Here is a 118,991-nt window from a genome sequence, read left to right on the forward strand (position 1 = left end):
TGGCCAGCTCCTAAGCACCCACGGGTGCATCCCCTCAAGTGCCATGGCACTGTCTAAGTCCCGTTTGTTTAAGTGTTCCCCTGACCCAGCTCTGCTGAGGGAAGTCTTCCTTTCCCCAGCCTTTCCCACTCATCTTAGGGACCGCGAATTCCTGAAGGCGAGTAAAGGCCGAGACAAAGGCAGCACCACGTGCCTCAGCTATTTCCGTGTCCTCTGCCACCAGGTCCCCTGCTCCACTGAGCACAGAGGGCCCACATTTTCCTCTGCGCTCCTTTTGCTGCCCATATACCTGCAGATGCCTTTCTTGTTGCCTTTCTTGTCCCTCACCAGATTAAAATTAAGTAGTTCTAATTAAAAAATTAAACATAAGGTGATCGAATTAAACATAAGGTTATCTGGAATACGAAAAAACACACGTGGAAAAAAACTCTGAGCAACGTAACCAATATTGAAAACCAGTAAAGAGAACAGTGAAACACCAGTCCGATCTGCCATCTCAATTCAAGGGAAATATTTATTGTTATTAATGCAGAAATGCTCATCCAGCTTTAGTTCCTTTCCAGGACTTTTCCTTAGGACTGAGAAAATACGCAAAGGTGGGGTTTTTTTAAACTCAGACAGCCTCTACTGGACATTATACCCTACTGCTGCAAGGGGGTAAACATGATTGATTACCAAGGGAATGCTTGTTTCAAACGACTATAATCCTCCTCTTGCTTTCAAAATCGCTTCAGCTCAAGTCTCCCCTCAGGTCTTTGCCAATCAAATACACAGTACCATTTAAATCGAGAGATATAGTCAAAGGTGCAAAACAGCACAGAAAAGACTCGGGTTTTCCTCCTGCTCCTTGCTGTAAATACCCGAGGGTCCCTCCCCTTTCAATTTGCAGGCCGAGGAGGTCCGCAGACAGGGCTCAGCCGCAGCATCCCGGTTAAGTCGCACTGAAGTCAGTGCGGCTACTTGGGTTTGTGCTAGCGTAGGGGAAAGGAGGCCCACGTGACTCTCAAATTTCGATACTGCATGGGAAGGGAATCGTATAAAAGGAATTGATTTTTTTTCCAGCATGAAGTTTAAAAAAAGACATTTTCTTTTCTGCTTTGTTGGCCCAGGAATCAACGTTTTGCAGCCTACAGAAAACGCACAGAAGAAACCATTAGGAAAATGCACAAGATGATAAGCTTGCTAGAAAAAAGCCAGTTCATCATGCCTGGTCTTGCTGCTCTGGTAACTGTGGAGACTCAGCGGCCGATTCTCGTGAGGAAGGCTTCTGAACACCCGCAGGTGCACGAACTCATCGTTGCCAACATGGACCTGCAAAGCACGAAAACCAGTGAGTTCCGCGGAGTCACAGCAGCCTTCTGCAGGAGGGATGGTGTAGGTTTGCGTGTTCGGAGGACGCAGAAGCAGAGAGGCAGTAAGAAAAACCACCACCGCGAAGGTGTGGTCCTCTTTTAAACCAGACTGGGAGTCATGACTTTGTGGAAATACCACCCAGTCCTTCCAGGCTTATTCGTCCTCCCTATGCCTGAGACAGGGAACAGACGGGTAGGGAATCCGAGTTGCGTAGAAGTGATTAATATATTAAATACGTGCAAAATGCTCTAATCTCATCTGGCCCAAGCAGCGCTTCAACGCTTTGATCACAGTCGCTTGGGTTTGTGTGTGGCATCACTACAGGCAGTGTCAGAGCGGGTCTGACACTTCACCGGATCTTTACACATCTGGACTTCACTTAACGCAACGTTAGTGGCTCAACATCACGGATGTGTAATTACTTGCAAAACCAAGTTTCACAAAATAACTGAAAATTATGAAAATAGAGAAGTACTCTTATCTCCACTTAACACAGGCAGGGAGATGGGCCGGGGGGGGGGGGCGGTGGTGGATTATGTTTTTTTTTTAATGCACAGATGTTTTTCTTATTAAATCCAGATCATAAGCATCCCGCTGTAGGCAAGTAAAGAAAAAAAACCACCATTCCAAATATTACACACTAACTGAAAACAAACAAACAATTTAAAAAATCCCATTGCCCAGTGTCCTCTACCTTGATGAAGTAGTTTGTTCCAGCAACCACCTGAGTTTTAAACTCCACCGCAGTGAAGACGTCAAAGGTTTTCCCTTCTTTTTCTTCTAGCTGAGGTTTCACCTTAAGGAAACAATACGTTATTTAAGACGGATGCAAGATTCAAGTACTCGGGACTTAAGTGGTGTGACTCACTGCCCTCCAGGTCACTGCTGCTGAATTCCCAGACACAAGAGTTCCTGCTTTTCCAAGTTATTAGAAGATTAAAATGAATAATGTTAAGTTTTGGGTTACAGCAAGACCAGAAATCTAGCCAGGCAGCAAAGCCAAGCCAGCGGTGCGATTCAGCCGTCACAGACTGACGCCGAGGCCTCCAACAGAGAACTGTGCGGGTATTCTAGAAGATTTATTTTGACAGATCATTTCCTCTATCGATGTCTCCGCTCCCCTTTCTGTCCTGTATATCTAACAACAAACGTGAAGTGGTTCTGCATCTAGACGCACAAAACTACAGGTCTTTTTAAAGAGAAACTTGTAATATCCATCATTCTTACAACAAGAAAAAGGGCTGTCTTCAGCATTAGCTCCCGTTTCAAATTCCAAACAAGTTATTACAGACCCAGCATCACAGAACAGAGAGTCATCCAAAAATCACGCTCTGAACTCATGAACTCATACGAGCTGCAGCTCTTCTTTCCCCCACGTGGCTCTCTAGAACATCATGGCTATACGGTAAAATTCTTGGTCAGAAAAGTGGAAGATTTCAGGCTTTGTTTACAAGGGCAACACAAATTAGCCTGGGAGCCCTTGCTGCAAGCGCAGTTCCACCCAGGCCTTACCCTATCCCGGCCCGTGCTCCTTTAGCAACCCTAGGCACTGCGCAAGGTCGGTTCTTAGCTCTCAAAATCGCCCTGCCTCCGCTCGTTATGTAGCCCTCCCGCCACTCCCAGTGCAACAGGACCAGCAGCGGGTAGATTTCCTCTTTCCAGCTACGTGGTGTACTTCCCCTTCTTCCTAAATTCAAGGGGAATAAATACATTTGCTCCCCTGCCTGAATCCCACCTGCTTCCTTGGGGGAAAACAAGCGCCAGTTTGCCACCGCTCAGGTGCTCCAGGCGAAGTAGCAACAGAAACAATTCCTGCAACGGGGCACGTTCTCCCACCTCTCCAGCACTGAGAAGGTGCAGGACCAAACTCCGGTGCCTTTCCAAGACAGCTCGTCAGTGACCATCCTGTCCCTGGGAGCCGTAGCCATACTGCACATCTTCTCTCAGCGGTAACACCTCTACACTTCTTCTGGGCTACGAACAGTACATCAAAAAGTAAGATAATGATGTTTGGATGCTTTTCTACGTATGTTTTTTGTCACAAGGAAATCAAAGTGCACCCAACAACTTTGCATCCTAGGATGGAAGGAAGGGCACAGCCCCAGAAAGCGCAGGACTCAGTCCTCCCTCCTCCCCTTCCCCTGAGCCAAGAGGACGGAGCAAGTGGTTTCAGTTTCCATCACAATTTTTAAGAAGCAGGGGAGAGGGTGGACGTATGTATCCCACTGACCCTATCCTGCCCCATGCTTCTTCAGCAAACCTGTGCCAGGTTGGTTTCTTAGGTCTCAAAATCGCTCCGGCTCAGCACATTTGGTATTTCTACCAGAAAGCTGAACACTGGGCTCCATGACTGCAGACAGCTCAGAGCCACATGCGGCCGCAAGCCTGTCCGCGTGTCACCGCGGCAGTGACTCACCACAGCATGTGACAAACGGGCATCCGGATTCAGCACGGAGAGAGAGAGCCCAGAGAGAGACACTCTCTGCAAGAGCTGGTATCGGCCCACTCTGCCGGTTCACGATCAGGGGCTAGGCCTGGGGGTCCCGGTGGACAGTGCACTGAACCAGAGCCAGCACTGGGCCCTGCTGGTAATGAAGGTAACAGCACACTGGGCTGCGTCAGCAGGAGCTTAGCCAGAAGAGAGAGGCAAGCGATTATTGCCCTTTACTCGGCACTTGTTAGAGCACAGTTGGAAGCTGTGTCCAGTTTTGGCCCCCAGTACAAGAAAGATGTCAATAAAACTGTCGTGAGCTCAGCGGAGGGCCACCATGAGGTCCGATGGCTGGAGCACTCGGTCTGTGAGGAGAGGAAGAAAATGAGCTTGCTCAGCCTGGAGCAGAGAAGGCTTTGAGGAAAGCCTTCCAGTACTTACAAGAAGCCAGGCTCCTTACTGAGGGGCTGAAGAATGAGACCCAATGGTCATAAATTGAAATTGGACGTTCAGACTGGATATAAGGAAAAACTCTTCCGCTGAGGACACTCCGGCAGCACAGCCGGCTGCCCAGAGAAACGGGGCGGTTTCCATCCTCAGAGGTTCTCCAGAGCGGAGTGGGCAAAGCCCCGAGCAGCCTGGGGCTGCTGACCCCGTGCTCGGCAGGAGGTGCAGTCCCTTCCCACCCAAACCATCTGTGATTCAGTCACAGGGCTGAAGTTTATCGTGCCCTGAAGGCTCTTCGCTGTTCTGCATGGCCTGTTCGCTTACTGCCAGAGCAGTCAGTAAACAGCAGATGGTTCAAAAGCACCCTGACTAACCTCTGCCACAGCTGCCCCTGAGAAGCCAAGGGCTGAACAGGCCTGGGTGGAAATCCTTGCCGTGGAGAGGCAGCTCCTACGGGACACTGAGCCAGAGACGCTGTCAGAGGGAAGCCGCCCTACTCTGCCTCGCACCGTACCTGCTCCGGGCGAGCAGCAGGATGTGCCAGGGCCGCGGATCTGACCAATGTTCGGCCACCACCACGATGCTTACGAAACAATACAGTGGAGGCAAGAACTGGAAAAGCAGGAACAGGAAATGTATTTATGGCAAGCTCTAACAAATCTCCACAAAGATCTGATTTTAAGCAAACAAAGTAATTTTAGAAGTCTACCTTGATTTAAGAAAACTAATGTTTCCTTCACAGTCTGTATCCAGACATGGATATGACTGCATGGGCAAATTTCAGTTTTGGGTTTTCCTGTCTATAGTTTATTAACTAAAGTAATTTAAGCTGGCAGTCAAAACAAGCTGGACAACCTCTGAAATAGGTGATTTAAATGAAAATGCCAGATTTTTGGTTAATTCCATTCACGTCTGAATCCAGATGGGTTTTGTTTTTACTCTTCATCTTATATTTGCACTACCTAACCACTGCAGCCTGCCACAGAATGAAAATTCAGGCTTTTAAACAAATCTAGTGAGCCAATCAGTCCATGTGCAACACTAACTGCTTACTCACGTTATCTTTACCACGACTCGTAGGCCTTTTCAGGTCAAAACAATAACTGTGACTCTCTCAGCAGTTCTGTTATGTACTCATTACTGCAAACTCAGGTTAGTGCTTAGGAGATGCGCATCTCTTTTTTTTTTTTTTTTTAAAAAGGTAAAATCATCAGGCTCTACCAGCTAAACCTTCATTTCAATGACTGTTGTGCCTCTGGGTGCTCTGTGTGCGTTTAGAAACTGCTGGAGCCTGGGGAACAAATCCGGGCAGCGACAAAGAGCACAAGATGCGGGAGCTCGCCCGTCTCGGTCCTGCGCTGGCTTGACGCACCCCGGCTGGTGAACACAAAGAGCAGCAGGAACCCGAGTTCCCACGATGAACCAAGACCACAGGCTTTGAAAGAAGCATCAGCATCTTCAGAGCAGGAGCATGTGCTCCATTAACACGGGCAGGGATTTAAGTCCCTGTAAGGAGTATCGGGATTTGGCGCTGGCAGTGGCTGGAGCTGAATCCTGCTTTGGGGAACAGCCCCAAACTTATTCCTACAACAACAACAACAACAACAAAAAAGCGGGTACAAGATTTAGACTTTAAAAAAGCGGGTAGAAGATTTAGACCTCGCAAGAACCACCTGAAGCTCAGGAAAAGGGAGCTTTTCGAGAGGCTGCCGGCGGCCGTGCGCCGATGCGGGCAGGCGGCACGGCCCTGGCCTGCGCCGCCGGGAACGGAGCGGGAGGCGCCGCGGCTGCCCCTCGGCCCCGGGCGCTGCCCGCCGCTCCTCTCCAAACCCCTCCGAAATGTCCGCTTGCAACCCCCAGCCCGCTCTGCCCGGAGCCAACGAACCCAGGCCGGCCTCCGGAGAGCCGGCTGCACCGCCACAGCGGCCAGGGCCCGAGCGCCAGCAGGCCCGGCGGGAGAAGCAGCCGCCGGAGCCCCGCCGGCGCCCGCCGCCAGGCCCTTCCCGGGCCCCGGGGGGGTTCCCCCCGGCGCCCGCCCCGGCGCAGCGCGACCCCCTCACCTCCTCCGCGATCTTCTGCGTCTCGTCGGTGGCGGGGCGGGCCGCCGAGGTGCCTCCGCACAACATGGTGGTGCCTGCCGCGCCGCTCCCCGCCGCGCCGCTCCCGCCCTTCCCCTCAGGCGGGGCCGGGCCTGCCGGCGGGGCGGCACCGGCGCTGGGCGGGGGCCGGGCCCCCGCGGCGGGACCTGGGGGAGAGGCCTGCGAGGGGAGCCGGCCGTCCTCAGCGGCGGGTGCCGTCCTTTCCAGCCTGCCAGGCCGCCCAGCAGCCCTCGCCGAGGCGAGATGTTCGCTGTAGCGAGGGAGGGTTTCCATCCCCGGGGCTCCCTCCTTCACCGTTCCCTCGCCCGGGCTGGTTTTGCCTTTCCTCAGCCAGCGAACCCAGAGCCGTGGTGAATCACCCAGCCTCTGAGAAACCCCCGTGGCGAGACTCCAGCCCGAATGTTCAGGTCTTTAGCTAAATTTCCCCTCAATTTAAACATCCGGATTCCTTGGAAAAACAACAGCAACAAAACCCTGCCTTCCTCCCCCCGCTTCCCAGCACCCCTCGGTAAATTTGGTAAAGACAACCCTAAATGTAGCAGCAGCGGGTGTTGCGTACTGAACGGACCTGCTGCGCCGGCAGGGAGGACATGGCGAGAGGCATGAAACAGAAGGGGGAGGAAGGGTTTCTCTCCCCTGGTATCACCTCCCTCCTCTGCTGGGGCTGTGGGCAGAGCGGGGGCGAAGGATCGGGCTCCGCGCTGGGACAGGTCCCTGCCCATCCGCCAAGTCTGCCAGTGGAAATCCCACCGCAGAGCTGATAGACCCTTTGCTCCTGTCCCCGCTGCTCTTGCGGGGAAGGGGTTGAGTCCCCATCCCCGGAGGTATTTAAAAGCCGGGGAGATGTGGTGCTTAGGGACGTGGTTTAGTGGTGGGCTTGGCAGTGCTGGGTTAATGGTTGGGCTTGATGATCTTAAAGGTCTTTTCCAACCTAAACGATTCTAGGATCCTCTACCAGATGGTTCACATCGGCACGCGCTTTCCAGCAGGTTTTGGAGCCATGGGGGTGGGATGGGGCAGCCATTCACACGGGCAACTTCTGGTGGGACGTGGCAGTGGAGGTTCTCAGGCTCGAGCTTTCAACAGGACGGTACCCAACTTGTCTTCATCAGTACCATCTTGTGTGACACACGGACGGGCTTCTGGACAGGGGTCTGAGCAAACCTCCTCTTCTCCTGGACTGGGCGGGACGAGAACATAGACCCCGCTCCGTGCACGGGAGAAAAGCTGTGGTCGCAAACCACCTTCACGAAGGGGGTCCTTTTTTACTGAACGTCCCTTGCATCTGGCGTGCGTGTGTCACTAGAACAGGCTGCAGCGGCGGCTCCCGCACAGCGTGTGGAGCTTGAGGCTCAGAGCGCAGGGCACGCGTGCCGTGAGGGTGGGTGGGGGCTGCCCCGCAAGCTGAGCACGGTTGGTCTGTGGCTGTAAAATCATGGCAGCTCTTGGAGCCTCATCATGTGCCAGGGTACAAATTCCTTTTAAGTAGATGTAAAGAACGAAAAAAACCTAAAGAATGAAGCCCCCCCAAAGAATGAAAACCACCCAAATGTCAGCATTATCTGCTGCGTGCATAGCCAGTGACTGTTGCTCTCCAAACAAGGCAGCCAGCGGTGACTTTCTGTTTCTCGCGTTGCCCGCGTTTGCGCACAGCCTTCGGTTTGTATCCTGTGTCGTTCTCATTTCACTCATTATGCACTTCTGTGCTTTCAATGCTGTCGGCTTCGGTTCAGGGGCTACTGTACTGGTTTTGGCCCATGGGATGATTCACTAGCACTAAAACTATTTTGGCTACTGAAATTTTTGGAAGTGTGGGCCGTGACCGAAATACTTTTTTTAGCCCTTTCTGCCATCTAGTGCCCATCTCTGTTCGTGCATTTGGACTCAGGAGACCACAGGTCTCAATTCCGTACCCTAAATTAAGCCGAGACGCCACACTCAGCAGCCTGGGGAAGGGACCTGGTTTTTCAGAAGCAGTGAGCAACTCCCGCTGGGTCCAGGGGTAGAATGTGGTTTCCAAAATTGTGGCCACAGGGATTTGTGTTTTCAAACTCTTTTTTTTTTTTTTTTTTCCTTTTAAACAGCTGTGCCATAGCTTTAATCAAATGTTGTAATTTGGAGGCCTTACAGTTGAAGTTGGATTGGTTCTTACATGGTGTAATTAAAATCTGAGCCCGCTCTGAGGTGAATGTAACAGATCAATAAAAAGGGTTAAAATAACTTGTCTTAATAGCATGCTCCTTGGGTTCTCGACTTCCACTGCGCTCTTCCAAGCCAAAACTCCCGTTCCTCGTCAGCAACAAGTGGAGGTGGCAAAACAAAGTTTTTATGCAGTAATGTCACCTGTAAGTTTTATTTGCCTGCCCTGGCAAAAGAACAACCAAGCAAAAACAGTAACAAGAGAATTTGCGGTATTTTCCCCAACGCATTCACCCAGTCCTTTCGCCTCTGCTCGCGCTAAGCTGCCGGCCCGTCTGCCTTCCCGTAGTGGCCCAGACTACCTTCTCGCTGGATGAGGGAGGGCACTGACGTCTTCACGTCAGATGCTTGTTCGTGCACACGGGATCTGGGAAGAGGGAAATAAATTCTGCAATGTAACCCTACCCCCTCCTGCAAGGCTGTCGAGGGGTGCTTTTTCTCTTCTCAGGCTGCAAGAAATCTCTCTTCTAACAACTCTCTTACTGCCGACCTTTCCAGCATGGATGGAGAACCAGGTGTACCTTGCAAAACCAGGAGCGCCTATGTCTGCTTTTGGGGGAGTGGGACAAGTTGTCAAGAGTAATGAAGTTGTGCTATGCTCTTTGCTGAAGTCCTTACTGTTTTTCTTTAGGTACAGTGCGCCCTTCTCGTGCCAGGTGTCCTCTCTTCAAGACGGGCCAGGAGGGAAATCACCTAGCGGATGGCCTATAGGAGCCAAAACAGAGCCAGTTTACTCATTTGTCTGTGTGCGTGTTTCAGAGCCCAGGCCCGTACGTCCTCCTCATCCAGTCATCTACCAGCACGCACACTTCAGATATTCACCCGCTCCTGCCGTCGTATTGCCACGTTTGGGGGCTATTTCGCCATCCCGAACTCCTCCGTTTCACCTTGTTTCATTTGCTTTGTACCAGGCCCACCAGTATCGTCACGACTAGCGCAATGCTCCGTGTAGGTGTCAGGCAGATAAATATGGCGAAGCACAACACTGACTATGGTGTGAAAGGGTTAGCCATGTATGCCATGTGGAATATTACAGCAGCAGCACTTTGTTAAGCATACAACTACTAGCGACATAATCAATCATGGATACATCTCATTGTGCTCTCGCAACGTTCTCCGGGGGGATTTACGAGCTGTTCTCCCCCTCCACCAAAGCAGCAGGCTGGAGGTAAAGCTACCTCAGCTGGAGGAAACCAGTAGGAACCTAGTAGCTTGGTCTAGTGCAATGGAGTCTATGAAATTGTCCAGTATTTCCTGCTGGGCAGAAAGAAGAGATTGGGACATTACTAAATATAAATAGCGGGGCGCTCTGTCTCATTAAATACTTTACATGTTCACACCCTTGGCTGTACACGGCATGCAGGATGTTGGGGGCTTTTTTATTTTCCCCACGACCGTGCTTTCCCCAAGTGAAACTGTGTACCTTGCTTTTGTAGAGCTGAGAGTCCTGATGCACATGGTTACAGATCACATATACTGGATAAAGAGGGAATATTATACATAGTGGGAAAGAGGAATATTATACATAAATGTAAAAGCAGAGGATAGTGGAATTGCCTCGTGCCTCCCATAGTCAGCTGAGTTGCAGTCTGGCAAGAAAAGCTTACGGAGGCAAGGCGGCATGCGGACTTCTGCTTAAGCCCCACCAGAAGCAATCTTCGCTTGTCCTTCTGAGATGTCCTGGTTTCGATAAAGTGAACACAACTTCAGTCCAAGGCTCCCCAGACACAGTCCTTCCTCTGGAGGCACGTGCGTCACCCTGCCGGCGCTAACAGTAAGGTGTGGTGGGGCTGTGTCACAGGAGCGTGTCTTTGTCGTCTTTCCCGTTCAGAAGCAAGAGGTGAGCCAGTTCCTCTTGGGGGCTGGTGTGCCTTTCACGATCTTCTGTCGTTAGGAATGTACCGTGTTCTCTGTGACAGAGCCACCTCCAGCGCCTATAAAATTTCGGGAGTTAGCCGATGGCAGGGAAGGCTCCGCCTCAGGGCTTGGCACCTCTTCTTTGGCGTCTCCCACCACCGACTCCTGCGAGCTGGTCTCTGGGCTGGAAGCTGCCTGGAAGCCGGGCTCAGTGCTGAGGGGCTCGCTGTTCTGCAGGGGGAGCAGGGCCCGGTGCCGCATCAGGCTGTCGTCGCTGTTCTGGGCCTCCAGGGAGTTCCTGCGCTTGGCGTTCCTGTTGGCCATGGCGTTCTTCTGTGGCTCCTCGAAGCTCAGCGACAGGGTGACCGTGCCGCTCCCAAAGCTGACTTTTTGCTTGCACCCACGCTGCTGCTGGCGCTGCCGCTCAGCGGAGGCCGGTAGAGGAAAAGGGTCTTCATGGTTGCTCTTGCTGCTGATGGAGGAGGAAGGGGTGGAGCCGGTGGAGCCCCCCAGGCTGTTGGAGCGCTTGCGCGACACGTTGCTGCGTCTCAGCGTGGCCCTGGCGGCCACCTTGAAAGCGTGGGCAGCTGTGCTGCAGCGCACCTCCTCGATTGTGTTGCGGGAGGGCTTGAAGAGGATGATGTAGACTTTGTTGAAGAAGATGCAGGCCAGGAGCCCAAAGCTGGCAGCCAGTATCGCAATCACCTCCACAGCAGAGACGAACTTGCCGTATGTGCTGGCGTAAGCAGGGATGAAGGAGATCCAGACGATGAAGAAGATCAGCATGCTGAAGGTGATGAACTTGGCCTCATTGAAGTTCTCAGGTAGCTTTCGAGACTTGAAGGCAAAGAAGAAGCAGATGGCCGCCAAAAGGCAGGTGTAGCCAATGAGGAAGCCGAGGGCCATCAGGGAGCCTTCGTGGCAGGTGATGAAGATAATCTCATCCTCCAGTTCATGGTTTCGGTAACTGGATGGTGGGGCTGTGTAGAGCCAAATTACACAGATGACAATCTGCACAAACGTGCACAAGAAGACCAGGAGGAACTGGAGGTTGAGGCCCCACCACTTTCGGTGGAGGCTCGTGGGGATCTTTGCCTCGAAGACGAGCAGGACACGGTTGGTTTTCACCAGGATGCAGGAGATGCAGAGGACAAAGCTGATGCCGAAAGCTGGCTGCCGCAGACGGCAGGTCCAGTTCTGGGGCTCGCCAATGAAGAACAAGGAGCTGGAGAAGCAGCAGAGCAAGGAAAAGAGGAGGAGGTAGGACAGCTCCCGGTTTGTAGCCTTGACGATGGGCGTGTTGCGAAATTTGGTGAAAACTCCCAGGACAAAAGAAGTCAGGAAAATTCCTAGCACAGCAAAGAGAGTCAGAGCAATCCCAAAGGGCTCTGTCCAGGACAGAAACTCTATCTGCTTGGGGATGCAGGATGTGTGGTTCTCATTGGACCAGTAATCCTCAGGGCACTTGTCACAGGCACTTGCATCTGAAAAAGAAGTGCCAGGGAGAGGGAAGGTTTGTCAGAACGAGAGGCTGAAATGTGGGATGACATATATGGCAGCTACGCACGGGCCTTCACCTTAAATACATGGGGTGTTCCCTTCAGGTGCCGGTAGATGCCCAGAATCATGTGTTGGTGTCTAAGAGTGTTTTACACTGAAACAACCAGCCTCCCACGGGCTGTACAGCAAAACACAAAGCATGCTTAGTTCCAGCTTAAAAAATGGCCTGCCTCTGCACTCGTGTTTTTGGAATCCACTTCTTGGCAAAACTTTGCAAACTTTGATTGCTATTGGCTGTTACACAGGCTCTGTCCCTCTCTCTTTCTTGCTCCTTCATTTTTATCATCTACTTCTGTCGGTCTTCATACCTCTCACACTTTTATCATCATTTGAAACATCCTGCCTGTCTCTATTACAGAGAAAATTAAAAACGTGCTAGCCTCCTTAAGTGCTTTGAGAGCCTATTTCATATTCCACAGAGGCGAGTCTTAGAAGGGTTTAAATTGCTCTTCCCTGGAGGCAGGCAATGCCCTTGACTCCCAGCCCGCTCTCATTTCATGTTGGAACATCAGGGGAAGATGTGTCTGAACGATCTCACTCCCCCAACACCCAGCAAAGCATCCCGCTGACACTTGCAAAGGGAAAATTGATGCCTCCATCTCTTTCCTCTACATGAAACTAGTTGGTACCTACAGGGATGGCAACGTATGTCTCCAGTGGCTGCCGTGATCAAAAGGCAAGGACCTGCTGCTTCTGCTCTTTGTCTTTGACCCAAATGGGTCTTGCGCTCCAGTGGGGAGGGTCACGACTCCCTTGATGGCAGCGGAAAGGGGTTGAGAGCAGTGGGTTGGAAGTCATAACCCACCTCAGCCTTCGGGATCCCAGTGGGATAGCAATGGGCTGCAGCGAGTGCTGGGAACAAACATTCAGAAAACCCCTTTAGCAGCAGCCTCCCTCTGAGGTTTGCACCTGAGCACGGACGGAGCCTCAGAGCATAGCTCCCAGAGCAGAGCGTGATGCCAGTGAGAAAGCCAGGAATGCCCAGCTAACGAGGGCAGAGGATTTCAAGCTCTCTCGTTCTGGAGGGGTGGTTGGTGGGAGCGTCCGTGACCTGATATGATGCTGCTTTCCTAATGACTGGTTGCCTCACCTAAGCCGTTCATGTGACAAACTTGCACTAGATGCAAAAGCTCACTCAGAAGCTCCCATCGCCCCATGTCGTTTCATCGACATCCATTCAGCTTCTGCCTTCTACCTGGAAGCCTATTGCAAACTGCAGGCAAGGCTTCACGTAGCAGGGAATTCAACCGCCTCCACCAGAGACAGGGGCAGCTTTTTAGCACTGCACCCTAAAGAAGTGCTTTCGCTGTTGTCTTGAGCTGCCTTAGAGCCCATGCTGTCACTGCAGGGAGCAAACCAGATCTCCCTCCTTCCCCAGGGCTGCTCGTTCCTGCCCCCTCCTTGGGGTCAGCGCTATAGGTCGTGCGGCTTCTCGTTCCAGCTGGAAACTCAACCTGCCAAGAGTTTGTTTCAGAAAGACCAGAGACCTGATCCAACTCGCTCGGTGGTCGCACGAGTACCAGTCCTGCGCCCAGACAAAGGGTGGGAGCAAGCAGCTGGGAGAGGACACGACATTGTCTCCTTCAGCAGCGTTACTGTCTCGGCTGGATGAGACTGGTTGTAAAACTGCTCTCTACGCCTATAAAACTGGCAAGCCCAGGAAATAAAGAGCGCTGCTGTCAGCTGAAATTGCAGCAGGGAACTGTGGAGTCAGAAGGCAGTTGCCCCCTCAGCCCCAGAAAATTTCACCAGCACACCAGTGCCAGCTCCCCAAATCCTGTGAAAAACACCAAAAGACCCACATGACCAGAACTGCTTCTATTTCGTTCACAACTGCTGCTCCCAAGTGTCCTGTATATGCTCATGCTAAAAAAATCGTCATTCCTGCCTGATAGGATGCAAATTAGAGTCTCCCGAGGGAGTACACTTGTTCAGTCTTGCAAGCAGCTTACTGAAGTTTTCATCTCGGGCAAGGTCTGCAGCGTGCGCCGGGACCAGCGCTGCCGGAGGGGATGTGAGGAGACCCCGAGCGCTCTGCAGTGGGGAGGGGACTGCTGCTCTGAAAGGATTTACGTGCCTTCGTTACCCTGGGGACGCCCAACACTGAGGGAGCACTAATGGTGTTGGAAATTCAGAATTTTTCAACCAGCTCTAAAACTGAGGTTACCTTTTCCCTCTACTACAGAACCTGAGCAGCTTGATCCAAGCTCCCGCTGAAACCAACAAAAAAGGTGTTTGATAGGACTCAGAGATTCTGGTCTTTTGCAGTGCCAGTGCTCAACAGAAGCTGTGGCTGGTGACCCCGTAAAGGGAAATATTCCTCTCTGCTTGCGAAGTCAGGGATGGACTGGACTTTATTTCTTTGTAAGGCATGAAATAAACCCCTGACAACATGAGGAAAAGCAGACAGGTAACTACAGAATTCAGGACTAGGGTAGGGAGCGTCTCCTTCCTCCAGGCTTTTGGAGGATCAAAAGCTATTGCTACAGGGCAAGGGAGTTTGCTTGTGGCTGCCCGAGACGCTTCCTACATGCAAGTCCTTTTTCAAGTTCTCTGCCTTAATTTTCCTAACTCAGAGAAGAGACAAGAAGGCTTAGCAGAAGACAGGACTTGAGGACCACAGGACTCAACTCCTGTAAGCTTTTCAGAAGGCCCTCCAGACTTTCTGTGAAGCCTTGTGGCAGAGCAGCCTCCAGCTCAGCACTGCAGGGAAGCGACTTCAGCACCACCGCAGGTGATGCCCAGGGGGCTCGCCCGGTCCTCTGCAACCCCCGAAGCAGCTCTGTGGGTATTACCTGTTTCATCGCTGTACTCCCCGTCAGGGCAGTCCACGCACTCGAAGCAGCAGGTGGGCTCCCCCTCAATAATGCCCTTCCTGGTGCCTGGGAGGCAGTCCCTGCTGCAGTTGGAGAAAGGCACCTGCAAGAAAAAAGCCCGAGGAGGGTTAATGGTGGCAGTGCCCCCCGTACAGCCTTCCTACAGCAGGACCTTGGCCTTACCCCAAGGGCGGTATTGCTTGATTAGCATGCTGGATGGAAAGCCTCAGAGGCTCACTTATTCTTTCCACAGAACAGGCACATCTTGTACAACAGATACGTCTTCTACAATAGTCCTTCCCCAACCCGCTGCAGTGGTATTAACTTGCAGGATCACATCAAGGGATGGTAGGGAGGCTCAACAGATCTCTGTCATCTCTACTGTGCTGCGGGCACTGCGAACCTGTATATGTGACCCAGGATACGCGTACCAGAAAACAGTCGTTAGGTGGTTAAAAGAAAAGACAATCAATCTCTACTGGCAGGAATTTGAGTCAGCCTTGGAGATGACGGGCTCTGACTGCTGATCCCCGGTCCCATATATTGCACATTGACTGCTAATGATTTGTGGGAATTATAACAGTTCCTTGAAGCCCGCTTCCTCCTGTTCTCCCGAAGACCCTCTCCAACGCTGAAACATGAAAGGCAAATTACCTAAACAAGAGGAGTGTTCATATGAAAGAGAGGAAGGCCTGGTTTTTAGAACACTCAGCATCTAAAGATGCAAATCCGCAGCTATATGCAGATCCAAAACCAGCCACCTCCACACGAAGTACACCTGAGGTCTTCCAGGTGTAAATCCACACGTAAAGCCCACAGCTCACTGCTGACGTTCCTGAACTTCATCAGGAAGGTTACTCAGGCTTCCAGACTTCTGCTGCTGCAAACGATGAGCTGTGTCACCTGCTGGCTTTGCCTTTATGCTGAGTGTGAGCCCACCTGGGCACGGCCGTGCCCTGGCAGCGAGTGGTCGCGGGGGCACGCTCACCATGTGCTTAATGCACACTGACAACAGGGAGTTCAGCACAAGAAGTGGAAGCCTGGGCCCTTTTTTACACAGAAGCACAACCCGAGGTTGAGCTCACCTTTTCCCACCTAAATTAAGGAAAGAGAGCTGACACAGAACATGGCTTTCTCAGCTCAGGGGAGTTAAACCCCCACTTTCCACTGCCAGCAAAGTGCCATGATCTGTACATACCTAAGGGCTGCTCTGGTTGGAAGCCTCCATTTACCTTTTTGGAGGTTTGCTGCTATGTGGAAAGGAATGAACCTCCATCCCCTTTTTCCCCATCCCTCACTGCAGGATCTAAACCCTGTCTGAACCCTTTGACTCCCTCACTTCTCCTGTTGCCAAGCCCAAGGGCTGCTAACCCGCTGATCCCCAGAAGCTCCCATGTGGATGCACGCAGGCAGCGAGTCCGGGCTGCCGTTTGGAAATGGCCTATGTGCAGGCATCGACCTCAGCCCCGGGGTAAGCAAGCCCTCGGTAGCGGCAGCTCCTGTGTTGATGCCCATTTTGTAATGCCGGTATTCGGCTGCAGCTGAGAGCAGTCGCTGGTGCCCACCACGCTGAAGTTTAGCTGCAGCACAGTTTGGGAACCCTGTTTCTAAGCTGTTAATCAGGACTGCGTAATTAATTGGACAGAGGCACTGTTAATACCTCTTCCTTGGGACAGTCGTTCAGCAGGTTGTGCATCCACCAAGAGGACTTCATCAGTCCAGGCTGCCTCTCCCTAGGCTGTCACTGATGATTTTGAACAGGGCTGAATCAAAGGCCCAACTGAAGTCATGCACTGCTTCCCCGTTATCTACTAAACTGATTGAGCTTCCAAGGAGGAAAATTAAATTGGTTCAGCATGATTTCATCTTGACAAATCCACGTTGGCTTTTTCTTATCAGTTTATTATCCTCTAAGTGTTTATAAACTGTTTAATAGGGGTTTTTTTTGTCAAGTCTTTTAGGTTACTGAAGCTCGATTGTGTGTAATTCCCTTGGCTCTTCTATATCTGCTTTTAAAGACAGGTATTACGATTACCGTCCTCTAATCCTTTGAGACACCACCCGTCCTCCACATTTCTCAAAGATGAATTGCTAGTACTTTCGAGATTGCTTTGGCTGCCTTCTTAAGTATTCTGTGGGGAATTTCCTTGGGTTCTGCCAAAACGAATCTGTCTGTCTTACCTACTCTTTAACTTGTTCTTTTGCAAGTCTGGCCAACGCTGAAGTTCCTGTGTTAAAATTAACTACATTTAATCTTTTTTAAAGGGTGATGGAGGCATAGAAGGCTTTAATGAGTGAAGTACTGGCTACTCTTTTTGAGCAGAGCCTTGTATCTGGAAGAAATACAAATGCTATAAACTGGGAAAAAAGCTGCAACAGACATAGAGGTTACACACCCCTCCACTGGCACACAATTTACATGCCCTGGCGTGACGCTCTGCAACATCCAGTCACATTTTTAATAGTTTAGGACAGAGAATGAAGATAAATATTGCACCGTTGGAGGAATTTAGACCAAGAGAACATAATTACTCAGTTTAAGTTAAAAATAAAAATCCCGCCTGTTGGAAGAGGTGTCAGTGACACTTGCAATGATCAGAAGAAGGGGTTAGAATATCAGGGGGTTTTAACTCCACTTGTAGTTTGGGCTCAGAGTCTCCTGCTGGGCTTAGAAAAGCCTGCACTCAGTATTTCTGCTGCAGCGTGCTCTGCCTGACCCGTGCATCCTTCGGAGAGCTCTGGATTTAAACCATAAGTGAAGCTGGGGTATCTGGAGTAAAGGCAAGGCTTAACTGACTGTGTAAGTGTGTTAGGCAAGTGTAGCTACTGCAGAAGCAGTTACCTGATCTGTCAGCCAAACTGAATAATGACCTGGAAGTGAATTGCCTTGTTCATTAATCAGGTGCTGATTTAACACGCCTAAACGTTGCAGCGGGGCCTGGCAGCGACATTTCTAAGTTAGCGCTCCCTGTGTCACCTCCCAGGCCACAAGCCAGTGCTCGTTCAGTATCCCCTCTGGGAGCCAGGGTTTCTGGCTAGGCTGGAGCGGGCTGGCCCTTGTCTGGAGATCCCTGCACCGCGTTCCCATCACGCGGGGGACACATAGCCCTGGCTGCTAGTGACGACACAGTTATACTGAAAAGACCTAACATATGTGAGAAAGTGGAGCAGGACTGAGGCCTGACTAAAATCAATGGTTACATCGCATGCTTTTGAGACTGCACAAGCACCTTCTGGCAGATTAAAAAAAAAGGCAGCAGGTACTGGCATCTCCCACTATTTGAGCACCATGTCCAAGATAACCTGGGAAGACTGACAGGGCTTGTTCTGTTTGGTTTGCAAGGCAAGGGTGTGTGGAAGGCTCTGGGACTCGGAGGGCAAAGCCAGCCGAAACAGCTGTGACTTTAACTAGGAGTAAGTAGGAAGAGACACTTCTTGGTGCAGAGATACTGGGAGTGGAAGAGATGGCTGTTTTCAGCAATGAAACTACTGAGCTCAGGAAAACTTGACTTAGTCAACAACCAGACTTGGGTAATGAATTTCTCATCCTTGTGGAAACAGCAGTGCAAAATTCCAAGCTATCTACGTGGGCCAGAAAAAGGGCATTATTTAAACGATTAATACCCAGGCTCATCAAATATATAGGAGGGGAGAAGCAGCTGCCCGTTATTTCCAGAAGTGTGTAATGAGGGTGTAAAAGACTATGGCAGAGACCATGTATACAGTAAGATGACTGGGTCTTTTAATGAGACATGGAGCCATAACACAGGAGTGCACAGGGTTAATTCAAATTTCAGCCTGTAGGAACTTGGGAGATGTTGCTGTGAGGATTTACGCACTTACCTCCTTAGAGAATCCACTCCACAGGATCTTGTTTTCATTTATAAAGAGCCTCTCCCCTTTCTTGGCATAAACGTTATAGTGCCCAACCTCCTCAAAGACGACTGAGCCATCCTCCGGAGAGAGATGCCAATTGATTATTGAGTAATTCCCTACCAGGTCCCCAAACTCATCAAAATCCACTTGCTCCCCCATGTTATTGGTGAAATTTAAGTGGCGCAGATGCTTGAGAACCTAGAGAGAGAGAGAGAGAGAGACCGTGAATGCCTGCGAGTCACCCTAACGGAGCACACATCTGCTATAGGGACAAAACAGCAAATAATCACTTTACTACAGTCCTTAATCTCTTAAAAATCACAGTAGTAGCAGGCTTTCTCTCATAGACATCACACGCACACACACAAAGCCTGTACAAACCTCGTAGACAGCACAAGGTATCGTGGCCCTCGGGGTGGATGGCACCCATCTGTAACACTTTGCTTACCAGCCGCTACCCCATCAGCCTTTTAGCATTCCTCTTCAGTCCCTTCAGCCACCTCTGCAAGCCCACAGCTCTCCTTCAGGGGCAGAGAAGCGTTAGCAGCCACCGAAGCGTTTCAGTCGCCCACGCATCCCTCTCACCCTGCTCTTGCAACCGCTCCGCATAAATGCTCTCAGTCGGCATTGCTCGTCTCTGAATGATCAATCACTCAGAAACAGGAATGCTTGAGAAACAATTCAAACTTGACTTTTGATTGAAAAACCCCAAGCCCAATGCACTTCGGTGAAAACGGACAAATCAAGCTCGTTCGCCACATGGCAGGCCTGGGGCATTCATACCACTTCTTTTTGGCTCCTGTCTCCTGGTTGTGTGGTTTCAAGTCATCATGTTCTGCTTGTCCCCACGTGTTGAGTCCTGTAATTTTCACCTCATGCCTTAAACTGTCATATGCTGCGGACGAGAGCAGTTAATCCCAGGGACACCTGCAGCTGCAAAATTCACGATCTAAATAGCCAGACAGGTAGACCAAGGAAACTGCAGCATGAAAGACAGATGATACTGGCAACTGTGGTACAATCCATCCACATTATATTTTTCTTCAAAAGTTAGTTGCTGGTTTATGCACTTATCAGGTTTTTTCCCCCCCTCATTATTAAATGATGTTCTTAGTTTCTCTGTAGAGCTCATCTGCAGAAAGCAGAGGTGACTCCGAGGGCACCAGGCTGTCAGCCGTCCCTAGACCACTGCGGCCTCATTGCTGCTGTGGTTCTCTCTCTCTCACCTGCGAGCGCCCAAACATACAATCCTGGATGGCAAAATGTAAGAAAAAATGAAATTAAATCAATTCGTCTGGGCAGGCAGAGCCCTCCTCACCCCATAGACGTAGAACAGACAATATTGTTTTGATGAAGCCATTTCACCTGGAAACACAGGGACAGGGGAAGAGAATCACTTCATGAATTCCTGTCAGTTTTGCTAAGTTGTCTCAGGACTCTCCCATCTCGAGCTAAAAATCCCCAGAGCTACAGAGATACCTTCCTCTCACTGCCTGTATCCATGCCAGCCTGAGAGAGCCTGGAACAACCATAGCAGTACTATGCAGGAGGTGGCCAGCAATACCTTTCCAGCTTTGTGTGATGTTGATGGAAGTACGTAAAAATATTGCCACAGTATTCAGCCTTTGAATAATGGGTGGGATGGCGGAGGCAGGATTTTTCTCTGTCTTTCTCATCTCCGATGGCCCTCCCCTGTAGACCAGCTCCCCCGTATGGTGTGCAGCTGAAATGATCTCACTGAAAGGCCAGGACCTGTCCCTGGAAGACCTCACCCTCAGATGGACGTGGCAACAGAAGGTGCTCTGCTCCGGCGCTTCGCTGTGGAGAGCCAGGGCATCGCCTGCTGTAGGGAAGAAAAGAGGAGACCGCTCCCCTCTCCTCCCCCTCGTCCTGAGGGGCAGCAGGACAATGCTACTCCATCAGGGAACAGGGAGAACAGAGCAGAAGCAGCTCTGAGGTCAGAACGGGTGACGCAGGGTCTGCAGATCCACAGTGACGTCTGTACTGCATCAACTCACTTTGGCCTTGTCTGCAGTGGGGCTGCAATCTTGGATGCGTTAGCAGGAACCTTGTCCGTCAGCAGGGAACCCACATTCCTCTGCTGGCTCTAGCACCCACCACAGGGTGACACCTGCAACTTTGACGTCCAGATCAGATTTGAGTCGTTACGTTGAGCTGAACGCCATGTTTCTCCTCACTCCAACTCCGTACCGCGCTCTCGTGCAGCGCTGCGGCACTCTGCTGAACGGCACTAGGATATCCTGACTGGGTATCACTGCTGGGCTGACTTTCATCTGTATCGGCAGGAGGTGCAGACCTGGCGCTTCTTTTGGTCACAGTTACTACACACATCAGGAGACAATCTTGCAAGAGCCATATTGAAGATTCGTCAGTTCAAGTCCTGCCTCTCCTGGCCAGCCGCAGCAGCAGGAGGCTGGCTGGCCTTACGGCCAGCGAGATGAACGGTGGAGAAACTTCTGGATTCCCTGGATGCAATTTTTTTTATGTTTAATTTCATAACATTCATCTCAAGTAGTCTATTCCTTTGCCTTACCTCCTGACATTAGGCTTCTTAGAAAGTAATACATACCCCTGGCTACCGGTGGGTTTTTGTAGGATTAGTTTAGCAGCACGTTCCCCTTGGTCACACACGCACCACACCTGAGGATTCAGGTTATAAACCATTTCATGCATGAGCTGATATCTCTATCTGGAGGGTAAATATTCATATAAAAACACTGATCTGCACTTAATGTTGTCTTTCCCCAGGCGTGGAACAGCAGCTTCAGCTACGCAGCCATAGCTGGGGAGCAGGAGAGCCCAGGTGTAGCAGTTCATGCAGGGAGGACCTATTTAAAATCCCAAATGGAGAGGCAACAGGAGTAACAAAACCTGTTTTCTCTTTCCAGCAAGTACCAAAGTTTGCCTTCATGTCTAAATTTCTGAGGCGCAGCTTGTGAAATGGTAACTGAATGACTGCGAGGACATGTTCCCATTTTAGATGTAAGAAAATCCCAGGATGATACCTGTATATCACACAAGTTCTGCTCCCTACAGGGTGCAAATACAGTTTAAACAGCCAAGAAATATATAAGCACTAAACTTTAAAAGAGGAAGCTGTAGACTCTGAATAACTACAGCACTCTTATAGGCACCAGTCTATCAATGATTAGCTAAAGGCTTTACACTTAAAAATGTGTCACTGTGTTTTGTAACTAAAGATAGAAACATAAATACCCAGGACTCAATCCACAAAGACTTAAAAGACCCTGCTGCAGCGAGGGCAAGAGCACATGTCAGGGGTGCGTGTCTCATGTCCTGGAACCAAGCGTTTATGGAAGAAGTGTTGGCCTCGTGGCTTGAATACACCTCCAGCAGCTGGTGGAAGCCTGCGGGGAGAGCATTGTGCAAGCTGCTGTCGTCAGATAGTTCTGTCTGTAATTTTTCCTTCTTTTTTTTTTTTCCCCCCTCTGTCACAGGCTCCACCTGCTATCAGAAAGGACTCGCAAGCTGCCCTCTAGTTCACCCTCCTATTATTCCTGGTAAGGCCATTCCCAGCCACGTAGCATCCCATGCTTTATCCAGGCTAGATACTCTGGATCATGTGGTTTCCACTCTTATGGAAGGACCAGAAAACCATGACATAAATACAGTTGTCTTAGGTCAGAGCAGCAGCCCATCTCCCCAGGACCTCTTTCTGCCTGTGGCCAACAGAAAATGCCTACAGAGGAGCAGAAGGGGACGTGATGCTTCCCCAGAATACTCTCACACGTTTTGCAGCTCGGTGACTTCCTGGGCCAAAGGTCTTTGTACTTGACAACGATCCACTTGATAAGTGGATTTTTCTTCCATGATGTTGCACGTTTGTGTTCTGCACCCGTGCAGACTTTTCACATCCACAGCCTCCTACAGCAAGGAGATCTACGTTTTATGAGAAAAGCACCTCTTCTAGCCTGTCAGAACAGAGCAGCTGCTAATCTCTTTTGCTGCCCTTTGTGCTTGTGTTGGAAGAGGCAGAGAACTGTCATTTGCTAGTCACCTTTTCCACGCCCGTCAGGATTTTACAAACCTTTGTCAGATCTCTCTTCAGCCACCTCTTTCCCAGGCTGATGAGCCCTATCCGACTTTGCTGCTTCTTGTACAGAAGCTGTTTCATTGACCCTTCTCCAGACTTTCCCAGACTGCTTCATCCATTCTGAGACCGGCACGTGATACTGAAGCAAGATGCACCAAGGGTTGATACAGTGGCCCGAGGGCACTCTGTTTTCCTCTCTGTCCCTTTTCCAGTGTGACTATTCCTAACAGTGCATTTGCTTCTTTGACTGCTACTCAGACAGAGCCACCCAAGGACCTGCTCAAGCTTGAAGAGCACCTCATTTGTGATTAGTCAGAACTGACGATTTATTTATATCCTCTGCTGACTGTCTTTCAACCAACTCTTTATCCATGCAAGGACTGAATTTGGTGACAGACTACCAAAAGCCTTTTAGAAGTCTGAGCATACCCTATGAAGAGGATCTCCCTTATCTACATACGTCCTGATGCCTTCAAAGAACTTCAGGAGGTTTGTGAGGTAGGGCTTCTCTTTACAAAAGTCATGGTGACTCCTCCTTAGTATATTCTATTTTTCCTTTTTTTTTTTTTTTTTACTACAGTTTCTAATAATGCGCTCAGTCAGGCTTTGCTAGTTCCTTGGATCTCCTCCAGAACCTTTTTAAAAAATTGATGTCACATCTGTCAACTTTCTAGGTCTCAGGGCCCAAGACTGCTTTAAGCGAGGGGTTGGTCACCATAGCCAGCACTTCAGCTACTTCACCTCTGAGCTCTGGCAGAGCTCTTGGGCGAACATCACTCGCTCTCACCAAAGTATTAAAGTTTGTTTTGCTCTCGTGTCCCATAGCTTCTTCTACAGTCGCTTCAATCCCAGACAGATCCTCTACAAGTCCCCTATAAATAAACAAACAAACTCAGGAACCTGCTCAAGTTTGTCCTTAAAGAGCACACTTTTCTTCTGTCATGGCCTTACCTTGTCTTTTGCAGGGATAATCTATGGCTCAACAGACACTCCTACTGCCGAAGTGTTAAAAAAGGATTTATGAGCTTTTACCCCATTTACAGCCTGTTCCTCATTCTGGTTTTTGGCCTGCCTTGTTTTATTTTTACATTTAACCTGCCAGAGTTTATGGTCCTTTTAATTTTACTCACTGGAAATAACTCAGCTATTTGAAGGATGCTGCCTCACTTTTAATAAACACCACTTAATACCTTTGCTTTGCCTTGCCAACTTCCTTAGCCTTTCTTCACCTTTTCTTGATCTGGAGCAGACACTTACTTAGTGTCACTAGTATTAGGGCCGGTGGTAGGCAAAAAAACCCACTTACATTGTAAGAGCCGTCAGGCCGCAGATAATTGTGTGTATGCAGGAATGTCCCAAACTGACCTTTCGTACTCTGCTAGCTGCAAGCAGTATGTACTGGCTGCGCATTTTGATAGCAGCTGGGCTAAACAAAAGTGGGGCAAGTGAGCAAGGTACTAAGCAGGTTAAAAGCTCTAGTCTTGTTAGTTCTTAAATAAATGTCTGTATCCGGATTTACTATGGGTTGTCGTTTACTCTGTCTCAACTGTGACAGGCCCTTAACTAGTCTCCATATACCAGCAAGGGTTTAACACCCTTGGCTTCCTTCTGCAGTGTCTTTCTAACGTGTTTCCTCACTAGGTCAAATGGTCCTGCAAGTGAAGTGAACCGGGCACGTTACAGGTGTCTGTCCCCATACAAGACAAACGATTCCCCCTCCTCACACGCAGTTGCAAGGAATCCTGTCTTCACAGTTAACATCATACATTCTCCCACACTGAGTTTTAATTTCTGTCTACCTAGCTGGATCCAGGCCTGTAAAACAGTTTTGGACCAATGGGGACCAAATGTTTTTCTCTTTGCTTCGGTAGGGTGCCCATCCTGAGAGCAGCGAACAATTCCACTTCATGGCTCAATGTGAAGATGAAAAGCTGGCAACCGTACTGAAGATGGCAAGTCCTCCCTTTCGTTCTGAATTGCTGAGGGCCCATTCTCCCCTCTTGTTTTGGATTCCTAATCGAGCACGCGGAGAAGACACTTTCATAGTGCTGTAATAGGCGTAAGGACTTGAGAGCTCAGCTATCACATTAGCCCAGGGGTCATGGCATACAGGATTTGGTTTCTGCCAGTGCTCGAGTATCAGGAGGAAATACGCCCATGCCATTTCTGAAAGAGCCACTTGTAAAATACTTTAAAAGAAAGGTTCCCTGAAGCAATGGGGTTTTTTTTCTTTATTCCTTTCATTTCCATCTATCTATGTCTGATATTCTTTTTAAAACCAAGATGCCAGGATAAGCCAACGCTGTTAATCCCACCTTTTTTCGAAGGCCATTCAGAAGAGAACGGATTTCTTCAGCCAGTGGAGGATGTGATTCGTAACCGTGCACCACCTGTGATATTCCACCTACGGCACCTGGTTCCTATTGGTTTTCTGCTCTGAAGAAGTGACTGTTAATACTGTTTATCACTAAGGGTGACCCAGGTGGAGAAGTTGAAAGGGACCCAGGAACAGAGCTGGGATTGTCACTGTAAACATCTCACCAAAAAATGGGATGCCTTTCTGTCACACGTGTCCAGCCCCATGAACAAGGAGTGCCTGGTCTGTGGTTGGGATACTGGGCACGTCATGCTAAAATAATCAAGACTAGTCATCACCTACGGCACAAGGCTGGCTGTACTCCAGGATTGAAACTGTCAGGTTGGTAACAGTGCAGATGAAGAAAAGGAGATAAACTCTGGAAGAAGGGCTGGTCTCAAAGAGCTGAAGAGAGAGAACGTTGATAGTCGGCTAGAGATTCACTGACAATACTGCAAAGGAATGCTGGCAAGATGGGGTGGACATCCCAGCTCTGGTGAAAGGCTCGATCTGCCAGTGACTTGAAGAACAGGGTGGAAGAAAGAGTTCAGTTCAAGACTCAAGAATAGCTGTACAAAAGGCTGAGAATAACTCAAAAACATTCAAAGTTGTTACACTTTGATAAGAACTGAATGACATGCTCGTAAAGCTAGGAAGGTCAATGGACAGCACGACTGAAGGCTAAATGTGTATGATAAATACAATGTGCCATATGTTAGAAGTAATAATTTAATCTATCCATAATCTTTATTGGAAACTAAATTAACTAACCACTAAGACAAAGACCCGTTCATTCTTGTAGGCAGCTCAGTAAAAACACTGTGCATTATGCAGTTGAAAGAGCAAACAAAATATTAGGATATGAAAGTAAGAAAGAAAATGACACTGAAAATATGGTGCCAATATGTACATCAGTAGTACAGTTTCCCCTGAAAAATGCAGTTAGTTCTAGTCACTTGATCAGAAAAGAAGAATAAAATTAAAGGAAGATTAGAGAGGTCCAGAGGTGGTGATGATAGCTCTTAGACAGCCAGTCTGGCATCCATTTGAAGAGAAATGGAAGTGCAGGGCTATTTAACTGTTTATGACACATGTAGTGATTTGTGGGAAAGAGGTGCCCTATTCTCACAGAAGCAGAGACCCCTGCAAAGCCGACTGACTTTATTCAGGTCTCCGGAGACGTACAGGACATCAAGCTGCCATGATGTGGGGGTCAGCCTCTTCTCCCCAGGAACAAGCGATGGGATGAGAGGAAACGGCCTCAAGCTGCGCCAGGGGAGGTTTAGGTTGGATATTAGGAAAAACTTCTTCACCGAAAGGGCTGTCAGGCCCTGGCACAGGCTGCCCAGGGCAGGGGTTGAGTCTCCATCCCTGGAGGCATTTAAAGAATGGATAGATGTGGTGCTCAAGGACATGGTTTAGTGGTGGACTTGGCAGTGATAGGTTAATGGTTGGACTCGATGATCTTAAGGGTCTTTTCCAACCTTAACGATTCTATGATTCTATGACAAGAAGTGCCGATTGGCACATTTTAACTGATAATTGGTTTGGTTCTGCTTCCATCATGGATATGAGCTCCCCAGGCAGCTGAGAGATGGATCTCTCCTCCGCTTCCACTGACCAGTGCCCTCTGCTCGAGGAGGGGCAGCAGCGGTGCTGACATGGGCAGCCACGCATACCTTTGGGTTTTTCTTTGTGAGAGAGAAGCAGGCCCTGCAATAGAAACCTGCAGAAATTGGGAGAGGGAGGCACTCAGACGGACTGCGTTGGCAACACCTCACGCACTGCGCAGTGGAAGGTGCTCGGTGCTTCCTTTGTCTCACGCCGTGCCGTGAGCGCTCGGTCTGCTTGGGAACCGATGAAGCCTAAAGTTTCCTACAGCAAGGACCAGCTGGACTGCCTGTAACTGGGCTTGATGGGTTAGCTCACGTGGTTTTCTAGCCGGCAACCAAGGGACACTGCTTTGCTGATTCAAAACTGCAGCAGCTTTGACACTTTCTTGACAGTGAAAGGTGCCAGAAGTAACGAACTCATAGCTGCTATGACAGTAGGAGCAAGTCACTTAAACCAAAAATGTCGAAGGCACACATTTCAAAATGGGACTTGATATAAAACGGGACTAATCTGATTTAGGGTCAGATGTACTGCAGTACTATGTTTACAAGGATGTCCAGAAAGAACTCCAAACCGCAAGCCTAGTGGATGTCACAACAGAGGCTGCACAGGTCAGGTCTAACCGAGGTACTTCAGAAAACCCTATTAGGTATTTACTGGTGTTTGCAGATGTCTGAATGCCATTACAAAACCGGGTCTAAAATGCTTCAGAAAGACCTGTCTGCTGAGCCACTGAGGTTTCCAAAGTAATCGAGAAATGATCTTACAGTATTTTGGCATCGCACGGCTGGTTTTCCAGACTGATTTAACCATCAGTTCGGAGGTCGCAGGACACAGTAAAGATGGGACCAGGATATTTTGTTTCCTGAAGGCCCTCCAAAACTCACGTTGGCCATGTGCACGCCTGCTGTTCTAAGTGCCCTTGTCTATAGAATGCAAGTCCTGAGCTCGTACCGCTTCATGCAACGCCGATGGGTAACAGCGCATTGCTTAAGCATGCTATGATAAAGGATAATGATTTTGCTAAGTGTGACATGACTGGAAGATCTAGCAAGAAAGTTTTCATGTGCTTGGCCCTGACTGGATCCACATGATACACGAGGAAATAAACAGAGTGGGCACACCCTCTGCACACATCTCAACTATAGGATTTTCTGAAACCAAAGATTTACACAGGAAAACGTCATGTGAAATCCAGTCAACTGGAAGTCAGTGCAAACGTGTTTCTTAAAGTCAAACTTAAAAATGTGACCTTCAAGTCACAGTTCCATTTTTAATTGTAATTACTTTTTTAATGGGAAGAAGGGGATACACTTAATTTTGAGTCTGTCAAAAATGCTTGTTTGGACAGTGGTGTTTCAATTAACTGCAATTAGTGAGTTTGACTAACTCCAGGGGAAGAGAGAGATGACAAAAGAGTTTTTTTCCTCTAACATTTTCTCCTTTTTCTGTTTTAAATTAAGGTCCAGCTGTATGATGGTACCCCAATATATTTGTATGGCCCAAAGCATGATATTATATTATTAGTTCCCTAGAGTCCGAAAGAATCCTTCCTACAAGTAACTTCAGGAGTTAAGGCATCTGGAGTAGCCTCGGTCCCAGCTCAGTGCCATCCCAAAGAGGCTTAGTCTGATCTACTGACTACTTCTGGAGAAAAATGGTTGGAGTGACAGCGTCTCTCCCCTCCTCACAAATCCTGCGAGCATCAATGCAGTTCCTAGTAATCAGGACAAAAAATCACGGTAGCAAAATGAAAAATAATGTCTGTGGAGAATCCCTAGACATGGAATACAAGGACATACAAAATCAAGCAGGCTTCTGACTAGACTCTGCCCCAGTGATGTCCAAGCGTAGGCCAGCGATGTCGGAGGTCTCTCTACCCAACAGAATGGAGAAAATCCGTGATAAGCTAGAGTAAAGGGCTGAATGACGGTACCTGATCTGTATGCGTGACAAACCCCTTATCAGTTCAGAATTTTTGGCTGTGTTCATTAAAATAAGAGCTCATTCAATAAGGGGTAATGATATGTTTCTATCCTCATCACACAAATAAAGCTCAAACAGCAGTACTTATTATGGTGTGCTCTAAAAGCACTCATTCGACACAGACCATTCAAACAAGGCTGTGAAACACAAGTATTATATTAAGGAAAAGTAGAATATAAAAAAATCTGGAGAACAAAGAGGAAAAAAATCACCAGGCAACATATTAAGAAATTTCTTGAACATATTAAAATTGAAAGGTGTCAGGTATGCCAGACCCTCATGACATAAGGCTGTAAGAGACAGCTAAAGAGGACGGGAAGCTAAAGAGACAGCTAAGGAGGAGCAGGAAAGCTAAATGAATGATCTGTTATTGCCCTTGCTATCGGAAAAAACCCCTGGACGTTCTTATCCCAAGGGCACTTGTTTTGGAGCCATAATGTGACAGTAATGGAGGTAGAAGGTCCTTAAAAAGAGATTAGAGAACAGCCCGAGCAATTTAAATTGGATCTAAAAGGCTGACAGAACCAGACAGTTCATCACAGCACTCCACAAGCAATAAAAAGAGCGCTAATACAGTAGGTTTATGATGTATGCATAAAAACGCCACTGGCTTTGAATGACAAAGTCAATATGCCACCTAATATTATTCCACAGCAATCCCAATCCACCTTTTTGGTACACATGCACGTGTAACGCACTCCCAACAGTGTGCCTGAGGTTTCCCTACGTGCCAGCCCGTGCAGGGCATGCGTCAGGGCGAACCCCTCTTACGGAGGCTTGCATTTCTGCTCCGTGGGCCGCCCCAGGGTCAGCCTCCGAAGGGCTGCAACAGCGGCCAAGCAAAGACGGTATCGTAAAAGGCAGAGGGACGTCCTCTGGAACGGAAGGCTGGTTAGCCTGCCATCAATCCCAGGAAAAACAATGCGAAAACAAGAGTTTTGGGTCAAGGATCAATTAATATAAAATTATAGGACAGAAACATAATCGCTGCCAGGCAGTAAGGCTTTGAGGAATACAGATCTTGTTAAATCCAAGTTTGGTTGGCAAACATACCCCTTTAGAAGTGAAATATCTGAGGTTTACATTTAATGTAAAGCATCTATTCATGGATCAAGAATTGCCCGAAAGATTTGTACAAACAGGTATCAATAGTGACAGGTGATTAGTTCATGGGGAATTCCTCCAGCCCCAGTGAACAACTCAGGGTTACCCAGTATGTTCATCAATACGCTGGCAGCAAATACAACAGCGTCGCTGGGAAAATTTTCAGAAAATGCATGGATTAACGTAACGGTAAATAATAATCAAGACAAAGCATTCCCCCCGATAGTGCTCCCACATCCGTGTTTAACGCAGTGAAATTCAGACTTAGGCATGAAGGCGTAACGAATTCCAGCCGCAGGCACAGAAAGGGTACCGCATCCTGCAAAGCGTTACTGGCAACTTAATGCGACCTTTCCGTGGCATGCTGCGGCACGGGCAGCTGATGCAACTTGTGCACAAATAAATGGGGAGGTAATAGGCATATGTAAATGTGGGATTTTTTTCACTGTCTGGCTGTGCTGAGGCTGTTAGAGCAATACTGAATACATACCAAAAGAAGGATGAGTAAATGGACAAGATACAGAAATAAAGCAGAAAACAAATCTTATGGCTAAAACCCACTCTGTTTAAATTATCAAGATAAGACCAAGGAATAATTTGATCAATGTGCATAAATACCATATTGAGATAAATGATGAGTACTTCATCTGGACTTTTAAATCTAATAGAGCAAGGCCAAGTAAGGACCAATGAAATTAAAGGTCAGTTAAATCCCAACTAGAAATAAGACACGATCTGTGACAAGAGATGTGACCTGCCATGGATCATACTAATAAAAAAAGGTCTGCTAGTCAGCATGTCTTTGGGGAAAATAAATCTTGCTAAACACTAGTTTGACTGGCAAGCACAGCCCTTCGGGACTGAAATACCTAGGCTTTACCTCCAACGTGAAGCATCCCTTAGACGGATCATGATTACTTTCCTGAACGTGGCGTACATGTACATAGTTTATTATACAAAGGATTTCAAACTGCAGGGAAAGTGACTCCATTTGAACAGTTTTTAGGTTAGTATTGAGGTTTTGTGGAGAGATATGGTCTCTGGACAGACAGAGGCAATGGTACAGGTACAGTGAGAGCTGTCAGTGCTGTTAAATGGTATTTCGTACTGTACTCTGTACGCTGCTGGCTTTACCTAGAGCCGTGATATGAAAGAACCACCATGGTCACCTAGTCTAGCCTTAATGCCATAGCTGCTTTGTTTTTCACTTGTAACAAGTATAATACGAAGAAATCCAGTGGGTACAATGGCCCAGGGCATTGTGCGTACTAACGGTGCAGAATCTATTGGCAGAAGTCCTGACTGAGTAAACGATGTTTTAATGCTCTTGGGGTGCATTCATACTGCACAATAACTGTTACGGTGAAGTATCTAAAAGCCTAAGATAGGGCTCTTTTTATTAATTTAAGTCTAAATTTAATACTAAATAATATATAATGAATTGTCCAATTATTAACGTGAATAATAGAGCCAATGGTTATCCTGTAACTTCAGTGTTTTCAAGTAGCATAATTCACATATAATGCCTAGCATAATCAAAATCTGATTGAAATGTCTTTTCCGGGAGGTGTTTAATGCTGTCTCTACCCAGCTGTGCAGAGAACGAGTCTGTACATGTGTCCCTCCGCACCCATTTGCTGTCGCTTTCTCCTAACAGCCCCTTATGGATCAGTCTCTTCGAAGTCCCAACAAGGCCTGAAGCTGTGTCCTGCACAGAACGCTGCTGATACCGATTTGAAGAATCGTGCCCGTCTCTAGGCCAGGAGGAAGTCACAGCTTTTCACTGTAAATTCTTTCTTGTTTGGAACCATAGTATTAATTACTTCAGTGCTTGAGTAAGTTGCCTCTCTCTGTTAGAATGACAACCAACTGATAGTGCATACTTGGCATCATTTCTTTTAACAAAACGATGGTCATTCGTCAAACCTGATTTCTATGGTTATTTATAATCTATTCAAGAACTACTATCCATTTAAAAAAAAAGAACAAAAAAATAGTCCTAAAGTTTCCAGTATTCACACTGAGTTGACTGAACTCACAAAACCATTTTGGACATTTAGACGGGACATCTGTTCAGTCACAGGTCCCATCAGTGGTCAACTGAAGTCCCAGTGGATTCACTGCGTTTGGGCACATTCCACTTGGCTACTAGCTCAAAACTGTTTTTTCCATTTTCTTTATCAATATAAGTCTCAGCCCACAAAGAAATCTCTTGTCAAGGCTTTGATTTTTACAGTTCCTAAATAACCTTCATGTAATTCCTCCTAGAGACACAGGTAGAAGTCCTTTCTGAGCAAAGTATTACTTCTGCTTCAGTGGGGAGATTGCTCTTTTGATTCTACAAGGCAAAAGGGCCCTTTATATGCCATAAAGGTCATTTGTTCTCCTTCCTCCAAACTTCACCCACTGCGTGAAGCAACACCAGTCCTTCATAGAGCGGAAAAGTTCACTTTGGGGATAAAACTATGTGGCTGGTTAGTAAAGCATCTGTGAAGACGGCTGACCACCCAGAAAGAGAAGAAATAACGAACTATGCTATGTTTATCATGCCTTTGAAGTTAGCTTCAACCCTACCTTGGGATAAATGGAAATCAGCCAGAGGAATGATTATACCATGAAACTGAATTGTTGATAAATCCACTTGTTTCCTCGCCTCACTTTCTGAGGGCCTTTAGGGGATGCTCAAGGTGCCCTTTGTCACCAGCTCCATTTGTGAGTAGCATCAGGCAAGGTCAGTCCTAGAAGAAACTTTACATCCTTTTGTGTAACAGACATGCTGTGTCTTAGCAAAAGATACTGATGTCTTGGTAATTCAAGGGATAATTATTATCTGAAGTCGCTACAGACAGAGACAGTATATGAGCATCTCGTGGAGCCTTCCCTAAAATTCCCAGGCCCAATACAGGCTGAAAAACTGACTTCTTTTCCCCAAGTGACAAAGGTACAAATGAGCTTCATAAACATTAGAAAACGCTTCTTTTCAAATACAGCTTTTGTTGTAATGCAGCATACAAGTGACTATATTAAAAATCACTTTTATGAAAAATTCAGCATGTTTGGGGGTGGGCAGGAATACCGCTTTTTTTGTCATCAGGCAGTGTGTACTACCCCAATTCAGAAGAACCTCAGCCGTTCTCCACCAAGTAATTAATAACCGCAGCTCCTTACTGCACGACATAGAGGTTGCGTATTTGCTGCGTGCTGTTCGTTCAGCCTTCTTCTAGCAACCCCGATGGGGCGATGGTGTCCCTGTGCATTTTCCACTGGTGACGCTACAAGGCTGACCCCCCTCGAGTAAGGTCCAGTTAAGTCTCCTTTTAGTTGCAGAGACATCTAAATAACACTCCATTTATTGTCTGCTTAGTTGAAGAGCTCACAAGTGATGTTCTCAGCTGACAGCAAGCTGTTATCTCCAAACTGATGAATAAGCAATCATCTGTTATTGCCCTTGTGGGGAAATAGCTGTGTTTGCTCTATCGACCCACACATTTCTGCGTGTGGCTCAAACTGTCTGCCTCTCTATTTGGTCTCCCACAACAAAGGCACACTGGTGAAATGTTTGCTTTCCGTTCATAACAAATAGATCTCCAGTGCATCTGTAATGCAGACTAGGGGAGGTTTTGCAGCTGCCTGATATTGAGCACCTTCCTCTGCCTTCATTGCAATTCTTCCCAAACGACTCATTTTCGCGCTGGCCTCAGTTAATACCTGTTCTGATACTGTTTCACTCTCTGTATCACAAAGCAGCTGTTTTCCATACACCATTTTAATTGTTCAGACAGGCCTATACAGTTCAACAGACACAAAATTGATTAGATAAGCCCTTAGGCTCAAAGGTCTGGAGAGATGTGTGTCATCTAAGGCATCATTCACTTCTTTAAAGCCTTGCAGAATCAATTTCCAGCCAGCCAGACATACCTAAATGCAAAGCTGGAGAAGGCACCAATCCATTTTTACCTCTTCATAATGTGTTATCACCGGCACAGAGGAAGGAACTGTTTGCTGGGAGGTACACGGGTGTAATAAAAGACTTGAGGTGTTGCTAGGTGATGCCAATTTGTATTTGCTTGTATTTTGTGGAACAGCATATGGCAGCTTTTCACTAAGTCTGAGGTCAAACAGATTTCTAGGCATAGGATAATTTACATTAGCATGTCTTTAACCTGCCCATCTTTAGGACGGCGCATTTTTCAGCCTGTGCACTGTGCTTTGCCTTGATGCCTATCTCATTTTTCACTCACGAACCCGCCAAAGTTCACAGCCTCCAGCGTAACCACAACTTGACGACTGTCCGGGAGTCCACCTAAGGATGCTCTGCTCCACGACCCTGCGACTGCACGCTTTTGCCTTCTCAAATCCCCAGGAGCCCACCTTCCCCATTTATTCACAATGCTTTTACTGTGAGACAGAAAGAGAGGCCCGTCAGCTGCCAAACGAATGGGCAGAAACACGGGGTGAACTATGTTGGAGGAAAAGACAGGGCTTTCCTCTTCTCACACAGAAAGAATACAAAGTAATAAATATTTGCTCTGAAGGACAGATTAGGATCCCTTACTGGTTTTCCTCTTATTTTTTGCAGGACCACCCACTGTTTGAAATGAGAGAGACACCAGAGAGGCTCCTAGAAATGCCCCAAAGGGTTCTAAATCTTTGCTCAGAGGCGGACTGAAAAAAGAAGAGAGGGACTTGCTGTTAGAAGTGACCGTGGGAACAGCCACGTGAGCAGAGACCAAGAAAATGAAGGAACCTGGGGGACCTGGGAAATCTTATCAAGGAAGACATTAAGGAAAAAGGACTTCAAAAGCAAACTGTTTGAGCTGTTATGGAGAAACAGGCCAAAGATGCAGGGAATCTGGACAAAGGCAGCATCCGCACAGGAGTCCTGAGCCCATGTCCCACCTCTCGCCACACCTTCCCACCACTATTTTATAGCTTATAGGAGAGCCTGCATTTGGGGGAGGCCAGTCCATGAAGCAGAGCAACACACGGAATTAGCCCTGCTCAACACAGTCTCCTAAAAAAGTCACAGCCTACCAGCAAAAGAGAACGGGCATCTGATCATCAGCGGCGATGGAGTCCTTTAAGAGGATTCTTTCTGTTGTACTATTTGCAGTCATGCACTTTAATCCTTAGTGCTTGGTGTCAAATTCTGCCTTTTGCAAATGTGACAGAAATTGCTTATACCTTTTGTTCTGAATTGCCCTGCATGTTTTTGTTACCTGAACAACACACTGCAAAAAGAAGTAATTAACCTGATCTTGATCCATATTGTGCAGGACACAGCGATGGCACGTGCAGAGAATACTGCCTGCTCTTTGCAGGCGTCTTGCAAAGGTGTGCACCCGGGTTATCTTCTGCCTTGCAGCAGGGTAGGTTCTTAAAATATGACAGTTGCAGGCGTATACACTGCTCAGAATAAGGGCAGCACAGACATCCTATTAAAGTCTGTAACTTTCTGTAGAGTACAGAAGTGCAAGTTTTCCCATTTTCAGACAGAGGACCCTGAACCCCGCGGGCAGGCCCGTGCGTGGGGCTAGTGGCGCAGCTCCTGCCTGGCAGCTGCCCTGCCTGCTCACCAGCTCTGCCTGCGCCCGCATCTCCCCACGTGCTGCGGCAGCCGGCGAGCGCGGGCTGACCCGTCCCGTCCCTAGCGGAGGTGCCCGCTGCCAGCTTCAGAGGCGTCGGTAAAACGAAAGGAAGCGACTGGGTTTATGGATGGGGTCTGTCACAGACCACCGACTCAGGCGGAGCAAATGAGTAAGCAGCTTCTTAAACAAGTAGCTATAAATAAGTAGAGAAGAAAGCTGTTAATATTTGATATTTCAGCTTGGGAGACACAGAAAAGGTGTGGGCTCCCCATGCTGAAACACACTTAGAGCTTTCTCAAACAGTAGATGGTAAATTCTTCAGAGGAGAACTGCACCCAATTTAACCACCTCAGAGTAATTCTGTGCTAGGCTTCCTGCTGTCCAGTTCAAACGAACTGGTCGCTGAGGTAAAAATGTTCTTTTTCTATACAGACCCACACAAGCACCCTCCACAAATTATATAAACCAGTTCCTCCAAAAAGGTTTCTATTCTGAGTACATAAAATGAACAATTAGCAGACCACGAATAAATGATACGTGTTAATGGGATAACGCCATTGAAAAGCAACAAAATTAAATGGTCCATAATCGAACTGTGGAACACACCATTTATCCTCCCCAGCCACCACCCCAAGGGCTGCTCTGGACAGGAGCTCAGGTTAATTGAGCTACGAGTTCACCGGGTTTGCCTTATCTGTCCCACGCACCACCTGGCCAGCGACTGCAGACACCGTCAGCGGCTGCTGCCTCCAGTCCCAGGCTTCCTCACACCATCCTCGCTCCCTCAGGTTGCTTCGTCTCAAGAAACCCTGGAGCCAGTTGTGAGAGGAGGGGACAGGCACTGACCACCGGCAGAAGTACTGCTGCAAATGAGATTGATTTTAGTGCAGGTTGTCAGAAAACCGCTCTCTGGAGACGCTGGGGGATGCACGTTTGTGAGGTGAACTCATTACCCCCAGGGCTGAGGAAAGCTTCCCCGGGGTAATGAGCCGCAATGTCTGGTTTGAAGTAGGTGTGCACACAAATTTGGCATTTACCTGCTATTCATGTGTTTGATTTTGAAATGAAGTGAAAAAATGCACAAATATCAAATACGCTTGACAGCCAACACCACATCATGGCGGCCATTTCAAATACAGCCTGCTCCTTTGTAGCACCCGATATTCCTACCCAGTCCTGTTATCCCCCACGTACTCTTTCTTGACGCCGATTCCCTCCCTTAAGGCAAGTATGCATACCCAAAAGCCTCGATCAGCAGGATGCTTTCCATTTGGATGCAGCCAGCATCTTTCAGCACCAGACAAGCAACACAGAAATGAGAGGACATTCTTCCCAATTGTGGAATCCTCAACAAACACCACATTATTTTACTTAGCTGTGGTATGAATATCCTGCTTTACTTTCCAAGTTGACAAGGCATAAGGGAACGAATTAAAAATATATTTATTCTGGATCATTTTTACCGACACAGTGAAAGCTAAATCTGTCTGCGACTTGCCCACTTCTGCCAGTATGCTCCTGAAAAGCAGAATAGCTTTGAAAGACAGAAACCTCAGAGAGAGCCAGCAATCGCAGGATTCCCCTAAACCAGGGTCAAACCCTGCACTCATCAACTCCAAGTAAAGCGGTTTCAGTAAACCCAAATCAGGTAACTAGAGCAATGCAGGTTTCCCATAAATGCCAAGCCAAAGCCTTTTACTTTGATCTGACTGATGTTTTTGAGTTGCCTGAGACTAGACAGGAACCAAACTGCAGTTCCCACATGCCAACGCTGACCCAACATCTGCAAAGTCTGTGGCACGGATAGCCTTTATTTTGGTTAGACTATCCTGAATAGAGTAAACTACACATGCAAACGGGGATGTGATCCTCCTTAGAGTCATCCCTGTTGTTCTGATTTCAGCTGCGTTTGGGCCCAAGTTTTCTGTGATGACCAGAAACGGGGCAAAAAGAATTTGCTACATATTTGACATATCTTCATTTGATACAGCCTCACAAGCTAATTCTGTTATTTAAGAATGCAGCAGATGTTAAAAACACATACTGAATATCACATCGGATAGCACAATCAAACATATGGTAAGGCACAGAGTATTCATAAAGGACCAGAAGACAAAATGCCAGAAAACCATCCATACACTGGTGGGCAGAACGCATCCAATGAATGGGTAAACGTGACTAAGTCGATAGTATCATTTTATCAGTTCACAAATATCACTGCCAAATCAAAGCAGCTATCTACTATTTGCCCAACATCCACACACTATTTTCCTTCATTACTCAACCTGCTTTAGTTTGATCCTATATAAGCTTAAAACTGTGGAAAAAAAATACGGCCTGTATGGAAAATTGCTGTGGGATTGCAAAAGACATAGAGCTTGCCAAAGAAAATGAACTCTAAAAACTGTTTTCCTTGTTCATGTGCTCTCTCCAGGCCCTCTTGTTTATGTAAGGGCTCAATATATGATCAAGTTACCTTGCGTCAGCCAGGCTGTGGTAATTGTCTGTGTGTGCACTTTTGGCCTGTAGCAAATGCGAGAAAATTTAACTTAGTTTAAGCCCCTTTCACTGTAGGTAAACCTAACACAACTTACCTTACCTTCCCTGTGGGGTGGGAGCACGCACCCAACTTGCACGCAATGATAGGCTACATCCCAGGAGCCTTATGCTGTGTCTGAGACCCACGATTATGAGAGGCACCCTAAAAGCTCCGGGACAGCTTGTCTTTTTTTCTGCAGGTATATTGCACAGGCACATGAATGAAGGACTTACCTGCCATGCCTCAACCTTCTTAATGTCCGCACAGGATCCATTAGTGAAGAGTCCTTTCCCAGGGGTACAGGTATATATATCCTGCAAGGCATGGGCAATAGAATATACTGCCAAATACACGTTATAGGATATCCGCAAGTGCGTGTAGTCCATGTATGGTGTCTCCACACTGGTGATGTTCTCATCCCCTGTGCACGGAGGTCGGAAGGCAGCCGTTCCATTTCCAGCTCCCAGTCCCTCTTCATGGCCCTTGTGGAAGGCAGTTGAAGCTGGAGAATTTTTGGACCCATCGGGGAGATAGCAGTTAAACGTCTCCTCCCAAAACTCCTTGGCAAAGCCGTTGTTGGTGGACTTCTTGGGATGCACCTTCTGCAGGAATTCACGAAAGCCTGGGATCTGTCCTGCCTTCAGTGCAAACCCAATGGTGCTGCCAATGACGCGGAAGAACTCCGGCATGGCTATGAGGGAAGAGCTGGCCCAGGCCTCGCTCGCCAGCCAGATCTTGCCGGTGATGTTTCGCCTGACGATCTCTTTGATGAGGGGTTCCAGGTCCGGGCCGCTGGAGAAAACAACAATCACCCTTGCTGTGGAGTTCTGGATGACCTCCACCACCTGCTGGATCTCCTCTTCATCTGAGTACTGGGAGATGAGCTCGCTAAAATCAATGCAGATATCTCTCTCCTCCGCCTCCTCCCGAAACTTTTCAATCCCTGGCCGGCCATAGTCATCGTCGGCTGCAATTGTTCCGACCCAGTTCCAGCGAAAGTACTCGATGATGTCTGCCATCGCCGTGGCCTGATGCTCGTCATTGGGGATTGTGCGGAGGAAGGACTTGAACTGGTTCTTGTTGCTCAAGAGACGACTGGATGAGGCATAGCTGACCTGTGAGAGCACAGTGAACAAGCAAAACACACCATGAAGTGAACTGCCTGGGAATAAATTGCCTACATTTATCTAGCATCACCGTCAACCTGTGTAACCTCGGCTGGGATGAAGAGAGAGCTGAGCACCACACTGTCAGCCACGTACTCTTAGCCTGTGGTTGCACACAATCCACTCTGAGAGTCTGTACGTTCTTGTAGCTGTGACTGTCTTACAGAGGCACACATACAGGAGCAGCTGCTCGGACCCGAGAGACTGGAGCGAGTTCACGTCCACCTGTAAGTTCACGGATCTGAGGGAGAGAGACACTGACACTAGCTTGGAGGAATGGCAAAGAGGTGAGCCACGGGTGGCCTACACGCACCTCACTGCCCTTCCTGCCAAATCCAGAAACAAGAAGAATGTATCTTTTAGATAAACGAGGGCAATGCACATAATTCAGACAAAATGCAGGCTTCCTCTGTTCTGAACCAGACATGAGACAGCAGGCTGGTACTGCCATCCTGGACCTTCTCTGAAGAGCACTGCCTCTCTCTCCTTGCCTCTCACCTCTGTCCCCATCCTTAAACAGGCTCCATCAGGCACCGTATGCATGTTATATACAATCCCTGCCAGTTGAAGTAAGAAGCATGTGATGTATATCGGTCGCCTTGACCCTGCGGAGTATTAAGGTAATGCCGGTCAATATTACCTTAGCCGTATTTCCTGATTGCTAGCCAGAATCAGCAAAGAAGCCAGTAGCCATTCCACGCTCCATGAGCCACCGTGTTTTACTGTAAAAATGGGATTTTATTTCCTTTCCTAAAGCTATCGAGAAATATTTTTTTTTCCTAATCAGAACAAGTGCCATATGCTCTTAAGGTATAATTTGGATTTTCTACAAGTAGGAAGAAAGCCATAAAACCCAGAAGAGAATAGTTTAAAGATCTGGAGAACTTTTAAAACTCACTTATCTTTGCATTTTGAGATTGGTACCTGAACTCTTTAGGACTGACTCTCACTTTGAAAAAGTCTTCTATAAACAGCTCATTTTGTACAAAGTGGAAATTTAGGGAAAACCTTAACTCCTCCTTAAACTCTGTCATTTAATGTTTCTGCAAGAAAGAAGAAGAGGTGTCCTAGTGCAGTTTTAAGGGCCACAGGAGCAAATCCTCCTTGCACAGAGCTGTACTCTCCCCTGGACAGGCTCCTGCCCAGAGCTACTCTCATCTCCTAAAACCTAGTGCCAGGGGGTACAGGCATGGTACCCCACTCCCACATGTGCTGTAAGGGTACAGTGAGGTGAGATACTGAGAAACAGAACTGGAGTCATAACATTTTCAGTTTCTATGTCAACGGAATGAGTAATGAGCCTTACATTAATTGTAAAATATACCTCCAACTTGTACTGAAATGCAGGGTCTATTAAGCATGGATTTGCTAATGGCCTTGCTATAAATGGCAGCGATAATGCGTATTCTAATGCTGCCCAACAGCTCCCAGTTTAAAAGCCTGCTTTCAGTTGTCACACTTAACCACCTGGCTGAGATTTCATTCCAGAACCGAACCTCCTGACATCTACCTGCTTCAGCAGCCTCTAGATAAGACTACTGCCTTGTACCACAAACGCCGTTCAAAGGGAAAGAAAGTCTGAGAACTGCCAACATCTCTTCTGTTCAGTCCAACCCACCAACCCTTCTCGGATGCCCTTGTTCACCTGGTAACGCGATGTGTAAACTAAGAGTATGCCTTAAAATGCCATCAGAGTGTTTATTACACGCCACCTTCCAGTCCTACTCTGGGCAATACCTAGGTAGCCTATATTGATCTCAGCTTAAACCATTCTTGCCCTGCTCAGAGACTGAATGTCTATTTTTTTCAGACTCCTGTGAGAGAGTCAGGCTGATATAACATTAACTAGACAAGATATATTACTGTGCACCAGGCAGACAAGAATCCTTCCTTCTTCATTTGTGGTGCAGATGGGAATTGCAGCCCTGGCTGAAATAAAGATATATCCTCTCAGGACAGACTGAGAGTGCAGTGTGAGACAATCTTGTTACGAGGACTCCTGTGAGCTCTGGCACCTGTATTCGTTTTAGAAGAGGAACTGGAAATGTTGGGCTATACAAGGCAACACATAAATGGATAAGGCCAAGCACTTTTTCCACAGTTGTCTTCAGTGTGGAAATCTAAAATCAAGAGCAACAACATTAAGCTATAATACGCCAGCCTCATACTTTGCTTAGGGTCTTGGCAGAGCAGCAAGGCTGTTAAACAAAAGGATGGGACCATGGATGCCAGCACTGGCCCCCGTGGAGTTAGCAGACAGCAAGAAGGATACTGCGACACAGGAATGGCACAACTATACCACCACACAGATGACCCCAGGACAAGGCAGGGCACATCCACATGCTCTCACAAACCCTGTTTTGGAGGCCATAGGGCAAAAGAAAGGCAGGTCTGCCCAGAAGAAACCTTTGCAGCACCTGATCATCAGAAGCAACAACTCTACAGATCACCTACTTGAATGATGAGAGATGCTGAGAGACCTAAGAGTAGCTAGCAATGAGTGAGCTCTGCCTTAAGTGGGCTCTGTGGGAGTTGGGCATGACTACGGTGAAGTAACATCACAAATAACCTGTCAAGGCTGGCAACTGCCAGTGACTGACCTAAATTACCCATGTTCACAGACTAAACCACTCTAGAGGACTCTAGTCTTCCTAGACTAAGTTGCTCTTGGCCGAATGTTGTTACTGCCTGCTTGGTAGCCTTTGTGTTTGGGGATTGCAAATGGCTAGCAAGACATATTTCTACTGTAAGAAACCCCCCACATTTTGTATTGTTTCTTTCCTTGAGGTTCTATTGGAAATGGCAAAGATACAACAAGCCGTGTAGGCTGAACTCCCCTTGAGACCTTCTGGTGTGCAGTTAGGACACATTGGCAGAGAGTGGGACGAAGAAGCTGGCATAGCCACTGCACATGCCTGTACTGGCCCAAATACATTTCTGGCAAATGTGAGCCTGAAGACATGTATCTCTGACTAAAAAAAAAATATTTGGTTTGATTTGACATACTACATTTGGAGGGAATTAGACTGCTTTCTTTCACGTAAATTGATGTCCCACTTCAAAAGGCAGTGCTTCTCATCGTTGCATTGCCCCTCAGCCCTCCAAGGATGTATTCGTACAGCCAGGGCCATTGCATTTCTAAACCTTCCTTTGTCTGAAACAGAGATGGAGCCCGTAAGGCAGCGGTGCAGTTCCCTCTCCTGGTTCTATAATGTACTTAAAGATCCCCTCCAAACAGCAATTCCCCCAGCCGTACCTAAACAAGAGAAGTGAAAGCGTACCTGAGGTATGTAAAAGAGTCCCAGCAGATTGGCCACGGCGGTAGAGATGCCAGAGCCGGTTGCTCCCACGACTGCAATGGTGGAAGGGATATGTTCTGAGCAGTTGCAGAATTCGTCCAGGTTCAAGGAGTCTATCTTGTTCTGGGCCACAAAACTCAGTGTGGCCTCGAGGGCTTTAGAGACTGTATTGCAAGTGTCAAATATCCTGTATCCTAGGGTCATGTTGGGAAGGAGAGTTGGGCTACTGTTTATTTCTTCTATGGCAAAGATCATAGCCTGGAGCCAGCGGAAGCCTCGGAAATTATACCTGGGGAAGCAAAAATAAAAATAAGATAGAGTGAGGAGGAGGGAAACAGAGGAGAGGAGAGCAGGACTGAGACAAAGAGAGAGTGAAGAATTCTAGATACAAAAGGCAAAAGCCACCTATGCGACTTCTTGCATCCTACTAAATTTGGGAAGTTTTGCTTTTGCATTCAGTGGTTACAGAAGAGGCGTGCATGTGCTCCAAGGTTTTGTTCTGGTTTTCAGCTCTTCAGTTTGGGAGCTCATTTCAGAGGTTGTGAGGATGAAGTGAACTTTTCTAAATCCTCTGAAGTCTGGGAAAGTTGAAAGAGAGCATGCCTGGGGTGTTGGCTCTGACCGGTCCCTCCTGCGCAGTACCCTCAGCCTGGATCTCGTGATTCCTGAGCAAATGCTCTGACACAAAGCTACACCTACCAGCTTTCCTCCCAGGCTCCTCTGACATGTTTCTGAATGCAGATGGCAGTGTCTGCAAAGCCTGCGCTGAGCGCGATGCTGTCAGGGACTCGGGCTCAGGGATACGCAGTGTGTCGGCTCCCCGTGGCTTTAGGCGGGCAGAGCGAGCTGAGGGACAGCACCGGCGTGCCCCTGGATGCCAAGGTGCCTGCTAGCTCTGCTCAGGGAAATCTGGCCTCACACCGCACACTTCACACTGTGAGAGAGGGCACAGTCAGCCTGTTTATACCAGAGAAGAGAGACGTGCTATCAATGTAAATCCTAGCTTCCTAACTTGTTAATTAGATACTTCAGAGTTTTCACTAAAGGAATACATTTTTATTATAGTGCTGTCACACATTTGCTTTAGACTTGAGCTCAGAAGATACCATCAGAGCTGGGCTGTGAAATTGAAACTCTGTTTTTCGAAGCCTCCTCTGTTCTCTAAAATGGAGCAGCTGAGTTTTCTGGCTCTCTCTTAACTGTGCCAGGAGCTAACCCAGAGCCGGGGAGCGGTGGCGAGACTGTGCTGCAGGACCTGGGACTCCCTGTTTAGAGCACCGCATCGGCTGGCAGTGAAAGAAGCTGATGCGGGGCGAGTGACGACTTAGCCAAAAAAAAGAGAGAAGCTTCTTCGTGGAAAGCAGCAGGAAGAAAGTCACGTTGATATGTGTTATTCTCAAGTTTTACCTACTGTGTTTCTTCCCGTAAAGCTGCAAAAGCAAGTGGTTGTGTGCCTGTGAAGCTGCCACCTTTTAGGGTAATTCAGCTGGAACGGCAGAATCTTTCGTGAAGTGAAACCTGCCCTTCCTTGTAAAGCACTATAGGGCAGGACAGCACTTAGTTTGCTGTTTTGTGTTGAGCTGTGACTGGAAACGAGAAAGCGTCAAAGCTGTTATGCTCGAGATCCACTGGGAAAACTGACGGGCCCCAGCACTGGAAGAGCCTGGGGAAAGAGCCTGCCCAAGAACAGCTTCTATATGAAATGGTAAATTTTAGGTTTCACGAGTGCCATTTTGAAATGCTTTGAGAGATGTTTCCATTACCAAGGTGAAGATTTCTAAAGATAAGCTTCATGACATCACAAGCTTCCAATCTCTGAGATATACGACCTGAACGTTTTTTAATTGTTGGATTAAATGAGTTGCTTGCAAAGTTGATGTTAGCTATGTCTGACTTCTTTAAAGCTGAATGAACGTAGCGACATTACTCCCATTCTAGGAGTTTTATCTGATTTATCTGGGATCAGAACTTCTAAAGATATCACATCTAAGGTGTATCTTTAAGTCTTAAAAACGTCATTTATTCAACTTCATTTCACCTGCTCCAGACATCTTTGGCCAACTTCCAGATAAGGTTCTGCTCTGAGGTTGCACCTCAAAGACCAGACAGCATGGTTTCCTTACAAATCTCTTCAAGTCAAAAAGTTGGAGGCCAATAAAAATCCTAGTTATAATTTATGACCAAAGGGACAGCTAGCTGTTTTAAGATCACCCTTTAGAACACGTGAGTGTGTGTTACAGTTAGAAGGAATTTGGTCATTTGGAATGTTTTTTGCTCTAGTTCCAAACCATGAAGAAGCGAGATGCAATGGGAGAGCTCTGAAATAAAAGGACAAGTCTCCGAGTGCAATAGGCAGCGAGTGTTGTGTACAGAAAAAAAGCTGTGCCAGGCACACCACGCTGCCTGACGTGGTCAGTAATGCTCGCTGGGAGGGATGACAGCAAGGAGGGGTTCTGTGACGCTTCTTTTTAAAAAGCTAAATATGTTTACAAATATTTTTAATTAAAATGAAAATAGGATTTGAAGCAAGGAACTATATTCAGGCTCCTCATGTAAAAGAGAAAAATCTGAAAGCATTTTCTATATTTAAAGGGAAGACTACTGAGAAGCTGGCAAGTTCAAAGGTACCACTATACCACTGTGAAAAGCTTCACACATTTGAGTACGTGTAAAAGTAAATTTAAGCCTGCTCACATTAAATTGCGCTGGTGGAGTATGACACGGAATTATTTTGCCTGCTTGGCAGCAATTTGGCTTAATTTTTTTTAAATGCAGCAAGGCGGTATCTTCAAAAGCAGTGAGAACTGGACTGTCTTCCCTTTGGCTTCAGAGCATGTGTTTGCCATTTCATTCAGTAGATGCAGACTAAAGCCCACGATGCACAATTGCTTTTATTTTCCTTTCTGACATATGCTCCTGATGAATGTTTATTTACAGCATAAGGCCTGTACTTCAGGTACCTGAGTTTGGATTGGTTTTGTTTTGGAAGGGAAAGGAGGGCATGGGGTGTTTTCTGGGAGACTCCAAAATGTCTTTGAAATGCTTTTGATAATTTACCTCACACTAGCCTGGGCAGGAGACCTGTGGTTCTTTTCAGTTGCATCTCTGCTGATAGCAGCATCGGCAGATCAGGGGAAGAGGATCAGATGGCATGGAGACAAGCACACCTTGCTCCGTCTTCTCTAATACCTGATAGAGCTTCAGACAAGGTCTCATTTTGTTAACTGATACTGTCTTGTATCAGTACTGTAACACAGATATGGTCAGATGAAGGCAGTGCCACTAAACTGGTCTAAATGAAGCAAGATTTCATGATTCCTTCAATCCTGGTGAATGGAAATTGTGCGGGTAAATTCTCTCCCACTGTACTGTAAGACCCCAGCAAGGAGCTGCAGGCAGGTTCCTTTTGGCTTGGTGTGTACATGACTGATGGGTAAGAACAGCCTTTGAACCTGGCAGCAGGTTACACCGGCCCAGCTGACCTCCTGTGCTATGCTGCTGCTGTGCCGAATATGACTACTCGCTGCAATGTTCTATCAACCACGCAGAAATCTGACCGGTAACTTCCCTGAAGAAACTGCAAAGGTTTTGCTAACAGAAGCAAACTTTTCATTAGATTTCCAGAAGCTTTAGATAGCCACTGATATTTTCTTGGTGGAAAATAAGCAGCCTCCAAAACTTATTTTCTGCCGTATTACTTTACAGATACGTTGGCCTGGTCTTGTATTTTAACATTTCTGAGATGTGGTGCTATGAAAAGCGGTCATTAAGCTCTAAATGAGAGTTTAATGTAAATAATTCAGTGCCCAAAGGTGTAGACAGGAATTTTTATTTATAGTCAGTTCTTTAAATGTTTCTCCTCTGACGCCTGTTCTCCCACCTGCCAGAGGACGCAACCCACTGATCTTTCTGTTCCCAGGCAGGAGCACAAACAGGGAGAGATCAATCAGAAGCAATTCCTCCACAAATCCTCATTTTAATTGTCACTTCTGCAGGGGACAGATTATCTTTGCAGCTGCCCAGTTTGCTAGACAGTCAACTCGCAAGACCTCACTGATTCCTGCAGGTTTCTTTCTAGTTGGTGTGTCTGTCAAGGGGTGCTGAGGACGGCTTAAATGTCCATGTTATAAAGCAAGGGTATGTAAATTAAGGGACATAAGCTCACTGCATAGTTTTAGCTCCCCATAGCTCCATCCCCTCTTTGTTTGCTTGTTTGTTTGTCTGGTTTGGTTTGAACAACTCAGACTGTCTGGATCCAGCAGGGAAATGAGTCTTGATCCCTGTTGGTCTTCATAAAGTAATAATTCACAGCCTCATGTGAATTCCTGACCTTCATTTATCAGAACTTGCAAGGCACTGAACTAAAAGCAATAGAACATGAAGGAAAAGAAGGAGAATAACGTGAAAGCTGTAAACGCAGCTTTCATTTACCCTCCCACATCCAACAGGTACTTTTATTCAAGAATGGTGGCAAAGCCTGCATACGCCTCTTGGCTCACGCCAGTACTCCTCTTTCTCTAGTGGTTGTATGCACATACTAATTTCTCTGTCCTCTGTGGATTTCCAGTACATTAATTACATGTTATTGCTGCTACTACCACTGCTATTACTAAGCTATGCAAAGGGGAGACCTTCAGTCGTTTGTCGGATTCCTGTAGTCAGTAGGTATAACGAGTTGCTTACTACCCTCAGAAGTTAGGGCTATGGGTAAGGGGAATTATGCAGACGAGAGAAAATTTTAAAAAATAAAAAATTAGAATTCAGAAGACGGGTGGAAGAGAAAGAGGAAAAGAAAATAATTTGGTCTCAAGGAGGAAGTTTTAAATATCGTGTTATCCATTCAGTTCTGCAGTGGGATTAGCAAAGACATCCACAAGGGGCAGAATTAAAATTCTCTGTTCTCTCTGGCAGCCACGCAGACTCAGCGAGCTAAAGCATCCCCGAGCCGCGCTCTGTGAAGTCCTGCGCTATGACACGGGGACGAGGTCTCACCACAGCTTCACAGCCTGAAAGCTATGTGTCACACTGTGGGACCTTGGGTAGACTGCTGATCAAAATACAGGGAATATGCGTTAAAAATGATGACCTAGTGACACCATGCTGGCAACACTGTATGTGTTCTGTGTACTGTGCTCAGTAAAGATACGTCCTCACTGCAAACAGCTCATTACAGTAAGAGGGATCCATGGGTACCACCCATCTGTGCAACAATGCTAGCAATAACGATACCGCCACCTTCACTACTGCTGATCTACCTGAAATCAAGAAAGGATGGAGAAATCGGGCCCCTGTGGGTGCTGACAGGGAATGGGGGTCAGGGACTGCTTGTGCCGTGCTCAGCCTCTGCCTCCACTGCACACGTCAGATATGCATCAGCAGATGTTATAAGGAAAGCTGCTGCAACACCACCTGAGGCATACAAAGACAGAAGGTGTATTTATACCAAATGCAGGATACTTGATTGCTTAAACAGTAAGCCATGTAAGTATTTCTAAAATACAGGAAAGAAAATTGCTCTCACTTTCCATCTGACATTTGCTGTGGCAAAATCAGGAGTAAGTTTTCACTTTAGACTCTACAACTCAGTGCTTAAAGCATGAAGATGAATTTTCAGTAGAATCAGCACAAAAAGAACAGAGAACAGATCGTTACTGCGCCCTTGTCCTTCCGCTGCTGAGTTATGTATATAGTTTTCCAAATAATCGTGTGCAAGGTATGCACAGTAGGTTCAGGCCGGTACGTACGATGAGCTGGGGAGAAAGGTGCCGTGCCGCAAGAGTATGAAGAGTGTGAAAACTGAAAAAGTGGAGAGAAAACTGTCCTACCCATTTTGAGAAGCCCTGTTTGGGAGCATAGGTATGGCACTGAACACAGCTAAATGTGTGGGAAGATGTCCAAACAGCACAGATCAGGTTGAACGGTCCTCAAAAGAAAGGAAAGCCACATTATCTTAAATTGTTTGATACTGAACTCCAGAAGAAAGAGGGGCAAACCACCCACAGGGTTTCAGTGGGACCCTTAGGCCTTTTCTTGTCTCAAAGCAAGGAGCTTTTCATATGGTCTGATGACTTGTTGCTGTTGCTGCCGAATTGAGGAGTATGAGGAAAGAGAGAGGATGCCCGCATACTCCTACACTGACCTGGCTCTAATTTTCTTATGCGATATGAGACACATTTTCCTATCTAGTAAGGAGATTAAAAGCTGTACACAGCCATCTAAAAAGAGTATAAAAACTGATTTGCCTCAGCTTTGAAAAGATACAGCAGCACTGGAGAAGGCTCAGAGAAAGGCAACAAGGGCAGTCAAAGGTATGGAACAGATGCAGCACCTTTGGTTTGATGAGGTACAGCCATGCTTACGGTCTTCTAGTGGATTTCCCACCCTGTAAAAGTTTTTGACGCTACAAGATTGGGGAGATTTTACTTTGGAAAGAAACTAGAGCCTATCTTTTTTTTTTCTCCTTCTCCCCAGAAAATATGAGTTCACTCATTCCAGACTAGCCACCTGCCCAGAACTGAGGAAACTCAAATGTGATATGAAGGACTCATGACTTGAAGAATGTATTGGGCTCTTCGAGTCAGCATGTACAACCCTGCCCCAAGCTACTACCTAATCATGGAGTCCAAAAAGGACCACTATGGTTGTGTTGTGAGATCTCTGTACAAGTCCAGTCAGAGGAATTTTCTGACTTTAATTCTGCTTAAAATAGAAAAGTGGTTTCAGGAAAAATATCTGCTTTCAATTTAACGTGTACCAATAACAAGGAAAACACCATAGCACATAAACTGTCCCATGGATTAATTATCTTCATCAAGAAAATCTAATGACCAGTCTCAAAACGTCTTCCCAACCCAATCTCTTTTGAATTAAACCTTTCCTGGAAATGGACATTTTCTGATAAAGACATGTGCAACGAAGGAGCTTCCAGTCATCTCGGGTCCAATCACCCCCTTGTTCCTGTTGTAGTTGCTATTACCTTTGCAGCTAGATCTCTGCCTCTCATTAAGTATTCTCTCTCCATTTGCATTATACTACCAAGGAACAATTTATCCAGCTCCCTGAAGGAGTGTGGCAAGGTGGCACAAATGTCTCTTCAGTCAACTCCTCTCTTTTGTACCTGCAACTTCTTGGTGCAGGACTAAGAGGAACACAGATTTTACCCAGGCAAATTGCAGGTGGAGGATGCCTTTTAGCAGATCAAATGCCACCCAGACGGATCTCCCACTGTGTCCTTAAAACAGCTGGTCTGGCTTTTCCGGATTTGCCCGTTGTTTGCAGTGCTACCTCATAAACAAATCTTTTGGCAAGCACACACTTGTAGTACTTGTGGGGGAACAGTCTCCTGTGATTCGTTCTAATAACGTGACGATGTGAAGGGAGTCTCTGAGGCTGACCCAGCGCTGACAGAAATGAAAGCTATGCTCAGTTTGCAAATATCTGCGCTGTCCTGCCTGCCACCTGGAGCAGCTGAAGAAGACCACAGAGCTGAAAACATCCATTGCTTTTCAGCGTTCCACTTGTGAAATGCCGCATTTGAGAGAGAAAAAAAATGCTGAAAATCTGGCAGAGCTTCTTGCTCCATGAAGCGGACATTTCACATACATTTAGTTCATGACTTTCTTGTGCATGCACAGAAGAAGCCAAAAGAAACTCTGCTTAATTACACTTCTTTCTGCGTGCTCGCTATGAGACCATCTGGGGATGATCTCATAACCTAGATGGATGTGTCCTGCTCAGTGTCCCAGCGGGAAACCACACCTGGAATCTGTAAGCATAGCAGGAAGGCTGTCAGCCATTCTTCATTACCATCCGCAACAAAACCGTACTAGATCCCCAGTCTAGGATGAGAGGTCCAAATAATGCCAGATATACAATTTTTCATGTATGATTACAGAAGAGGACCTGTAACACTGAAGTGTTTTCCCATGCATGGTCACGACAAAATTCCACATCAATTTCTTCTATTTTGTCTATATGACATTTCAGTTGCAATCAGTTTCTGTCACACTTCACGTGTGTTATGTGCAGGGTTGTAAGGTTAAAAATTCCTCATGTTTCATCATGAAAATGGCTACACTTTAATAATAAGATACTTTGTTTTCATGTGCATTTCTCCCTCCAGGCTTAATTGCCAAAGACTTAAGACAAAACCTATATGCACTGTTTACGCAGAAGAAAAGGACTTTGGGTGAGGAAAGCCTGGGCAAGGAGTTCAAGTCTGGGACTTTGTAAAGGTCCTAAAGAGATATCTATGTGTTCAGTGGCATTTTTCAAAAGCAGTGACCTCTCTCACTTTCACCTATTCACTTGTTCAGGCAATTAAACAGTTTGTAAAAGTCTTAGAAGATGAGAGGCAGAACTGGGGAGAAAAAAAAAAAACCAAAATTTGATTTCTAAGCTATTCTGCTATGCATGACTGTAATCAAATGAACTTAAGGACACACTATGGGTTATTTTCCATCCTTCTGCTAGGAATGCTGATTTTCAGGTACTATTCAAATGTCCACTGTGAATGGCCAGACAGATTCATAGTTTTGGCAGCTTTTGGTAATACAAGGATTGCCCTCTTTCACTGCCCAGGTATTACTTATGTTACTGTTTAACATACGCACTTCCTGCCTGTACACACCTGTTTTATTCCGGTATTTACACCATACTTTCCCGTTGCCTTTACCAGCATCAGATTACAGCCTGTATTTACACAGCGTACAGCATGTCACCTGCAGCCAAGAAGGGCAAGACTCCCTCACCAAAACTTTTTTTTTCTTTTCGTGGCTTACCTTATACACTCCACTGATTCTGGTCTTGATTTTAGATCCTGGTCTTTAGCAGCCACTCCAAAATGAATGGGGAACAATCCTCCGAGAATAATGTCTCCCTTCTTCTGTGCCCGTTGGTTTGGCCCATAGGCAGCTGTGTTCCAGGTAAATAGCAAAAGAATCAAGCAGCAGCTATATAAAGTCATTGTTCCTCTTTTCACCAGGGGGTTATAGGATGCAAAATTGGAAAAGGTGATGTAAGAAAGCAGATGTCGTAATGTCTAAGCTTTTCCTTTCCTTAATACAGCACAGAGAGGATTTGGGACACATGTCTGCAGGGAGATAAGCAACAGGGTGGGAGCCACAGTGCTGGTGTTTCTCCTTCTGTCTTCTCCATTGCAAAACAACAATTCAGCCGTCCTTCTTTCTTCATAACCAAAGCATTATGGAGAGCCCATCTCCGAGAACTGCAAAAGAAAGACAAGACAAGTCATCCCAGCTACACACCAGGACCCCACGCTGCCACGGCGGTTCTGCATCGTCCCATCAACTTCTTAGTATGCCCCCGTGGCCACCCGCACCCAACAACCTGCGCAGGACACATGCCAACTTTGACAGAGTAAGTCAGACACCCCAGTGGTGCCAGCCACACCTCCTCAAACAAGTCTCGTGGATTCTCTTGGATGCCTAATTCTCTATCACATGTTTGAGGTGGGTGTCTTCCCACCATCTTCCTATGGTTCTGCATGACTCTGGTCACAGGAGACCCTCTAAAACTTGCGATCAGACCTCCATGAACAGAGCACACTGTGAGAGACTTGGATGGGCAGGTGGGGAATAAGGAAGCACTGAATGCAGTAAGCATCAAACCTTTCTCTTAAGAAAAGAACTATGATAATCTTTTTGGTGTCGGTCCATCCCCTCCTTTCCCTTGATCGTCCTTAACTCTCTGGTTTGAACTTATCCTTGCTAAAAACGAAACAAGGTCCCAAGAAAGACTTCTTTCACATTTAAAGTGAGGATGACTTCCAGAGAAGCATTTGAAACCAAGATACTTCTCCACAATGAATCATGAAGGCTTGAAGGTTCAGCGATCATGTCATTGCAAGCTTAGCTGTCAAGTTTTGAAGGCTGCATCCTGGGGATGAGAAATATTGCAGCTTCTCTGTGCTCAATACATTTTCACTGCAGCACATCTACAGGCCTGCCAAATGAAGAACTAACTTAATTATGGCATATGAAAATGGCTACGGCTACAGGGGAGGAGGTATCACAAGAAGATCGGAATAAACAGCTCTTCAGTCTATTTGCAATAGGTCTAAAAGCTAGTAGTAAAAATCTGAAGTTAGTCCAATTCAGAATAGAAGCTAGGCATACGTTGCTAAACCTGAGGACAGTTAATTTCTGAAGTAACTCATCAAGAGTTTTCAAGTGTTGAGAACCTTTTTATGAGGATGACTTATTATGTGCTAAATGTACCTAGACAGAGTTGACCTCCATCTAGGTCAAAAAAGGAGATCCTGCAGGGAAACACTGTGATCATGGGGTTCTTCTAGCAGCCAGCCCTAATGATTATGCATGCTGCAGGATCACCAAGCATTTGGACATATTTCACACATTTTTGTTAAAATGAAGGTCCAGACACAGCAGTCAATGGGAGAAGAGGGACAAAGCTCACATCATTCTCATGCCTCTGCAGCCAACACACTTAGACAGCTGGGCATACGCTGCACTTCTCTGTGGTGGGTCCACTCTAAACTATTCTTTGGTACTGGCTTGAACAAGCACATTTTGATTGGCAAGGGCAATCAAATCTTTGCCTAGATACGTCTAGGCAAACAATTTTGTACCAGGAAATGTGGAGTCACACTGGAAGATTTTGTAGGAATATACTGGCTTTCACATGAAAAAAACAGGTATTTCATGTTCGCAGTGGCCAAGTGACTCAATCCAAAGTCAGAAACTCCCATTTTGACAAACTTGACTGCTAGATCCCTACTGCTGAGTGGGCATTTCAACCCTATCCTCAAAATCTGAAACACGGACACAAAATGTCCAGCTGCTGCTGACACTGGCAGTCAGAAAACACTCTGGGACATTCCTCTGGCAAGCAACTGGAGTTATGTCACGCTGCTCTAGCCAGGATGCAATATCGTCTATCGCTTGTGAGCGCGTTGTCTTGACATCTGACCGGTACCTTTTACTGGCAAGCCTCTGGTGTTGGCATGTGGCCCTTTGACAGCGGGATGACAGAACTTTACCCAGAGCCACGACTAGCAGGTGGCAGAGCAGTGCAACAAGTGAGTGTGTGGAAAACTGTCCCTGAGTTTTTGGGTTTGCATTTCCCCTGGCAGATGGACGGTGGCTGTTGCTTCTTTGGTGCCCAACACAAAAAGGAAGGAAACACTTTGCCACGTTTCAGGTAGGGAAAGGTCATCTTCCTCCCGCCACTTATGGATTCAAAAAATATATGAAAAAGCATATCAGATGCTTTCTAGGCTGATGTTGTCTCTCTTCCTGGCAGAGGTTAAGTCTGCCAGGTCCTATGGGATGAACTACTGAAAGGCAAACAATCATTGCAGTCAACTGCAGACTCTTTCCATTCCCTCCTGGTTCACAAAGCCCTCCTGCTATCTGATGCCCCATGGAAATATCTACAGTCATCTACAGAATGGGCGTCTGGTCTTGTGGCAGGAAGAAAGACATGTGGTCTGCCTGCTGCAGAAGACGGCTTTACACCATGACCCGCTGCCTTGACACATAGCTAGCCTCCCTGTGCACGCAGCCAGACAGCTGGTGAATGAGCAGCCAGTTCAGTGCTTCAGAAGCGCATCAAGTTTATTGCAGATGGGGAGGTCAAGTATAGCATGCATGCTCTCTACATCTGCTCACAGCCCGCTCCCTGCCCAAGTGAGAGGACCACTTGGGAAAGTTTCCACCTACATGGAGAACCGTGGCCAGAGCATCCTTGCTGCTACTCTGCCTGCCCTTTTTCCCCAGCACTGCTCAGATCAGGCAGCAAAGAGACACAGTCAAACTATTCTACTATTGTCAGTCTGTTCCTTGCTGCTGTCTTTCCAAGGGCACCTTCCCAACACTGGGTAAGCTGATAGCAGAGGATCCCTGAGAAAAAGAGTGGTCTGCTCCCCAGCTGAATCACTTTGCTTGTTTTGCAGTCTGCTCTTCAACCATGTCCAAGAGTGTGTAGGGCCCTCATGAACTGCTCTGGAGCCTGCAAATGGTCTGTGAGAGACTGAGGCTGACAAGTGAGGTCTACCACCTGAGCTCTGGTCCAGCTGGTCCCCGTGTGACACATCCCAGTGGAGCACGGCGCCTCTGGTGCAGCTGATTGCACTTCCCTCCTTGCCTGCTTCATTTATCTATCTGGGTAGGTACATCTCCCACTTAACCACCATTTCTGTCCGGCACAGGCATGAAAAGCTATGCTGGGAGCTTCTGTTCTTAGAAGCAACTATCAGTTGAACAAAATATTTTTATACTCATTTTGATTCACTTCTGTGGATGTTCCAGAATGAGCAGTCACAAGAAAATCAGTAACAACAGGTCAAAATTGGGTCCTCTTCTGGACAATTCAGTAGGGACCCTTGTTCTGTAAGAAATAGCAGCCAAAAAGTAAGTAAATGCTCTCTTGGGTTGCAAACTGAGATTAAAAACAGGGAAGTAATGCAGCAGTATTATTAAAGTCAATTTAAATATGCCTGAAGATGATGTTGGCTCAGATACCCCTGTCCCAGTGTAGCATATAGCACATACGAAAGCAGCTCAGAAAGCCAGCAAAAAAGTTGTGTGTCCAGGAGAGATTTCATGGTTAGAAAGGTTGGCACTGTTTAATTTAAGAAAGGATACGATGGAAAGGGAAGAGAAGAAAAGATCTGAAATGATAAACAGTATCTGGAGCCTCAGGCAAGAGGTATCAGTTAAGAGGTCATGGCGGACACATGTGGGCAAAGGGAAAGAAGAGCAACCTGGAGCTTTGGCCAGTGGCCACTTTCTGTGGGGAGCCCCCTGCCCGTGTCTGCTAGAGTGCAAGGGGGTCCAGGGGAGCTGGCATCTCTGGCACAGCAGCCGTGCTAGGGCAGAGCATTCTTGTTCAGATAGCACCAGGTCTGAGGATAGTATGAATAAAATGCTGCTAATCACATCTGGTAAGGCATGGACAAAACATGCTGTGCCCAGACCAAGAGCAGGCTGGGGGTCCCTCCTGGGCTGAGGAGTCACCCCAACCAGCAATGGAGCCTTCCGGGAGAACAGGGAAGAGACCTAGGAGAGGGAAACGAGAGGAAGAGGGGTCTGATTTTTCATTTCTTCAGTAGTAAAAAAAAAAAAAGGAAGGAAAAAAGCTGATAGAGCGTACTGAGGTGAGGGCCAGCAGAGGTGGGGCCTTGCAGACCCAGTACTTAGAGCAAGACGTTTGAAGCAGGGAGCAGTAAATTTTGAAGAGTGGCTGCAAAGAGATGGGATGGTCTGACTACTGCTATTTAGCCTAGGGCACCCCTTCCCCTGCCTCCCTCCCCGCTGGCAAAGAGGCCTGGGGAACCGCATCCTCCGCCGGGGCAGAGGCGGAGGTGGCCAGCAATGGGGTCCCTGAGCCTGGGCAGGGAGCTGTGCGTGGGACCTGGCCAAGGTGGGATGGCATCAGCGACCTCCCCATCTGCTCGGGGAAGAGGGCGAGCTCGAGACCACAGTCTGCTGATTTTTTCCTCTGTTTTTCTGCTTTTCCTTTAGTAAGGCCTTCTTTTACCTTCAGGGTTCTTTGCTTATGAAAAAGGAAACAGTTTTCATTATGAACAGGTAGACAATGTAATTTAGTTTGCTGGGATGCTATGGAGGGGTTTGAGCTGATGCTACTGAATATTTAGGAACCACTCTTTGGCACCAGACAGTACGTGGCTCAAGTATTAAATGTAGAAAAAGTAAATTCACATTCTTATTTCTCTTTTCTCACAGTAGGCAAAGTTGAAAGACCTAAACTGGTAAAACAGGGATCATTTTAAAACAGCATTTACAGCACTCAGTATTCCAAGATGTCATTCAAGAGCATGACAAGGGATTAGACAATGAAAACAAAGTTATTCGTTCATGGTATAGGGTAATACTTGGTATCCCCCTGAATAATTTGGAACTAGCTATTCTCAGGGACAGGATACAGAATTGAAATAATATTAGAGGCGCTGTCTGTGAACAAGATGGGCTTGTTATAAATATATATAATATATATATTTATATATATAATATATAAAACACATCCTTGAGGTAGCAAACAAGAGGGATAAAATGTCCAAAGATGCACTGGCACAAAATGATATCCAGAAAAAGCAAAACTGAGTGTATGCAGCTCCTTGTAAATCTCAGTGTCGAAATTTACAACTCTCCATACTTAAATACCAGCTATACCTGGGACACCAAGTACCTCAAACTCATTTAATAGGAGACACAGGTCTCCCAGCTGCTTTCAAGTGCCCTCCATGCCCGAGTTTGAAAATATTTGAAGATACTGATTTCCTGATGAACAGTTATTAGCTTTCTGCCCATACTCCAAGTTAATATCCTCTAGTATCATCTTTTGTTGCGGCAAATCTTCCTTCAGTTCTCTTTTCTTTAATTGGATTACGATTATGAGCCTCTTCCTTATTAAAGGAAAGCGTTACGCAGCCAAAGATTGAATTACCTGCTAACGCATGCCTGAAGACATAAAACTTAGCAAAATATAGGTGGAAATTGTACTACTAACAGAACAAATTACTGTGGTCCTGCAGTTTTCAGCTAATAAATTAAAAAGATTAAATTAACAAGCAACTGAATTAAGAAGGAAGCCTGGAATCCATTCCTTTGCAAATATTTTTACATTTAAAACATTATTTAGTATTAGCACATAAATTCTTTGATTATAAGCTCTTCAGTGCAGAACACCTATTCCCTGTACATATATTCAACAAATACAATTCCATAAGATTTCTTTTGCAAGAAAAATATAAAAAATAAGTATTGTCATTTCCATTTTTTGTTTACACAGCCCTATTTTTAATCCCCCTCCCTTCTTTTTAAATATTCTTTAATTTTGTTTTCCACTCTGTTTTGTAACTATCACACGTTTTGATTTTGAACTCTCTTGGAAGTGGAAGCAAAGTAGCAGCTATCTCACCTAAACTTCAGTGGAGGAACCTGAAGTGGTTTCAGGAACAGGGGGAGACATTGGGACACCATTGTCATGGCAGAAACCGTTCCTGACGGGGGGACAGAAGGTACCCGCAGTACAGTCATGGGTATCTGAAAGGCTTGCGGCAACCGGTACCATTCTGCTAGTTGAATGAATGTTTTAGATGTCTGACTAAATCATGCAGAAAAGCCAGAAATGTTCAATAAATCTTTGTTCTTTGGGTGAAAAGAAGCTGAATGGCACATTCATGGCATATCTTACTTATGAAGAACTTCTTCACCAAATAGTAACTCACCACAACTTTAAACAGCAGCTGCTCAAGTTCATATAATAGCTGGGTTGGAAAGGATCTCAAGGGGTCATGCAGCCCAAGAAGGGCTCAGCCATAGTAGCGCTCTTCCTGGCATATTTGCTCAAAAACCTTTTGAGGAAGAAGACCTGTCAGACACCCAGGGCAGCCTACTCCAATGCTCCTCTGCTCTTACCGAGGCAAATGCTTTCTGACATCTAACTTGAATGTTTTTTGTTGCAACTTCAGCGTGTCTTCTTCTCCCATCTATCACAGGCCGTCCAGTGCCTCCCTCCTCATAACTGCCTTATTTAGGATTTGAATTCACCTCCCCTTTTCCTCTTTTTTTTGGACCAAGCAAACTAGATTAATTTAATCTTTTTTCATAAAGATGCTTTCCGGAGCTCAGATTATTCTTGTTTCATTCCTCTGGCCTCTCTCCACCGTGTCTCTACACTGAGTGCAGACCGGTGCCCAGACATGGACACAGGGTCCTTGTTGGGCTCTTACCAGCACTGAGCAGAGTGGTAGGATTACTTCGGGTGTCTTGCAGGCTACAGCCCTGTTTATACATCTCAGCGTGGCACTTGTCTTTTTTGGAACAGCATGACATTGTTAACTTATGGTAGATCATCAGCTGAACACAAGGCAAAGTTGAGCATGTTTATATCCACAAGGCCATGGAACCTCACAAGAAATTCTCATCTTCCAAAAGCTTTTCCCTCCCACTCAGCCCAAAGGTAGAATCTGCTGAACTTCATGTAATCAACCCGGACACCAACAAGGAACTGGCATGCTCAAGCTCAGCTGAGTCTCCCGGGCTTTCAGGACCTTTTTAGAGCAGAGAGCTGGGGAAGATTCCTGGTCCTGGCCATGCCAACAGGGCTGTCCCAGACCCCAAAAGACCCTGGACTCCCACACAGCCTATTCAGGAGGGTCGTCCCGCCTCTGGGAGGCCTGGATGTCCCATGGCCAGCACAGCCTGCAGGTGAGGTTGTTCCGGAGCCGCGATGTTGGGTGGTTTGGAGGAGCCAAGCTGCTCATCCACCCCTTGGGGCCCGTTGGGCATGCAGCAAAAGCTTGTGGGAACTCCAGCTGCATTCCAGCAAAGCACTGCCCCACCAGGAGACTTCCACAGAGCTTCTTGCTTTTGACAAATCACTGTTTTCTGATGAAACGCTGCTTTGTCAGAAAATGCTTGAGCACTCCCCCTTCAGCTTTTGCTTGTTGAGCAAGCAAAACCTTTTTAGAAAGTCCAGCATAGCTCAGTCAGGAGCTGTGCCTCTGATAAAATAATGACTGGCTGGAGAGCTATACCCTGTGTAATGCAGGTGCCAGAATAATTCATTAGTTTTTTTGTGGCTTTTGAATCTGGGATTCATTAAGGCTCACTCTAACAGATAGCTGTAATTCGCTAAAGTGACAGAAACTCCTCAGCAGATATCCTGCTGTACCTTGACATTCTCTTATTCATGCAAGGCATACGGTTAGGTCGTGGTAAGGCTGAAGCCATGAGCAACACACCTGCCCTCAACAGACAAGAAAAAGGTTCAGGTAGAACAGAAATCAGAGAGGATATATGCGATCAACTGTGCCCAATCTCATCGTTCAAGATAGCTAAAGGAGGGCACGTCTGTGAAATGGACAACAGACACAGGGCACAAGCCATCATAGTACTGAGACCAGACAAGACGTCTAGTGCTGAGGTACCATGACAATACGCAAAAAAGTAAATTTTTCACGTATGTCACCAGAGCAGGGATTAGCTCAGCCTTCCTGCACCTCTTTGGTCAAAACAAGGGATGAGCGCATCAAAGATGCAATCAAAACCAGACTGCTAGTGCGCTCAAATGGAGGAGCTGTGTTTGAACTTTGTCTGTGGAATTAAACTTTCCTGTCTTTAAAGAAGGCAAGTATTAACTGAAAATTACTATAAACCACTTATTGGCAATGCCGAAAGAGACAATTCTTACACCCCACACTCCCCAAAATAGTGAGATTTTTGTCTGGACAAATAGCATGATTGGGAAAGGGAATCTCAGCCTTGGAAAAGCTTGGAGAGTTCAGAGACAAGAGAAGCGTAGAGCAAAATTCAGATCTTGAATAAAGACTCTGTTTTAAAAACACTACCCATACACTTGGTTTTGAACTAAATACAAAATGTGAACGCTAGAGCTTTTACTGAGAATGAGACTTTAGAAAATCATCAAGACCATCAGCACAGGATCTCCAGGACAGTATTTCCATACCCAGCTATTAGTTCAAGGGGGTGTTATCCGTTATAGATGGAACTTTGCTGGCAGGAATCAGGATGTTAATACCCTATTACACTGCAGAAAATGTATGTCAAAAAAAGATACGTTACAGTCACACTTGGCATTGGAAAAGCTAAGAGGAGGCCAAAAATACTGCATACAAATCAAGCATGGTACTGAAGAAGCTGCTGAAGCTCATAAATAACAAGACCTGGCCAGTTCAAATGAAGAAAGCCATATTCTTAGTACTGGGAGGAATAGCCCGCAGAAGGAAAAGTAGGCCTAAGAACGTGTTTAAGTTGGCCATGAAAAACGTAAACACTTGTCCTAGAGTAACATTCTCAATTCTCTAAGGTAAACTAAACATAAAAAAAATAGTAAACCAGGCAATTGTATCACATTTAATTCTGCTATATCTGATGTACTCAACAGCGTTAAGTTCGTCAGTGAGTTACCATTTAAGTTTCTAGAATTTTCATGTATTATTTTCATGTAGCAGTCATATCATTAGTTTTTCTTTACGCCTAAGATCATGCACTGGTGTCCAAATAATAAAGAGCCTACTACAAAAGACTGTGGAATCACACCCTGATCCGAGTTTAGCACTATGAAATGCCTGAGCGGTGGAAATATGCCTAGGGTATCACTGCTGATACCGTGCTCAACACAGCAACTTGAGAACAAGGAAGCCTAAACTATTAGAGGCTGATGGCCGAGCCTCTGGGGAACTGCAGATGTGGAAAAAGGAGCCAGGACTAACCAGAACACTTTGTTTCAAGGAATCTCAAACAAATTCGGTGGCGGTCAAAAGAGCACCAGCTCCTGGCTCTTGCACAACCAGGTAAAAATCCAAACCTGCCCACAGGCAGCATTTACCATGCGTGGATTTAATGTGGGATTACGAGGCCTCTGATCTCCCTCCCACTTCAGCACTGGCTCATAAAGTGCACACGATCCCATGCCAAGCAATGTAGCTGGGATTGCACGGCTTTATAGCAACCACCTTTCAGTCAGGACTGTACCTGACTTTGGGATTCACATAACACTTTTCAAGTAACTTGCATCAGTATCATGTTCAAAATCCCCGGTCGGTGTGATCTGGGTCCTGGGAACTGATATCCCTTTGTGGAAATAATTCTGTTTGCTGATGGTGGGAAGCAAAAAACAGAAACAGAAGTGGTAACAGAAAATAGCTTAGAGACTCATTGAATGCACTCAGCGAACACCATTAGCAGACGCAGGGACATGTCAGCAGGCACAGAGCTGTAAGTGAGTAATGAGTAGTGAGTGCCTGGTGGAAACCTATGTGGAGGGTGACCTATGTCTTTGGGGCCATTTCTACACAGGCGTGGCTGTAAGCTAGCCTGAGAATCATAGAATCATAAAGGCTGGAAAAGACCCTTAAGATCATCGAGTCCAACCGTTAACTCAGCACTGCCAAGCCCACCACTAAACCACATACTCAAGCACCACGTCTACCCGTGTTTTAAATCCCTCCAGGGATGGGGACTCAGCCCCTGCCCTGGGCAGCCTGTGCCAGGGCCTGACCACTCTCTCTGTGAAGAAATTTTTCCTAATACCCAACCTAAACCTCCCCTGGCGCAGCTTGAGGCCGTTCCCTCTCGTCCCATCACTTGTTCCTGGGGAGAAGAGACCGACCCCCCCGGCTCCAGCCTCCTGTCAGGCAGTTGCAGAGAGTGATGAGGGCTCCCCTCAGCCTCCTCTTCTCCAGGCTGAGCCCCCCCAGCTCCCCCAGCCGCTCCTTCCCAGCCTTGTGCTCCAGCCCCTGCCCCAGCCTCGCTGCCCTGCTCTGGCCACGCTCCAGCCCCTCCATGGCCTTCTTGGGGTGAGGGGCCCAGCGCTGAGCACAGCACTCAAGGTGCGGCCTCCCCAGTGCCCAGTACAGGGGCACCATCACCTCCCTGGTCCTGCTGGCCACACTATTCCTGATACAAGCCAGGAAGCCATTGGCCCTCTTGGCCACCTGGGCACACTGCTGGCTCATGTTCAGCTGGCTGTCGACCAACACCCCCAGGTCCTTTCCCGCTGGGCAGCTCCCAGCCGCTCCTCCCCACGCCTGCAGCGGTGCCTGAGGTTGTTGTGCCCCAAGGGCAGGACCTGGCACTGAGCCTTGTTGAATCTCATGCAGTTGGCCCTGGCCCAACGATCCAGCCTGGCCAGGGCCCTCTGCAGGGCCTTCCTACCCTGCAGCAGATCGACACTTCCACCCAACTTGGTGTCATCTGCAAACTGACTGAGGGTGCACTCAAACCCCTCATCCAGATCATCAGTGAAGATGTTGAACAGGACCGGCCCCAGCACTGAGCCCTGGGGAACACCACTTGTGACCAGCCGCCAGCTGGATTTGCCTCCATTCACCACCACTCTCTGGGCTCGGCCGTCCAGCCAGTTTTTAACCCAGCGCAGAGTGCACTTATCCAAGCCACGAGCAGCCAGCTTCTCCAGGAGAATGCTGTGGGAGGCAGCATCAAAGGCCTTATTAAAGTCCAAGTAGACAACATCCACAGCCTTCCCCTCATCCACTAAGCGGGTCACCTTGTCATAGAAGGAGACCAGGTTAGTGAAGCAGGAGCTCCCTTTCATAAACCCGTGCTGGCTGAGCCTGATCCCCCGGTTGTCCCACACGTGCCGCGTAATGGTGCTCAAGATGATCTGCTCCATGACCTTCCCCGGCACCGAGGTCAGGCTGACAGGCCTGTAGTTCCTTCTTCCGACCCTTCTTGTAGAGGGGCATCACATTTGCTAACTTCCAGTCATCTGGGACCTCCCCGGTTGACCAGGACTGCTGATAAATGATGGAGTGGCTTGGCAAGCTCCTCTGCCAGCTCCCTCAGTATCCTTGGGTGGATCCCGTCTGGCCCCATGGACTTGTGAGCATTCAGGTGGAGGAGCAGGTCGGTGACTGCCACCTCGTCGACAACTGGGGCTTCATTCTGCATCCTATCTCCAGGGGCCTTATAGGCATGACTCTTTTTATTCCTCTGAAGGGTAAAAGTTTTCTGCAACAAGAGCTAAAGCTCATTTCTACAAGACATATCACAAAGCTCTGAAACAAATACCAGAAAGGAATAAGACAGTTCTGCAACTTCTCATCTTTCCACTCCTCTGCCTTCTTCAGTATAAGTGCAACAGAAGTGCATGTGTGTATACACAAAAGGGAGTACTGAAATGCATGAGGTTATCAAGGCATCCTACCAAGCAAAGCATTCTGCTGCACCCCCAGTGCTCACTTGGAAATGACTAGACAAGAAACAACATGTGACAAATTCATTAGATGATTGCTTAATGAACTGCTAAGAAATTCTAAGGAGCTACAGCACCGCACAGGAGCTGTGGCAGAACAGCAGGGCTTGGAGGGATTTCCAAGTCCTACGGAGTTCCAGAGGCACAGCAGACCATCTGCAGCGTTTTGGGAAGTCACCATAAACCAACCAGTTATTGACTACCCTAATTTATGTTGGGAGCTGCATCAGACCCTCGAGCAATCTCAGATTTAGAGAATATAGGTACCAGAGAACCTGTCTGGTCTGTATCTTAACGCTGCCCTGTTTTGCCTCTCTATGTTCCAGACTCTGACCTTCTCTTGCTGTGTCATGGTTTACTAACTTGGTTGTTTCCTACCCCTCCTGTTAAAAGCCTGCCATCTTACAAGTTGTTTAAAGTGGGTGAAAAGATGCCTTAGATATAATACCAGCCTAAGGCTCCTTGGTAGTTTCAATGATTTTTGTCTTCATATATGGAGGAGATTAGGACCCTTAAGGGTGGCAATAAAATACCAGGTGACTTTTATGAAATTGTTTTCCCTAACTTTCCTTGTTTCTAAAGAAAGTCCCACCAACCATGCTAATGAGCGTGCATTCCAGCGACAGCTATTTTACCCCACCCCATATTTTTGGGAAGCGACTAGACCCTCTTGGAGAGATGGAGAAAGAAAGCCCTTGGGGTGCCCTGCAGAATGAAGACACTACATCCAAGTGGGATGGTGCATATGGCACTGGGATGTTGTTTGCAAAATTTGATTAGTTCAGACTTTTGCCTGCATGTGAACCAGCCAGGCATTCAACCTGTGTGCCTTTCAAGGTACCTCACATTCCTGCATATTATATATACATTCTTGCATCTCAAGCAAGCCTTTCCTCCTATGTCTGATGCAGAAGCTTCGCCAGCAAGTGTCACCCAACTGAATTGCTCTTAATTCCTAATTTGCAGGATGCATAGCTTTTCTGGGGCTGGCCTCAGAAGATACAAAGTGTTAATGGGTGTTGTGTTCACAGCCCACAGAAGTCAAGTCCACGACTGCTCTACAGAACAACCCTGCATAGGTAACTGGGAAGTTTTTCCATCGTTCCCCACTCCTAGTCTATCTTCTTCGTCTCTCACAAGAAACATCTCTGGGGTTGACAAGAGGGCTCATCCCCCTAGCACAGTCCTTCCTCCTTGCTAGGCATGCCCATAAAATTATATGGTCGTGTTAGGGTCTTTGCATCAGGGCATTTTTTTAAAAATGCACTTTTCTACAAGCAAATGAAGAGGCTTCAGCTCAATTCATAGAATCATAGAATCATAGAATCATAGAATCATAGAATCATAGAATCACAGAATCATAGAATCACAGAATCACAGAATCATAGAATGGTTTGGGTTGGAAGCGACCTTAAAGATCATCATGTGGTTCCAACCCCCCTGCCATGGGCAGACATCTTTCACTAGACCAGGTTGCTCAAAGCCCCATCCAACCTGGCCTTGAACACTTCCAGGGATGGGGCATCCACAACTTCTCTGGGTAACCTGTTCCAGCGCCTCACCACCCTCATAGTAAAGAACTTCTTCCTTGTATCTAATCTAAATCTACCCTCTTTCAGTTTAAAGCCATTACTCCTTGTCCTATCATCATGTGCCCTTGTAAAAAGTCCCTCTCCAGCTTTCTTGTAGGCCTCCTTCAGGCACTGGAAGGCTGCTATAAGGTCTCCCCGGAGCCTTCTCTTCTCCAGGCTGAACAACCCCAACTCTCTCAGCCTGTCCTCATAGGAGAGGTGCTCCAGCCCTCTGATCATCTTCGTGGCCCTCCTCTGGACTCGCTCCAACAGGTCCATGTCCTTCTTATGTTGGGGGCCCCAGAGCTTAACGCAGTGCTCCAGGTGAGGTCAATTCTTGAATACCAGTAAATGCCCACCCAAGAACATAATTTATGAAATTGTGCTGCTTTAGTCTGTCTTGGCCAGAATAAGGAGGAATCATCCTTGTTATCAACTCCTGGATGCTCTATACCTTACGTTTGTCTTTAATTTCTGTCTCTCTTTCTTCTGTTTAGAAAATAATAGGTTAGAAGGACTGGTCACCAGAATCAGGCCATTTTAAACTGTCTTCTTTCTGTGCTACATTGTGAGGCAGGAAAGAATGGGGGAGTGGTGGGGGAGATGCCAAAGTAGTCAGTCATTTGTAAGCAGTTAAAATTACACAATTTAGTGCAGTGTTATTCAAAAGAGATGTCACACTTTCTGATTGGCCAGCGTAAGATCTGCTGGTTAGCAAGCCAAAAGGTCAGGGAATGCAAAGTAAGAGAATAACACTAGAATAAGGAAAAGCATAATTATCTTTCTGTATTTCTCTGAGGTAATGAACCAGCTTTTGATCATTCTTTTACAAAATAGAAAGAGCAAATTAGCTCAGATCATGTAAATAAACATGAGAAGAAGAATCTGGGTTGTATCAGCAAAATTCTTCTTTCCAAAACCTTCTGTGATGCATCGGTATTAGGTGCAAGCCACTAGAAAAGTCAATCTGTCTGTGAAGTGCAGCTTTTAAATAAACTAGGATAACAGATTTCTGATAACAACTTGGTATGGTTTTGTTGAAAGTGATGCTCTCCCAGAGCTGGCGTGGGGAAGGATCCTTGACATGATACCTGCTTCTTTCTCCTGCCTGGCAGGACAGCCTTACGCCAATCACTTTCTTTATCTGGGACTTGGCTTCCCAACTTCTCATAGTGGCCAGAAATAATTTCATAAATGTATTGCAACTAGGCTTCATCCGTGTCAACAGATGTCAAACTGAATATCAGCTGAATCAAGGCTGATTCAGCCTTTTCTCTAGCAAAAAAATAAAATAAAATATAGATTTGAGAGTTGAACATTTTTTCCGGTGCAACTTTGTCAAATTGCTTACAAGGGAAAAACATATTTTGCTTAGTAATTTCCTTTAATTTTACCTCATTTTCTTTTTTTAAACCTCTGCGTCAGAAGCAAAACACTTTATTTGATCCCATTTTTCCCTGTAGAACCCTTAGTGAACCAAACAATAAGGACAACTGTAATTCTGAGCCAATTTCAACATAAATCCAATTCAGAAAAAACACTTAAGTATGTGCGCAACTTTAGCGAGACTTGACTTTAATGAAATTTAGTAGATTCTAAAGGCTTAGCATGTACTTCAGTGGTTTGCTAAATCAGAGACTAAAGTAGCCCCTGGCTGGCTGTTCCATTCTCATTTATACTATTATTAAAAACAAATAAACACTTTCTTTGTGTTGGATGGTTTATTTTTATGTTAAGTCCAGCATGGTTTATTAATAAATCCTTATGGATTTTTGTGGTCTTTTTTTCTAGCCTTTCTCTTACATTTTTAGTTCTCTACTAAAAACGATGTCTTTTTTTCCTATTTTTCCATTGCTTATTTTCTCTTTTATGATTTTCTGAAGGGAATAATTATTGTTCCTTCTCCAGCTGTCTTCTCTCTCCTCCTTTCACTCTAATACCAAAACACTTTCCTATTTTTGTATTTCTTTTGCCTGTGTACTATGTGTAACCTCCTCCTGTTAAAGAAGGCAGGGGTGAACAGGGTCCCCAGAAGAGGAAAATAGGTTCAATGTAAAGGGAGTCTTGGCAAGCTCATCAGAAATATCGGACTCTAGCAAGGACAGAAACTCTGCTGAACCCATAAAATCACTAAGCATAGACCACTGGAAGGCAGAGAAGAAAATCGAGAGCAGAACTGCAGGCATGAGGGGAGGTGAGCGACTGGCACGGACAGGCCCATGGCCCACTCTAGCCCTACAGGGAGAGAAAGCAGGTTTTGCTGACTCTTCCTTGCAGAGCTGGCTTGTGCTAGCATGTCTCATGGGGGATGGAGCATGGGGTGGAATACAATACTGTACGCTACACACTGACCCCTGAATCGGAACAGTGACCCTTATCTGCCTATGCAATGTACTGGAAGATCAATGTGATATGCAAGGACTTGTTTATCCGATACGATTATTTACATTTTTCACCTAAGAAGTGCTGGCTGGGCCTGTGGGGCTGCACTTCCCTGCTAAAGATGTCAGTGAGATGATACCACAGACCGATGGCATCCAGCCAATACCGGCAAGTAGCGATAGCAAAGCAGCAACGTGCAAGCACCCGGCGCAGCCCTCCCCATTGCTCCACGTGCCCTCTTCAGGGATGCACCATATAATTTACAACTTTGTATGAAGCAAACTTTCCATGATTATTTGTAAAAGATGGGGAGGACAAACGTAAACATTTTTTCAATAATCCCACTTAGATTCTTTACAGGATTCATTCTGAACCCTACAGGTGCACGTTTTCTGTCCTGTAATGTAGGAGGATGATGGAAATTGCCATTCAGATTCAAATCAGCCATCCATTTGGTATAAGAACATGCCTCTAGCAGCACCCAGCGATACCCGCGTCAAAAACGTTGTGCTACACAATTACAGCATCAGTGTCTTACAAGGAACATTTCTAGCTCCACTAGTTAGCAGTCGGTTAACGTCCTAAGCAAACAGTTCTGTGAAAAACAGCCCTAATTTTGTAAAAGTCAGCCCTAGAATAAAATAATCAACAATCAAACTTTTTTCAAGCTCATTTCTCCCCACAACTGAGACACGCGCATTCCTGTGAACAAACTATATATCCCTGAGTGACAGTCCCCTATCGGAAATCCCCTGTCACTCTCCCCAGTCGATACACCCACCTAAGATATCCCAATCTCACCGGTGATTTTTTTATTGCACCACTATTGGAGGTCATCAGGAGCTCCAAAGAGTCATCAAAATAGATCTTGAGCCTTCACCTTAGCTCTTTCCTGCAAGTTCTGACCGTTTAGCTCAAACTGCTGTGAAGATGAGATTAACCAAATCAGCTAGATTTGGCACTGCTGCAGATCAGGAGCAGGGTTCTTGCTGGGGAGACTGGTGAAGAGCACGCTGCTGTAAGAGCAACACCTCAAACTGCTGCAGCCAGATCCAGAAGATGTCCAATAATGCTCAAGTGTGGGCTTCTTTTGACCACACTTATCTTAACAGATCTATTTTTTAAACCAGAAAAAGGCTAGGAATTTTATCTTTCACACTTCCAGATTTATTTAGCTGGTGAATTCGGTATTGCATCTGATTCTACTACCATATTCTGCAAGAAGTTTCATATGATTTAGCTGGTAACTACGGTATTGCTCAGTGTGAGTAAAGGCAGCAGAACTGAGGTGAAGGTAGGGACAAGGAAAGCTGTTCAGCTTCTAAAATAATCTGTATTCAGAGCAAAGGACTTCGTCCATTCTTTTCACTGTACAAAAATAAAAGTCATAAAAGTGCATGTGGTTTTTTTTCACACAAAAACTTATGTGCTTAAAACAGTATATGAGAGAAAATTATCATCCTTTCTGGCAGAGCTCCTCTCTGAAATAAAGCAGGAGATCCCAGGCTTGTCTTTGATGAGCCTAGTTGCTAGGCTTTGTATTCTTTGTCTTTCTAAATGGAGCTTTTTTCCCCCCTTTTAGACACCCACGACATAATTTTTTCCAGCTCCTAATTTAAGAACCATTAGTGAGAGCTACCAGAGCTTCAGGGCAGGACAGGCAACCCCTTCCTCTGCATCATTTCTATACCCAGCACAAAGAGTTCCCAGCAGCTTGGGAACAGAAGCAAATAGGGGGTTTGTGTCATGGAAAGAGCTGGAGAGCGCCCTGCTTTATTGCACAAGCTGGCACGGTACGAATGACTTGAAGGCCCTCAGCTGGAAAGGGAGCCTGGCCGCTGGAGCACCAGTTGTCCCCCAACGGAGCAGGATCGCCCAGCAGCACTACAGACCTGGGGACAGGCTGCGGCAGGCAGGGAGCTCTTGACCAGAGCAGAAAAACCTAATATCAGAACCACTGGAAGATACATGAAGGCTTTCAACGGTTTTCATGGCCCTTTTTGCCATGCTGTCCAGAAATCAGAAGACACTGTGGCCACCCACTTCCTCTGTGCATCCCTAAGAAACACAGCCGCGTTATTTGACCACAACGTGTCAACCCCTCGTTAACACAGCGCTTTTTTAAAGAATATTTTTTCATTGACTCTCCCCCTCTCCTTTCTGAAGGTGATCTTTCTGGAACAGAAAAACACCCGGGGTCACACTCCGGTGAGCCCCAGCCACCTCACCTGCCTGCCAACTCTGCAGCTATACGCGCTTCATCTCCGGGACGACGGTGTGACTTTTGGAAGCTCCATGCCTCATTTAGCCTTGGTAATGGCCTAATTGGGTTGGAAAAATGCAGGAGCAGGAGCGTGATAAAAAACAGCTCCGCTGTGCTTATTTAAGCAAGTGGAAAAAGAAAAGAAAAGAATAGAAAAGAAAAAAAAAAAAACACTGCATATATTCTACCTTGACTAGATATTTACGTGTGTATCTTTGTTTATAACAGGGAGTTATGCTGACTGGTTGTGCTGCTGTCAGGATTAACGTGGCAAATGAATGTCAGGAGAGGGCCAGACCTGGATGCGCGTTTCACCTCCAGTAGCGTTTTCCATGGGAATCAGACCCCCGCCCACAGGCCTCCACTCCGTCCCCACACGGTTCTCGGTACGGGCAGAGTTATTGGGCACTTTCGTTAGCTACGTGGGAGGGGAAACAAGGAAAGGCAAGTGAGGAAAGTCATTATTCCAGGCACAGTAATGGAAGGAGCCCTTCGCCAGCTCATGCCATCAACCAAATGTTCATTCACCATTTCTTAGCCATGCCTTCCCCTCTCCTGGGAGGAATTCTGCTCCCTACCAAAGGAAAACCATCCTGCCCTCTCTTGAGCTACTCCTGTAATTTTTCCTGGCAGCCTGTAAAGCCGCCAAAGAAGGAGATGCTGCCTCTGCCCTCGGGAAATCTCAGAAAAAGAACTGGAGGGAGGCAAGACAGACCATTTTCAAATTTCGAAAGGTGAGGAGCCTCTTTATTTAGGGATCTGTTCTCCAGCAACAACATGACTACAAGACCAGAGTATGAATCAGATGGCCCTTCACCAAAAGATAAACCCAAAGTTTACTTTACAGTGGACAGGACAGCCTTCCCTTCTGATGGTCCTTTTTTCATGGGCTTTCATCATTCCCGACAAGACCCCAGGTATTTAACTGCCTTACTTTTCTCCCGGGGAGCCCTACAGTATCTCAGAGTGGAGCCTTCTTAAGCTGGAGCCAAGACTGCTCATACAGCATGGAAGTAACAAAAGTGAGCATGAAAGCTATACTTGCCACTGTGTAAAGGACAACCTACATCCATTTTACCTCTCCGGTTCCAAAATGTAGGCCTGGAGCTTTAAACAGGACAAACTTTGAAAGTCCAGAACAATTAGTCCAATTGACTGGTGGTGTAAAATCAAACAGGAAATGTAAAAGAAAGTGTTAAGCCTATCCAACTGCAGGCCAAAAATGCACTTCTAAGCATAAAAATATTTATACTAAACCAGAAACTGTCTGGGATGAAAGACAGCAATAAAACATACCAAAAATCACCTATTCGCAGCATAGAAGAAAGGGGAAAGTAAAATTAATAACAATTTCTAAGATACAATATGCAGGGCACTTATGAGGGAAGTTAATAAAATCAAGGAAGTACTAATAGTTCACAGAGGTAAAGAGGCAAAAAAGATATTTTTATAAATATTAGAAAAAACTTGAGACTGGCCACGAGCCCGTTGCTAGATGTGGGTGATAAAACTGTAAATGACAATCAAAAAAAGGCGGAAATACCCAATAAACATTTTGTCCTTCGCACATTGTTTTGTCCTTGGAATGAAGCTGGAGAATGTATCATCCCATATTACATCAGCACAACAAAATTCACTGTAGGTAATAAAAGGAGATGTGAGACGAGATCTGCTAAAATTAAATGTTTTCAAATCAACAGGCCTGGAGTCTTACATAAACTCAATGAGGAGTTCTCCGAACCACTAGTGTTGATACTGAACAACTCATGGAAAACTGGGAAAATTCCAAAGGGTCAGAGAACTGCAAGTGTATCTAGGTATTAAATAACTACTAAAGAAGGAAGGCCCAGGAAATTATAGGCACTGTACCCCAAGATCAATTTGGATACAATAATGAAATTAGGTAAGTCAGCATTCTTTCTAAAAATCAACGGGGATAAAATACAATTAATGTGAACCATCTTGTAAAAAAACCCCACTGTTCTTTTTATGAGACGCTGACTTGATAAAGGCAACTGTATAGAGTACAACATGGACTTCCCCACAGCATAGGACCGTTCAAATTTTAAAACTGCAGTTAACAGAGAGATTCAAAACTAGTTTGTGGAGAGGTCTCAAAGGTTTTGTTAAAGGGATGATATCAACGAGTGGAGTCATTTCAAAAGACATCACTCGGAGATCACTCATTCTGAACCTATGCGATATTTTTGAATCAGTCCTCCAGATAGTGAAATCAAACTGTTAAAAACGGAGAAGAACACAAAAGCTAGCAGCGAAGAAGACAGTTTTAATGTAGAAATGATCACTAATGTTGGAATATACAACACTACAGCTCTCCCCTGGGGACCAGTGGTTTTACGTATTGTGCTCCACATACTCATCTTTCTGGTAGCTCTGCATTGAGATGAACTCTACAACCAAATCTCATGTTTCAAGGCTTCTGTTGATAGCCTGCAGGAGGGAGAGGACAGTTCTTTTTGTGATGCCCGATTTACCCGCACGATCTAGGATGCTTGAAGGAAGACAAAGCTTCACTGATTGGCAGCAGCTAGACTGGGACCCTGGAAAAGTTGCACCAGTGTCCTGCTAGGACACAAAGGATCTTTTTTTTTTTCTGAAGTGCGTGTGTTGGTCTATCTTGCTCACACGCTGAGGGTCAAATTTGAAGTCAGATATGGAATTAGGAAGGAATTTTCCATCCCATGAAGACTGGCGAGAATCCCAAGTGCAGCTAACTCACTGTTTTCTCTTCTTATTTCCCTAGACTTGCACAGGGAGATGCAAATAACAAACTTAAACCCACAGATTTGATAGATTTACAAGATCTTAAGAAAATAAGACATATTTCTTCAGGGGATGTGATCACTGCATGACTCAGAGAGGCTTGTTTCTTCCGAGTGAATGTGGGGCAAAACACACGCATAGTATTCAGTTTTACTTCAAGCTCCTTGGGGGATAACACAAGCTTCACGCTTCGTTTTTGAAAGCCAACATGTGTATGGAGTGTGCTACAGATGTGTCACTGTCACAAAATGAGAACAACGTGCCACTGAATTCTGCCGCAGATTTTTGCAGAACAAAAAATTCCTCAACTTTGGTTGTTGAGGAATTAACTCACTTCTCAGCAGGGCTGTCATGTTTCAGCTGCTTAGGCAGTCCGCTTAGAGTATCTAAAAAAATTACCAGAAAAACAGCTAAGAACGATGCCACTGGTTATAACTGCTGTAACTACTTCTGGTGTTGACATATCAACTTACTGACAAGGGAAGTGTTTCCTATAGTGTCAGCACAGTAAAAGTTGAAGTCTAGGTCGCAGGTATACATGCCTTGAGCATAAACAAAAAACCCTGATAAGTTCCAGATCCAGAGTCCTTTTCCTGTGGGTGCTACTGTAGTGAAGCAGAACAAGCCTGGCTTGATGTTCAGATAGCAAGCTAAACCTGCAGCGTTAGCAATGGTGTGATGCTTTGTTTTGACTTACAAACTGAATAGAGCAAAGACGAAGCCTCGAAAGGAGAATATAGACGAGCAAGAGGTCATTTCATTGATAGCTCACTTTTATAAGAGCTACATGCGCTTACAACAGGAAGCGCAAACACTGCACCTGAAAATTCGTTCTCAAAGCCTCCCGAGGCTTTGCACTAAAGCGATGTCCTGTTTTCTCCTCTTTTTGACTGTACGGATTCAATACTCAAAGTGCACCCTTGCTAAGCCCAAGTCTACTGGATCTGTGGCCAGCTAAAAGAGCTCATATGATACAAAGTGAAAGGGAATACTCTTAAAATTAATCTATCAATGGGGAAAAAGGTCCTATTACCTCCCTTCCCTCTATTGAAAAGACTGCACCACAGAAATGCACTTAGGCAAACCTGGATTTCTGTAAACTAGAAAACTCTGTGAAAATACCAGACAAGCAGTGAAGAAGTACCACCACAACAGTCAAAGCAAGAAACATTTAGAAAGTGACTGGGAGCCGCGAATGTCAATCAAATTGTTCAACCCGCTTTTTTTTTTTTTACTCGATTATGTCTGCTAACATTGTGAAAGAGCCTCGCTAAAGACTCAGCACAATCACCTTTTCAAATTATAAAATGTCAAGGCAGACTGCTCCTAAACCTTCAGAAGACAGCATGTTCGTCTCTCTTGCTATTTGCAAAGCTGAAGGAAACAACTGCAAACAAAACAAAGCACCCCCCTATTGGTCCTTCTGCAGGGAATCAAGGAGAGCACAACACTAACATTAGCATTTGTACCCTCTTTCTGAGCTCAACCCATTAGCAACAAAAACATCGCTAAGAAAACAGTAGTAGGAGGCACTCCAGTAAACAACTCCATCAGGAAGATTTGGAATGCTCACCTTATTTCTTGCCAGCTTCATTTCTTGCTCTGTCATTTACTTCTTGTGCAATGTTGAAGGCAGTGAAAGAAACCTCTGCTTCCCTAGCCAGTAAATAGGGAGATGACAATTAGCTTTGACCTCTTCTGTGGAGGATGGAGGATGCCGAGACTGAATCATTGTTCCTCAGTGAAATAAAAGAACTGAATATTATTCTATATAAAATTATGATACTGCATACTCCTCTCATAGCTTCTCTCCAAGGATCCAAGGCTTCCTAACAAACATTAAATTAAGCCTTGCCACCACACTCTTGGAAGACAAATGGTTCTTCACTACAATTTGCAAGTAGGAGAATGTAACGAACAGCTAATGCTTATACACCTAATTTAAAAAAATGCTTTCATGATTTTATTTGTAAATGTTTATTTAATTTCCCAAAAGTGAAATCAGGAAAAGTATACTATTTCATGCCAGCCTCTTCCATCCCTTCAGCTCTTTAAAGCCTTAAAACATTGAGCCTGTAAATTCAATTTCTGTGTCTGGAGGCTCAGCACTAATAGCTCTGTCTGGAACATCAGTATCAAGGGAGAGAAAGTGTCTTCAGAGTTTGGAGGAAGCCAGCAAAGGGCTTTCTGGAGAGATGGAAAAGATTTCTATTACTTATTTTACAGAGAGATTAGTAAGAGGGGGATATTATAAGAGCATGTTATTTTGATCATCAGCATCCTAGTAAGAGCACCAAAATTTATGTACAGACACGTAAAAAAAAAAAAGGATCCACACCGCCACGTAACTTGCCTGGATTCTCTATCCAGCAGAAATCATCCCTGGTTGTTTCAGAACAAGACAGACTGAGCTGGGATAACTAACCTCCTGCCTCAGGCCCCACCTCCATCTCCAACAGCTATAAGTTGTTTAAGCACTGAGGCAAAAGGACTTGATATTTCTACCAATACGCGCCATCATTAGCAATGAATATTCTTATTGTTATATTCATCATTACTTTTTTAAAAAATCATTTTTGCAAGCCTGCTGTGCTCTTGGGCTGGTAAATTTTCTCTGCTGCTTAAATTTTCCACCAATTGACATACATGAGTTTTTAAAAACTCATACTGATTCTCTGTCTATCCTGACTGAAGGCTGGAGTTGGGTAAGTGTCCCCAAACATATTACTGTGCACATGTTAAGACCATCAGGAAGAAACAATGTTCAAACTGTATTTGGGGACAAAAAATGAGGAACGCCCTGCTGAAATCCAGAAACACAAGTTCAACTGTTCTTTTTCCTATTTCGAAGGTGAGCCGTTCTTAATTCAATTGTCCTTACCATGTGTTTGTCATCGTATCTTCTATCATGACCTATGAATCATACACCATCACTGTTCTTGTTTATATATTTGTGATTACTGTTTCTGAATTTACAGTTTATAAACGTATATTTATACTCAGGTATTTAATGTGGTTAAGCATTTAGAATCACATAAAACCAGCACCGTGTCTTTGTCTGTCTGTCAAGCTGCTCTTCCTGGCTTTGGCCTTGCTAGTAAAACTGTCAACTATGCTGTGTCTTCTGGGATGACGACACATTGAATGCAGTTTGCATCATGTCAGCCCAGTAAAAGTAAGCAAAGTAGTCTTTACCTGCAGCTTTAAAACAATGCAGTTTTTAGGGAAAAAACTGATGTCTCATTTGCAAAGACACGCGTTCCAAACCAGTATGGTTACACAGCTCCATCACCTTAAGAAGTTCAGGCCTTGAGACAGGCATCTGTTTAAGCACCATTTACTGTTAATGCATTTGAGATTAATTAATCAGTGCGATTAATTAATCACTGTAATTAGTACGGCTTTCCCTAAGCCAGAGTGTCCTCTATAAAACATAGACCTATTTCTAATACACCTCCAGCAAAACACGATGCTGAATAAAGACGGCTACAACGATTGGTAACAATGGGAAATGAAGAAATTAACAACTGAAACGAAGCATTGGAGATTCAGTGAGAGAGAACACACTGGGCTACAGTTTAATCAAAGAAACACTAGTAGTTTATGGCACACCACAGTCACTTGCCATTTCCATGGACACTCCAGACTTAGGTCCTCGGACTTGGGAAGGGAAGCCAGTAAGAGCTAGGTGATTAGGCACCTTGGAAAAGCCCAGCAGGCTCCTAATCAAATGTTTAAGTATTCATTAAGTCTAAAAATCTGGCTCTTGAGAACTTAAGTCTTGCTGAAATTCGGCTTACACCTGTCCAGAAGTATCTCTTCACAGTATTTCTAGGTGTCATTTGGAGTTTCAAAGCCATCCCTATAATGAACCTATGTCAAAAAAAGTTTCCCCCTGCAGTGAATGCTGTCAGAACTTAAGATATATTTTCCATTCCGCATCAGAAGAACTACAAGACCTTTGCCAGTTTTAAGCCAAAAATGTCAGAAACATTGCTCAGGACTGCCAGCGCCATTGGTGAGGACACAACCTCTGGAGTCCACCCAGGTCTACTTGGCCCCAATCTGCCTGAAAGCCGAGAACTGGGCCATCCTACGTACCAGGTGAGCCACCTACACATTAAGTTACCGCCATTCAATTACAAAATGGGTCTTCCTCTTTTTGACCCAAAACTGTAGTGTATATTTGAAAAAAGCCTTTCCCCATACAACTTTTATATGCTTCCATGATTTGATTTAAATAATCTCACTTTCTCTGCCAAATCCTACCCTCCTTTCTCCTTCAGAGCAGGATCATCCACAACATCCCCAGTGCCCCTATTCCCACAGAACTACAAGAACCTGCCGTTTCGTCGGTGAACGCACCCGCGCAAGCTGGCAGACTGCTCGGACCCCAGGCTCAGGTCTCAGAAGCAGGGCTTTTAACTTAGGCTGAAGAACACATCTCTCACCTGCAGAGCTCTGCTACTGGTCAGACGACGCAGCAGGAGGACTGAATCAAACGTACCAATGTGGGAAAGGTGTGACAATAGGAAATTTAGGGGCAGTGTGAGAAAAATGCATGGTGCCAGAAGCCAGGAGGTGGATTAAAAGAGGACACAGCATGAATTTTGGGGGAGAGGAGGAGTGTCCCAGCCCCTTTTCTTACCATCTTACTCCATGGTAATCTATGTGGCTCCCCATTTATCTGTTTTCTGCAAATCTTATGCCAGGTCTTTAATATTCTCTGTAGGAAATCTATAATTCAGGATTGAGTATCTGACAGGCAGTTAGCCAGCCAAAATTAAGTGTTGCTTTGCTCACCAAAGAGCATAAATTCACCAGTGACTTGAAAAGCCTGACCTGAAGTCACCTTTGAAAACAGGATTCAAACCCCGTTATGGGATTAAGTTTTGCAGTGCCAATTAGCATAATCTCTAAATTATGAGACAAGCCCAAATTAATGCATTCATTTCATTATTATACATACAAATATTTTAAACACCCTTTTTTTTTGTAATATCAGGTAACTACAACATTCATAGTACCTGAATTGCTCAAAAGGCAGGTAGGGACAAAGTTTGAACCAAAGTCCATTCTAATTTGTGAGCGCAGAGTTGTTCAGGTAACATTTGACAAAGTTTCCTTCTCTTGATACCAGGTGACCTTAAAAGGAACCAATAGCTGTGTACATGCTTTCTAATTTCTAAATTAATAATAATTTAAGACTATGGAATAGTGAAGAAAGGCAAAGGAAATTCATTCCTGATACAAATTTCTGAACAAATATCAAAATCTGTGTAAAGTTAATTAAAATTTCACAACCTGCTGTCAATGTTACCTATATTCAGTTGGTAATTATCTGATTACTTATGCATGATTAAATCATCCTGTAACCAGGGAGCAGGAGCTTTTCCTCAAATCACAGCTGAAGCTGCATGATTATTTTGCTATTTTTTTTAAATGAGCTGAAATAACTTCAGTCGTGGCAGCACGTGAACTAGAACTGAGCTGAAGAATTAACTAGCTCAGCTCCACAACACGAGCTCAAATGTGTACTGCTCTATTCATCCGTTTTTTCATTTTTTTTGTCTCAGTATAGAATGAATGAGAATGACCTTTTGATTTTTCAACTAGCTGAGATTTGCATTATCATGCAATCTTTATTTACACAGTCACAGAGTATTCCTAGAATAATAGCATGTCAGGCAGCTGTCATTGTAATTTTGTATGTATCGATGCAGAGTCTTGGAGCATGCAGAATACTTCTGAAGAAACGGTCCAAGAAGAACGTGTACGTAGGATAGTTCATTTAACAATCAGAGGAACCACGAGATCTTTCTGTTTCTTCAGGCATTTAGGAAAAATAGAGGTATAGCGAGTAAGAGTTGGGATAAGGCTTGCCATTTGATATAGTTATGGATTTTGTTCAGAGTCTGTATATTTTTATGTGTAATTGTTACTCTGAACCATTTAAGTTGCACTGTAAACATGTACTGTGTTAGATGTCAGGACTGCAGTGGGCTTTACAAATTAAATAAGCAGTGCAAGTGGGATTTATTTTTTGCTTCTTTAAGATTTTCACAAGCCATGCAGATAAGGATTTTATTACTTTATTAATAAAAAAATAGAGACAGCAGAAAGCAATGAATCTAGGCATCTGTTACAACCCATAGCATTTAACTGAGAAGGGACTATGTGCTGCAACTAACAATTACACAGAAGTAAATGTTGCTGTACAAGTCATGCCCAGATTCCCCAAGCTGTTCTTGGCATAAGACCAGAGAAGGTGAAACAAAAATAGCTTTATGCCATCTTTGCAGTTGCTCAAATCCAGTGACAAACAGGGAGGCCAGCCCCGGCCCTGCATGCCACCGTGTAGCTACAGGGCCGCTCTGTGTATCACCCACTTGCCTGCGGTTCTACCAGGGTTTTGATAACTGAGGACTATTGGGAAAAAGTGAACTTCAATCTCCACTGGTATTTTCCCCAGGTACAGGAAACGTTAAGGGAGCTAGCTGGTACTGAGGAACTAGGTCTCTGAATTGTAGAAACATCTTAATTTAAAAAGTGTATTCCATGACCTTTTTTGGATGAAACTTGACATAAAATTAACATGAGCGGACTTAAATTTAAACTGAATAAAGCACAGAGGCAAAACAAGGTAACCCGCAGGTTACTGTGCTCATCTTCAATTTCTATCTGCCCACAGTATCGGAAGGAAAAGATTAGAGCCATGAGTTATCTAACCCCATTGCCAGCTGTATTAGTGAAACTGCGTTCCCTTAATTAAGAGGTATATATCTCATAATCCCTTTCCCCAACAGGATGTGAACTCTTGCTCACCTAAAATACTTCATTTAGGAGGAAATGTGCATTGTTAGGTACACACCAGAACTGCTGCGTTACATCCTTAACTAAGAATTATGACCTCTTTTTCCTTTGTAGTTATTGTTCCTGTAATGTTCCCTGCATAATTTTTGTAGTTGTTTTGCTTCTGAAGAAGGTTGCATAATATTAGTGTAAGCATCGTAGAGATATGTGAGCTGGCAACCACAGGCTGAAGTCAGAGACAAATTACCAAAAGCAAAAAAGAAATCTAAGAGCACAAATCCCAGTGAAAAACAAAGTCATTTAGGCTTTTAAATGTTTTATATGCTCATCAAAAATTCCCCCTTTTTCATCTTTTGGGCTAGAAATCAGATCATTTTCAAACTTGAATGCAAGTTGCCATCTAAACCCATATTTAGATCAATAACTTGAAGTATAATATGAATGTAAGTACCCAACAATAGAAATCTGAACCTGAAAATGATAGTCGTGTATTTTTTCTACTTTGATAACCCTTGATACAAAATGGGAACCCATTATGCTGTAATTAGACATTTTTAAAAGCTCTTTTAGATCTTTGGATGAAAGATAGTATCTGGATGCCAACCTGTTGTCAACTGTTTTTACTGTCTGGAATTGTGTGTTCAAATCCTGGCTCAATCAAGCCAACCTTTCTCATTTCTGAGACAGCTATTCCAATGTGCTGTGATTTACTACAAGCAGAGCTTCCAAACAAGGCCATATAATGTAGGGCTGTTTCAAAAAGTGCCTATAAAAACAAAATCTTAATATTCCACGTGTTGCGTGCAAGTATATTCTTTATAATTTACAAGATGTTATTCTTTTTAATGGCCATCCCTCCAAACTCACCTGCCAGTTTGCAAATCGCTAACAGCAACAAAAAGTCATCAGAACAAACCGCACCCTCAGCGTCACCTACGCTCTTCTGCATCCTCTGGTTTGTTGGCACAACTGTCAACAATTCTCAATTGCAAGTCAGCAATTCCCTAGGCAATGCACACGAAGAGAGAGGATACAAATCGTTGTGTCAGCTTTGCTGCTTTGGCAATGTTAATAGAAACCATAGCGCCCAGGATTTGTTTTAGTCTTTAATAACTGCAGCTATCACCTTGATAAATATGGCAACAGACGTATTGAATAAGAAAATGAGACTACTACAAATCACCTCCCAGAATAAGAAATCACTTTAAAAATTGCAAACACTAACAATATCACGGCATTGCTTATAGGAAAGAGAGTTTGGCAAAACTATAAAACTTTCAGGAAAAAGAAGTAATTTCCAAATAAATTATTTAAATTATTTTGATATAGTGGCATTAAAGTAATCTGTTCCTCAATAATAATCTTTGTCGATAGTCTCTTCTCGCAGGATGTCATTCAGAGGACAGTACGTCAACACCCAAACTATGGCTGTGTATATCCTGCCTTGGGATCTTTAGCGTCGTTTGCCAGGCACTGTCACCAACTTAAAGGTTCTTAAAAAATATCATCCAACGCAGCTATCCCCAGCAGTAGTCCCCACCTAGAATCGTGGAAATGAAGTGCTGTGCCTCAGTGTCATTAGCAGGCAATAAGTCTGTTTCTACAAGTAACATGTTGATGTACAAAGCAAGGAATAGTTTATTAGTGGAGGAAGGAACCAAGCGTTATGTAGGAAAAGCGTGTCATCCTCATACAAACAGCGAAGGGGGAGCACTCAGCCTCGCAGTCCCTTGTTTCACCTCGCGGACCCTGTTCACTCCCACAGCCACGCAAGGGACAATGTCCTTCCCACATTTCACTTAGGCAGGTCTGAAAGAGAGCCGACAGTGCCAGCGCTGTGCCTGCTTCAACTCCCACCCCACCACTGCCTCTGTCAGGTCTCCACATCTGCTCCAGACCCTCTCACTGCTCCTGGTTTCCGTGCTACCACTGCAGCATCTCTCATCGCACTGTGCTGCCAGCTACCTCGTCCGGTGCTGACGATACAACGTCAGAGGTCCTACCTCAGCTAGAGCAATTCCAGTTTGACAAGTACTGAAAAATGGCTGGATCCAGGCCCCTACCCCAGGACCTTCAGCTCTATCACTGCACACAAGAAGTCCAACAACAAGGAGAATCACTGCACTTCCCTCCACCTTGTCCACCTATGACACTGACCAGCACGTATGGATATTTCTGGTTGTAGTGAACTTCTCATTAAGAGTGCCTTGTGTCCAATTTTTGTTGCTCTTCCTTCATAAAATACTTTATTGCCCCAACTGAAAACTGAAATAAACTCTATGAAAGCAATGAAAATAACTACAGCAAAATAACTCCCCAAAACTTAATCTGCTCCATTCTGGCTATTTCCAATATATGGCAACAGATCCTGCCCGTGTGAGATTCCAGCCACAGAGTTACGATGCATCCGTGGTCAGAGCACAAACTCAGCAAGAATGTACCTATGGCTTTGGTGATCAGGGACCACGTGGTTTCATTTGAACCTCAGTTTTCAACGAAAACCAAACACTTCTAGCTCTCACGGCTGTGAACCAAAACTTCAATGCTTAAGTAGAGTGAAACAAATACAGTAAATGTTGCAGACAGTCCAGAAGAGGAAGGGATTGCAGTTATTAACACTGAGGAACTGAAGCTCAGGTCCTCAAAGGTTCTTGAGATATTCATCACCCCCTTTAGGCACAGAGATTTTGCCACCCTCAAAAGTATCATCCAGATGCTGCTTCAGCCTGGAGGGTTGAGACCTCCTCTCTGCAAGCCAGCACACTGACACTGCACCTCCTGCGCCACTGCACAGAGAGACGCCGCTCAAAGCTCTCACGGGAAAGCTCCCAGGCAGCACATTCAAAGGATGTGCTCTGACCGAACCGAGGAGGAGGGAAGGTAAAGGCTTCTCCCTAAGATTAAGCAGAGCTTTCTGATGGACGGCTGCTTTCAAAGGCTTAGGTATGCGAACACCCATGAAAAGGGACAGGACGCATCAGAGGCCGTTAACTGTGCAAACACCGCTTCCTGAGACATAGAAGCAGCAGTAATTGTTCCTTCGCTAGCTGCTACCATTACTCAACCTAAGACTATCCTGGGAAGTAAAAGCAGTGTAATCTGCTGTCGGTATGTTTGTTGAAGACAGAAATCTAAATCGCATCAAGAATTCATGTTTATACATTCACACACCACTGTTGATATTAATGTTTGTATCCTCATTACAATGCTTTAGACAAGGGTATCGTATGGAGTAATGTATTTAAAGGACATGGTGATGCAACAGGTGGAACCTATTTCTGTTGTTTAGAAACCAGACCTTAATACCCAGTTTGTCATCCACTAACTGGATTCAGCCCCTTCAATCTCTAATACATAAAACAGGAGAATTACAGTTGGCTCCCTAAGGTAAGATAAGGACTGTAGACAGGTTCCCTGAAATAATAAATATAGGCAGCAGAAGATTTAGGATTACAGCTCGGTTTATAAATCTGTGCACTTTCCCTAGACTGAAGGCCACTGAATGGAGGAAACTCATCAGCAGGGTTTGACATTTTAGCATTTGTGCAAGAATATGACAGCCTTGCAAAATATATGGCTATGCAGAAGACATAAAATATCTGTGGGACTTAAATGTGGCGTAGATTAGTTGTCCGTTGAGCAGACCGTTGTCTTTCCAATACAAAGTCTCCTAGAAGGAACCACCTCCACAATTCAGAACACTTTCCAAACCCTTGTGTAGAACGAACGGCACCTGAACAGCTGAGTACCAATTATGATACGTTCAAAATATTTAAAAACAGATAGGTCATCTTGAAAGCAGCTACCACAGCAGACTGAGTGTGGTACATGTGGACCCATTCAGTCGCGGCTTCCCACAACGGGGCTTCAAGTGGCACCAAAGAACTGAGCAGAAACGCGCACTGCATGTGCCAAAGGCAGCAATGAGGTGCACGGTGGAAGGAGAGGGGAATAAGGAGGCAAGCCCTGCCCCAAGCACCAACTATTGAGGCACTCGTCTAGACACTTAAACCTGCCTACCCTTCCTTGCTAGAATATCAGAGATAACTGCACGGGTATGGCAGATCTGACACAGGACCTACAAAAGACCCTTGCCCTTCTGGGGCGCAGCAGCTGTGAGCTCGGCAGCACACTGCTGTGCACCTGAAATGGCACTCATACACTCACTGTGTGTTTCAAAAGTACCTGAACCTTTCTGGGAAGAGGGAAGGGTGCCAAGAAAACCATCTGCAAGCTCTAGATCAGCTCAGGCTTCTCAAAGAAGAATTTAAGTAGAAGACTGGGTGAACAACCTCAGTCCCTAATCTGTAACTTCACTGATGAACCCCATCACCACCCGACCTCAGTGTCCCTTTCTGCTTTGCTTCTGTGGAGAGTTTTGTGCAATGGACCGTGTGAACACAGCCGTGAGTGGATGCTCCTGAAGAGCTCCTGAGTTTGCAGAACACTTTGACACCAACAGCCAGGATAAGAGACACAGATCTGTTGCACATTCACTGAAACAGTCCATCTGCTCCCATCCCCGTCCCCTCCTGATGCTTCCAGGAGCCAGGAGTAATGGGGCTGGAGGAAATCTCCCCATAATATTACATTCCCCCAACAGCTTGTCTTCAATGGTGCTCCTTTAGCACAGGCAACTCGCAAAGAAAGAAACCTCACAAGCAAATGCTTAATTAATGGTGCCAGGCCATTGGTGAGCAGAGGGTGGAAAAATAGGAATGGGGAATGAATGTCCCCTTTTCAAGAAGGTTAAGGTTACAAGGTAAAAAGAAAGCACAGAGAACAGAAAGCAGAAAATACAGGTTAGGTGGTACTGCTTGGAGAAAAGGACTACACCTCTTAAGCTCTGCCTTGAGGAGATGATGGCAGGAAAAGGAAAGACGAAATGTCTTTCATCTCCTTAACCTCATCTGCCCGAGACAACTTCAGCACTTTACGGCAGGGACCAGCTCTCTTTTCGGTTTGCAGAGCATACTGTAGACCGCTATTCTGGTGTATGAGGTGTCCTCCTAAGTGGACACAAGTAATGGTAACAGTCGCAGGTCAGCAGCCCTACTGCTTGCAAAACCCAGCGGGCAGCTCCGAGCAGTGCCGTGGTGCTGGAAGGACTGACTGACTGAGGGCAGACAGCAGGCAGAGCTGCTTACAGCAGAGATGATTGACAGTGACACTTTAATGTTAGGCTTTGCTTTGGGTTGCTCCTAAATGTTCTGTTTCTCCTAAGATGTAGGTAAAGGAACCCAAAGCCCCTCATTTCCCAATGTCTGAATTCAAGCCATCAAGTGTCCAAGTCCAGCAGTGGCACAACAGGCAAACAGAAGCATCTGATGTCGAACTCCTTCAAGTTAAAGTGAGCTTTCTGTAGATGAATAGACCTATATGTTGATTATTCATAATAAACACCTGAAAAAATGCGGAAATCAACCGTCCTAAGTTCTATGAATTCTTGTGTATTCGGTTTGCTCCGAGAGGTTGGTACATCTGTTAGCTATCTTTTAAAGCTCACATATTGCTATTTTCAAGTCCTAAGTGTAATTAGCAAAATTTGCTAAACTGATCCCATAATTTAAGAAAGCGTTGTAGAGAATTTACTGTTACTCAGTAGAGGTCACTTAATGTGTTCCTAACTTATTAAGCTGAAACAGCTGTTTTTAGATGCTGAATACTGGTACAAGTCTCAAAAATAGTGTATTTGTGTAAACTATTCAAGCGTATTAAGGAATTCCTGTAGACAGTAGCATGGACACTGAGTTAATTTTTTTAAATAGATGCCAGCAGTTTAGCTGCAATAAACAGAGTATTCAGATAACATACCTACTCTTTTGGTTGTGAGATAACAGACTGATTTATATCACTTATTTCAGGACCATGAGTGTACCTTTCTGGTTGACTCATGGCTATGTGTTCATTTTTGGAGAGGTCTGAATTCCATTTCATGACTGTCCACGGGCTGCATCATAAATTCAAGACTACACACTCCCCTCTCTCTACCGATCTCCCACAGATGCCAAAAGGAAGCTTGTACAGAGATCAAAGGAAGAATCTGGGCTCTGTGTAGTAAAATAAAACTTCACTTGTTATTTTTTACATCACATTCAGAACTGCTTACTGGAAAATGTTCCCTTTGCTAGGATTATTGCCACTCTTGCTCCTGTCTCTTTTTTCCTTCCCCATCCTTCTTTCTGTTCTCTGTCTTCTTTTTCTTCTCTTTGCCTGTGTCTTCACAAATTCCCATTCCCCGTGCAACGTGTTGGCATGGCCACTGTCAGCATGCAAAGTGACACCGTTAACCATGCGTACCTGCACTCTGACAAGTCCCGAGGAGCAAGGGCTCAAATCTACCTCCAGGCTTAGGATGCAGCACAACAGCCCTCGCTTTCTGCACTAGAGGATATTGCACATCTCTACCTGCGATGTCACAGCTGTGCTTAACCCCACCCCTCCAAATACACACACATTTTTCCAGAGGCAAAAATCAGAACCCAGGCACTTACTAACTGCCATACCCATATCAGGTGCTTGCCCAGGTGTTCAGTAACGAGATGCTCACCCAGGTGTTCAGTATCTTGTCCACCAAAGTATTCAGCACCAAGTAGTCTCTGTCCCAGTGCCAGGCACTGTAGGCAGAGACAGGTTAATATGCCAGCCACAAGCGCTATTAATAAATAGAAATTATCAAGTTCAGTAGCATGAAGTTTTCCCTCCAACTCCAAAATGGATTTCAATCGGTAAAGCTGGTTTCAGGCACGGAGGATCTAGTTATAAGGTCCACCTGAAGATTGCAGAAGAGGGAAGCAGCCATCTGACCCCGTGCACCACAACAGTCAGGTGAACCCTCCCGAAAATGGTGGGAGAAAGGCTCAGGAACTTCTGAACCCCTCTGTTCCCATAGGGTAACCATACCTTACAACAACACAGAGCTTTCTGTGCGCAAATTCTAGCGTGCTTTAGAAACCCCTGTTTCTAAACGAGACCTTTCTAACAAGACCCTGTGAGGCATGGTTCTTATCCCCACTTTTGAAACAGGAAAACGGTTTGCCTGAGGTCGGTGTCCAAGCCCAGAACAGGTTCTGGAATTGTCTTTACAATTAAGTCACTAGATCATGTTGCATTCCCTAGCGTTTCAGGTACACATGAAGAGATCACAATCGCTCATATTTTGTGAGCTGAGCAGTTCGGCTACCCTAACTTTCTCAGCTGAAGAAAAAAAGTGGTCCTGCAGAATTAGCCTTGATACATCAGAAGAGAATATTTCGGTACTAAAGCTACAACCCTGTCAATGTCCCCCTCGGTCTACTTGAGTGTCAATAATGTTCTTACAATTGTTGGTGCAAATTAGTGCAGGTAAAGCATTCCTCGCTCTTGCAGTTAATAAGTGACTGAGAAAGCCTATCAACTTATGCAGAAGAGGTTGTTTGCAACCAACAGTAGATGCAACAGTTTGCAACCAACCAACATGCAGACGGAATGGGAGCTGACCGAAAAGCTCCTGCTGTCTCGCTTGGCATTTTTGCTTATATTTTGGAAGCTAATTCTAACAAGCTTAGCAAATATCAAGAAAGTGCTGAGGTCTGAGAATGGCGCAAAGGGTGTCAGACTGACAGACCTGGGATCTGAAGTCTTTCATCGAGCCATGAAGTTAAGCACGGGAGGTGACTGTACAACCTTCTCTGTCGATACCGCTCTATTCTGACTTTGAGAACGATGTCAAAATTTTGCCTGCATGCCGCCCACTCCATCACTAGCCTCTTTGAGAGGTTACAGGTAGGACAGTTTGGTGTCAAATACTGCGGTGAGATTTGACACACACTTGGGTACAGAATTGGGATCACCCTAATCATTTTACGGATGACCTCAAACATCAGCCATGTCATGTCCTAGAATAAAAGAAATGACTTTGGGACGCTCTGTGTGCCTTCACATCACCAACCTGCCATAATCCATCTGCTTTAAAACTACCTACTTTTCAACAACTTCAATTGCATTGATTAAATGTAAGCTAGTTATTGAAACAGTGTTTCATCTGAACAGCCATCAGATCCCTTCACCACTGCTCAGTAAACCTCAGGAAAAATATTCCTAATAACCATCCTACTAATTTTTTCCACTCTCACAGCCAGAAGAGAAGCATGGATCCAGACTTCACAACACTGGGATCAACGACCAGACCCCAGTGAGCGCACAGGGAACAGAACCGGACCCCGTCCCCGGGGCTGGAACTTGCATTTCTCACTGAAAGGAGAGCTCAGCCCTGCGGCGCGGGGAGGCGAGAAGGGTAGGATGGAAAGCAAAGAGTCCACAGTTGCCCAGCCCCAGCCTAAATCACGAACAGGAGTTACGGGCTCTAATTTCCACAATTAGCATAAACACTGTGAGGGACACTACACCGCCTGGGAAAGGGCCGTAGCAACGCCTCACTAATACTCCCCTGACCTTGCCCCTCCCAGCCCATCCTCTTTGCATTTACACCAGGTGGTGAAACTCGAGGAGGAGGCAAAAAAGCCCTGAATGTGTTGGAGACGCTACTGGCGAGGGGGAATCGGGAAAAGCCTGCAAAGCCGCTCACCCCCACTCACACGGCCGACGGGGAGCACCGCGCTGGGCACGGCTGGGAGGTGTAGGGCTACTGGCCATGGCTGGGAGGTGTAGGGGCTACTGGCCATGGCTGGGAGGTGCAGGGCTACTGGCCCATGACCTCCTCTGCGTCCAGCCTGGGATGCCCAGCAGGGTTGACCGCGGTTTGCCCAGGACGGCGCAGCACGGAAGGCAGAGACGGTTCGGGGCAGAGCCTGATGGTGAGCAGGGGGCTGTGCACAACAGACCACCCGTTACAAGCAGGAAAAACACCAGTAAAAAGGGCAACGCTCCAAACAATTAAACATACCGAGTTCTAAGGATCATATCCTGTATCCACAGAAGTCAAAATGAAGATTTTTAAGGACAGATTCATTCGTTTTTAGAATCTTTCTTCAGATATACAGTGAAATTTGTTTTGAGCAGTGTTAGCAGCTTCCAAAACTTCTAATTGCGTTGTAAGTCGGTTTGCACAATACTGATATTAGCCGTTTTCCACCAGGACCGCTTGAGGCGATTTTTTCCCCAGCGTGCGTGATTTCAGTAAAACAACCTGTTGCTCTTTAAAGTTTTGTTACGAGTTACCGTTCTTCCCCTCAGTATTATTTCTAGATCACTTCAGCCAGAGAAAACACCTCAGAGCTCTGCGGAGACGTCTCCTTTTGCCTGGTCCTACCCGCCTCAGCAGCCACCCTGCCCGGGATTTGGGGGGGGAGGCGGAGGGGTCCCCCCGTCGCATTACGTCTGCGATCGCCGCGGCCGGCCCGGCTCGGCCCGAAGTGCCCCCGGCTGCCCCGGCTCGCCCCCCGCCCCGCCTCGCCGGGGGCTCCGCTCCTCCGGGTCCCCGCACCCCCAAAGCCAGACCCCGGCGCCGCCGGGCTCCCTGCCCTCCCCTCCCGCAAACCCCGCAGGCTGCGCCCCGTCCCTTCCCCGTGCCCCCCAGCGCTGCCCGCCCCGCTCCCGGCCCCGCACCCCCCTGCCCCCGCGGCCGGCGCCCCGCTCACCTCGTCCCGCCGCCGGGGCTGCTCCTGCCGCCACCAGCTCCCGCCCGTACTCCGGCGCTGGGCAGGGCGGCGGCAGCAGCATCCCCCGCCGGCCCCCCAGCTGCCGCGGCGGCACTTGCAGCCTCACGGGAACCGGCGGCGGGGGGGGGGGGGGGGGGAGAACGAAACCCCTGGCCAGGGCCCCGTCCCAGCCCTCCCCGCCGCCCCCGGCACCCGGGCCCGCTCCCACGGGCCGCGCAAGGCGGGGCGGGCGGCGGCGGCCACCGCGGGGACCCGCCCGGGCGCGCCCCGCTCCGGTAGCGGCCCCGGCCGGGGCACGGCGCCGGCGGCCCGGGAGGTGCGGGCGAGCGCGGTGCCTCTCCGGGACCCGCCGGCAGCCGCGCTGGGCGCCTGCGGCTTCCCCGGCGCGGCGCGGGGGCGCGGGCGCTGCCGCCGTCCCCGGGGGCAGAGGCTGTCGGCGGGCCGCACCCCGGTTCTGAGCCCCGCACCGGGGCGGGGGGGGGGGGGGGAAGCATCGCTCGCTCAGTTTTCTTCTCAAGACCGGGGTTTTCTCCCAGTTCACGCCAGAAAAGTCTGGCCGCCTGGTTGATGCCGTGCCCCGGTACCTGAGCCCCGTGCAGTCCCGACACCAGAGCTGCGTCTCTTGAAGAAGAAAGCCCTCGGCTCGCTCTGTAGTTAAGCTGTTGTGTGGTTGTGCGGATACGTGCAGCTCCGGATTTGCTACGCTCACCCGTTTATTTGGATCCTAAGAATTGAAATGCAGAGGACGCAATGTTTTCGGCGTTACTTGCTAGCACTTACGTTATTACGCCGCTTTTCACGTCCAAAGATCTGTCAGCGTTGGTTGGGAGCAACACTGCCTTTGGGATCATTATACAGTTTATATCTGAAATCTCTTAACCTCGTAAAATGCTTTTTTTTTAGGAGACGTGGCAGGTAGCCCTGTACTTGGATTCTGGTGCCATTCTACAGCCCAACCCTAGCGTGCGGATCTGTCCCGAGGGTCCGGTTTTCGTTTTCCCAAACAGCAACAACAAAAGTGTCGTTAGAGTTGCAAGGCACTGGTGAGGGTGACACTCGGGATATGTTCAAGGCGTACTGTGTTTTTCACCCTGAAGACGTGACAGAGAGCTTTGCTTCTGAAGGAGATCCACGAGGCCTAACTTTAGTAAATGACTAGTCCATGGATTAGCAGAATTAGCGATGGACTTCAAGTCACCTAGGGCCTCAAACAGTGTTTCATGTATTAGGATGCAGTTAATTTTGATATAGAATAAAAAAATATATATAAATATAAAATAAAAAAGAAAAAATATAAAAACATATAAAATAAATATTTTCCCACTTCTACTGCAGTACACTAACTGTTTAAGAAACAGATCATCCTTATGATAGTTATTACAGTATAATTGCATATCGTAATGAAATGACTGCAGATACTTTCCAGATTAAAAAAAAAAAAAACCCTACTAATTGCAGAGGTGAACGAATAGCTTCCTTAATTCTTAATCATGCTTAACTGGAGATGGTTCCAGACAAAAAGTCTACAAATTCAGAGAATTCCCCATTTAGGTTAAACTAAATGTACATTTAGGGACCCAAGCAAGCCTAACACTTCTCTGCAGCAGCCACAAGTGTTAATGTTTCAAATCCCAAGTCAAAATAAGGTCGCGTTTGGAGAAACAGTAGAGATTTCTTTGTACAGCAAGCGTTTGCAGTCAGGTTTTTCAGGACTATGCCGTAGCACGGCAACAAAACTGAACTTTTTTTAAGGCTGTTCTCTGGTTGTGCAGAAATTGGAGGACAAGAGGAAGTCGGTTATTTTAAGTGATCGCCTCGCTATCGTTATGGGGCAGAGACAGAAAAGACGGAAAAAACCAAAACCTGTAAAGCGGGAAATGACCCAGGTCAGATGCCAGACTGTGGTACCGTTCCCGACTTCTTCCGCAAACCCTGGCAGTCAGATATTGCCGCATTCGTTGCTGCACTACCCCCCCTTAGCCAAGGGTGGAATTTATGCCGTAGATTTTGTGTGGCCCAGAATTTGAGGCATGGTTGTATCAAATAGGAAACTCTGTAACAGAACGTTTTATTTGTTTATTTCTCTTGATATTAGTTGTAGCTCCCCATTAGCTGTCATTTCATCACTTTGCGATTGCTCCTTTCACCATAATAGTAGCAACAGAGCAAAAACTGTTTCCACCGATAAAAATCGGGCGACGGAGAGGCAGCAGGACAAGCCCATAGGGACCTTCCGTACTCCTGCTGGACAACTCGCTGCTTCCTAGAGCGTAGCTACACAAGCCAAAGTAGTAAAGTTCCATCTGTTCGGGGCCCTCACACCTCAGCCTGAGCAGCACGACGGGCATTCCTCCTCTGTCTCACCCAGGGAGTCTGAGCAGACCAAACCATACCAGAACGCACCGTGTCAGGGCACCTTCAAATCCCAGCGTTCGGAGAGCTCAGCCAGGATGTGGAAGGCTCAGCTCCTCCTGTGTCTAAGCAGACTTGAACCTACATCTCTCACTTAGCAAGGAAATAGCCTAAGGAGCTGGCTGCAGAGCGTTCCAGAGGAAGAATTACCCGTGCTGTCCTTTTGAAACCCATGCTATCCATCGTTTTGTTTCAGATGGCCTCATTTTGTTTGGAATTAGGTGGGAGGAAAGAGTAAGTTCCTTGCGGCAGGGAAACACTAACATTTTGAGTCCTGTGCTAGTGACGGTTGATTGTGGTTTTGACTCTATCACTCTCTCTGCAGATGAAGCTACCACTTTTAGTGGAGACTCTGGATACAAGCCGGCTCCAGCAGTGACTTGATTTGGGAGCTAGTCCTTATATCCCAGCTTCTCTCTGCCCTTGCCATATGCAACATATGCAACATATGCAACATATGCAACATATGCTTAAAATACAGCATAAAAGTAACAAGTAAAAGCCAAATAGATTATTTTATTACTTAATTCCCTATTTATTGTAATACTAAATAGCCTTAGTAGCTCAGTGATACAGTGCCCGTGGAAGAAGCAAACCTACACATACTGAGGATCGCTTCTACCTCAAAGGCATGTGTGAGAGTACAGAGAAAAGGAAAACACAGAGCTACAGACAACATGCAGCTGGTTTTGTTCCTTTCAAACTACAAGGCAAAACCACCTTGGAATATTTCCTGGAAACAGCAGAAGCAGTAAAACAAGAAAAAACCAGGAAGGGCTGAGCTGGAACACCAGACCTAGGGGTAAAGAAGAGAAAAGCCGAGGTGACAAGAGACTTGTCTGGTGTCCAGGGCAGCGTGGTCACCTCTGCTGCACCGTGGCCTCCAGGGTTTGATCTCAAAGGATCAAAGGCTGTATTGTCAAGCAAGTCTCTCAAGTTGCAGCAGGTCCCTTGTGACGGAAAGACACCTGTGGTGTCAGTGGGGAGATCCGTCAGGGAGCAACAAGGGTGTCTCACAGAAGAAGGAGCGAGTTCAGAGGGACAGCGGGACCCTCAGGAACATCTGCTTTCCTCTTGCAAGGGTTTTGTTTGATTGCAGGGCTGGTATGGTTTCCAACTGTCTATCAGCAGATGCCCAGGTGTGTGAGCAACTCAGAGGCAAAAGCGGGTTGGGAGAGAGGTGGGCAACTGCTGGGAAGGACTCCTGGAGGAGACCGTTGATTGGAGTGGCATCTGTAGTCAGTTGGACCTGCTGAGGATCTATGTGTGTAACGCATTGTATTGTGCAGAATTAGGGCAAATAGGGTCTCGTGGAGTGTCCTTGAGGGCACAGCTGGACAAGTTACGTTAGGCTGCTGATTCTTTGGATGATGCCTCTGATGATCCCGGGTCAGGAGTAACAGCTCTGTTGGATGGCACTGCCCACCCATCTTACACTGGCTGTGTGGATGACTTCCTCCACTCCAAGTTGATTTCCTAGTGAGCAGCCAGAGTAGGGAATGTGCAGATGCCATGAAGCGATGGCGTCTCACAAAGGCGTGGGGAGTGGTGAGGTCATGTGTTGATGTGAACAGGGCGGGTGTCAGCTTGTAAGGCAGAGTATTGAAGGTTGCTCCTTGCATACAGGCATTTTGTTCACCCGCTGCTGGTCCCCTCTCGGTGCGAAGGACAAAATAATCCCACAGAAGCATTTTCCTGCAGAAACTCTGCAGCGGGACAACTCTGTCCATCATCTGGACAGTCAGATGGGATAACTGGAAAGTCTGATGTTCGTTCTGACAAAGCTTTCTGAGGATGCAGGTGGTGCTTGCTAGAGGTGTGCTTAATACAATGGGTGTGGATGTAAGTGGCTTGAGCCAGTTGCCTGGGAAGCTGAAGCCCAAATTTGAGCCAGGTTACTGGTGGCTGAGTCTTGTTCCCAAGGCTTGATGTGCTGAAGAGAATTATACTGATGAAGCCTAAACCCGGCTCTCCACTGTTTTGTTCTGTTACACAAGATCAGGGCGGTATGTGACAGGGAGAATGGTTATGTCTGCCTCAACTTCTTAAACTACTTTTATTGCTAATAAAAGAAGCTAGACTGATAGTTTGAAGACTGACAATCCAGAAGGCTGAGGTCTTCTTTCCATTGGACAAGCTGAGCACCACAGGCAAAGTATATCCCTGGCTCCCTCTACCCCAGAATGTTTCTCATCTTCGGCTTGCACAGGAGAAAAGGCTTTATTCAAGCCTTCCCCTCTGCTGAGACTGAATGATGAGCAGTCAGAAGGAACATATGCAAGCTGAGTTTCGACTGGGATTCAGAGAAAATTTGAGCCGTTAGGCTGTGAAGGAAATGCTGGAGAGGGGCTGGGGCTATTACAGGGGTGTGAAGCTGACATACCTTGGCTGTGTAGATGTGGCTATATCACTGTCTAGTGGCTGTCCCATGGAACACAAGTCCCCTCGCTGCAGCTAGACTTTATGGATACACCACGTGCTCAAATAATGAGTTCTATGTTTTTCAAGCCAAAAATTCTTCTTCCCCTGCTGAGGACCATGCAGTCTGTGTATCTGCAACACATGGATGCCTTACAGAGGAGGAGATTTGCTCTTGGAGGGCAGTTGATGTTGTTTTGGTCAGTGCAGGAATGAAGAAAGGAATCAGCTTTAGGTGACTAAATGCTGAAAGGACCAGACTGGTGTTACACTACCCAAAATGAAATCCACTGGTCCAGCTAGGAGTGAAACATAAACACGGCAAAATCTGAATTAAAGGCTGCTAGAGAGAGACAGCACCCAGTGTGCACTGGATAAAACCAGCAGCCCTGTGGACTGAGGGCAATCCAACAACAACTCCAGCCCAGCTCCACAAATGTTATTGAACAAGTCTCATGAAGGTGTGTCCTATGTGAATTAGCCTTAAACAAAGAGGACTAAAAATCTCAAGCCTGTTCCTTCTTCCTCCCTGCTGTCTTGGTTTAAAAAGTTGAAAAGTCATGATTAAATTGGCTGAACTTGTTATTTAATATGTTTTATTTAGTTTGTATCTATGATTTTTAAAATATTTATCATATTGCTAAAGAATGGTGACTGTTTTCATAGAAACTGGAGATGGAAGAGACCCAGTAAGTTCACGTCCAGTCCATCCCCCCTGCTGCCATTGCAGAATTATTGTTCTGCATGTACATTTTCCAGGACCACCTCCAAACTTATTTTGAAATGTTCTACTTTCTTGGCGAGGGTCTGCGCTCCTCGTGTCCAGATCTGGAAATAGCTGGTGATGGCCATTCTCACCCTTTCTTTACTCCTTTCCCTCTTCATCTCCTTTGTTCTCGTATTCCTTTTTCAGGCACAGGCACTTCTTATTTGGTTGTCCTTTAGTGTTTCTTCTCCCTCCTTAGCTTTTTCAAAAGGATCTGCGCAGTTGGGCAGGGCTACTCTGGCAGATACAAGCAGCCTAAGCAATATCATTTGAGCAGTTATTTGTTGAGAAACCCTGGAATATCCTGCCCTGGGGAGTATGAAAAACCAAAACAAAAGCTCCAAGGTATTTGCTGAATATCAAAGCAGAAGCACACAGAGAACATTGTCCCTTTATTAATCACAGCTAAGCACACTCTTTTTAAAATCCTATTTTGTTATAACTTTTCAGCAACGAATTTTCAGTTAAAAATGTTATTTATAACTATTGTAGCTCCTTTGTTTATTATTCAGTCCCTGCATTTGTTTGATCTATAGGTCACATTTGGCCTACTTGGGGCAGATTAGTGAGCTGGCCGTTTTCCCTCATGACAGAGTCATCTTGTGCTTCAGGAGCTAGCCATGGATAAAATAACAGTTTCATGTCCACATTTTATGATTGCAAAGAAAACTTTCCAGATGTGAGCCAGTCAAAATGGATGTAGTGATATCCGCACCAGAAGGCTGCCAGCTTCAAACAGTAATTCTGAGAGCTAGGACTTGCTTTCCACATTTCAGCTCCAGAGCCTGTTAACAACTGTTTAAAAATCAGTGTGGTGAACAGTATCTCTGTTTGCTCTTAAATGAAAAGAGACAACTAGCATGAAAAAACAGGCCACCGAGGACGAAGCTTTCCAGCGTTAGCACAGTAACTGAACTGAAGGCAAAATTCACCAGTGTCTGGCTGCCTGCTTTTTCCAGTCAGGCTCCTCCTGTATGCTCTGGTTTTCTTTCCTCACTCCGTTTTGTTTTGTTTTTTTTTCCTTCTGATATTAGTTCTCTCACTGTCTTCCCTCATTTTCACACCCTTATTTCTTCTCTATATTTTCAAAGTTTGGTTCAGGAGAGCTACAGAAAAACCTCGCATACACTGCCCTGTCTTTTTTCCTCAGGCAAAGCAACAAAGGCAGCACATCTGTCTGAGGCAATAGCGATTATTAAGTCTGCAGGTCCATAAATGTTATTCCCTTTGTGTTAGTCTGCAGTTAGCGCAAGTGAAGTGTTGGGATGGAGAACCATCAAATCTGACCTCAAAGGAGGCTTCCAAACATCCCTTCAGCACTGACAGCCCAAGCAAAAGTTATACCATAGGATTAAAAACAAACACAGAACTCCGTTGAAATCAGAAGACTTCGTTACAGCTGGATAGCTTAAGAATGTTCCCGTTCCCCCCCCCCCCGCCCCGTATTTAGAAGGGCTTTTGGAGGACCTACATGTATGTATTTAAAAATGTCAAGGTCAAAACTGAACCTTAAGTGCTCATTCTTGGGAAGCCTCTTGATCGTCTCTCCTGTTTCCCAGAACTCCTTAGCTCCTGTCCTTCCTGGTCTCCTGCTGCACTTCTATTAAGAGAGCATGTCACAGAAGTGCTGCATTTTAGCCAGACTTCTAGCCGTGCGCACATAAGCTTGCTTTTCTGGGTTCTTCTCCCAACTCCTTTCTCTTGTAATTTCTGTTCCACTTTTGAGTTGCACATACGATCTGTCCCAAAATCGTAGCACTCCCAGAGAATTTACACTTTGAATAATAAACAGCCTTCTAAGAACAGAAGGATCTTAATTAGCTCACACACTAAAAATAATTTTAAAATGTGATTCATTTGAAGAGTCAGTTCTGTTTCATGCGGCTGCAGGCGTGAGCAAATTTTGACAGATTGACTGGATGTGACATGGGGTTTGTGTTTGGTTTTGGGCATCTCAGGTATTATCTGTCTGGACAAACATTAACTGAGAGATGACTCTTAAGTTCAGCTGCTGTCGTGGTTAATTATTCATGATGATGAAGCTTAATAGCTACTTTTCCCTACAATCTTTGTAAGTGAAAGTTTTTACTGTAGTAAAGGCTGAATGCTAATGCACTCGTCCATATAACTCACAGGGATCTGCCTTTCTACAAATTAGTTGCTGTCTCCTGCTGTTCTCTAATAGCAATTGACAGACGAAGAACTGGCAGTGCAAGCGGTGATCTGTAATGCAGACCCTTTAGGATACTTACTATATAACACATAACAGAAGGTGAGTGAAAGTATAAGACCCCATCAGAAGATCTGAACAGCCCCCTGGAGGTGTCTGTCTCTATCGAGTAGAAAGGCAGCATAGGGCCATTTTTGCTCCTAACCAAGATACTTCAGTCAAGACCTTAAGATTTGGATGAAAAAAAAAAATCTTAAAAACAGGATGAATGTAGTTCTCAGTATCTTTTTAGATTCACACAAAATGCCATCAGTCCTACCTCAGCACTCCTAGTCAGTCATTCACAATAATCTATTCTCTTCAGCTGTTGTTGGGTTACTCATGGTGAGAAATCCACACACATTGACCCTTGTGCATGTATTCGCTACGGCTTAGTCCTCAACTGCTATGAAAACAGTTGGACATCTCAATGGGCATGTAGATGAACATCAGGTTCACCCAAAGAACGCTGCACAGAAAAGTGTTAATTTATAAACTGGAGATCTTCTGCCTCTGATTTGCACTGCTGTGGCAACAGATGGAATGGTGTATCAAGTGCAAGTGTTTTCGCTTTAAGACAGATGGCCTTAAAACTGGAGATGAGCAAGAAAAAGGACATAAGAATTATTAAAGATTTGAAAAAAAATGCCTCAGTGAGAATTCGAAAGACACAGATTTGTTTAGTTTATGAAAAAGGAGGTGAAGGTGTGAGTTTATCACAGCCATCAAGTATCAACATGGCAGGGCAGGAAAGTGGTAACAGAGAGCTCTTCAGTTTCAAAGCCAAAGACAGTTTTATGGTAGTAAAGCAAAACGTAGATAACCTTACCTGTTTGGTGTTCCAAGCTAGGCAAAAAGAGATGGATAAGCCCTCAACTCCTCAGAAATGGACAGACACCCATTTGCCTGCGTTTACACCCAGACACCTAGCAGGGCAAGAGACATTTATTGGAATTTGAATTTAAGTAAATTCAGACTTGAAATCAAGTAAATTTTGTAATATCGCTGACAAACAGCTGTCAGAACAATTACCAACAATTTCTGGTACAATCATCTCCTGCGATGGAAATCTTTCCCGTTTTTTTAATAGTCAGGACATTAATTCCAAATCCAACAGTCTCTGTTACAGAAGAGGTCGGACTACACGTTCACAATGCTTTCTCCTGTCTTTATAACATCCCAGCCTCTGAGTTTATGCCTTTATTACAGTATTGTTGGATCATCAATCTTAATGAAACTCTCATTAACCACCTCTGCTTTCCTGTGAAATGGTCACACGTACTGTTCAGCCATTACTGAATATATCTAGTCATTAAAGAAAGGCAATAATTAATCTCCTCATCTTCTGTGTCACAGCTGCTAATGGGATGATATAATATCTATAATGTACATCAGAAAGTACATTCTGTTTCCTTTCAAAAACATAAAAAGTAATTTAAAATGTTGCTATTGTATTGCACCTACTTTTTGTCATATATTTTTCCACACTTATGATGCCTTAGAACATACTTCTTGGACAGAGTGAGTCTTAAGGCTTTTATAGACAATGAGCGTTTTCTGGGTGGCTTTTAAATCCTCAGTTATTGGTCAATATTGACATCGCGTTTGAAGGGCAAGGGAAGAAGAGGTGTCATCATGTTTAGCTATCTATCCTACTACATGCTTTTTCTACATCGGTCTTAATAGTTTCTATGACAAAATGTCTCAATTAAGGAAGTATTTTTCTTCTTGGAGAGTTCTTGGCTCCAAAGGCACACTTGGTTAAGCATTGCCTCTCCTTTGCAAATAGGAATCAACTCACTTTGAATTAATACCCGTACTCAGTATTGCAGAGATTAGTTTCAGATAGTTACAAGAATGAGTAACTCTGCAAACAAACAGGCAATGATTTATTACATAGGCCTTTAGGGCTGGGTATTTGAAAATAATTTCTCCACCTTAACAGCTGTGACTTGGTCTAATCGTCTGTAACAAATCTTGGTACAATCTTGTTTACCTCATTACCTGTCAGGGACTGGCCAGTTTCACCAGCTGATTCCATGGCCACATCCACTCCTCTGCCTGGTAGCTGATTCAACAACTAGGTCACTGTCGAAATAAAACAAATGGACCTGTTATCATGACACCGATAGTTCTGGATTTTTAGCAGAAAGGAAGAGCCTAACAAGATACACAGATGGATATCATATATCACCTGTCTGTAGCTGAGGCTATGGCTCCAAGAAAATACCCCTAGCAGAGCCACAGGGTTAAGAAATTCCTACTTGCCTCCCTTGGCCCCAAACAGTCATTTACCCCTCTCTGTTGTGTGTGGTTGACTATGGAGATGGACAGGAAACTGGGGAATTGATCTGATTAAAGAATCAAAATTAAAAATACATATGTTTTTAATTTGGTCCTGTTCTCTGTACAGCCCCACAACCATTGGTATCATCACAACTAAGGAGGCTAGATGGGAACAGAAAGGTGACCTGCCTGAATCAGGAGAAATAGCTATAAAAAGTGGTCCAAAAGAATGCCTCTGTTCCTTGAAGGCTCCTGAAACTATTCTGAGAAATAACCTAGAAAACATTCATTAGTCTGAGGACAATTCTTCCAAATGGCTAGCCCTTGCTTACGAGTTCTCAAAGTGCTTTTGTAAGCTAAAGTCACTCGCCAGGTTGAAAGGCCCCTACTCAGTGCAATCAAGTTTCAATCGGACATTAATTCAAGTTTTTCCCTCTCAATGCTCACCTCAAATTTCTAGGAATTTGCGGAAAGATTGATATAAGTACAATTAGAATCTAGTTACTCAACTCATTACACGTTTTCAACTCTGAAACTAAAGGAAGGACTTTAAACATAACTTATTTGTTATAACAAAGGTTCAACAATCAGTATCATCACTACACAGTTTTCCAATCTAGGATGACTGAATGACAGTACTCAGAGATGATCTCTCATGTAGTATTCCAGAGTCTTAATATTAGTATTCTGCCCTTTTCTTTATGTTGATCATTCCATAGTCCTCCATCAGTAGTTGTCATACTTAACTGCTTTCACCATTTACCTTCTCTTTTAGTCATTGCACTTGCTTTGCATTGTTTGCTTTTCTAAGCAGCACTTGCGACCCTCAGAAAGTATTGTAGTTATTAATCTTTTAACTTTCCCAGAATCCAATTTATTTTGCTTGGAGTTTAAAATAAAATCATCATCCATCATCTTGTAAGGCAGAAGGCAACATTTGGCACTGTAGCTTGGTGTTAGTAACATTCTTCAAATTTATTTTTCTGCTGCCGGTTTGTTTTGGGTGATGGCAAAAAATTTGTTATTTTGCAGTGATTGGACTTTTTTCTTCTTTTTTTTTTTTTCTGGTTGCTAATTTTGTTTATTTCATTCTTTGTTTTTTAGAAGTACTTGTATAGTACAAGAGGACTTAACACTGATTACAACTGGTTGCAATTCAGTTACCAGCTGTTTGCCTTTCAGCTTCTTGTTGAATTCAGTAGGCTTGTAGATGCCATGGGAATACTAAAACCCTGACATGTCCACATCTGGAATGCTGTCCTCAGATCTGGTCTTTTCCACGGAAAACAGGATACACTGGAACTAGAAGAGTCACAAAGCAAAGGAGTAAGAATAATCAGTGGACAGGAACGGCTTATGTACAGGGAGAGACTACACAGGCTGTTCAGTTTGGAGATGAGGCAGCTGAGGTATGTTATGATACAGGTCTGCAAAATCATGAATGGTCTGGAAAAAGCAAAAAAGGAATTTGCCATTTCTCATAATACAAGAAGTGGATTGGGAGGCAAGTGAAACGATACGGAGAAGTGTTGAACAAACAAAAGGCTGAAATGTCTTTTCCACACAGACCGTGGAGTTCAGTGACAAGGGATGTCACTGAGGCCAAAAGTATGAATGGCTTCAAAATGGGATTTGACAATGTCATGAAAGAAAGCTCTACCCAGGACTGTTCTGGCTTGTGGGGAGGACTTGATCTGGTGGATTTCTAGAACCTGGGAGAGAACTGAACCACATTTGGACTGTTCTTACACTCCCTCCCTCACCGTTTGCCACTGGCCTGAAGAGGTGGTATGCTACCTTCTTAAGTGGAGCTTTATACAGCTGAGGATGGCTGTTCTCATGTGCTTAGGAAGGTTGGGACCAGGGAGGGAGAGAGAGAGATGGAGAGGAGCGTTGAATGCACTGAGATATGAGATCAAGTCATTAGTGAGAAAGCGCCGTGCAATGTGATTGTTAGTTGACTGCTAGATGGGAAAGGCAGTGTCGAGGAGAGCAGAGGAAGAATCTGCCTTTTCCTCTCCTTGTCCTGTACTTTCACGTGACTCAGTTCAGTGCGAGGCTGCTGTTTGGTCTCCTGTCTTTCTCACGTTTTCATTCTCTTTGTGATCCTTTGGCTTGGGCAAGCGGTCTCCTTTTTTTTTTTTTTTAATCTTTCAACATGATCACCATTCAGGTGCAAACGCAAGGTGTTCATGGCCATCTCTGTTCCTATCCCTGCCCCTTTCATAGCCCCACAACGTTCCCTAAATCAAATATTACAGGCAAGATACCAGTTCAAAAATATCTGCCCTGAAGTAAACCTTCCACATTCCATACCGTCTCCTTTGTCACCAGAAGCCCTATAAAAATTGAATTTCTTCTGCAGGCTGCTGTTCCTCAATTCTAGCCATCATATTTCTTATTCCAAGCCAGCTACTTTCATGTTGCTAATGGTTTCCCCTTGTTGTGCACCCGATGTATAAACAAAGGTCTTTTTGCACAAACCAAAGTCGAGTTATCATCTTTGATCAGATTGTTTGGATCAGGTTCAGCTGACAACTACAGAGTTGTTTTTCCACCCCTATGCATTTTCAACATGCTGCAAATCCCTTATGCTTGTGGGATTTCTTGGTTGTTTGCTTGGGTTTCTTCAGAGGTTAACTTCTCCAAAGAGCAGTGTGGAAAAGAGAGAAATGCAGCAAATTTCCCAGACCTTGAGGAGCAAAGAATGTGTGTTGCTGGCAGAATATGATTGCTAAGAAACATCTTGGATGCCATCAAGCTAAAAGCATAAGGGCTGTGAAGTCAAAGAGTGCATCCACAGGAAAAAGGTGAAGCTGAAGCTGTCAGGCCTTTGAGCATATGGTGCACACGTGAAAATAGGTCTTCGAGATCAAAGGTTAAAAGTTATTTTTTAACTAACTCATGTAAACAGTTCTTTTGTGCTTCCACAGTACCTTTTGCCTAGGGATGCTAAAGGTTTTTTGTAGCTTGAGGGACCATTACCTTATCTAACAATCAGGGACACTAATATGCAGAGAATTGAGGTGCAAAGTCAAGTCACGCAATCAGAAAGTAAGGGCTGGCAACAGCAGAGACTGTTCCTTTCTCTGTGGACCTTGTTCTTACAGCATCAAGGATTTAGTTTTTAAAAGGGCCAAATACTTTGTTAGTAGGGTAATTGTTAACTGACTAACCCTTCCTATAGCCAAAAAAGACCACCAAAATGTGACTTTGTAGCGAAATACCCGTGATTTCCCAAAGGGGAGACTGATGCCTACCCAGGCAAGGAAGTATTATTATTCCCATTGTAAAGACGAGACACTCAACACTCAGTCCTGTGTTCTAATGCATGAATGATGTTTTCAACAATTTTTACGCATATATACCTCTACTCTGTCCACCGTTGTAAGAGTGCACATACCGAAACACATGCAGTTAGAAACTGCAGCAATGCTTTTGTTTAAATCCTAGCCTTGCTGCAGGCTCTGATGGCCTCCCTGAGCCCTAAGTATCAAATCTCCCCCTGGGACCCTGTACGTTGCAGTACTGATGCAGTCAGCATAAAAGAAGTTATTTACTGGATGCAGGGCTTGACAACAGCAATGCCAGGCATGCTTTGTCCAATGTATTAAACATCAGTGCTCAAAGTTCAAATTCGATTTATGCTTTTAAGCACTTACATATCTCTTCACTTGCTCTCATCGGCCAGGAATGAAACTAGAAGTAGCACAGTGCTGTACAGATAGATCAGATTGTTCTTGCAGTATTTCAGACCCTGGAACTGAACTATGAAGTGGTTGTTTCTTTGATCCGCAAAGTCTGAATAACACCTAGAGCACCAAAGTGGTCTACAGGAAAGGGCATGATGGAATGTATTCATTTTGCCAATGTCTGTGATTTTAAATGAACCACGCTAAACACAAGCAGATGTTTGGAAAACAGGCAACGTTCTTGGCAAAGGCCCTAATAAGAACCGCTTTAGAAGAGTGCCTGATTTGCAGTATCTGGATAGGCATCAGTGATGTGAAAAAAACAGAGAAAGTTTACAGAGGAGTCTCAAGCTGTTCTTTGTTTCTGTGAAGGTCTGATTTTGAAGTATCACTTCTTCCTGAAGTGGCAGAAAGACCCCAAGCTTATAAAACATAGCGAATAGAAAATCTCTGGGAAATAATCTGTGGGGAAAAAAGATTGGGGAGATATGAAATATTGTTACGCTGGTTTTGAAACCCACTTTTTCCATTTGAGCTTCTGAGTATTTTAAACCTTTTAAAACATAAATATTGGAAACAAAAAGATTTTCCAGCTGAAAAGAAGGCTTCATTTTGAAAACATTGAATTCAGATATCATAACCACATAATTTTTTCCCCAGACTTTCACTGAGTCAATTTATAAAAAGCTGCTCTTTCTCGCTAGCAGGGCTGGTTTCAAAGAATTAGCTTTTCCTAATGAACAATGTTACCGCAGAAACTCCATAACCAGTTTTAAGAAGGACTGTGTTTAAAAGCAACGCAAAACTCACATGGGGGCCTGGGAGCACATGCTGCGTGTCAGTAACAAACTTACCATCACCTGGTGGTAACTAGCTTTTTATCAAGAGCCGTCAAAAGGTACAGGTCAGCAAGGCCAGCACAGAAAAAAAGGTGCTGATGCAGGTATCCTGAGTAGGAGGCCTGACCATGTAAGATGAGGAGATGATAACATGAAGTTTTTTTCTTACAGGAGCTGGAATTACTGGAGGCATCAGTTAGCCACAGAGGGAAGCACGTTCTCTATGGCTGCAAACGAGACAAGAAATTATTTACAAGGCAATCCCTCTATTTCTATATTGTCCCCAGCATGGTAAAGCTCAGAAGTTCCTGATCGGGTCAGTAAGCTGGTCCCTACTGCCTGCTGACAGCTTCCTGGCACTTCCCGCTCGCTACATCTGCGCTGTACTGCTGGTGCGATGCATTGCCTTAGGTGCCTGGGAAGTGAGCGACTACAGAAGGATTACTATGGAAAATCTATTAACACTGCTGTGTACCGACTGCACATGTACAATGGTCTAGGATCCAGGAGCCATGGAAATGCCAGTGGCTGGTTTAGGAGATGCAGTTATTAATGAAAGATTAAGTATACTCTTTTGGATGGATGACAGCCAGGGATATTTGCTCTAGATAGTACACAGGCATACTCTGACAAGAATATAGGATGCTTAAACCTATAAACCAATACTTCCTTTAATCCACATTTGCCGAACTGCTACTTTCAAGCCTCTGACTTGACTTGTTTCCTCTGCTGTGCTCTTTTTCCCTTGCAGATCAAAGCCTGCCCAGATTCTAAACCGGCTTGTTATCCATTTGCCATTCAGAAACACCTACACCCTTGTTTAACCTGGTTCAAGCAAAGCCCAGAATGTGGATTTCCTGTTGGAAAAGCGGTCTGCAGTGACTGAGATCAGTGGCTGAGCAGTTGGCCCAAGAAGGAAGAATGGCCTTGTGGATCAGACAGCGGAGCGATTCTCAGGAGATCAGATTCTGTACCTCGCTCTTTCAACGCCTTCCTGGAGGGCTTCAGCCAAATTGCTTAACTGTGCTTTAGCTCTCCCATGGCTGGCACAACGTGACAGTACTTGCCTACTTCCCCTGAGAATTGCTTGCATATTATAGTGACGCTGACAAATGGAGCAGCTGAATGACTAGATAGCTCCAACGCCAGTTTCTGTGTCTGCCCTGACATATACCTCAGTGCTACAAAGACATCAGGACCTTCACCGGCGCCTTCCCTTAAAGTTAGTTTCCCAAGTGTTTCCTCAGCTCTTCTTTGGAGCTGTTTAGCACCATTGTTTCAATTCCAGGCTTTGCCTGTTGCTGAAAGGTTTCATTTATGCCAGATTATAAATCAGATTGCAGCTAATGGTAACAGCCATTTTAATTTTTTCCTATCTACTTTCGAATGCAGGGAATAAGCTCCTTGGAATTTTCAGCTACTCAGCCGTCCTTCTAATTTCCTTTGGACCATTTGTCTGTAAGCAATGTTAAACAATCGCTGTGGTCCACCTCAGGTATTTCAGTAGTGAGCTGCTCCTACACAGAATGACTATGACACATACAGAATTAGACAGGCCTTCGCGTGGCTCCCTCACTGAAGGTAACTTAATCTCCCAGGCGCATTTCCTTGTGGCTGTGACTCCGTTGCAGGGTCGTTCTCGCGATGTGTTTCCATAGCGGAAACTCCTGGAAAACCAGTAGGAGATAACTCTGGGCCAGATCTCAGTTCTCTGTTTTCATGTGAGGGTTAGGCTGCAGGAGGGAAGTCGTTAAGGGTAGGGCCCCATGACGCGGGTGACTTGGTTTTTATCTCACCAGGGACATTGTAGAAGACCCTGGAATTCTTTTTAATTTTTTTCTGTGCTTTAAAGGTGGCAGATTCCTCCTTTGGTCTGTGAATCAAGAATTTTTACTTAGTTTAAAAAAAAAATCCACCCAAAAATGCATCTTAATACTTTTTGCCTTATGAGACATCACACAAGTTGCTTAATTATACATTAGGCTGGACAACAAACAGGGCAACCACATTTCTCTTTCACTGAAAACAAATTCTACCTAGCACTCTGCTGCAGAAGTTTCTGAACAGAATGGAGCTTCAGGCACAGGTCTTTACTTTTTCCCATGTAAAGAAGCACGAAACACCCACATCTCCGGATATGCAAACTCACACAGGTAAGTTCTCCTCCTGATGCTGGTCTGTGCTACTTATCAGAAAGATAAGGGATGAGGCTGTGATGTTTCTACCAGTTCCCAGCATGGTTCATGCAGGATTGGTTCCAGGGTCTGTTATATTTCCTGGTACAAAGTTTCAGAATTTTGCCTCTTCTCACAGATCTTAAGATCATTTAAGAGTGGTTTTCTCACTCAGCTGCTTCCAGGTCTCAGAATGAGGATTAGAGTGAGCTTTTTCCTCTTCAGTAATAGACATTTCTGTTAATCACTGGGAGAATACCACTGGACACACATGTCAGAACAATCTGCATTCTCTACCGTGTGTAAAATCTAACTCACTTTTCCCTGACACTGCATTTCTACCAGGTATATTGGAATACTTGCTTAAAATAAAAGCAGTGGATCTTCCCACTGAATGCTGAGTATGCATTCAGCAGCAGTATTGCCATAATATACTAAGGAATGTTTGGGGTTTTTTTCTGATTTTCTCTCACTGAGCTACTGTGAAGGTCCTGATACACCAAGATCTAGATTTACCTAACTGATGCTCAGAAACTTTTCATCAGGACCAACAGAGGATATCAATTTTTTTCACTCAGAATCGTTATGGAGAAATCACTTCAGCCTGTGGTGATCTGCTGTTTTCTTCAACTTTTCACATAAACAGCATTTTGGTTGTATTTACATCACCTGGAAGAGCTAGGAAGGCAAAGACCCATTGCAGTTGCCTGCCATCCAGTACACTGTATTCGTTGGCATACCTATTAGAGGTTATTTAAGGAACACACTTGAATTAGGCAATTTACTTCTCTGGATGTTCTTCCTGAATATGTTTTTGAAGCTTCTTGTGCAATTTGGCTTTCAGGCAACTTTTTCTTCTCATATTAGCAGGGCTAAGTCCATGGAGGGTCCAATGACTTTTGTTTCTGAGCCAAAGAGACCCAAGGGCTGGTAAGATCAGCACAGAGACTGTTATTTTACTTCAAATTGTTCAGACGTGCACAGTGAAAGGTAGAAAAGAGATGCTCCTACTACAATCAAGGTATCAACAGCAACAGTTCAAGTAATGTTGATGGCTTTCTTCCAGAATATTTTGTATTCGTGGAACATGCAGAGCTGTTGCCAGGACTGAGAGGGTGGGGCATTCCCTACTCTTTTTTTGTTTGTTTGTTTGTTTGTTTCCTTTCCTGCACATGTGAGAGGGAGAAAGAAGAAAAAGGAGTGGCATTTTAAAGTACTTTTCAAATATTGGCAAGGCAAAAACTTCAGTTAATATCGCTTGTATAGCCAGAGTAGGAATGTACACAAAGTATCTCAGAGAAGATCATTAATAGGTAAGTAACATTTTTATATAAAGCCAATAAATAATTATGGTAGTGTCTCCAAGACTTTAAGTCCCGTGTGCTCTTCAGTTTACCTCCTAAAATGTCCAGGGAAAGCAAAAGTTGGCTGCTAAAAATCCATAATCCCAGGAATACTTTATTCGTTCTGACAGAGCCTTACATCTTTGCTTGGTGCTTTAGGTAATGCCATAAGGACATGATAACACTATCTTTCCTTAAGATGTTGAGGTCACCAGGGAACGTGGCAAAAGAGTGCTTTGGAAAGCGTCACTGTGACACCCCTACCCAGCTTCACACTTTTATCAGTACTACTCTGCATTGCACTGTGGGAGTCATTATGCGTGTGTAATAAAAGTGATGCTGGAGCCTTCCCCGACGCGTGCCTATTCAACCTACCTAAATGCTTGGAAATTGTCATGGAGGCAAGCAAGAGAATGGATTTCCACATCTCAGATGGCTGATGTTCTGTTGTATGGAGTGCTAGTGCAAACTGAAGGGATTTAGTACTACGCGTCTTGTTTTCTCACAGTTCTGCCATGTGAAGACTCTTCAGAGGGCCTTTTCTTGCCTGACCTTCTTGCTCTTAGCAGTATTACTGAATTCCATTCTTTCCATATTGTTATTTATTTTTTTAATTGTACTTATTCACATCGATAAAAGATTCACGAAATACAGCTGATGGAGAAGAGTATACACAACAGAGTTGTACTGTACTCTGTAGCTTAAAAAACACTGTACTTATACTGATACATGTCTAATGACACATGTTAGACAGTGGAACCTATCTAACCAAACCTATCACGCCTCCTTATGCACTGGTAGATCAGTCTCCCAGTGTTTCTCTTTAGGTCAGCTGAAATCAGCCCATAATGAAAATTCAGTGCAGAGAAGCCTTCCGGTATTAAAAAGAAAATTTCAACAGATTTTTCATTCCTCTTGAAAACGCTGAAAACAATTTGCAAAAATTGTCTTTAGAAGTTGGGGGGGGGCAAATAAGTAAAACTCAAAAAGGATTATTTTGATATTTCATATGTTCTCATCCTGATCCTTATTTTGTTTGGATTGTATAGTACTGACACTATTGAAATTAAATGCTTTGACTAGATTTTTTTTCCAGTTTTTATAAATACTCTTTTTCATAATTTCCCTTTTAAGAGTAGGAGTATACTTTAAATTATTAACATTTTCCCTGAGAGGAAAACTGCTTTCTATCAGCTGCAATTTTCACCTGCAGGGTTTATAAGTTTCACGAAAAAAGAACTCCCCATAGAGAGTGTCTGTCCGTGTCTCTGATGTGTTATCATCCAGATTCTCAATTGTCTGTATGAATTCCATTCTTCCTGTTGCATTCAGGTGTCGGAGTATCTTTTCACTTTCAAACACACCTTAGAATTCATTTCCCCTCTTTTCCCTTCTTTTTCTAAACCTCAGTCTTGCTGTCCCATGGCTTCTTTTTTGCCCGGACTGCCTTACAGTTCTGTTCACACGAATAAATCTCCTTTTCTCTGTATCTTCTGAGTCTCTTCTAGTTTTACATGAAAAATTCCCCAAAAAGTGAGCAGAACAAATTGCAAAGAATTTGTTGAGAGTGGGCTAGACTTGTGGGATTGGTCATGAGCCAGGCCTGAGAAGAGGAGGAGAAATGACAAGAAAACTACAACGCAACATTAAAGTCTGGCAAGTGATTGCATAGATTCTCAATACCTCACCTCCAGAAGTGCTCGCTGCTGCTGGGGAAAAGACGAAAAGAATCCCATCAGTACAAAGGCAGATGCTGGTGAGATGGTTTCTATCCATGTAACTCATGACAGAAGACTGCCCTAGCAGCAGGCAAGGCCGATGGTATCCAGGGCTGTATTGACAGCAGCACTGCCAGTAGATCGAACGAGGGGAGCAATGCTACCCCTTTTTTACTCAGCACTCTTAAACCACGTCTAGATCAGTTCTGGGCTCCCCAACACAAGAAAGACATGGGTAAATTAGAGCAAGTTTGGTGGGAGACCGCCTGGGTGGTGATGGGGCTGGAGCACTTGCAGTGTGAGGAGAGGCCGGGGACGCTGGCTTTGTTTGGCCTGGAGAAGACCAACACCAACAGGGAGGTTGTCAAGAAGACAGAGCCAGGCTGTTTGCGGTGGTGCACGGTGGGAGGATGAGAGAGGACAGCCAGAAACTGAAAGGAGAGTGGTTCAGGCTGGGTGTAAGGAGAAACTTTTTCTCCGTGAGAGTAGTCAAGCAGCTGGCCACGTCCCGCCGTGAGGCTCTGCAGCTTCTGCCCCTGGAGGTGTGCAAGACCTGACTGGACACAGCCCTGAGCAGCTCCCCTGCAGCCTCAGAGCCGACCCCCTTTGGAGCCGGAGGGCGGACCGGAGCCCTCCTGGCGCCGCTCCCAGCCTTCGCCGCTGTGACCCCCCCGCCTCTCCACAAAGTCCCTCCGACAGCGGCACCTCCACCCACTCGCCCGCCGGGGAAGCCGGAGCCCTGCCCGCGCCGGCCGCGCTGAGGGGAGGCGGCGGCGGCGGCGGCGGCGGCGGGGGGGGGAGTGCCGCGGGCGGGCGGGGAGCCGCCAGGGGGCAGGCGAGGCGCGCGCACCGCCGCCCCACGGCCGCGGGGCGGAACGCGGTTCCCCCGCCGCGGGCAGCGGTGGGGAGGCCCGGGAGGCCGCCGTGAGGGGCTGCCGGCTCTCCCCGCCGCCCCTCGCTTCTTTTTTCTTTTTCTTTAAGGAAAAAAAATGATGTGGAATCGAAAGGGTAGCGGGGTGGCGGCGCAGCCGGAGAGCACAGGCGGCATTTCCCTGACAAGAGGCCGTAGGCGGTAGCTCGGGCCGCCTGGAGCTGCCTGAGGGAGGCGTGGAGGGCGGGAGGAGGGAGCCCGCCGGCGCTGCTGGTCCGGCGTTCCGGGAAAGCGAAGGAGAAAAAATGAAATAAAGAGCCAAGCCCAGTGGCCTGACTGGGGACCGTCGTTACAAGACATGACTACGTTTTTCCTCAGTGGTGTACTGCCGCTGCAGGTGTTCGTGTTGGGTTTTAGAGAGAGAGTTACAGTCAGCCTCCCGAAGTTGCCCTGCAGATGAATGTCTGGGATGTGATACCCTTGAATCCAGTTTTTGGCTCACTTTTTGCCAATGAGAGGAAGCTAAGGAGTGGTAAAACGTGATAGCAGAAGACAAGCATGTGCCATAGTTCCTAACTCTGGTTTCTGGCATCAAGCATCTGCTTTGCATTACTTTAGGGGAAGCTGGGTTTTGGTTTATCAGTGTCTTATGCTGATAGAGCGTTTTGGTATTTGCTGGATAAAACCTCTGTTCCTGTACTGCAGTTGCTTTTATACATTTTCTGCTCTGGGCACATACATAATATTGAAAGACTTAACCACTGGCCCGATTAAAAAAAACCTTCCTAGTGCTTACAGTCTAATTGACTTTCTATAAAGGCTTAGGTCTGCAATCTAGTTTTCACTCCTGAGCACTTCTAGCCTGCTTCCCCATGATTTCAAAGATGTTAAGCAATACCTTTATCTTTTAAGTATATTGATCAGCTGTAACTGTAGTTAAACTAAAGCAGAAGAAGGAATTAGTTGTTACCGAGAGGTCCATTATTTTAAATGATCTTTTCCAATACATCTCGACAAAGATGATTGGCCATATGGTCTGTTGTTATCCATCAGCATAATTCTGCCAGTTTCAGCCAAGCCAATCTGACCAAACCTCGTCTGAGACACTCTCCAAACAGTAGTTGGGAGAGTGGATCTTGTACAATGTCCCAGACATAGAAAGAAAATCTCTGAAGAAAGAAGATCTCAGAGTTTGAGAGTCCTCCTCTGCTGGATGTCTGATCGGAAAAGCTTGGTTTCTACCTCAATCACAATATGCTCTGTTGCCATAGGCAACTTGAGTAGTGGAAGCTGTGACCACTGATAACTCTCTCAAGAAGCTATCTAGTGATGAGGGAATATGCTACCGAGCATCTTGTTTTCTTTCCTTGGGTTTGTCTTGCCTTTTCTTCCCACATAGAGTCTCTTGCTAGGTGTCATCATTTTTCTCCATCTAATATTCTTTTAAATCAGTCCTTTTCTATTCCACAGTACAAACCTTTATTATATGTTGGCTCTTTCAGATACATTCCAGAAACCTGCTTACTCTGCCTCTTTTAACTCAACTTTGTTGTCTCCTTTCCATGCCGCAGCACATGCTGGGAGCTGACAAGCTGGAAAGCAGCTTTGCAGAAAAAGACCTGGGGATCCTGGTGGACACCAAGCTGAGCATGAGCCAGCAAGATGTCCTTGTGGCAAAGAAGGCTGATAGTATCCTGGGCTGCATTAGGAGGAGTGTTGCCATCAGATCAAGGGATGTGATCCTTCCCCTCTGCTCAGCACTGGTGAGGCCATACCTGTAGCACTGTGACCAGTTCCGGGCTCCCCAGCACAGGAGTCACTCAGTAGGAAGGATCTCTCACATCTTCCTTGTCTAACCAGTCCTTCCAAGTGTTGGAATGCTAGACAGATTCATCAGGTCCTTTCTCGATTTTCTTCGTCATCTGCATAGGTTGAACTCCATAAACTTCACATTGTAAACTTGCTTTCTAGAGCCTTAGTCACTTTTTATCACTTCTTTTCTATTTCTAATATTTTAACATCTTTTTAAAATATGACTCACGGTTCTAGATACAGTAGTGCATTTAACAGTGCAAGGTAAAGAATAAGATCTCTCCTCTGCTTCTGTGTTATAGTCCCATTTTCATACCTGCAGGGATTGCATTAGCCCTCTCAGCTGTGGAACAGACTGGAGTTCTGGCAAACTGAAAGGCAAGTGAAAGCTGTTTTCATGGTGTACCTTGAGACCTTTGAGCAAAGTTGCTTTCAGATTGTGGATTCTGTGATGTTTGTAGGACAGAGGGAGGGTAAAGATGAAAAAGGGTGTAAAAGAAAGTCATTGAGGTGGTAGAGAGGTTCTCGGTTTTGAACACTGAAAATGGAGCTGTTTCTTTTGCTAACAGCACTAGAACTAGGCTGAGGAAAGCTTTAGAAAATTATTCCGAAACAAACTAGTTATGCTTTTGATTTAACTTGTATGTTTCAGAAGACAGTGGGCAATGACCTGGATGATGGGAGGGAGTGTGCCCTCAGCAAGTTTAAAGACGATAAAAACTGGGAGGAGTGGCATACCAGAGGGTTGTGCTGCCATCCAGAGGGATCTCAAGAGGCTGGAGAAATGGGGAGACAGGAACCCCAACAAAAGGAAATTCCAAGTCCTGCACCTTGGGAGGAATAACTCCATGGACCAGTACAGGCTGGGGCAAACCATCTGGAAAGCAGCTTTGCGGAAAAGGACATGGACGGTCTAGTGGACAAGTTGAAGATGAGGCAGCAGTGCGCCCTCGTGGCAAAGGCGGCCAACAGTAGCTGGGCTGCATCAGGGAAAGCATTGCCAGCAGGCTGTGGGAGGTGATCCTTCCCCTCTACTCAGCACTGGTGAGGCCCCACCTGGAGTCCTGTGTCCAGTTATGGGTTCCCCAGTACAAGAGAGACACGGACATACTGGAGAGAGTCCCGTGAAGGACCACGAAGATGATTAAGGGGCTGGAGCATCTCTCATCTGAGGAAAGGTTGAGTGAGCTGGGACTGTTCAGCCTGCAGAGGAAAAGCCTCGGGGAGATCTCACCAGTGTGTCTAAATGCCTGAAGGGAGGGTGAGAAAAAGACTGAGTCAGGCTCCTTTCAGTGGTGCCCAGTGACAGGACCAGAGGCAACGGGCACAAACTGAAACCCAGGAGGTTCCCTCTGAACACAAAGAAACCTTTTTTTACTGTGAAGGGTGACCGAGCCCTGGAGCAGGTTGCCCAGATAGGTTGTGGAGTCTCCTTCCTTGGAGATATTCAGAAGCTCTTCTGGACATGGACCGAGGCACCTTGCTCCAGGTGACCCTGCTTGAGCAGGGGGGTTGAACTGGACAACCTCCCTAGGTCCATTCCAGCCTCAACTGTTCTGTGATTCAGTGCTGGTTAATCAGTGAGCCTGAAGCAATCTATCACAACCGTAAGTCTGATGACAGGATTTTACCTTGGGGCATTGGATTCTGGTTTAGCACACCGTTTCCATTTCTTTGTTAGCATTTTCTGAAATTCGCAATGTTACGCCTAAAAGTAAAGGAATGGTGATTTTAAGTCAAGCTGTTATATGCTGTGGTATGTAGTGGGCGTATGCTCATTTGTTTGCTTGCCATGTTTATAGAGTCACAAAATGACTGAAAGCATGCTGTCAAAGAAAAAACTACAAAGTGGGTGAGGAGATAGCCTGGAAATCTGAACGTATTCGTATGGAGGACAAAAATGCCAGCACATTAGCTACGCTTTTCTTGTGCCTTGCTACTGCGCTCATTACATCTGCTAGCACAGAGGATTAATGCATTTGAACAGATAGATACAAACTAAGACTTTCCGTGAAGCCCATCTGCTTTTTTCCCCTTAACTGTCTTTAGATGCAGGAGGGAATTAGAGTTGATTTTAAGAGCAAGAGAAAAGAGGAGGTAGAGAACTTGATCAGGTAATAGAAGGAGGTTGGCCGCCTAAAGTAGAGGGACGGCAAGGGGGGAAAACATACAACTTCACTAATTAGGAATAAATTAAGGATGGAAGAGAGTTGTGAAAAGATAAACCTAACCCACCACGTGACTTTTTCCACTAGTAACAGCTGCTGATAGTGATAGCAGACAGTGTATTGGGCTGAAAAGCCCCCTCAGAGGTACCAAGACATGTTGGAAAAACTGCTGAATTTCCAAGTGCTAGGAATTTTTTTTTTGTGCTAAGTGAATGTACTAGAGAAGGACTCTTGAGTCCTAGCATAGATTTCCAGACACCTTATCCATTGTGGAGGAACTGGTTATTGTTTTTCTCTTAGGGACAAACATGAAAGGTTGGCGATGTTTTTTTTCCTCAGTGCATAAAGCTGGCCAGATAAGCAGCACATCAGGATTTAGGGACTAGTAAGAGAGTTCCGAGACTGTGAGTTCAAGAGCGCACGTGTACGTGCGTGAATCTAGTCATATGGAAGACAAAAGACCCACAAGGCTTGTTGTTCAGGTAAGGGCAAAGTAGGGTTTAGCTGTTGTTCTGATGACCTCAATGTTAGTGAGGATTTGAGGTGGATGACTTGAGTGGGAAGGGAAAATGTTGAAAAAAATGAACTGAATTACAGCATGTGTTAAAAAAAGCAAGAGAGACAACACAAATCTAGTGAGTATTTACCTGATTTAGTATACCTGATAGTTTAACACATGCTTTATTTAAGGGACCAAATGTTAATCAAGAGTTAGAGAAGATTGTGTGACCCACTGGAGATACATTTGACAACCTGCAGCATAGAATCAAAAGGCCAAATTTTCAGACTGGAATTTTGTCTCTAATCTTTGAGATGTATAGGTCAATAAATCAAGGAGGTATGCATACACAGAGTTGTGCACATATATCCAGCTCCATGAATGAACATATGAAACCTTCAGTTGTGCCAGTCTTGGTCATTGCGGCAATACCTTTTTTATTCATTTGCTTCCAAGAAATAATTCTGGGAGTGTTTCCTCCCTGAGAACATGAAATGTGGGTATTCCCCAATGTACTGCCTTAATGGCAGGAGAATAAAACACCAACACAGAAGATGACATATATTTTAATAAGTCATTAAATAACTTTGCTAGCAAATATAAACCTTTACATAAAAATAAAACCTTTTAACTTTTAATAAAATTTGAATGACATTAATCGGAATGAAAATATTTGGAATGTTAGTGTAATAGCTTAATAAACTGACTCCCAAATGGTTTTGCTAACTCAAAAGGACGTGCATATTCTCTCACACATCTGAAAATGAAGTAAAAATTGAGGTGGAATCTAGCAACTCACAACATCATTTAACAGAAAAGAATATTTGTACCCAGCAGAAACCGTAGAGAATTTATGTCCCCAGACTGCAACTCTGAGCTGAAATTTGTCTCGAGAACGTGATGCTAATGTCCTTGCTCTTGCTGAAAATATCAGACCTACAAACACAATCAAGCCCTCAGAAGAATTTTGTCTCAATTCTGCTGCATTCTTCCTCCTGAAAGATGTCCGTGCTGTTGAAGAATATAAAGTGCAGAGATCGTTCAAGATTGGAGAACCGGCACATTTTGAGTGAAATGGAGAATCTTTTCCGAAAGGTAAAACTAATTCCTATAGCTGAGCATACCATAGCATACGGATTGCTCTGTCTTCAAGGTTTGAAGCAAAATTAAGAAAGGGAGAACACAGTCAACCAAATTGGAACATGACCTACTTATATTTTTTTCGTTATCTGCTTAGCTGAATTTTGTATATTTAGATTTATATGAGTGATACCTCATGCTTTCATTTTCTATCCCTGCATCCACCTGAACAACTGGTACAGCATCTGGTCAAAATACAGAGGAACAAAGTGTGGAGGTACTAACTGTCTGGTCATATTAAGCTTGGATGGTAGTAAAAAAAAAGCTAAGATAACCAGAAATTATGTTTAAAGCAAGTCTTTCCTTCAGGTGATTTCTAGTTTCAAACGCCTGATAGGAATTGCACAACTTTCCTCAGAAGGTGGGGAAGTGCCCCGAAGTTCCTCTTTCTGCTGCGGAGCTTTACAAGAAAGTTACTGGTACAAAGTCACGCCGGCTCTGCCAAAAGCGTTTATGGCTCATGATTAATAGCCTGCCTCTGATCATGTTTCCAGTGATGGTTATGATTCACAGATTGTGGCCTGGCTCTTTCCATTTCTGAGACATTCCCTTCTATAGCCTGCGCAGCTCTCTCTGCTTTCTTCACTGACTCTCAGGATTTTACAATGTCACAGCGCGTAATGAAAGATACAGCAAAAAGATAGACAGGCAGACAGGCAGAGCATCAAATTTACTACCGTTCTGGAGCAAAAATAAAAGCAGAGAACACTGGACAGTGGATTTCAGCCATCAGACAAAAATGTTGCATGTTGTTCTGCAGAGTATCTGGGGAGGATCCTTGTTCTGGCAGAGCATCTAAGAATATAGGACCTCAGGCCTTGCTGCGTGCAGAGATGGTTCCCAGTCAGCAGTCTGGCTGATGGCCTCAGTTTCAAGCTGGATAGCTTCTAGACTACTAGACTGACACCTAAAATAGATGAATATGTGATTTACAGAAACATGAGAAATAGAGGCTGAAAAAGAGTTGATAGTAAGTGTCCAGTTATCTTAGGATTTGAGGAAAGAATGAGGTGCGGCTCAGGACCCTTGGCTGTGTAAGGAAACGGGACTGACTGTGAGGAATGCATTTCCCTGTTGCTACAAGGAAGGACAGACTGATGTCAGCATGAGGATCCTTTCAGTGCAGAATAAACTCTGGACCGCTGAGACCTAGGCTTGGAACAAAATAGAGAAATGCAATGCAAAGATCGAATTCTGTTCCTAGTACAAGGTGATTCTTCCAGTCCAGTGTTGGGCAGCCTGTGATGCAGCAACACCTTGATCCTTCAGCTCTGTGATGACAAAGATACTTGCACTTGACGGAAGCCTCATCTCATCCCTCCCCCAGCTCCACCTTTCTTATAAATGGTGATGGAAAGAAAGGTTTATAACAGTTCAATGATTTTAGGAGCCAAATCTACCAAAAAAACCCAGAAAAAAAGGATGAAACTGCAGGAAAAAGTGGTAAGCTGGTGCCATGGCAGTCTCACAGAGCACAAAGAAGAGGGAAAAGTAGATCCCAGGACAAGACAGGAGAAAGATGTTTTGACTTGCTGCTGGATGGACTAAGTTGTTGCAGGAACTAAATTGTGCAAGAACATTTAGCTTAAGTCCAGCATGAAACCTAACTTTCTGTCAGCAGCTTGAATGTAGGTAAAGGGATGATTACAAAGAGCAAAGCCTGTGACTTGAGGGACAGTAGAGCTGAATGAGAAGTAATAACTTACTCTGGTTGGTGGATGAGATATTTCTTTTCTTCTTCACTATCACCAAACCCAGAAGAAGTGTGATCAGTACGATCACAGCTATAAGTGGGCCAAAGAAATTTGTCTTCACTTGCTCCATTTCTTCCTCCTGTATCTCTGAATAAGAAAACAGAGGAGATACGCACAGCAAAGACTTGATTTGGTGACAATTAGCTTAAACAATCTATCCCAAAGTTATGTGAATTAGAAGTTTAGGGAAAGGCCCTCAGCATCCTTTGCTTTTACAGTGCTTTAATAGCATCAATAAATCACTATCCACATTGCTTTATTTCCATTTCCAATAACTAGCAAAACTACCAAGTCTTAATGGCCACTTCAACAACAGTAAGGCAAAGTACTCTTTCGGAAGTTTGGGTACCGTGTGAGAGATCAGCAACTTAATTGTTACAAGACCTTCAAGGCAGCTACTGTGCTAATGCTGCTCTGTGCTACTGTGCAAATTTGAAGAACCTGGGATATGTTACTGCTTGGTATCTGTTGAAAAGGATGGTCCAAGCCCAATGAAATGCCATAAGGGATGTGAAAGTAGCAGGGAATGCAAAGGAGTTTCCCTCTACTTCTGGTTATTGTGCTTTTGAGGTTTTGGTTGCTAGGGTTAGCAACTGAGAGAGCTTCAGTTTATGTTCAGCTTTTATTTATGTGGAGTTCCTAGTTTCTTACCCACCATCACTGCTTATCAGGTGGCTACTTTCATAAAGCAAGGGAGGAGAGAAGAATTGAACAGGGAAGAGGATGCAGCACTATAGGTAATGTAGCTAATGTAGCTAATATAGCCATGTTGACGCTCATGGGCAATGCAGAAAGCTGCACAAACCTCGGAAGACTTCTGTATTGTATTTTAATATTATTTAAAAATCCTAGAATGTAAGGACATCAGAGGCAGCTTGCCATATCTGGCATTGATGGCTTAACACTTTAGCTAAATTTATATGAAGAAAACTGCACTGCGGAACTTTTTTCAGAATGAGTGGCAAGCTTCTTTTACCTCTGCAATAGTAAGGTGTGTGCCTGTACTACCCTGGTAGGCTTTCCTGCAATGCTACCGTTCCCTCTTGGCTCCCTGTTCTGGCAGTTGAAGCACAGCTCTCCATCTTCCACATCATTGGCTAAAGGAGCTATGTGCAAGTCAAACCAACTTAGGACCAAAGTGGGAATTGTCTTTATTTTGATGCGCTTGTGCCATAGCTTACAAACAAAAACATGTCAAAGGAGGTTTTCCTGTCCCAGGAGATAAATAAAATACAGGTTTAGTTTAAAGAAAGGATCAGTCATGTGGAACCCTGAGATAATCCAGCAGTAAAGTCTTATTGGAACTCAGCTCCCCAGCTTCTTCTTGCAAGAGGTGTCTGAAAAAAGACACAATCTCAGAGAAAAAAAATCCCCAAACAGTCATTTTGGAATGCACACTTCATTCTGCCAAATGTTATGAAAACCGCCAGGAATGCTTCTAAGACTAGCCAAAGGTTCATGGCCTTTAGACTTAAACTCAGCACAGTCTATTTGGCAGTTTGTGAGCCAAATCTGGCCCAAGGGACTCTTCTGTTTAGCCTTCTGCCTCTCTCTGCGGAATGATTAAGAATAGCAGCTCAAGCACTTAAACATCAGAAAAAAACCTTTTTTGCTGTCAGGGTGGTCAAACACCGGAACAGTTTGCTGAGAGAGGTTGTGGAGTCTCTATCCTGGGAGACATTTAAAACTCAACTGGATAAGGCCCTGTGCTACCTACTTTGAGCAGAGTGGTTGAACTAGATGATCTCCAGCTGCCTCTTCCACCCTCAACAGTTCTCTGATTCTGTGAAGTGGCAACCTCCCTTAACAGCTGTCACCTCCGGAGACTGGTTGCTGCCTAATCCAGACCTCCAGGTTGCTTTGTTGCTACTGCAGCAGCATCTAGGGAGGGGATGAACAGGGCTGTGTTCTGGACTGCGTAGCAGCCGCCTTCCTTCTCTCTGCCCTCTCCTTGCTGTAATAAGACTTCCCATATGGAAAGAAGAGGGAATTTGGCGGCTGTGGCTGTTGGCGAACAGGATGGAGAACATCCAATCCTTGTACCCGACTCCTGCTGCTACTTAAGGTTTATTCCCTGCCTTGACTATGCTGCTGTCTGTGATCAGCTCTACTGCAGTGTGCCCTGCTCCTCCCATGCAAAAAACAGAATGGGCAAATGGAGACTCACCTATCCATAGCGGCACTGAGACAAGGCTTCCCAGCTGCTCTCCGAGGTGAAGCAAGCAGCTAATATTAGTGCGGGTGTTTGTAGGAACTGTGATATTCAGCTTGCTAGTAACATTGTAGAGCTTTGTTACAGCATCCTGTGAGACATCCATGTGATGCGTAAGCCTGGATGTTTTGTTTTCGTGTGAAATTAGCCAAGTCA

At 45.5% G+C, this 118,991-nt stretch overlaps 3 protein-coding genes across 7 annotated transcripts in view; all 3 read right to left on the reverse strand.

The window, feature by feature from the left end:
* Positions 1–496: 496 nt before the first annotated feature.
* LOC104008645 (cystatin-B) lies at positions 497–6,447 on the reverse strand. The gene is made up of 3 exons (XM_087757437.1): positions 6,292–6,447; positions 2,048–2,149; positions 497–1,311 (listed from the first exon to the last, which is right to left on the reverse strand). Exons 1-3 carry the CDS (start codon positions 6,355–6,357, stop codon positions 1,183–1,185), a joined length of 297 nt encoding a protein of 98 aa, XP_087613563.1. The 5' UTR covers positions 6,358–6,447; the 3' UTR covers positions 497–1,182.
* Positions 6,448–6,593: 146 nt separating this feature from the next.
* Positions 6,594–88,634, reverse strand: CASR (calcium sensing receptor). Its single transcript, XM_087757428.1, has 7 exons — positions 88,502–88,634; positions 51,146–51,591; positions 42,348–42,654; positions 38,134–39,015; positions 18,606–18,836; positions 14,742–14,865; positions 6,594–11,870 (listed from the first exon to the last, which is right to left on the reverse strand). The coding sequence occupies exons 2-7, from the start codon at positions 51,328–51,330 to the stop codon at positions 10,420–10,422; spliced, it is 3,180 nt and encodes a 1,059-aa protein (XP_087613554.1). The 5' UTR covers positions 51,331–51,591; positions 88,502–88,634; the 3' UTR covers positions 6,594–10,419.
* Positions 88,635–114,392: 25,758 nt separating this feature from the next.
* The window catches only part of CD86 (CD86 molecule), a 17,634-nt gene continuing 13,035 nt past the window's right edge, over positions 114,393–118,991 (reverse strand). For 4 of the 5 annotated variants that reach the window (XM_087757692.1, XM_087757690.1, XM_087757691.1 and 1 more), the window contains exons 4-6: positions 118,791–118,991; positions 116,576–116,710; positions 114,393–115,776 (exon numbers count right to left, since the gene is read on the reverse strand). The exon at positions 118,791–118,991 is cut by the window's right edge and continues 111 nt beyond it. In XM_087757692.1, the coding sequence (XP_087613818.1) occupies positions 115,757–115,776; positions 116,576–116,710; positions 118,791–118,991 (356 nt within the window). In that variant the 3' untranslated portion in view covers positions 114,393–115,756. Of the gene's footprint in view, positions 115,777–116,575; positions 117,961–118,790 lie in introns of those variants that run through there. The other variant, XM_087757693.1, reaches the window with a different exon arrangement.

Source organism: Nipponia nippon, unplaced genomic scaffold (genome assembly GCF_047370975.1).
Source record: "Nipponia nippon isolate SJK-2023a ecotype South Korea unplaced genomic scaffold, ASM4737097v1 scaffold_2, whole genome shotgun sequence".
Taxonomy (NCBI): domain Eukaryota; kingdom Metazoa; phylum Chordata; class Aves; order Pelecaniformes; family Threskiornithidae; genus Nipponia; species Nipponia nippon.

Coding starts and splice junctions, on each gene's coding strand:
- LOC104008645 (XM_087757437.1), bottom strand. CDS start 6,357: ATGTTGTGCGGAGGCACCTCGGCGGCCCGCCCCGCCACCGACGAGACG. Junction 2,150..6,291: donor CGCAGAAGATCGCGGAGGAG/GTGAGGGGGTCG, acceptor TGTTTCCTTAAG/GTGAAACCTCAGCTAGAAGA. Junction 1,312..2,047: donor GAACAAACTACTTCATCAAG/GTAGAGGACACT, acceptor CGTGCTTTGCAG/GTCCATGTTGGCAACGATGA.
- CASR (XM_087757428.1), bottom strand. CDS start 51,330: ATGACTTTATATAGCTGCTGCTTGATTCTTTTGCTATTTACCTGGAAC. Junction 18,837..38,133: donor AGAAGGTTGAGGCATGGCAG/GTAAGTCCTTCA, acceptor CTCTCTCTCTAG/GTTCTCAAGCATCTGCGCCA. Junction 11,871..14,741: donor GGAGTACAGCGATGAAACAG/GTAATACCCACA, acceptor CTTCTTTTTCAG/ATGCAAGTGCCTGTGACAAG.